Source organism: Lineus longissimus, chromosome 7, assembly GCF_910592395.1.
Source record: "Lineus longissimus chromosome 7, tnLinLong1.2, whole genome shotgun sequence".
Lineage (NCBI taxonomy): Eukaryota > Metazoa > Nemertea > Pilidiophora > Heteronemertea > Lineidae > Lineus > Lineus longissimus.
In genome coordinates, this window is record NC_088314.1 from 20,796,668 (window position 1) to 20,911,255 (window position 114,588).

Here is a 114,588-nt window from a genome sequence, read left to right on the forward strand (position 1 = left end):
CATCTTCAACAGACGATTGCGGTTTACCAGTTACTCTAAGCACGGGTTACTCTGGGCAGAGATGGGGTGTCAGTGTCTCTCTCAAGAGCATACAGCGGACTGTCTGCAGGATGCCTCATCCAATACTAAAGAGACAGGGCTTTTAGCACCTCGGTAGGGATAACCATAATATACATCGTAAGGATAGGATACAACACAAATTTGAATGTCCTGGAATAATTCGCGTCTCTCTACGAGACTAAATCGGACGCTCTGTAATGTCACATCCTTCGAACTCCAGGGACACATAGATACACACATTGAGCGACAGTTATTTTTAATAATCTCACTTTTCGAGAGTGTCCCCCACGCCGAGAGACCGAAGGACAAGAGACAAAGGCTGACGATGTGTTATTCGTGATTGAAACGGGATGCAAATTAAGTTACGGTACAGACTGGGCTATTTCGTCCCTGTCCGCAGGCGTGAGGTATTTTGATGAGGAAGGTGCAGTGTCGTTTGGTAAGTGCATAAATCTAACTTTTCGAGAGTGTCCCCCACGCTGAGATACCGAAGGACAAGAGACAAAGCCGGATGATATGGCAACTTTTATTGGGCAAGTATATAATATATAGGCTACATGTACTACAAAACTTAGAATTAGTGGCCGGCATGCGGAATCAGAAAAAAGGAGTGATCAGCACACTTATTGACCGAAGGACAAGAGACGAAGGTTATGATATGACAACATTTATTTGGCAAGTACATACATATGAATAATGCAAAACTTGGAATACAATAACACAACGTTGATACTGCTGACGCCGCTTGAGCCGCTTGAGCAAGCGTGTCAAGGGATCAGATATGTTGGGTCAGTGCGGGATGGAGGGTGGTGCACTGTGAGTGTCGATGAGGATGGGGGGGGGGGGGGGGGGGCAAATGATAATAGCATAATAACAATTGAACAATGTACAAGTCATAAGTAACCGTGACCGCTTTCAAGGTGGCAAGAACTGATTGCTGACCAAAACAATGACATATCCTGTTAATACCAATGGAGCATTCTCTTGTACTGTATTTTAGCCCAAAACCGCCCAATCAAAATGGTGCAGAGACTCGACTGACGTTTAATGTCTTCAAGAGGAAATTGCTCTCAAAACTGATATGGGCCTATGGTATAAATAATATCCTACCTAAAATATAGGCCTTTTGTTAAATTAGGCCTGCCTTAAGAAAAAAGAAAGAAAACCTACAACCAATTCCTCTTGAAAACAATTATGTCAATAAGGCTCATCCATGCATCATTTGAGTAAAACAATGTAGAAACACATTTTTCCTGTGATCAAGAAATAGCTCCATTGTTAAATGTTGCACTTCTTGTGCTGTGAAATAGCTCAGATACGGTAAATGGATTGCCACATTGAAAACGGAACAAGAAATAGCAATATTCTGGATCAGCGAGTACATACATGAAGTGCTATTGATTTCAGGAATAAGCACACATTTTGCAAGGTTCACTTTTAACAAAGAGTAACAATGTTTGCTGTTTAATTTTCAGGGTCGAAAACAGGCGAGTGTCAACCCATTCTGAGCCAACAGCATGAATTACAACAAGAAAAAGGGTCAATTCCGTTGGGAACTGCTGTTCCCTGATCATGGCTCTTGACTACTGGTCTGGAATAGAAAGGAAAGATTTATATACCAAGAAACATTGAAATATACAATTTAAGAAATTGAAGTATTTTATCATTTTTCATGACGTTTTTTTTTAAATCATGGCACTAATAAGATGAATTAAATTAAATTGAATTGCGAGGCAATGGTGGTAAACCTGCCTCGGGTTTGTCCCAATATCAGTCACATGATGACGGACCTAAAGCCTCATTTCATCAACTGAGCCATGCTTATCTCATTTACCTCAATTGTGTTCCACAAATCTGGCATCCTGAATATTTATCTCTCAAAAGTGGACTCGATCGCGTTGGCTCGATTCTTGGGACGGGACAGCGAAATCACAGGAGATGGAGCAATCCACCTGAAAAAATTGGAGACAATTCGAATGCTGCTTCAGTTAACAATGGGCGATCTGTTCAGGAGACGTCTTTCAAATCGCCCATTGTTTCATAAACGAGAGCTGGACAGACAGTTCCAGCTACTCTTCGCAGATTTCCTTCTTCCAATGCATACATCGCGTTTTGTCTCAACCACACTTGCATAGCTATTTACTTTAAGGTCACGTGCAGGTCTTATTGGTAATTGCTGGGGTGAAACTTGGTACTGCGGGACAGACTTACATGTCCACAAAACGCAATGTCACTGCTGGACTGATTTACAAGTCCACAAAACGCAGAATCGGACATGGACATCATTACCCCAGCAAGAACCCAATGTAACCCCACAAATAGGGCCGTTTATAATGTTTAAGACATGTTTATACAATAACAATGCTGAAGCTATTGCCTGCAGTGACCTTGCTAATGATTTTTATGTGGGAGGGGCCAGGGACCGTGACTATTGATAAAGTCCTCACGATATTATATTCGTCAACAATGGGGCACAGACTTTCAGATATTTTCGTGACTGACCTATATTACCAGTACAGTCCAATATATATTTCTTTTTTTTGACTGACCTCTATTACCAGTACAGTCCAATATCATTCTATTCTTCGTGACTGACCTATATTACCAGTACAGTCCAATACATATTTCATTTTTCGTGACTGACCTATATTACCAGTACAGTCCAATATATAGTCTATTCTTCGTGACTGACCTATATTACCAGTACAGTCCAATATATATTTTATTTTTCGTGACTGACCTATATTACCAGTACAGTCCAAAGATACTATTTAGTCTGTATATTATTCTAGGGCTGGGGTGGGGGATGGGGAAACTCTCCAGTGACAAACTTTTTGATTGTCATTCTGGTAAAAAAAACACGTCCAAAGGGGAAATTTATTCTCATAACTTTTTACAATGCTCGAAATAAAACTATTAAAATGTTCATATGGCGAGTCGCCACATGTACCGACTATACCTGTGGATCTAAATATATATATCATCATTGAAATCCTCAGAGAAATTAAACCAAGACAAAAAAGGGTTCCATGCCCTTGGTTTCCATGTACCGCGAACGATGCTAACGATAGGATTTAGCTGACAGGATTTGGCCACATGAACCCCTCCGTGTCCAGAAGACGCGGGGGTCGTCAGATCAATTTGAAACCGCCATGGACATCACTTCTTCCCCCTCACAAGTCGGTCGCGATGACCTCCATGTGCAAACCATTTTGGCTGTGGATGCTCCTGGTAACCCATGTCGCCTAACCAGACATAGCGCGCTGCCTGACTAGAAGTTACCGCCTCTGAGACCCAGGGTTGAGACACTGGGGTCTGCCCCTAGCTGACAGGTGGATGGAGATCCATATCATAGAGCATACCAACCGTACATAACCGGCTGGACTGGTACACCCTATCAGGCTCAGACTCCCCAACGAAGTCTATTGAGCGCAGCCGCAGCGCCAGTTAATATGGATGGATTTACGTCGTCAAATAACTGTCGACCTGATGAGCATTCGTTCACGGCACATAGAGTTTATCGGGGTTGGGGGCGAAGAGACAAGACCAGGAACTCCTATGGGGTCGCGGGCGCAATGCAACCCGAGGAACGAGATGCACCCAAAGTACAAACTCGAAAATAACTGGCTCATCCTTCGCCATAGGTGTCAAGTATGTACCACTTATACAGACAGGTGTCATTAACGTTGGGTAACACCTCACAAGGAGCAATACCAAGCATTTTCAAGACCTCATATTCAGCGAAAAGGTGTGACAACAATGATAATATATCAGGTCCAATACCAGTCCCTTGACCAAACCCAACCATTTCTTGAAAGTTCAAAGGACGTCGGAGATTCTGAAAGAAAAAGTATTGGCCATGACAGCTCGGCAGATAGATCGAAGTGATAGATGGGCTAACTGTCTATCTGAAAAGGGCGGGTAGCGATTTTTTTTCCTGAACCTTTTGGGCACTATAGTGTACATTTGTACAGGGACTTTCAGCCAATTTGATTTCGACAAATACATGACGTCAGAAGTCTTAGAAACTTTAGAGCAGTTGGTAGAGCGCTCGTCAAAAATGGCAGAATACGATGTTCGATCCTAAGGTCGCGAGTTCGAATCCGGTTGTGGACAACATTTTTCTTTTTCTTTTTTACACTTTAGATTTTATTTTTAAAACGCCTTTCTTTTCCCTTGTTATTTAGATTTTAGATATTTGAGTTATTTCTGCTGCCTGCAACATACCTACAGAAAGGACAATAACAATAGCCCATCTCCAAGATCTAAGGGATAGTCCTTCAGATATCATATTGAGCATGAATATACAATGAGACTTGTCTCATGTGAATGGTCTTCCTCCAGTAGGAATATGTTTCTCTGCAATGAGACTTGTCTTTCGATACTGCCTCGTGTGTATGGTCTTCCTCCAGTATATTTTTATACTGTATGCCTCAAATTTGATTAACAAGCACAAAACAATACAAGCTTACTTCTAAGTTTCATGATGACGCCTCGATGACGACACAGATTTATCGGATTCTGATTGGCTGAGAACCTGTGTACAAATGTACACTGTACTGCCCGAAAGATTCAGGAAAAAATTCGCGGGCGGGCGATTAAGCAGGCGCATACAGTTAGATATTAAAATGGTAACAAATGGCCGAAATTTATCTTCCCACACCATCTTTATAAGAGCTATAGGTAAAACTCAATGGTGACCAGATTATTACTGCTCCCGAAAGAAATTTTAAGTAGCCTAAGTCTTTTGTTGACTGCTGCTTTGCTGCGACTTTCAGCAGCCTCCTACGACGGCACAAGGATATCATTGAAAGCCACCACGTGACCGCAGGGCCAATGCATTGGTGTCATAATTCACATTTATCATCTTCGTGACCACGCCAAAACATACTTAAAGGTGACATGCATGCATAAAAACCCCAAACGACCAAGTTAGAAAACACAAACGCCCGACCAAGAAACGACAACTGCACTTGAAACATGATAGACGACCAGCGACAGGTTTCACTTGACTGCACAAACACAAGTTCATTGACGAGACAGGTCACAGAGAAAGAAAAAAAGAAAAAATATTCCTCGAGCGGGTTCGAACTCGGAACCCTCGCCACTTCATCCTTTCCGTCTTTTCTAATTTTGCGTTAGGGTTTTTATGCATGCATGTCAGCTTTAAAGAGACAACCTGGGCGTGGGATTTACCTGGCCAGGAGGATAATACCTCTGCTTGTCACCATGCGCCGCCACTTATCTCAAATAACGATTTTCGCCAGTGTGCGAGGCAGTTTTGGACATGACCCGTGAAATTCAGGTAGGCCTAAGGTTACACCCAGTTTTTGTGCACTGTGTATTGCAGTTCAATGATGTATTTCAATTTTCCTGTTTGGACTGAGAAGTCACGGTTCTACTGGAAGCCATTTTTGTAGGAAAAACCACCATATCTCATGCCACAGTTGTCCATTTAATACCACTGAATACAAGAGGGGGTAGGCATCACTAAACCATGGTCATTTCATAACACAGGCCTGGGAACAACTGGCAGGGTTTATCAAAGCTCTGAAGTTGGCAGCACAGAGGTGAAATGAGACGATTGGTAATTTCTGTCATGTCTTCATGTAAATGTCTCTGAACTACTTCGATTGTATGCCTTATCTTTCTGATCCGGTCAAGGTCCCCATCATACATATCACATGTCACAGTATCAAGGGCTGATTGGTTCAGAGATAGAATGTGTTATGAGCACGTGACACATTGCACCAAGCACGTGGCGTGTGACGTCATAAAGCATGGCAGACATGACCGATCGTCTCATTTTCTTGCTGCCAGAACGATATAGTACCATAGATAGGGTATGGGCTAACAGTGTCCTCCTTTCAAAGGTCAGCTGAGCCGAGTGTGGAATTATTCAGAACAGCAGTGGCGGATTTAGGGGTCCCGCATGAGTCATCCCTCTTTGATATTTTAGGGCACCTCTCCTCAAGAACCCTCCCCCTCATTTTCAGGATTGCACCTTCGGCTTTATCATGAGTTCTCATTGGTGGGGCAGCGCCCCCCCCCCCCCCACCCCCGCTTCTTTCCCAAATTTCTGGATCCGCCACTGCTGCAGAGATGAGAAGTTTCAAAAGAACACATGTATGTGCGATAAAGGAAGTTTCGATAGAGAAAAATAACTCACCACGTGGTGTTCACGTCGTATCTTGTGATAAACCGGTTGGGCAGCATTGGGTGTGCTAGACAGGACAACGTGTCTGGCGTCTGCAAGAAATGAAAATGAAAAGATAAGATAAGATTGTACATTGTATCAGACAATAGTCGCAAAATTTGGGGAGAAAAAGTTGTGGAGAAATCCGGCTGAACTCACCAATATTGAACCAGTGCTTCGACTTGGCGTCGACACAACTGAACGCTTGTGTTCCCAAAACCGGTGTGTCATACCAGGAGCACAGCCAAATTCAACGGCTCGTATTGAGTAGGTTACGTCAGAGAGGTTACCAAACCACTCATCTATTCAAATTGTGATTTTCAATCAAATTCATTGACCCATACACGAAAATGCTCACGATTTAAAGCTGATTGGTCATATACTTAGGTCGCGGTCGGATGAACAGGAGTCGGACAACAAGTGACATAACTTCGCGGAAACTTGGCTTTTGTGGTATTTTCAAACGAGTCTACGTGACGTAACATGATTGTTGAAATTTATAACCAGTAGTATTCACACATGGCAAAACATTTTTAATTCAAGTTCAAGTTTTTTAACTCCCTATATATTATTTCCTAGCTAATCCCATTGTTTAGCCCGATAATCCCGCTAATTAGCATAACACATATACATATAACACGCAAAAAATGGCCTCCACTCTTTGATCAAAATCACCCATTCATATAAAGTATTTTCTCTTTTCCATTCTACCACCTCACTAGATGACTCCATAATGATTTATTTAAAGAAATAAAATACCCGATTTAACATCCTGCAGAATCAGGGGAATCGGGCGTTTCCAGTGATATACGACACAAATGGGTTGTCCTCATGCATTCATTTTGGAAACGCATTTTAAAATAGATGTTACGTCCTGTTAATGGGGCACGTCATCATCACGTTCATTTGGAAAAAAACTCCCTAACGCGACCTAGGACATACAGGACAAAGTCGGTGGAGACAGTTGTGACATTTCAATTTTCATTCCATAGAGATTTGACGGACTGATTTGGAAATTCATTCCAACCATGCAACTGTTTCAGAAATGAGAAAAAGCTCCTGGGTGTCATAACATACATTCAATTATTATTTCACCACAAACAGCTGCTTCTGTCAGCAGATATGAGACAGCTACCGGGGCGGGGACTATTTCTTTATGGGGCCTTATTGTTCAGCGTCTCCAAGGAATTCTATTTTTAGAGTCCAATGGGGGGGGGGGGTTGGGGGGGCCTTCCCCCCCAATTTACTGACTAAAACCTGTCACTTTCAGAGAACGGGGAGGGGGTTTGTGGGACTCATCCCCCAATGTACTGGGTAAATATGTCAGAAGGACGGGGGTTTGGGGGGCTCCCCCATGTCAAACAGTTGTGTGAGTTCACTAGAGCTTGCTCTTTACATATTATGATTCGTTTATAGCCATATGTTATGGTTTCAAATAATTTCGTAGAATTTCAACAAATCTTTATTCAACCAAAAGTCCCAGGGAGCGAAACGAATGGGGGCGAAAAGGTCAGATACCGAAACGACCGAATACCGTCGCTGGGCATTCAGGCATTAGGCGGCGAGGACGGAATTCGTCTCTTTTACAGAAGAAAAAAAGTGAAAAAAAGATGGCTGCGGATGAAAAATTCTTGCAGAATTTGCAATTCTTTCGTGATTATTCTGCATCTTGTGACAAATCTAACAACCCCCTTTCTGTTTTGAAAAATGTAACTATTACTCTTAGAGATGAAGGGTGTCGGTAAGTTAGCTTTGCCCTCCTGATACATGAGATTATTGGCTTTTTTTGCGGTGGTTCACATGGTTCATTCTGACGTACGTGCGGTATACATGGTGGTCCGAAAAAAAAGATGTGTCATTTGTCTTGTTGGCAGTGTTGCAATCGGTTGTGCAATCTGTGGATTTGCTTGATGTCACATCACTTCATGATAACACCACTGATGATTGTTGCTGAGATTTGGTCAGTAAACACAACATTGGCACCCATCTTCTCTTAAATCTTATCAACACACGCGTGCGGTCAGCCTGTTTTTGTGTCATTGTTATTGCACAAGCCATAGTCATGGGTGAATGATTATCTGTAGAGATATCTCGATGAGTCAGTTTTTAAATGAAATTTCAGATCGTTCTGCTCATTCTTTCAGACAAGCTCTTCCAACCTCATTTCTCGATGACAGCACCAACCTCGCTAAGTCCTTGATAAATGACATCAGAAAAGTCCACCAGACTGATCCGCAGCTCAAAGACAAGTTTGCTGAAGTTGTGGAACATCTTGAAGTTGTCGCTGAAGTCTACAGATGCTTGAGGAATTGTTGTGCAAGGTGTAAGAGGAACCAGTTGTATATTGGCAGGTTGGTTGTGTAATTACTTTAACCGGGGAATAACCCTGGCTCTACGGAGGTGACAACACGATGAGTTTTAGAATGTGTTCAGTGCCACTTTGTTTGTCCATTGTTCTGTGTCCGCAGTCTTCTCACAGGAGTGCAGTCAGGTTTGGTGACTGAATTCCTGCAAAATTGTTTGGATTTGTTTCATTCATACTCAAATTTGTTTCTTCAACTTACAATTTTTTCGCAATAGAAGTTTCTGCAACTTATATAAATCACCTTTAATCTATTCATTGACATTTTGAATTGTTTTTCAGCAATGTGGCATTCTTGAAGTCGACAAAGGAGTTTCTGGCCCAGTTACTCCACTTTCATCGAACGATACCTGCTTTGGTTGCATTTACTCTACCCTCACAAAACATCACCCTTAGTAAGTACAGTAGAACACCCTCAAGTCTAACAATTAGTGTCCTTAATAGAGAGGTGTCCTGAGTAGGGAGGTCAAATTGAATGGAAACAACCAATTTGGGACCAAAACTAGTTTCAGTGATAGGGAGGGCAAGCTCTGATTGCACAATACTCTTTGCAAAATGTTGGAAAATGAGGTTGATTGGAACTTATTATGCGCTTCTGTTCTCATTTTCAGAGCTGCAGTGCCTCTACAGTGTTGTGCAATGCTTAGGAAATCTTGTGACGGACTGTCCAGAAAACCATGAAAAAGTGTGGTTGATGTTTGGCACTTTATTTGCGTGAGTAAACCTTTGTCATTTTACACATGAACCTCAGATTGCAAAGTACACATTGTTACATTGTGATCTCTAACTTCTCCTCAACTTGGCTGAAGACGATGGTTTCTGATGCAGTGGCAATGCCTTCAAGACTGTAATGACACTCAGTCTTAGAATGGATTCTGGACACAGAAAGAGATTTCTTTGTTGTGAGTCGCTCTCCATTTTGATTGTGAGCTATTTTATTGACGTAGGAGATGTTACAATGTATGTCTTCAAATTCCAGTGAGATTTTAAAACTTCCTGACAACACGTTGACAGACTTCATTTGCATGGTTCTAATGAACTGTAAGTCAGACAATGAGCGCAGAAAGCAGTTGACCTCAACTGAGGGGTGGAAAATACTAGAAGAAGTATTGAGAACGGTTTGTCATGAAGATATCGAATGGGGGTAAGTTCCAAGTGTTCACTTCTTCTGCATGTAGATAGGTCAGTGACATAGTGGTAAGAACACCAGGCTCTCAATCAGGGAAGTGTGGGTTTGACTCTCGGAAGGCCCACCATTGGTTTGACTCTGATGTTCTTTGGCAAGATGTCCAACTCCAGATTGCTTTGTCTTCCATACAAGACCTAAAATGGAGGTTTCTTGTACCTGAAGGGCATGCGAGTCAATGCAAGTGGACTGCACCTTGAAGTGGAATCCACTTAATGTCAGATGTGGAGTCTCTTGGCAAGTTGACCTAATTGATGCCCAGTCGTAGTGGCATGGGTAAACAGTCACAAGTCCTGACATGTATTACTCCTTGAGAATGATCTCCCCCCAAGCATTAAAGAAATAGGACATTCGCGGGATCACCCTCCGATGATTTGCCATTTCTATTCCAGTGTCTTCTATCTTGAGGACCTGATGAAGAGGCAGGAACTTTTCAGTGTTGCTTACAAGGAATTACAAGATTCAGAAAGGTAATAGCTGGCAGAGAAGGATCACATTCCTGATGAACAAATGAGGAGGTACTACTACATCAGTGTCGTTATAAATCATCTAATGAAAGGTGGGAAAAAGCCGTATTGGTATTGAGGGCCAGAGTTGCTATGTAAACAGCTTGGGTTTTCCCTGCTGAATACGAGTATGATTTTGATAAACAACTAAAAGTCGTAATCCTCTTTGATTTTAGGATGGTTTTGCTGGACTTTATCCATGCTGAAGTCAGTTCATCTCTGGACCGAGGTGACCGACCCGTGGATGCCCGGGATACACAGAGTGGGTATCAGCAGCTCCCCTCCAATGATGCCCAGGCTGAGGGCCACCTTCTTCCCACGGACGAGGCTCAGCTCGCATATCACTGCCTCCCATCCGAAAGCCTCCGCATCTTGGCCATGGAATTCAAAGACAATGCCCACCTCATACTGGGAACCAGCCGCAGGCCTGGCGAGGAAGTTTCTGTAAGTTTGTCTTGGATGTGGTTTAAAACTCCTGGCTATTTTAAGCTGTGAAATGATAAAACCATATTGACCAGGCGAGATTTTCCATTCATTTTCAGACTTTTGTTGCCTTTTTCTTTTGACAGCCAAAACAGATATGTAATGATGTAGCACTGTGTGTCTTGGCTCTTGAATGACACTGACCCCGGGCCTATGGCTATATGATCTTTGGCAGAGCATTTCTGTGTCTGCGCTCCTCTGCTTACATCCTTGTAGCTCTCGATTTGATAATTGTATTCAAAGTCACTTATATAGTGCCTCTTCAAGGCCTGATCCAAGGTGCATCTCACCAAGTGACCTCCGGACCATCGAGTTTGGACGTCTCTTGAGAGTGTCAATGCCTTTGCATAAAATGGGGTCATATTTTCCAGGAGCCGAAGCTGGTCTTGAGGGTGTTGGATATTTTATGCACAGCTACTGCGGCGGACGGGGACTACATCAGCATCCAGGACGACATCGACCTCCTCAAATGCTGTCTTCGTAAGTATTTCGTGCACTCTCGCATACTCATTTGTTTAACTATCATCTCTTCAGCACTTATGTGTTTGTTCAATCTTCATATCGGCTCCTCCAAGGTTAGACTTCATCAGTTTTGAGCAGAACATAGGCAAGGGAAAGATCGTACAGTGGAACCCTGGTAACACAACCACTCATGGGACCAAGGTTGAATGGTCGCGTTACTGTGGTACTCACCTGTTGACCTCGAGGGAGGATGAAATTCAGTGACTCATTCAGTGAGCTTACTGGTGATGAAGCTGACTCTTCATCGGACTTGATCGGCCTTGCCTGGGGAAGGGGGGGTCAGAGTAACATGAATATCTTATGTCTTCACAGATCTGCTGCACACCATGTTCCTGCTCGGCCAGCAGGACGACAACAATCCATTCTCTAGCAGGAAACTCTCCGACGTGACAACGTTAGAGCCGGAGAGCTCTCATCCAATGTATGGGTTGAAAAGAGACTTAATCAGGCTGATTGGAAACATGGTGCACAGAAATAAACGCAATCAGGATCAGGTCAGTAGTTTCTGGTGGCTGACAGTGCCTGAATATTATGGTATCAAAGTCTTTTTTCTTCTTCTAAGCATCCAATTTGCTTTTTATGGCTGTAAGACATATCTATGTCTTATGAACCTGGCTGTCATTTTTTGTTCTTGCCAAGATCCCCAAAGCCTTATTTCCATTGATGCACCGCTCGGCCACGTGCCTGAGTAAGCAGTTCTGGGCCATGCTCTGGTCTTTGTTCAGTGCACTGGCCCCTTCCACACCCAGCCATGTTCATCCTCGCCAGGAAGGCTTTAAGTCTGCAGTTGCCTGTCCTGACACAATGATGCGTTATCACGTGACTGTAAAATGTTCGTGACCCTAAAAGTTGGTGTGAATTTGCTTCTTTTCATTTGGTGATAGATTAAATTGCCAAGTTAATTTCCAAAATAAAAATGAAAGTTGTCGTTCATTTAAAAAATATAATTGATCTTATTCACAGGTACGTGAGTTGGGTGGTATCCCCCTCATACTGGACCACACAAACATCGATGGAAGAAACCCATGTATCCTTTGCTCATCATCATCATCATCTGATTAAGGAGGCAACTTTAACTTTGAAATTCTCAAAACCTTTTTCTTCTTATGCTTTTGAAATTGGCCATCTCAATTGGTTGTTTCACCATTCATCGTTGATTGCATAGGCCATGTTGACACCTTAGACAACTGACTGTCTGTCTTCATGCTGGGTTTAATCTGTCAGGATTGAACCAGGGACCTCTTGACTGCTGGTCAGGGATGTGAGCCTCTCCAATGCGAGGCCTTTCATAATCATTAATCCTTAACTTTCATCAGTTATTTTACAATGGGCCATCTTCACGATCCGTAATCTCTGCGAAGACAATCGAGACAACCAGGCTGTGATTGCCAATATGAATCTACAGGGTGTTGCAAACAGTGCGGAGTTACTCAGAGACTTTGGAGTTGAGGCCGTGGTCGAGAACGGAAAGATCGTCGTGAAATCATCGAAGACCAGATGACGAAGGTTGTGTGGTGGTCTACGTCCTCTCTTCGCAGCAATACCCACTTGCACTGTGTTCGTGATAATAATAACAATTATCATCATCTATCTATACGGCTCGACATGGAAGTGAATTATCAGTAAACATGACTTCATACATGACTTTGTTTGTAACTCTACTTGTACATATTTTGGGCAAATTTATCAAGAATTGAAGACTGTTGTCAGGTTGTCTGATGTGATCTCATCCTGGCCGCCTGGTTGTGACTCCTTATAGGAGATAATAATCAAATACAAAGGAATCTCCCTCAGTGCAGCAAAGTCATTACAAGGACAGTTCGTTTTGAATTTTCATCCCAACGGGTGCACTATTGTGCACTCGGAGGCGTTTATTGAAGGCACAGCAAGTAGTGGACATGCAGTTCAATTAAAGGGACATGAGATATGTTGGTTTTTCATACAAACCTGGCTTCCAGGTGGGCATTGACTTCTCCCATCAGGATCATTGAAAAGTCATTAAACTGAAAAAAAGGAGTGCATGAGGTCAGAATGTAACCATGGACCTCAAACTCAAAGTGTCCAAAAATTCTACATTTCTGAAATTGATGGTAACACTCTGGTCCTAAATCCCAAGTGTTGATAGCGGTGTTTCACTCCGTGTCAAATGCAATTTTAGGGGTTCTGTGTTCTATGCATTATTCTATGTATAATTAGATCGCGGGTATATATCATATTACCGAGTATATAAGTGTCAATGTTGTTTACATTCATGTTAGCCTCCATAGTTTGCAAACTTAATCAGGAGTTGTCCATATTTGTTGATTCAAAAAAAGAAGGTAACTTTATTTCATGTTTCTCTGTCGAGCAGTACTGTATGGGTAAGACCACAAAGAGATCACTCTGGTAAGATGTATTCTGGTATGGATCCAAGGGGCCCGTCCGACCAGACCCATCTCGGCACTGATTTCAGAAGAAAAATTGAAATTGACAATGAAATTTTGAAAAGATTGTTGAACTTGATCATAAAATTCTAAAAGATTTAGACCCTTTGCCCCCTCTTTCTTTGCCAAGTTGTGGATCGGCTGCTGGTTCAGGCGGTGCCAATGTTCAGATCAAAGGCTTTATGGCTCCTGGCCTGCTTCACAGTATATATCATGGGTTGTTTCAATAAAACTTCTTTACACCAGGAGTGATTCTTTGATAATGTTGTGCCGACTCGCGGCTTAGTTAGGTTGATGTTGACTGTAGCTTGTTGTCATCTGAAATTCGTTATGATGCTGGACTTGTCCTTGAACAATGCAAGCTTATTTGCGTAGTTGTTGGATTTTCCGTTGACTGGGTCACATGTGGTGTGTTAGGTGTTTGTAACTACTTGTTGGTTGTCCATCTTGGTGAGGCCTGGGAAGGCTTTCTGAGCTTTAGTCTGAACCACCAAAGTGTATTCTTGACTGCTGAAAGCAAGCCAAAAAGTACTGGACTGGTGCCAGTAAGCCAACCCGAAGGGAAAAACCTGTGCAGGTGAAATTCTGGCCAAAGTTCAGAGTCTTTCAGCTATTCCAGCTTACCAAGTCTAGATCTGGAAGTTTATTGTCGTCATAGAAACCCTGATCTGGGAGAGTTTTGAGGAAACAGATTTTTAGTACAACCAGATATTCGTGTATGTCCTTGTGCGTGAGATTTCATGAAAAAATGCAAGAAATTTGTACAAAGTTTCATACCATCTTATTGTTTTCTGCGTTCGAATATTTTATGAAACTTGTCTATGCTAAAGTTAACATCATCATGTATAGTTGATTGAAGTGATTTCTAAATTTATCAATAGTACCAAAGGGTCACTGCATGCATATGGTGAGTGTCACTGGAGAAAAAAAAGATGTTTGTAAGCTTTGGTGAGCTTCAGACATTTATTTTTACTATTGAAAAGTTTTTGAATCACAGTTATGGTTCCTAATGCTTTCTTTCTAATATTTAAGTGCCAAAATGAAAATTTGTAATTGTGACATTCCGAGAATGCATAAATAAATAAAAGATCATGTGTCCAGTAATCTGAGTTTTACTTGATGACTTGTTGGTTGCCCAACCCCCAGTTGGTATCATGGCTATTTAGAGAGCAAATCTCACGGGTGCGGGGTATTATCATACCCCGCACCCAAACTTTTCAAACTGCAGCACATACTGATTCCGGGCGTTCGAGTACTACCGAAGATGGTTCGAATCGGCAGCTGGTATTTTCGAGGATACACTGGGGTAAAAAAGTATTGGTGTCGGACCGTGAGTTTTCCAATCAGAATTAGTCAAAGGGTATCCTGAGCTTCAGGCTTTTTATGCGTCATATCGAGAGGCGTCACTCAACCCAACTGATTAGATTGTGACAGAAAAGCGAAGACAAGTTTGGTCGCCCGGTCGATGACACTCGTTCCATGTATCATTTGAGCTACTTGGAGAACATCCTCGAATAATAGGACCAGTTGTATGCTCCTTTTCTCCCACAGCAGTGCAGAGTCATTTAAGGCCCTTAAACATATGAACCTGATGTGCAATATCTCTTCAGACTGCATTTCTGATAGGACTAGGCCCAGCTGGGCAGCAGTGAGAGGTGAAGGTACGACGCGGTCGTCGTCACAATCATCTCTTTCAGAGACACTAATCAGTTACATTTTGGAACTGTAGATGGCACCACAAGACGGACACAAATCTTCGCAACACTTGTCTCCTATGCAACATGTACACAATCTACAATTTGTCAGTTTTGACAGTTTTGATGAGGAAGCGACTGTAAACATGTCGTTTTCCCTCCCTTCTCATCCTGTGATGGCCAATCTGACATGACACTATGAATTGATAAAGATTCTATTCTCATCATTGAGGTTGATTTGTTTGCTTAGTAGATTAGTTTAGGAGTGATCGTGTGATGAAAAGTTAATCTAAAGATTTGACAGAATTTCTCTTGCACTATCTGTATACATTGTAAAGGCCTGGCCCTAGGCCTTGGCCAAGAGTTCTTATTCATTGGCACCTGTGAGGTGGTTGTAGTAAGTGTGCTCATGTGGAGTGGTCATAATATACTCAGTAGAAGCTATTTAGCCGGTTGAAGGGCACCTGTAAAAGCCTGTAGGGTACAAACGGCCTTCCGGTAGGCCTATACTGGCCTACATGTATGACAAGTGAAACAGATACACAAAAACTGACTAAGTAGCATCTACACAGTATCATACCATGTCACTGTCAAGGGGTATTTGTTAATACAGGGAGGGGGTTATAGGGGCCTATACCGTAGGCCTAGAGGTAGAGACCAGGCCGGAGAGTCACATTCACAGCCTATGAAAATATTTTTTTGTGGAATAGGAGTAGAATATTTAAAAATCTTTAATAAAACTTTGTCTTTCCAATTCAGCACATCCAACTCGTCAAGATGATAGTCCAGCGAGACATCTTGACGTCCTTCTACACCTTCCTTGAAGGCCTCGAGTTCACCCGCCCCAGCGAGGACACCCAGGACCCAAATGAGCTCCTTATTCTTGCGTTGATCATGGAGGACCTTGGGTTATTCAAGAGAAGATGGACACCGGCTGCCAAACTTTACAAGCATTCAGTAAGTTTTTCGTGAGCCTAGTCATTAGTCAAGTATGACAAAATGGAGACACAATTTTGCATGGAGGATTGGAGGAGTAAATAGGATTCAGTCCTTGAAAGAAGACCTGTGACCTTTGCCTAGTTTTACTCCATGGAGGATTTCCTCTTAATTTTGACCTAATATTTGAATTCTCTTTACAGGGAAATGGCTTCAACTTTCTCCACATTGCGGTGGTGAGAGGGTCCATTGAGATAATACGTTTCCTCCTGAATGAGGGTATGGACCTTAATGACAATGCCAAGGGAATATCTAAAGATGCCTGCTATAGTGACCTTTCATGTTTACATCTGGCAGTTACGGAGAAATCAAAAGATGTGGTGCTCTTGTTGCTTCGCAGTGGATGTTATACTGAGTGTCATTTACGGGTTAACAGGCAAGAGGTTGTCCCTGCGTCTGCTGCGACCGGTACAGAGTCAGAAAAGGAGAAAAAAGAGTATAAAGGCACTGAAAAGAAGGATGGAAAAGAGGAGGAAAAGGAGGATGTCTCGAAAAAAGAACCTCATATTCTTAGCGGGATGACACCATTACATTTTTCAGCGTTACTGAGTCATCTTGATATCATACAGCTGCTTATCGACCACCGTGCGATCATAAACGCTGCCACCGATCATGGCTTTATGTGTCTTCATTTGGCTTCCATTCACAATTTCGGCGATTTAGCTGAAATGTTGTTGACTAAGCGCATCTTGAAAGAAGTGCGCGCAAAAGATGGTGCGACTCCTCTCTTCTTGGCAGCATCTCATGGTGCAGTCAAAGTTCTTAATATCCTCATTGCAGCTGGTTGTAGCGTGAATGCACAAATATCACGGGGAATCACTGCTTTACATTCTGCTGCGCAACGAGGTTATGTTGAAATCATCAACATTCTGTGTGCAGCGGGATGCGACATTGACCCGATTGCTGACTTTGTTGACAAGAATGATGAAGTTGTCTTAGCTGGGACGACCCCTCTCCATGTTGCCACGGCATCAGGAAAACGGTACTGCGTCGAAGCGCTCCTGAAACATGGTGCTGACCCGAACCTGAAATACACAAGTAAAGAACATGGCAAAGACATAACATCATTTCATCTCGCTATCAACAAACAATCAGAAATCATATGCCGAATTTTACTGAAATATGGCGGGGATATAAATGCCCAAAACGGTGAGGGATTCACGCCATTGATGTTAAGCGTTTATGAGAAGAATATGCATCTGAGTAAGTTCATCCTAAAGCAGCAAGGGGTGGATGTAAATATCGCGCTACCGTCCGGTGCTACTGCACTTGTTTCCGCCCTATACCAGGATAGTAAGGAATTTGTGGAACTGATTTTGAAGGAACCAGCGATTGATATCGAACAGACGTTTTCCTGGATGGATATTGCGGGTCAGAAGCAGAGTGACGTGACGCCACTGCACCTCGCCGTCGGGAAGGGCATGAAGGATATGGTCGAGATACTCCTCAAACATGGAGCAGACGTCAACACAAAGATGTCTCAAAATGGTGAGTTCTCTTTCTGTACACCAGGCGGTGACTTGGTCCAGTGATAGAGTTGTTGATGCCTGACATAATCAAATTGATTGTGACTTTGCCACGCTCGTTGAATGGTCGTGTAAGAGAGAGGTTCCTTGCACCTAGTGCAAAGAGGGATGGAAGACGCAAAGAGGAGAGCAAAAAGAGTACTTTAACGATGAGTTCTCACCAACTCCTACACCCTTAGTTTGACTGACACAGTCACACCCATTTCCTTCTTGGTTTATTGATATTTCACTTGGTACTTTCAGACGGAACTGATCTCAATGTCTCCCTGATGCACACAATATCCAACTGCAAACATCACCATCTTCGTGACATTCTCTACGACGCTGGCTGCCCCATCGATAGTGAGTCGACCAAAGGTATCACCCCCCTCATGATCGCTGCCTTGTATGGAGACACGGAGCATTTCAAGTTCCTTGTTGAAAGAGGTAGGTACTGTGGAAAGCAATCATGAAAATGAAAGCGTTTTAGCCGCCCATGCCAAGTTGGCCTGACTTTGACGAACAGAAGAGTCTTTCCTCTGAAATGTCCTCCTTCAGCTTAGAAAGGACTCATTTGCTGTGGTTGTGACCACATGAGCCAGCTACACAGCCACATTTATTCACATTATCCCGTCTAAAGATGAAAGAAGTATGTTTCTACTTATAGGTGCAAACATCAACAAGAGAGACAACACAAACCAAACATCATTGATGCAGCTTGCCAAGAAGGGAAGCGCTGGTCTCATTAGATATCTGGTTGAGAAAGGATGCGAGCTCGATGTACAGGATGATCAAGGTAAAAAAAATCTCAAAGATATTCAGCCCATATGACTCATCCAGGCAGCCTACTTATGCATAATACCATAATGCAGTGAATGCCAGGCTAACTATACTCGGGCAAATTGAGTCTAAATGTAGCTCTTCCCCCTTCAGGTTACACCGCACTCCACTGGGCAATCAGCTATGGCGAAAACCAAATTGCTCACTTCCTGGTAGACAGCGGATGCGATGTCAACCTTGTCAGCAAGAAAGTTCTCCACCGAGACAACCTCACCCCTCTTATCCTTGCGATCGAGTATTGCAGGGTTGATGTGATCGAGAAACTCTTATCGAAGGGGGCACATGCGACGACGTGTTACATGAGGGACTTGACGCCGTTACATTTGGCCGCTCAGCTGAATAAAGTAGAGATGATGAGCGTCATGATAAAGTAAGCATTCTTCTCAATTTGCAGAGAAATCCCACATTGCTTAAAATAAACTTTTGTCTCAAAGATAATGTTCTGCCGGTTTGATAGCTGAGTCTTCCAGTTGATCACAACGAGGTCAGTGAACCATAATCCCATTTTTCTGCAGGTATGGTGCTGACATTGACGCTAAATCAACCGAGGGTGAAACACCCCTCCATTTTGCCCTGTTGTTTGAAAGTCCAGGAGCAGCAAAACATCTGGTTAAAGCGGGCTGCGACCTTCGAACGAAGGCAAAAATCAGTACGATTTTGGATGAGATGGGCCTCCATTTAGCAATACAGAGGGAGTACACAGATGTCATTGACTTGGTAGCGGATTTCGGATCTGAGTTACATGAGTCGATCGTTGTGAATAACGTCACAGGTGTCACACCGCTCCATTTAGCCTGCGTTGATAATAAGACGGAGAGTTTGAAGAAGGTTATCGGGCTCGGTGCTGACATCAATCAGAGGCGTGGAGATGATTTCACAGCTTTGCTATCAGCGGCTACGAAAGGAAACGAGGATTCAGTCAAGTTGCTCCTCGAACATGGAGCAGACGTTCACCCAACAGTGACGGTAAATAACTGCTCTGATGTGCGACCGCTAGACATGGCGGGACAAAACGGCTTCCTTGAAGTCATAAAGCTCCTCATTCAAGGCGGTGCCAATGTCATGGATGGATTACGAAATGGCAGTCGGCCGGGAATACTGCCGCTCTTCTCCGCAGCAGAAAACGGATATTTTGAAGTTGTGAAATATTTCATAAACTTTGGCGTCGATGTGAACGCACAGGAGGACGGAGGCTTGAGTGCGTTACATTACGCGTCAATAGGTGGCCATGAAGAGATTGTGGAATATCTACTCAACAGCGGCGCAGATCCAAATCTCCGCGGAAAATACAACGACCGTGCCGATATGGCGTCACTTCATTGCGCTGCAGAGAATGGTCACATGGATATATGCGATAAGTTAATCGTTGCTGGAGCGGATATTAATGCAGTTTGTATCCGTGATGATAAAGGAGGGAATACAGCGACAATGGTGGCAACATTGGAAGACCAACCAGAGGTGCTCGTACTCTTGAGTCTTGGCTATGGTGGTGATGTCAATATTCAGACCAAAACAGGTAAAGTATCAGTGGAGAGTTCTCTCTTGTCCGATGCCCATTGCGTGCTGGGTAATCTTAAGCAGTTACATGAACAGTCATCACCTCATCCAAGCAACAACTAGTCAGTTATGTAACCCTTGCCGTATTAACCAAGGACTCTTTGTGCCCCTTGGAGACAGCCTAGTTGTCTCAAGTTTCTAGTTTCATGTTCCCGTTGAATCTGACAATTGTGGTTCTTTCTAGTGATCATGGAGGACACAAGCAAGCAGGCTAAAGCAATTTTAACAGCACTGGAAAATGGTCGGGTTGGTTGGTAAATGAACACGTCAATGCCAGTGGATCAGGCGGTCTCTCTGACCATTTCGTCATATTCTTGCAGGTCTCGCCCCACTCCACGTAGCGGTCCAAAACGGCTCCAAGGAAGCGTTTGAGATCCTGTTGTTAGCTGGTTGTGAAACCAACATCAAGACAAACCAGGGAATCACGGCACTGATCCTCGCAGCAGAGCATGGCCATGTGGAGATGGCGCGGGCGTTGATTGCGTCAGGCTGCGACGTACAAGCTTCATGCACAGTTGTGGATAGTGCGGATGTGGAGAGTTATAATGTCACAGCCATCCACCAGGCAGCAGAGTTTGGTCATGTCAAGATTCTCAAGATGTTGATACACGTGAGTAGTGTCTACTTCTTGACAATGCAACCCTCATAATCCTCATAATAACATTGTACGATGATATCTTCATAAGAAGGTGCTCAATCAGGGGTTTGGGTGAATGGTCATGTCAGTGTATTTTGGCAATTGTATTACAGGCCGGTGCAAGTGTCAACATCACCCAAAGCTACGAAGGGCGTTCGGGTATCACTCCTCTTCATTGCGCCGCCTTGACGGGCAAGGCAGACGTGGTGCCCATCCTCATTGAGGCTAAATGTGACATCAATGCCCAGACAGCAGAGGGACTCTCAGCCCTTCATCTAGCCGTCAAGGGGGGCTACATGGAAACTGCTAAGACCTTGATCGACTTGGATATTAACCCAACACTGAAGTCCAAGGTAAGTTAATCTTTTGATCAGGAGAAGATGAGAAGGACTTGTAGCCCGGGTTCAAACCTATGTTGTAGATCAAGAAAAATGAAGTTAGAATAAAACAATAGCTTTAGTTTGATATGTGGACAGATTATCTTATGCTTTCTTGAAGGGGGAGGAGTTGTGTAAAGATCAGTGACATTTTGGGCTGAGAAGAGCTTGAATGGCCTGTACTGACTTCATATGTAGTTAGATTAAATGCATAGGGTGAGTGAAGAAGTTAAGAGTGATTGAGGTCCAGGACCCAGTTGTTCGCTGGTGCTTACTTGGTGTTGTCTCCTTAGACTTCACACCAAGTTGAAGTTTACATCAAGTTAGTTTATACAAAGTCATTTGGAAGAACCTGGCCCAGTTCTAAGGGTACCAGTGTTCCTTTAGCCTGGTGATTGATTCCTGGTGTGTTTTGAATTCAGGCCGGAGAGATTGCCTCTGCCTTCGCCCACTCCACCGAACTCACACGGATGTTGCTCAATTACGAAGCTGCCTGGAAACTAAAACACCAGCGACCGAACCTGAAGAAGAAGCGCATGAGTCTTCATCAACGCATGAGTCTCGCACAAATCGAGGTCTTCAGCACAAAGGACTTCGTCGACAGCACGGACCAGGGCGGACGGGAAAATCTTGGAGGGCAGGCTGAGGAGGGGGAGGGACAGGAGGCTGCACCTGTTCCCCCACCACAGCCGCCTGCTGCACCCCCTGCCGCTGCCGGGGGAGGAAGTGCAGGGTCCCCTCGTGGCGGAGGTCAGAGTCAGCCTGAGGTGCCATTGAACATGCCGATTAGCGGCAGTTAGAACCTGGTCTCTGATTGACAGGACTCCAAATAATCATTGGATTAGAATATCTGTGATAGACAAAGTATACACAATAGACTCGGCTGTAAGTGTGACATGATGTTCTCTATGGTAACCAATCACATGCATAACCGCACACAAAATCTGGCAATTTGTTTCAGCGTCTGCCAATCATGGCGTTGATTCAAAATCCTCGAAGGAGCAGATGGCATAAAGCAGCACCCGAAAGGATTCTCTGACTGGAAAGCCAGCATTGTGAGGATAAGGACACTGTGCTCTTGGACTTGATGCATTATGAATATAACTTGTAGATGAACTGATAATATAAATGATTATATTTTGTACCATCAGTGCCTTGCTATGCATCCTACCTCTGTTATTTAAAGGCTGATGCCATCTGTTCAAAATTTTAAGTAGATTTTTTTAGTTATGTAAATGCACATTGAATATGAATTTCAACATTGCTGTTGTGTATGTCAATATAGATACACTCGTAGGTCAAATTTCATTACATTGTCATATGTACTGAATAATATGCAATACACATATAACATCTCATCATATATGTGACGAGTCACAGCAAACCCAGGCACATGTCGCACATATCCTGGTGTCATTTAGGTTCATCTTCTGTGCGACATGCGCCTGGTTTTGCTCTGACTCGTCACGTATTTTCTGTGCCAATTGTTGTATGTTGTAGCCGTGCCATGATTCTATATATATTTTCTTTATATTTATTCAAGTATATTAGGTGCAATTAACTCTTTTGGCTTGTGATATTATATAACCTGTTTTACACACAATCTACTAATACCAGTAGTTTACACTATAGAATTGTTCAAATGTAAATCTTAGTTTAACCCCTTTCGCTGCGGATGTGGTGAATATAGCACATGACACATGTCCCCATCATGTGCGGGTGACGTGAATAGTGTAGAATTTTCATCCATCTGCACTTGGCCGCACACATTCTCTCTAAACATGCTGTACGCACCCAGCACCTGTGCTTAGTAATTTCACTTGCCACTTGTTAAATAAAAGTTTTACACAAACTGTTGTCTTTTTTGAACTATTGTGCAATGGCCTGGAGGCGTCTCGTGCCCACCCATCTCAAAGCTGATCTCTTGCTGTAGAGATTGACTTCTCTGACCCACCTCAAAGCTGACTTCTTACTGTAGAGATGTATCTGAGCCACCCATCCCAAACCTGCATGGCCTCTTATTGTGAGACCTCTCTGAGCCACCCATCCCAAAGCTGATCTCTTGCTGTAGAGATTGACTTCTCTGACCCACCTCAAAGCTGACTTCTTACTGTAGAGATTTCTCTGAGCCACCTATCCCAAACCTGCATGGCCTCTTACTGTGAGACTTCTCTGAGCCACCCATCCCAAAGCTGATCTCTTACTGTAGAGACGTCTCTGAGCCGCCTATTTCAAAGATGACGTCTGACTATATAGAGACTTCTCTGAGCCACCCATCTCCAAGCTGACCTCTTACTGTAGAAACTGCTCTGAGCCACCCATTTCAAAGCTGACCTCTTGCTATAGAGACGTCTCTTGACCATCTAAAAGTTGACATCTTTGACCATCGTATTAAGTGGAATTCGCTTAGCAAACGACTTAGAGAATGGTTTACAGTACTGCAAACCGCGCGCCTGATCTATTTTTAGAGTCGCGTGACTCGATCAATATACATCAAAATGCTAACGTCATGGTGAAGAGAATTTGCCATGTCTGAAAACTCCGCTGAAACAAACGATGAAGATGCCAAAGCGGGGCCAGATTCCCCACACGCGGCCCCGCTAGCTCACAGAGGTAATAACCGTGATCAATTTCTACCGTTTGTCTGTGTGTTTTACGCAACAGTACGGATTATTTCAGCCAATTTTGACAACCCCATTTTCCAGCTAAAACTCGACCCCGAAGACCCTCACAATGACAAACTAAAGGGCCGAATGGCCTCATTTGTCCACATCAACTGCCTAATCCTATATGCTCTCATTCAATTCGATGATGATTGTAGCAGACAAAAGTCTGTTTACCATGTTTTCGGTTGATTGAAGAGGCATAGTAAATGGCATAGAAATCTTAGTCACGGTTCAGAAACTAGCCGAGGCCCATTTTTAGTTCATTTTGGTAACGCCAGAGGCCGCCACTATCTAATTCAAGATTTCCTCTCAATAACCTGAGATAAATCGAATACATTGACACTCACGAGCTGGTAGAGCATGTCTCTCTGTAATTCTAAAGCTTTAGCAGAGTTTCCATGACAACATGATATCAATTGAAATATCATAGAAGAAAAAACATGTTCATTCAACAGCTGTTGATCTATTTTTATAGGTCGTTGTGAACAAATATCAGAATGGGCGCTTGCTGTGACAGGCAATTTTGCTTAATGCAATAATAGTTGCTTGTCCACGGTCCCTAACGCTAACCCATGACCTGTTGTGACAGTGACGGACACTGGTTTAGCAAACAGCCATAATTGACTTTATTAGTGACCTTTGAAGTATGTATGTCAATGTTGAATGAAGGCCTTTGGCTGCATAAATACAATGAATAACATTGAAGAAATTCAATAGAGTAGCTCTTCTTGGTTGTACACACGAATCGAGCTGGTGGTATATTGGGTCATCTACCTAGGCCTAAACCTTAGATTACTTATACTAGTTATAGTATACATTAAAGGTATATGTGTTGGCTATTATTGCTAATTGTAATTTATCCTCAAATTGCCTCAGAATTGTCCTGATATTCATTTATCAACAACATTCAGGCTGGATGGCATGGACAAACCAATGACATGATGTTGTCCTTGGTTGACCTTGCATGACCTCAATCTACAACCTGAAACAAGCTTTAACAAGTTTTTTAGATCTGAACGGCAGATTGTGTTTGACGGCAGATGTGATTATTGACTGGCAGTGTATAAGATATCAGTGGCGAGAGTATTCAATGTGTATGGTATAGAGTGTGGCTGGGCGTGCTGTCAGTGGAGAGCAGCTGTATCGATCGAACCTGAAGAACGTGGACACGTTCAGGTCTGGCTTATCAGTTAGTCAATTTGTGAAGTGTTCCGTACTTGCAAATCTAATACTTGACCTGGTATTTGTGATTGTTGAGTGGCACTGGCAGCAAAAGTTCTTGTGGTGTTTTTTTTCTGATCTGGTTCTATCGAAATGGATGAGAATCTGTCAAACTCGGATGATGACTTTATTGATCCGTCGAACTCCAGCCCACATCATGGTAAGTTACAACCTTGCTACTTGCAAGGTTTGATGGAATAACATTTTAGTTTTCGTGCTATTTTGAGTGCTATTTCATCTCGGTGAATTTTGCGGCGTATCCTGCCAAACCACAAAACAGTGAAGGCTACTCCAAGGTAAAAATTACCTGTGTGATATTTTTAGCCGACTCGGGCAGCTGGTTCAAGGTTGGCATGAAAGCTGTGGGTTTGGAGGACTTGGAATCACAGACTTTGAAATAATCAAGCCATCAGAAGTTGACCTCAGGTGTCCTTTAGTCCATGTCCTCAATTTTGAGACTATGATATGTCAATATCATGGTAATAAGTTGATATGGATGTAAATAATCAGCAGTAAGATTAAACTAGGGCTCTAAATAGTTGTTGCCTATCTTTAAAGAGTCCCAAAGTTTTGACATTGAATGAGGAAGGCCAAACCAATTTATTTCTTGAAATGTCTCCTACAGGTTACGGTCTTTGATTTTGCAGCAAATGATTGATTCAAAATTAGACAAAGATATTAAAGATATTCTGTTTGTGATATTTCGTTTGTTGTATTTTGTAGTTGTGAGTGCAGGAATTGTGAAGGCACCGACTGTGATATGCATGGTAGGACTGCCAGCGCGCGGGAAAACTTACATATCCAAGAAACTTGCCAGATACCTTAACTGGGTTGGCATTTGTACCAAAGGTGAGAGAGTACTGCCCAGAAGTAACATCCCTTACAATGAGCAACATCCTCGTGACACTACATACCTCTGTCTTGACTTAGAACATGATATCCAACTTTTGTTGCAGAAGTAGTAAAACCAAGTCTAATTGTGATTGCAGATTGTAGAATGCAGGGCCTGGGCTGGTGTGGTCTGGGATTGATTGAAAGATATAATGTCCTTTACAAGTAATTTTAAGGTAATCATTGGGAAAAAAGTCATGTGAATTTCATGTGTGTTCATCATTGTATTATTTCCAGTATTCAATGTCGGGGAGTACCGACGACAGGCAACTAGTATAACAAATTCAGATTTCTTCAAACCCGACAATCCAGAGGGACGGAGGATTAGGAAGTAAGTTGAAGTGTGTCAAGTTAATTTTCCGCTTGTATTTTTTTCCAGTTTTCAATGTTGGTGTATATCGGAGACAGGTGACTGATAAGTACAAGATTCATGAATTCTTCAGGCAAGATAACACTGAGGCCATGACGCTGAGGAAGTAAGTTCAATGGGAACACATATTTTGGATCTCTTCTAGACGTGCTCTCACATTTGGTGGGCGGGTGTATCTTTTCGTGCAACTCGGGAATAATGCCACTAACCGGGTGCCAACTTCTCAGCTCAGCGCATGGCAATGGTCTCTGGGGAATAATGCCACTAACTGGGTGCCAACTTCTCAGCTCAGCGCATGGCTATGGTCTCTGGGGAATAATGCCACTAACTGGGTGCCAACTTCTCAGCTCAGCGCATGGCTATGGTCTCTGGGGAATAATGCCACTAACTGGGTGCCAACTTCTCAGCTCAGCGCATGGCTATGGTCTCTGGGGAATAATGCCACTAACCGGGCCTCCAACTTCTCAGCTCAGCGCATGGCTATGGTGTCTGGTGAATAATGCCACTAACCGGGCCTCCAACTTCTCAGCTCAGCGTATGGCTATGGTCTCTGGGGAATAATACCACTAACATATGTCGGGGCTCCAACTTCTCAGCTCAGCGTATGGCTATGGTCTCTGGGGAATAATACCACTAACATATGTCGGGGCTCCAACTTCTCAGCTCAGCGCATGGCTATGGTGTCTGGTGAATAATGCCACTAACCGGGCCTCCAACTTCTCAGCTCAGCGTATGGCTATGGTCTCTGGGGAATAATACCACTAACATATGTCGGGGCTCCAACTTCCCAGCACAGCTGGAGTTTAAATAAACTTTTTCATACTCTGACATTTGCCATAACTTGTTAGGTGGTTAAAATGTGATTGAAGGGTAAAAAAAACCAACAAAAAATTGAAAAAGGAAAATACTTTTGTCACCAAGCGGCTGCTATGTGTTTTTTTCTATGTCACCTCAAACTGAAGTCTCTTCCAACGGTGATTCCTTTCACCTCAACTCTTGTACCACTCCCGTCCTGCTTCGACTCCCATTGCAAGATGATTTCACCATCATGGCATCCTTCCTATGCCTCTCATCTTTTCCTATTGGGCGTTAATGATATGATATTTGTCCTGCTCTTGTGCCCAGGTAGACATACACACTATGTTGGTCTGCATACGGCCAAATCAAAATGCCTTCCAGGTTACAGTTGGACGAGGACATGGGTCAGGCCAAAGAGACCCAAGGAATCTTCCATTGGGTGCAGTCACTTGGGTTCCTTTTCATTTGGAGGTCGTTTTTATACCAGGAAAACAAGATGACGACAGCATAAACCAGTCATATTATAAAATCATGGCTTGATTCCTTGCAGGCAATGTGCCATAATGGCTCTGGAGGACATGTCCAAGTGGTTGGACTCTGAGGGTGAAGTGGGCGTATTTGATGCCACTAATACAACACGCGAGCGAAGGACGCTCATTCAGAACTTCTGTGTGAGAGACCGAGGCTACCGGGTCCTCTTTGTCGAGTCGGTGTGTGATGACCTCGACATCATTGAAGAAAATATACTCGTAAGTGGCATGTTGGACATTAGTTGGGTTATTGCTCTTATGACTTAGGAGAGGGTATGCCTTAAGTGATTAGACAAGGAGGGTGATAGTTCCCAATTTTCAACATTTCAAAAAAATTTTCTTCACTTCATTGAAATCTACCAAAAATGGGTTTTTTCGAGAAAATTTTTTTTTTTTTCGCCACTTGAGATTAGATGCTAAATTCACCAAAAAGAGTGATTTATTTTTTTCTTCTGTTTCGAATAAAAAAATTTTTTTTTAAAGAATTTTTCTCGTTGCGCAATTACTGAATTAGGTTAGTCACTAAATCTGCCAAAAATAAATTGCCTTGGAAAATTTGGCATTTTACAGTTTCAATAGTCTTAGAAATTGTCAAGTTTATTGTCAGTGTTCTGTTGTCGATTTCAGGAAGTGAAAGTGACCAGTCCAGATTATGAAGGCGTCAACAAGGATTCAGCAGTGCAGGACTTCATGAAGAGAATCAAACATTACGAAGAAAGCTACGAACCGATCGATGAGAAGAAGGATAAGAATTTAACATTCATCAAAATTTACAACCAAGGCGACAAATATCTAGTGAATAAAGTCCAAGGTATTAGAGCCAAAGATATGATTGTTATGATTCTGAAGGTTGGCTGTCTTTCACAATCAGATCGGTTACAATATATCAAAATGGAGAAGAGAAAGAACTGCACCAACGTGACTTCCAGTAAGAAGCCCGAGATATACCTTGGCAAGGACAAGGTTATTCCCACATTCTGGTAGAAAGCATTGTATGCATATTATGGTTTCTAACAGAACACTCTGTCTCTCTGCAGGCCATATACAGACCAAGGTTGTCTACTACCTGATGAACATTCATGTCCGGCCTCGCACCATTTATCTGACGCGGGTAAGTTTCAGGGTATAGAAAGACTGAAGTAATGAAGCTTGTATCAATGACAGACCTCCAGCTAATAAGCCAAGGAAATACAACACAACACAAAAGAGTGATGAAGTACATACATCACTTTGGAACTTATAAGTTACTTTTCTGCCAAAAACAGAATCCACGCTAATAAAATGTGTTTGATAATGTTTTGACAGCATGGTGAGAGTGAACTGAACTTGGTGGGCCGCATCGGTGGTGACCCCGACTTATCCCAGCAAGGGGAGAAGTATGCTGAAGCTCTCAAGGAGTATGTGACGTCGGAGAAGATCCAGAATCTCCACGTGTGGACGAGTCACTTGAAGCGGACAATACAAACAGCACATCGCATGCACTGCCCGAAGGAGCACTGGAAAGCTCTCAATGAGATTGATGCGGTCAGTTGTTCGCTAATCTCTTTCAGGACAGGTTTTGTTGAAAGATTTTTGAAAATTTGTTGCATTTGGTGTCACCAGAACAGAAGTGGCCTCAAAGAACTTGCCACTGGGTCAGTTAAAAAATTCCTGAGTTTGACACAAGAAAGGTCAAATAGCACCTGCACCAACCGATTGTGGACCTTCTTGATGTTGTCAGCCATAATCTCTATGTCAACGGCATCCACTGAATAAGCACATTGAATTTAAAGAAATCTATTCATGTCTAACGTCCCATTCTTATCCTCCAGGGTGTGTGTGAAGAGATGACCTATGAAGAAATCCAAGCCAAATTCCCCAACGATTTTGCCAGAAGAGATCAGGACAAGTTTCACTATCGCTACCCGAGTGGCGAGGTGAGTTAATGTCTCATGGTCCAAAGGTTATAGCGTCTGCCTTACAAAAGCAGCAGGTCCCTGGTTTTGATCCTGGGCCATATGGGCTAAACCAGGTTCTTAAAGTCCGTAAGCCGTGGTCCATTGTATCTGGTGTCTAGTGCCAGGACAGCTAAAGACTTTGCATGGGTAGACAGCAGCAGGAAGTGGACTTTCAGGAGTAGAAGAGTCGACCATCAGTTTACTAGCTGTCCTCTCTTGCAGTCATACCAAGACCTCGTGGCCAGATTGGAGCCTGTCATAATGGAGCTCGAGAGACAAAACAATGTGATGGTCATCTGTCATCAAGCGGTAGCCAGGTGTTTATTAGCCTACTTTCTTGATAAATCTTCCGGTAAGTCATCAACATTTCTATAATTGGCTGTTTCCCATTTCTGTAAGTGGGTGTGTCCCCGTTTTGAATATCAGCTTAGTTTGAACTGCTGGTTGCCTATTGGGATTATAAGCAGAGTTACGCTTGTCTGTTTCATTTCATTTCAACGGATGTAGCAGAGATCCGATCACAGTAGTGTCAAGTGACTTGCCTCACATTAAGATTGTTTAACTTATGAATGCCATAATGACTAGCCCCTTGCATGTTGATTCTAACCTCACCTTTCTCTTTCCCAGAGGAGCTGCCATATCTTCGTGTTCCCCTCCACACTGTGATCAAACTGACCCCCGCCGCGTACGGCTGCAAGATGGAGCAGATTACTCTCGACGTCAGGGCTGTCGACACTCATCGAGAGAAACCTGTGGTAAGTGTACAATGTTCTTTGTTTACCTTCCTGTTGACGTCTGCTTTTCTGGCTTCCCCTGCATCTCCTGCAGACTCTGTTCTGGTCTCTAAAGGTCAACTGTTCCTAGGTGTTGTTTGGTCATGTTTGAGGAAGCGGGAGGTTCTGAGGAAAGCTATGCCACCCAAGTCATCCTCTGTCACACTCATCAGAAATGTCAGTGTAGTGTGGTGGTGGGACATAGGTGTGATATCAGCATCGAGGCCTTTCACCTCACGTTGGTTTCATCCATACTGTCTGAGCACGTTTTCATGTGATAGAAATGGTGACTGACCGACAGCCTAGGTTTCCTGCAGGGTCTCCGGTTTCCTCCTACTTGACAGTATCATTTTCAGTAACCACTAAGGATTGAACCATAATGGGAGCGGTACCATTTTCAAACAGTGATCAGGTCTATGCCTCCACCCCCCCCCACTGCAACAATAACAATCATTTGCACTATATTGTCTTATTGAGGAGCAGTTTATCTTTGGTGTAAAACCAATCGTTGTCTTGAACTTTGGTTGTCGTCTGCCTTCTCATTGTTTATAATGTGTGTGGTTAGACTACTGGTAGGAATCTCAGCACGTTTGTTCACACAGACGAGTCACAGTGACGCACGCATACACTTGTAAAAATCTGCACCACCTTTTGGGATGCTGATACCCTATAGTATTATCTTAAGGTTATACAAGTATTTCCAAGGTCAATATGGGAACATTCAGTTCAGACAATATTTCAGGTAGAGAAGACTAAGACTTGTCCATGATTCTAGTGTCGTGGTGATAGGCTGCAACTTTCTGTCATTTCATTTGTATGGTGATTATTTGAGGATCGTATGTTGGTACTTGTAAATAAACACTGTGTCAGGTGGTCTGGCTGTTTTGCCAGCTAGTTTTACTTTTAGAGTGGTCGTGGTCAGGGCCATGAAGTAGCCTGAAGAGTCCACCGTGAGTGTGAGGATGGGTGGCCATGAAGCAGCCTGAAGAGTCCACCATGAGTGTGAGGATGGGTGACCATGAAGCAGCCTGAAGAGTCCACCATGAGTGTGAGGATGGGTGGCCATGAAGCAGCCTGAAGAGTCCACCATGAGTGTGAGGATGGGTGACCATAAAGCAGCCTGAAGAGTCCACCATGAGTGTGAGGATGGGTGGCCATGAAGCAGCCTGAAGAGTCTACCATGAGTGTGAGGATGGGTGGCCATGAAGCAGCCTGAAGAGTCCACCATGAGTATGAGGATGGGTGGCCATGAAGCAGCCTGAAGAGTCCACCATCAGTGTGAGGATGGGTGGCCATGAAGCAGCCTGAAGAGTCCACCATGAGTATGAGGATGGGTGGCCATGAAGCAGCCTGAAGAGTCCACCATGAGTGTGAGGATGGGTGGCCATGAAGCAGCCTGAAGAGTCCACCATGAGTGTGAGGATGGGTGGCCATGAAGTAGCCTGAAGAGCACCATGAGTGTGAGGATGGGTGGCCATGAAGCAGCCTGAAGAGTCCACGAGTGTGAGGATGGGTGACCATGAAGCAGCCTGAAGAGTCCACCATCAGTGTGAGGATGGGTGACCATGAAGCAGCCTGAAGAGTCCACGAGTGTGAGGATGGGTGACCATGAAGCAGCCTGAAGAGTCCACCATCAGTGTGAGGATGGGTGGCCATGAAGCAGCCTGAAGAGTCCACCATCAGTGTGAGGATGGGTGACCATGACATGGAAGGAATATGACGATGAGTTGCCACGATTATAGGAGGCGATATGACGATGCACGGTCATGAAGAACTGTTGAGAAGTTTGGCAATGATTATGAGTGTCCATGACCGTGTAGCAACATGAGAAAGTGTCACCATGTCTATGAAGAAATGTGAAGAACCATGGCCATGAAGCAAAGTGAATGGATGCAGTGTGCATGCTGGGATCCGCTACAATGAGTGGGTTGATAGATTGGTAGGGAATGCCCACTCCCTTTAGGACCTTGAACTCAAGGCAGCTGACCTCAAGGATGCATTTGTCAGATTCATCGTTATGCGTAAAGAGCAGGATGAATGCTCTGTGGCAATGACCAGGCTAAGAGAGAAGGCGATCAGCTGAAAAAAGCTGCTCCATGAGGAAGAAGTAGAACCACACCACAGATGAAAACAGGCACGATGATGATGATAGGACTTGCTAGAGGAGGATCGTGTATGAACCAGCATCACTGCAGAGAAACTAGAATGAGACAATGGTTGTAAAGGGAAAAATGTTTGCGTATGTTGTGATTTTGACGATTGTTTCTCTGTGTGTAATGTGCAGTAGTTAGCTAATACTTCATGACTGGCATGCATAATATGAGTCTTGCCACTTTCATTAAAGGCCGGTTGACAGCGCTCGAAGTGCTGAGAAATCGTGTCTTGTCCAATGAGCTTCAATCAAGTGACAAATCCAGTGAGGTCATGGCTTATGTCAGCCAGGTTGTGATCGAGGTGAACATGACAAGGAAGGTATCATGTGTCTGACCTGACCCATGACTTCACGAACCTCTCAGTTGGTTTATTGGACCTAAACCTTGATTGTTCAGCAGTGCCATCCCTATCGTTGGGCCTTGAACAAAAACAACAAGTGCCGTAATAATACTAACCAGCTTTCTTCAGCTTAGGTCGTGTTCTGAGTGTACACAAGTCATCATTCACATCAAACACTAATTCATAGTTTCCATAAGGTTGGAGGGTGAGGGTTTTCAGCTAAACTTTGTTCTATTTGACAGCGTAGTAGCAGCGACAGCATGGGTGGCTTACGTAGTGATTTGTTGTGCATGCGGGGCCTCTTGAAACTTGAATTCCCCAGGGCCTGGCTTCAGTCGGAAAACCACCAATGTTTCTCTATCGAAGGAAGATGCACACTTCTTAAAAAAAACCCAAACTAAACATGATGATTACAATTGTGGTGAAGCAAGCCCTGTTATTTGTGGGTCATCTTCATGTCGTGGTTAGTGCACCTGGGATGGCCCCTGACTTTGTTCACCTGAAGCTCAGGCATCTTTGGAGAAAAAGGCAACGCTCTTTACTTGGGAAATAAGGAAGAAAAAGTGCTGTTGAACAAGTGGAAATTTGCCCAGCAAGAAAAGGGAAGGGTCCCTAGATGACCTACAGCCCTGCCACTGACCTGTATCGAGACATACCAAGTAAGACGTGTCTTATTTTTCATTGCAGGGCACACCTAAGATTCAGAGAAGAAAAAAACAAAATGCTGTTCCATTCTCAACGTAGCGTCCCTTGGCGGCCGTGGTTAAACCATGTAGCGCCACCTGTCCCATAGAGAACTCTCTACAAGAGTGTGTGATGGCTTGTGTGAACTCTCCCTATTCATGACATAGCGATTGGGAATCATCCACAACCAGTGGTCTTTGTCACTGTATTGATTGAGTCTTTTTCACTCGAGTCTGTCACTGTATCAATGCAATATTTTATTGACCAATGCCTTATGGGAAGAGGGTTAATTCAGTACTAGAGAATAAACCTCAGGTTTCTTGATTAGGCTTGGGAGTTCCTGGATTAGGCTTGGGAGTTCCTGGATTAGGTTTGGGAGTTCCTGGATTAGGTTTGGGAGTGGATGTAAAGCACTTTGAGACAGTTGTACAGTATAAAAGCACTTTGTATATATGAACTAATCATTTAACACTAGATACCAACAGTTAGGAGATAAAGATATTGCTTGGTGCTATACTGATCTAGTGATGAATATATCAAACTAAAACCATTGTAGCCAATTTAATATTGAAATGGTTGGAATTCATCCTCTTCCATCTTAGAGCTGTTTGGATTTAACTAGCAAAATGAGCTAGTCTGATGAACATTTTGACTACTTGACTTATTACGTGCTTCAGACGTCTTGTTATCCATGACTGTTACAGAATTTTGATATCCGATTTTGTAAAATTCTTGCCAAAATCAGAAACCATAGGAAATTTTGGATTTGAACCTCGGTGGAGTGCTAACAGGTGTGATGTGGGTGGTTATTTATACGGTGCTTGTATTAGATGTCAATTTGGTGCCTTGAATAGGTGCTGTTGGGACGTATTGAAGAGGATCAGATCCACCTCAGGTTGTCACTGGTTCACCTGGGCCCACTGCAGAACTTAGCGGGGCGTTATTTTAATCTAATTTGGGAGGCGATCAGTAGTATTTTGTTTTATTTGAGCTTTATAGTTATTGAGTGTTACAGAGTCATGTTTTTTTATTTGTAAATTTTGTTGATATTCAATTGAGTGATTATAATGTGTGATAGATATCGGTATCAAAGAAATCACAATAATTTACAATTGTTTCAAAGTGAAGAAGTCTGCATGCAAAACCTTGACGATGACCTGAGCCATTGATATGCGAAAAATAGCCAGGTGCAGTATATACAAGATTCAAGATTCATGGAAATGTTATAGAAATGAAGGCATTTGTGACTTGTGTATCGCCAATGAAAACTGTATACACTATGTACATACATTGTCTGTTACAGCATAAATGAATGCTTGGTGATGGTGTGTGTGGTAAGCTGTATCCAGCAGTGGCTTGCCATGTGTATTGTCAAAAACACATTCATTGAAGTAATGCGTTTGGCTAAGTGCACTCATCATCGTAGATGTTATTAGACTCCATGGCTTCATGGCTGGTGGACCAAGACCTAGAAGCAGAGAGAAAATGATCATTATTTGTATATTTATACATTACGTGTCTGTAAATACTATTCAGGTTCTAGCAATGGCTAAATGGAATGGACATCAGTGCAGTTTTCAGGTTTTCTTTATTAAAGATTTAGAAATATTTTTCATAAGTTTTCCACCGAGTAGGAACTGTTTTTCATTCCATACACCTGATTGACCAGCGTCTCCATATCACATGATGTCAGATGCGTGTGTCCATTCCAAGATTATCTTCATGTCCTTCTCAGCAGCTTGCCTCATAGGCAGGGTAATAGCTTCTTGTGTGCTGTTGATTCAAGGCTTGGCAATGACTGATAGTGCATGAATAGATTTCAGGGCAGATTCCCACTTTTCTTTGTTAGAGTTTGCAGTGTTACTGTAGAAACCCTTTGGCTTTTGCAATCGTAACTCGTGCCAGATACTATAGACTGGTGAGCTTGTTGGTCATCTAACTCGTGCCAGATACTATAGACTGGTGAGCTTGTTGTCATCTAACTCGTGCCAGATACTATAGACTGGTGAGCTTGTTGTCATCTAACTCGTGCCAGATACTATAGACTGGTGAGCTTGTTGTCATCTAACTCGTGCCAGATACTATAGACTGGTGAGCTTGTTGTCATCTAACTCGTGCCAGATACTATAGACTGGTGAGCTTGTTGTCATCTAACTCGTACCAGATACTATAGACTGGTGAGCTTGTTGTCATCTAACTCGTGCCAGATACTATAGACTGGTGAGCTTGTTGTCATCTAACTCGTGCCAGATACTATAGACTGGTGAGCTTGTTGTCATCTAACTCGTGCCAGATACTATAGACTGGTGAGCTTGTTGGTCATCTAACTCGTGCCAGATACTATAGACTGGTGAGCTTGTTGTCATCTAACTCGTGCCAGATATTATAGACTGGTGAGCTTGTTGTCATCTTACTCGTGCCATATACTATAGACTGGTGAGCTTGTTGTCATCTAACTCGTGCCAGATACTATAGACTGGTGAGCTTGTTGTCATCTAACTCGTGCCAGATACTATAGACTGGTGAGCTTGTTGTCATCTAACTTTGGATGTGCTCGGATGCATGTGTCATATCTTCTTGTGATTCTGGGCTCTTTGCCTCATGTAACAGGGTAATAGTTTCTCGCGTGCCTTCTCTCTAAACGGTTGTGAAAGCTAAGCAATTATCACTTGTCCATCTAAATGTCTTGATATTTGTTGGAAGTTTTCATGCTTGAAACATATTTTGAAATATTTCAGCTGTTGATGTTAAAGAATATTTAGATGTTACACTTGGTTTGTTAATGATGCTGAATAAGAAGGAATTTTAAGGTACAACCGGGCATGGTGAGCTGTCTCTAAGACTCAAGTCCCATTTTGGAAGCAACTTGTTATGTTATGGGTTGTGCTCTATATGACTGAGCCTTTGTAAATATTGGGAGGTGGCCTGGCTTTGTTAAAGTGATTATCAGTAGGCTTATGTTCGATGTGTGACTGAATCTCAGATGGGTGCTGACAGGATTGGCTTTCAAACTAAAATACATGTCATGAGCTTCAACTAACCATCTTTCTAAGATACAACCTTCCCACAACCAGTATCAAGAAAAATGTACATGTTTGAATTTGAAATTATTATCCAAGCAGAGTTTTATGGAAGTCAAGTTTAAGTTGTAGATATAGTATGTTTGGTTTACAAACATCGCTGCATTTTTCCAGGTTTTGACCTCAGATATTTGCTTTTATCATCGCTATGTGTGCTGTGTTATTAAATCCATCATATTGCAACATAAAGTGTTGTTTTGTTTCTTGTTGTGAAGTCTTGTCTTCCTCGGTGCATCTGGTGGTCTTGTGGTGAGGTAGAGACGGTGCATCTGGTGGTCTTGTGGTGAGGTAGAGACGGTGCATCTGGTGGTCTTGTGGTGAGGTAGAGACGGTGCATCTGGTGGTCTTGTGGTGAGGTAGAGACGGTGCATCTGGTGGTCTTGTGGTGAGGTAGAGAGTTCTGAAACCAAAGAGAGCCCTCCTGTGGCCAGGTCAGATTCACTGATGAAATGTTGGTACAATTTTACAGTGGTCAACTTGCTGTGACTCTTCAGATTCATGTGAATACCACTTCAGTATGAGACATTCTGCGACGTTATTCAGTTGGCTTTCTACCACATCATTTGTGGCAATGATGTAATGCCTTGCATTGTCTCGTGTGGTAGAACATCACAGTTTCAGACTGACATTTCGTTTGACCATAGCATGCGTCCTCGCACGTCGGACCAACATTTCAGATTACCATAGTAAAGTGGTTAGGAGGATGTATAAACATTTGTGGAGACTTCTCCTCCGACTCCCCAAGAAAACGCGCTTAGCACTTGCCACTTGAGATTCCCTACAAATAGCTTTGCTTGCTGCCAGCTAACATGGGTCGTATCTCTCTTCTCTTCTAGTGCGATTGGATCTAGTACTTCTGGCACTACTGCTACCCCTGCCGCTGGATTCCTACACCAATCCCAGGGAACCTTGGCCTCCTCGCCTGTTGCCACCAATCCCAGGGAAGACGGCACGCGCAGAACCTTGGACCCTTTGCTTGTCCCAGGGAACTCCTCGCCTGTTGCCACCAATCCCAGGGAAGACGGCACTCGCAGAACCTTGGACCCTTTGCTTGTCCGGTGGAATATGGTACAAGGCATACTTAGTCATAGTATCGAGCCATTCTAGTCAATTGGATCAAGAACGCCTGGCACTACCATCACAGGTTTCCTCACCTATCCTTACCAGTCCTTGCAATACTAAAATGGCATTTCTTGCCCGTCAGCAAATCCAGGAAATACGCCACAGAGATACTTGAGATTCCTCGCGCCATCAGTCATTCACGAACATGACAGGTGGATCCTTAGCCTCTATCTTGTTGGCTCTTAACTGGAACTGCCCTTAGCAGACACCTCTATAATCAGGACACCTCTCCATTTCATACAGCATTTGTCAGTCCCGAGGGTGCCCTGAATAAAGAGGTTCTACTTTCCATGTAATACAGCACAGAAATCAATTGAATCCCTGTGGAATATGGTGCACAGTGTTGTGTACTTATTGTCAATACTAATAGTATAGTATTGACTAGTATCAACTGCTGTAGTATTGACTATCATGATAATGAGTCGTTTCTACAGCACTATTCGGTGAAACTTTGCCCTCGCACAAAGCGCTCCTTCTCTCATAGCATAGAAATCAAACAACAAGTATGAAGCGACGGCTTGGTATTAAACAATGTCCGAATGAGCCGCCTCCCACATCTGTTCACAGGTCCGTTGTTATCATGTAGTAATCTATGTCTTGTTGGGAATGTGAATAGTTGCAGTGATGTTCTTTCTGAAGCGTGGCCAGTCGTTTATTTATTTTTAGATTTATCTATGCTTGTAATTATATATATAATTGTAATCAATTATTGTGATATTATTAATTTATGGATAGTAGAAGATATGTTTTCCAGGAAAACTTTGCTTACCGGTGCGAGGTACTTAAAATTCACTTTTGTTTTGACACAGGGTCACACTACTGGTTGCATTAACCGTTGTGTATCATCATGTAATATAAGTCTTCATCAAGATGGCACTCAGTTTGTATTTGATAAATGTTTCAGTTGTGATTGAAGTGGTAGTTGACCATCTTTCACTTCCCGAATGTAAACAAACCTTTATATGCGTCAGTTGCATCTCGAATATGATTCAATGTTTTTCCACGTTCTAGCCTAATATTTGCGCCATTGTTTTAGATGAGTCCTTTTAATGTTGAGCTTTATTGTAGATGTACAGTGATTTGTTTGAGAATAAGAATGTTTAACAAGTCACCTGTCTTGAGTTCAATCATTCCCAAGTTTAGTAGAATAGAGGGAGCAGATGAGGAACTTCACAACCAATGGAATACCAACTTGTGACAAATAAGGTGTTGTTGGATGCCAGCGCTGACGTCAGTAACTTTGTATCTTGATTGTATATCTGACGTCATGTAACGCTTGATGGGGAAGGACTGAGTCTGTTGTAGCTCAGATGCAACTCATCTTCAGAGGCTAAGACTTTCATTTTTATACTCGATTTGAAAAAAAACTGTTTACTTTCAGAATCTGCAGTTGCAAAGAAGCACCGAGGAAGCTCTGATTACTGTACCACCCCATTTGACAGATCAGTAGGTTTTGTGTGTTTATCGAGTCCTCGGGCAAGCCACTCACCCCTTTCCAGCTTCCCCTCCCCAGAGAGCCAAGTTGAAGCAACCGCGATTAAGCAATTTTTGTTCATTGTGAGAAATATCACTGAAATGAGCATCAAAAAGATCATCGGCAGGTAAAACTGGTAATGACTGTGTTAGATCGCAGGCACCTGCATTGAGCCCCGAAAACATGATCTTTGTTGCATGCAATCATGATTACAGATGGCGGTGACAAAAATTGCTCATTTGCGAGGGGCTTTATGGACAGGTTGAAGTCCCTATCGAGAAGAGACCCTGTTGATACAACCTCGTCCCACGAACACCGTGCCACCCCCCCCTAAATAATCCGTTCTCATTGCAGAGTTTGAGCGAGGACAGAAGTACAGCGGAAGCTCTGGCTACCGTTCCAGCTCATTTATCTGACGAGTATGTATCTTATGCATGTCATTCCCGATGTCACCCTGGAGAACGCGCCATACTGTAAATGCACAATTTTGGTAGAAATTTTTTGGCAATTGAGAAAATTTCCCAAAATTTTGTTCATGATTTTTATTTTGACAGATAACTCAATTATAAAAATGAAATTTTCTTCCATTTTTCTAAAAAAAAATTTTCACAATTTTTATTTTTGCAAATGCGCAAAAACAAAACATCCCCAAAAATGTTTTGGTTTACAGTATGACTTTGGAGAAAATGGCATTAGCTGTAACACAGCTGGCATCGGTGTGGGTCTCAATTTGCCTGTTTGCAGATCACCATCTCTCTGGTGAGGAAACGAAATGGCCACCGCATGAGGTTTCAGCTGCGTGGAATATCTCATCTTCTCCACCAAAGCTAATTCTATGTGTGGCCATCTCATGTTCCAACTTATAGAACTCAACTTGGAGTTGCCAATCTTGCATTGAAAGTATTGACTCTCTAGAGGTGGCGGGTCACACCAATGGCCGGCAATACTAACACGGTGGTGGCTTTTGTTGCAAAACAAAATATAGAAAAGCATCGACTTCTTAGATGATGGGAGTATGGTCTCTCACAAGGGAACAGCTTCATACCACCTTGAAAGTTACAAGCTCCTGACCTAATAGACATATCTGCTGGTCTATGACACCCCCATGGCCGCCCCATAGCCACACAGGGGTGACGTGCATCAATTCTCCAGGGTGATTTACAATGACTGTGTCCTCCGTGCACCACGAGTTCCAATCTCTGCCAACTGCTTTCAGCTCTATCTTGGTCACTGACTATTCACTAAATCCAGTAGTGTCTTTTCAAACTTGAAATTTTAACCCCTTGACGCTTTGATACGTTTCAGAGGAGTTGCATAGAAACTATTTACAGGCTAGTCTGTTTTGGTGATTGGCTGTTTAACAAAAGCCAAAAGCCTGGTGGTCCCCAAGGTCCACTTTGCCACTTCCCAGATGAGCCCCTCAATGTGGTGGAGCTCTGTTGAGGGGCAACAAAATGGCCGTGGTATTCGCGGCCGCTGGTCTGGAAAGAGGCGAATCGACACATTTTCTCTTCCGACCTAGGAAACAACCAGTATCATTGGGTAAATGAGATGGTGGGCTACTGTACTGGTCACTATAAGTAATCTCTCTTGCTCAACATTTGCACAACACTGCATCCTAGAAATCCGTGTGACCCAGGCCTGATTCTTTCTACTTGGATGTCAACCATGTACTGCAAAGCTCCTCAGTTTGACAATTCCAGAGTTGAGCTCCACTGTAAATGCACTTGGAGTCAAATGTAGGAACTGTCTTGTGTAAATGTTGCACTTGACAAGTTAGATTTCTTCTGACCAGAACTGTAGGGGTGGTGATGGTAACCATAACTAATTAAAACTGGGAAATACGTGCTTATTTACGATTATTGCCTCAGCAGAATCAACACTAACATGTCTCTGTAGACACCTGGTTAGGGCTTGTAGCGCTTTTAACTGAATTTTCTCCTCCAACTGAATGATTGACTCTTGTCTTAGTGTCCTCCGTCATAAAGCAGCCCTAACCCAGGTGTCATCCTCCCATTTCAGGCCTGTGGGACATTTCTAAAATACCCTTACACTAAGTTTGCTTGGCCTGCTGAGTGATTACATAACTGTCAACTGTCATTATTGTTACAGAGTTCGACTGTTGGGATATTCCATCCCAAAATGTACACAACCTTTTGGTTGATTGTCTGTGTGCAGAACTCTGTATACATGCCTTAGTGTTGTTGGGCAGAAACTCGGACATCTTGTCCTTTTAATTGATTCGATGTGCTTTGGAACTTTCATAACTGTTTACTGACAATTCATGCAGTGTTTTTATGGACGAATGTAAAAATGGGATCCAAATCTAATATTGTGTATTGTAAGAAAGAAAACCTCTCACAATGTTGAACGAGTCACCTCACTCTAATATCGGGTTGGATTAGCTTTGGTGATAAGTGCATATCCCATCCAAAACTTCTCCATTCAGTATTCAGTGATCCTAGCCTGAATTCTAAATGCTCATTTCTACTCTAATTGTCTTTGATCTATTTTAGGTATGTACACAGTCTGGAGGACGAGATGGCGGAGTGACCCCCGATCAAGATGTACCCAGTCTTCAGGATGAGATGGCCGCATGACCCCCCATCAAGAATGGTTATCACAACATTTCCACCAACTGAGGAAGTCGTTAATAACAACACAGGACATCATCACAGGATAATCTTCCATCATGTTATCCTGAAAAGAAGTGACTGCAAACTGATGTACATCATTTATAGAGAAAAATGCACCATTCGTTTATCTGTGGAAAGTGAACAAATTGCAACGTATCCCATTCTCCAAAGCAGACATGATACTCAAGCATTATCTCTCTGCCAGTACCAGCTTGCATGTTGTATTATCTCTCTGCCAGTACCAGCTTCCATGTTGTATTATCTCTCTGCCAGTACCAGCTTCCATGTTGTATTGGCCACTGTACTTCATACATTGTCATCGCGTTGTGTAATCAAGACTGACTGCGACCACAAATTCATACTCTCTTTTGAGATAAAATTACAATATAACCAGGTTTACAAGGATTCAAGTGAATATTGTTGATTTTATCTTCAAAGTGTCACTCACGGTGTTTTCTGTCATATCAGGGAGTTTTCAATTTCTACAGCTGAGGATAATCCTTTTAATGAAGTGTAAATTGTAGATGGTAGCGCACTTAGGAATGTGTCAACCAGCCTGATAGATTTGACGTCGAATTCTATTGATAATTTGTGCCATTGTTGTGCAGTTAAAATGTAGATTAGAAAAATATTTAAAAATGAAATAAGTTCTTTGTCTTGAGGCACAAGCAAGTCATCAACAATAAACTATAAAGAAGAAACAAATATTAAAGACGTCCTGAACATGGATGGTTTGTCGTGTAAAGGTGTCCACCGTTCCACAGTATAGGCATACGTGTACGGTGTAAGTCGAGGTTATAGGCATACGTGTACTTGATAAAACCTTTGTTTGTGTATTCACTATTGTTGAAGATCAAAATTTGGGAGATAAAAACATAGTTGATCAAAGGAGTAGTTTGTCATTTCTTTCCAGAGCCTGAGATTCTTCTATGGTGCAGAATCTTGCAGGCTCCCTCTTGGACCAGGAAGAAGGACATTCCTAGCTACTCTCCAATTGGATGGGAGGTTTTGCCAACCCTGGCTTTCTTTCACTTAAAGGGAGAAACGACTGCCTCTCTTTGCTTTGGACGAAGAAACAACTGCCTTTGCGTTTCCGGAATAAACGCCGGCCTCTCTTTACTTTGTAGGAAGAAACGAGGCTTTCTTTCATTTGTAGGAAGAAAGGACTAAACAGAGAAATGTTATTTCCTAATCATTTATTTCATTTCTAATAAAAATCCACTAATTACGTATACAATTTAGCTGATTAACAACTTGACTCAGGACACATCAGAGGTGATCACATTCCTGGAAAGACCGCTTGGATGAGCTCGCTGATGAGTTTCCCCGAGTCTAGCACATCATACAGGACACATCAGAGGTGATCACATTCCTGAAAGACCACTTGGATGAGCTCGCTGATGAGTTTCCCGAGTCTAGCACATCATACAGGACACATCAGAGGTGATCACATTCCTGAAAGACCACTTGGATGAGCTCGCTGATGAGTTTCCCGAGTCTAGCACATCACAACAGAGGCCGAACATGTGAAATGGATTTCTCGTCCTGCACCCATTTACAATTGTGGCTGAAGTTGATAGCACTAATGACAGTCCTAACTAAGGCTGAGCTTGAAACAATCATTAACCTTCATCCATCACCCCCGACTATGATTCGGTAAATTAAGTTTAAACAACTCCGTGTTCTCCCCGAGCAGGTAAAACCATGTGGATGGTGTTCCGACACTCTTTGGGCTGTTGCTATAGCAACCTCATTCATCAGGCAATAACAGCTTCTTTATATCTGGCAGAATCTGAAATGAAAACAAACAACGTGTGAATGTAGCCATTTTATTCTTTATGTCTTCTATATGATGAGCTTGTTAATAAAGCAATCCCCTGGCATACTGTATCAGTCGGGTTTCATTACCAAACAATCACTGGAACGATACAAGAATATGTCCAAAGGCATCGGACGGGAATATGAGGGCACGACACACATACTTTATGGGAACAATAGTTGTTGGGACCCCTATGTCCGACAACACAAACTATGTCACTGCGGGCACCCAACAGTAGATGGTCATTGTTAGGCCGCCGCGACGTTACTTACATCAACCATGGCTGGTCGTTTCTTCTTCTCCAACTCGAGGCACCTCTCCGCGATGTTGTAGATCTGCTCAACAAGATGCTCAGTCCACGTTCCCGCTGACTGGTCCGCCCACTTCATAGGTGGGAAGTCTTCATCGTTATCAAAGATGTGGTACCGCTGCAAATAATTTGATATAAATTTCGCTGGTGATATTTATAGCCGTTTATAGCAAATCTGTTCAGGGCCCAGTTGGCCTCAATCAGCGTCCGAGACAAACACCAGCGTTAACCAAGCTAAGTGTTATCTCCTTACAAAAGTAGCGTTAGGACCATTGTTACTGCGAACACGGAGTTAGCAAATTGTAAATGTTGCAGCAAATTGAGAGAGTTGGTGAAACACTTACCAGTAATGATTCCTTACGATTGGCATCGTAAGCACGAAGACCAGATAATAACTCTAACAATATCTGAAAGGGACATTTTGGTGGTCAAAGAGCTTATTCTGTAGTGATTGCTAAAACAGGCGGAGTGCTGCTAAGATGTCGGCCAAAATCAAGGTATTTAGTGAGACAACCAATACCCAATATCCAGCTCTATTCTTAAACACCTTAAACTAAACAGCAGAAAGTGATTTAACAGCTTTTGGATCATCTTCCAGATTTTGTCCCAACCAAAGTGGTTATGACGGTGACATCAAAACCGCAGTTGCAGTGTTAATTGCATAGAAAAGGATAATAAATGACAAGAACTGGGACCTATTTGACTCTTCTCTTGACTGGTAGCCAAGTGTACTAATAAATGGCCATCGGCCACAACCTACTCACCACACCATAACTGTACGTATCGAGCTTCACCGACACATCTCTCATCTGCACCGCCTCTGGTGCCATGTAGGCGCCCGTCCCTATCACATTATCAGTCACCACTATAGTACTGGTCTTATTGCCATGACCACCGACACGTGCAAAACCGAAATCACCAACTTTAGCCTCGAGATTAGTGTCGAGTAGAATATTGGCACTGGAAAAAAGGGTTGAATTTATTATTCGTACAGCTCATCCGGTTCCTGGGTTGATATGCAATACTAACACCCTGCCCTGTTGAACAGTGAAACCTCTCTATTATGGACACCCTTGGGAATGACCAATGCCGTCCTTAATAGAGAGGTCCAATTACATGAAAATGACAGGTTTGGGACCAAAACTTGTGTCCTTGATAATAGAGATTGTGTCCAGCTCAAGGAGGTGTCTGCTAAGGAAGGTTACACTGTATTTACCTTTTAATATCTCTGTGCACCATTGGTTGATCAAATGCTGTATGGAGGTACACGATACCACTCATCGTCCCCTTGGCGATCTCAACACGCTGCATGACGGTCAGGGCTGGCGTCCCATCCTACAACGGAACAGTGCATTTTAGAAATTCCAACCCTACCCCTAAATAGAAGGCTCTGAAGTGTTTGTGTGCATCACCTAATGATAGGCCAAAAAGTTATTGGAATTAATTGGGCAAAGAAAATGTGTTTCAACCATTCTCGTTTTTTGCCTTTTTGGGCTGCCACCATGAGTCTTACCAAGCAAGCAAGTCTGTCCTCAAGTGACCCCTGTTTCATGAATTCATACAGGATGCAGAAGTTCGGACCATCTGATGAAAACCCTTTGATCATGAGGATGTTTTCATGGTGAAATCTGTAAAAAGTATAAAACTGTGAAAGCTAGTAACTGCTCTGTTCATTGAGGGGTCCACCCCATATGATGGGGAAGTTAACAGGGCGGTCCAGCTTAAATCAAACAACACTTTCCTCCTCCCTAGCTTGCTTGAAGCATTCCTGCATCTCACTGTCGTACGGAAACGTCCCAAAAGGAGCTTCATATACAAATTTAATCTACAAACTCGAATGCAGAACTAAATTGTTCAGCTTCAGAGTCCAGTATACTGACCACTATGCTATTGAGGATTTCCGTAACATCTCCTAATCTGACAATAACCCAACGTTGGAATCTCAACTCTGTATTCTCAGGGTGAAGCTCCCCGTACGCTTACCTGAGCATCGTTTTGATTTCTGTCTCAAACTGTTTCTCAACGGTCGCAATATTGTTTAACCGTTTCACGGCCACTTCTTCACCAGACGGCTGGATTATCCCTATCAAAGAAAAAACCCAGTGAAGTCACCAAGTTACAGATTATCGCAAACATCTGTGGCTCTGTAGAAGAAAATTGAAATTACTGTTCTAGAATTGTCACAGGAACCGTAGGAACAGGCCAACTCGCATTGAAATGCTAGTAGACTGGGCTACCAATATATACACTCACCATAAAATACTGTCCCAAAGCCTCCTTTCCCAATGAAGTTTCCCCCCTGGTTTCTTGGTTTTTCATTGAAGCGGTTCGTGACTTCTTCTATTTCCTTGAAGGGGAACACAGTATATCTGGTCTCTGAAGAATAAAACGTTTGTGGTGTTCAATTCTTTATTCAACTTTCATCAAACTAATTATGATGCTGGTCCACTGGATATTATTACCTGTCAATCACCTGAACACAATCATACCCCTCGGTGGAAAGAAGCACAATAGGATTAAACGTCTTGCCCCAGTCATGAGAAATGGAAAAAGCAGGGTTGATCCTTACGAAAGTCGAACCCATGACCTCTTGGTTATGCCCCGGTGCCCTAACAACAAGGCCACAGGTTTCCTCCTTACCATGAGTGGATGGCAAAGATCTCTGGTGGGTGGGATTTTCTGGTAGATTCAGGTCAGCATCTGGATTTGGGTCATCTCCTTCCGAGGGGCCACCTGACGACGACTGGTTGGTATATGTACTATCAGTCAGCAGCAATTCTATAATAAAACATTTAAAATATCAGATGATGATTTTTCCTTAACTGATCAGTAGCTGCCATTTCTTCTTCTTTCAATCTTATTCACCAGTTCTTCACGGAACGGTAACTCTTTGTAACCATAACATAAAGAACCAGCGATGAACAAGTTGTATAAATACTAACGATTGAGCATTTCTGTTTCTTCACCGGCTTCATCACCAGGGAGACGAGGGCTCGCATCGACTGAAAGATAACAACATGATACCAATGAGTGCTTTACAGGAATCGTCGTTGTAGCTCAGGACTTGTAATAAAAGGAGAAAGTTGCCCCCTCCCTTGAAATACATCTGGACCAGGTCTACATACAAATAATGTGATGTCCCTAAGGACCACAACCAGTACACAATATTTTCTTCTTCAAACTAAATACAAACCTTTTAAAATGTCTTTGCATAAATAATCTGATGCTACATATCGCCTGCATTTGACAAGTACATTGACGAGGGCACCAGTGGTACTATTGAGAGTTCCCCAGTCTTGCAGCAGGGCACTGGTGCAACTATCACCATGTTTCCGCACCTCATTAATGACCCTGAAATATTACACATCACAAATCACACAACTTTCAAATGATAGCTCTTCATGTAATCAATAGTTTGACAAAGCAGTCTTGCTCAAGGACACTCAAGGAAACACCACTTATCATTCTGCAAGTTCAACCTACATGAGCAAACCTCACTATAAACCTGTAATTAACCGCTTCCAGTATCAAATGCTTCTGACATCTGCCACTCATCTCGCTAAGTAGGACATCACTGCTTCTTCTTCTTCTTCAATTGGAGATCTTTCCTTCAACTTGAACCCTAGCGTACTCACAGAATGTCCCGATAACTATATCTTCGCTCTGTGTAATCTGGTGGATAGCAGAGATTATCGGCAACAATTTTCCACTGGTCTGTCGGATCTAAGATACGGCTCAGTTCATTAATTACAGAATATGGTAACTTTCTCACGTAGGTTTCCCTGGTAACTGTCTCTGGTTGAGCCATTACTGGCAGAAGAAAATGTGGTCAGGCCATACAGTTTCTTGAAAGACAAAAGATGAAAACTTAGTTTAACATAGAAGCGAGAAGTGGTGTTGCACTTGGCGGACTGGACTATCGTCTAGGCCCTCCTAGTCCTACAGACAAGAGATATAACATCAATCATCGAGGCTGGTTACTCTATAGCAGATAGCTGAGAACTAACTGATGTATTAGTAATTACAATACATCAATCATCATACAGTCTGAGTCATACATGCACCATGCATACACAAAGTCAAGCTCAGCCAGCATCATCATCAGTGTGTAATATACTATAAGTGACGAATAAACTTTGGTAAGAAAACTTCCAAAGCACCTTAGTGATTAAGCTAACACCAACTCTCTATCTTATACAGCCCTTGTCACTCAACAAGTAGCCACAGGCAGCCAAAATCCACAAGGAGTAAAGTACTCCTCTTGTCATCAAGGAAGTAAACGGGGATTCCCCAGTATCCGGTCGTGAAACGACTGGGGGCGAAAAGGTCGACTATTACTGTATCAATAAAGTCAGCTGGGACGAGATTGGCAGTTGGGAGGGTATAAATCGTGGAAGGAACGCGCCCGATTTCACGCGGTACTTGCACAGTGACAGTGATTCCACGGTTTAGTACTGACTAACTGGTCACATGGTTTCACTGATTGCAAGCTTTATCAACTACCGTTGACGTGTACCTGCAATACGCCATTGCCGTAGTGTGTAAACAGATCTATTTTTGGACGAAACTCAGTCCCTCAAAACTTTGGTCGATTTCGCCAATATTGACACTGCTTCTAGGCTGTACCACAGCACTTTAAGCTGTAGCAGCGCTAAGCAAGAGTCATGAAGACAAATGTCCGCTGCTGGATCAACCCCCTCGGCCTCGCCCACCTCCCATCATCAGATTCAGAATCAGAGGCCTGGCCCAGCCTTGTGATTTGGCCAAATTCAATTTGATTATTGTGTTGACAAGGACCCCCTCAACCTGCAGTGCTACCCACTAACATTGCGCAATATTGTTTCGCCATGTCGCAAGAAGATTATGTTGCCACTTTAATTAATGTCTTGATGTAAATGGCGATATAACGTACTAAGTGGCGATACAATGTCGTGCAACGTTAGCTTGTGTCTCTGCTGTACTGTTCGAGTTGTCAATTTCTTCAATACTGTGATCAATGTTTTGTAAACGTTTTATGAATTTTAGGAAATGGCCAACTCGCGCACCCAGTTCTCTGATGCTCTGTTGAAGCTGGCAAGAGACAGGTTGAACAGTTTCTTCTTGCCAGGTTTGTAACTTTTCTAAAATAATAGATTGCCTCAAAAATAGGGACTATGCCGTTCATATCGCTCTCAGAACGTGTATCAAGTTGCATTGGCCATTTGAAATGACTCTTCCTCCACACTTGCTCCCGATAAAACTTGAAAGAAACAGGATGGGAGACTCTTCCACACAAAATCTTTACCTATCCTGGGGCTGCCGCTCTGATTTGAGGTCACTTAGTGCAAAATGTTGCGCCATGACTTTCATTGCATTTAGCATGGTAATAGCCATGTTTTCACCATGACCTTTCTGCACCATTGTTTTGACCGTTCGTGTAGGTTCCTCAAGAGAGAAATGTGTTGATTTTGTGGTGGACGGCAAACACATTGGTTACATCAAACCTGATGTGAAGGAGCAGCTTCTCAAGTATCCAGATGTGTTCGTCGTCAACAACTCGTTGGGGATTGACGATATCCAGTTCCACCCAAATCTCAAGACTTCAGATGATCGTAGCGATCGCCTAGCGACAGTTCTGCAAGAATGGCGGGAGAAATCATGCTTCAGTACATTGAAAGGGTGGAGGAATGAGGTGAGAATGAGACAACTCGGGGACATTGAAGGCCTTTCAGATGCATGATTTTAGGAGCGAGAGGGCCACGTATCCCAAAATTGGCAATTTCAGAGTTTAATTCAATTGTGTTGCTTTTTGTACAATATGGCCTCTTTTATCAAGACGCCTCCCTATTAAGGACAGCATATCTCAGGTTCAAAGATGTCCTTAATGGAGAGGTTCTACTGTAGTTTAATCATGTTTCAGTGTTATGACATCTGGTCTGGCAACCGGACACTCAAGCTGTTCAAAGTAGAGCGATCAGCTGTCGGTAAGTATATGATGATATTAGGATGACGAGATTTAACATATTGCTGTGTAGAAGGTCGAATCAGTTCTGTTCAAAAGTACACAGTTGAGTTAACTGGATATGGATGGGGAGTCTGATAACCAGGGGGAGTGTTTAGCAAGGCGTGGCACCCTGCCTTTTGAAACCTTTCTCTTATTCGCCTGCCTTTTTACATCAGTGACAAATGCATGATGTTTTGACTACAGGAGGCTCCTTATCAAACCCTGCATCCCTGTGAATCAATATGTGGGGGGGGGGGGGTTATATACCCAGCCATGCCAGCACTCTTCTTTCATCTGCGTTCCGTTGATATGCTGGTCTATAATCTCATTTCAGGTTTATTTGGCTTGGTTCAGTATGGTGTCCACATCAATGGTTATCTTAACCACAGCACCAAGGGCCTGTGTATGTGGATTGGCCGAAGATCTCCTACCAAACAAACCTACCCAGGACTGCTCGACAATATGGTAACTAGGCAGAAAGTTCAAACCCACCAGCGTTCCTTCCATCGATTGGGGGAACTCGTATGCACACTTTCCTGAATGGTAGAGTTGAATATGTTTCCACAGTGAGCTACTGTGCTTCCCTGTGCACCAGATGTCCACGACCTGTCCACGAGTGTCTATAGGCAACAAGGTTTTTTGGATGCTTTAACATTGTCTCGCAGGTTTTGAAATGTCCACAGCGACAGCCAAACTGTGATACTGATCTGTGCCTGTTTTATCGTTTCTCAAGGCTGCGGGTGGTATTACAAGTGGCGATACGGTGATGGTAACAGCCCGCAAAGAATGCCGCGAGGAGGCATCCGTACCCGATGAGATACTTGACCGTTTGAAACCAGCTGGTGTAATCAGGTTAGTGTATCATGGTGGTCGAAGCCGTGGAGATCTTTTCATTCATTGTGAAATGTCTTGCACTGATCGTCTAGAGAAAAGCACATGGCCTAACCCAACAAGAAGCTTCAGTGGCTGTGGCTCCGACTCTCGATAAGCGGTCAAGAGGTCCCTGGTTTGATCCTCACAGTCGGTGCAAGTCTCCAGGCAGGTAGGTTTCTCTGTCTAACCTGCCTCACTCCATCCAGGAGTCAGTGAAAATAGGTAGCATGCAGTCAGCTCGGGGTGTAGCACTGATTGAGCAGCTCATCTGAGGAGTACTGACAAATATCAGGATAGATGAGGGTCAGTGTGAACTTGGATGGTAACCTATGTCATACTGTAAATCCTAAACCGAAAACTTCTTTTCTTAAACCCGACATAATTTTCCAGCTATTTCATGGAAGAAGAGCGAGGCCTCCTTTCAGAACAAGAATTCATCATGGATCTTGAAGTAACCGAAGACTTTAAACCAGTTGTCTCAGATGGAGAAGTTGATAAATTTCAACTCATGACTATCGAAGAGGTAAATATCGTGCATTTTCCAAGAAGATCTGTGACTAATCAGAAGAATCTGTTGAGTAAGTCACCTACTACCCGGTACTTGTATTGAGCAATCACCGAAAAAGAAAATGATGCCAGTTTTCACGCCCTCCTCTGTTGAGTTCCTGTAGGCACACAGACACTGGCAGCCAATCATCTAGGTGAGATGTTACATTGTTTTTGCAAATGTTGTTGTTTCTGCAGGTCAAGGAGAGCGTAACAGCAGGAAAGTTCAAAGCAAACTGTGGTCTTGTCATCGCAGACTTCATGTATCGACATGGCATCATAACACCGGATAACGGTACGTATTGGCATCATAACACCGGATAACGGTACGTATTGGCATCATAACACCGGATAACGGTACGTATTGGCATCATAACACCGGATAACGGTACGTATTGGCATCATAACACCGGATAACGGTACGTATTGGCAGGAACTCTTCAATGCTGTATTATTTGATCTTATTGATGAGATCAAGTATGGATTAATCTCGACTTGTAAGATATCTGTACGAGTTTGAGAGGTTAGTGGGCGAGTGTCAGGCCGGTCATCTTGACTTAACAGACTTCATTCTGCTCACACACCTAAATATCTTGTTACCTTTGGATTTAAGCTTCAAAGTTCCCATCTTAATCTTTATTATAGGTTTTCTCTCTCTGTTTCAGAGCCCCATTATTGTGAGATACAGCAGTACATGCACACAAGACTTCCGCAGAGCTGAGGAGTCCGTTTGACGGCAAAAAACATATTGAAAGGAGATTAGGGATTAACAAGGATAGTCTCGGTTGCTTTCCACATGATATGCATCCCTGAACTAGTTTGGCTTTTTTGGCTGAACCAGTGACGGCGCTGAAATAAGGACATATTTCAAATATCCATCACTTGTGATAAATGCGTTGGAATAGAATGTATCATCACGGGGGGGGGGGGGGGGTTTAGAGTATAAACTCTGTTTTCCATGCTGAAGAAACAAAGATGAAGAAATACTTAACTGAACAACATATTTATTTTTAGACAAGTACACAACTTGTTCACTGCCAGAGCGTTAACCTATTTTATTGTTTGTTGTAATTGCCAGGAAAGTTTGTTTATTTTGTCAGAAATTGCTTTTGCACGTGCAAAAAGTTGGTATCACTGAAGAGTATTCTTCAGTTAGGGTGGATTTTATACAGTTTTGGGCCCCAAAAATATGTCCTTATTCCACTAGATAGTGTTTTATTCAATGTGTTTTATATCTATGTATGTATTGTAAAGCGCTGCTGACAATTTAATTTAAAGCGGCGCTATATAAATTCTTTTATTATTACTATTATTATTAAAAATCAGTAAATATTAGACAAATTTACCAAATATGGGCAGCCTGTGAACCGATGCTAGTCTGTTTGAATGCCTCACTTGCAGCACTATTGAACTCTTATTACACCCCCATCATGACATATGGGGTTTCTAAGGAAAAAACTCTTTGCTCGAGAAAAAGTGTGGCTGTCGAGTGATGGGAATTTGCATTTGTTTCAGAACATCTTTGGCAGTGAAAGAGTTAATCACATTAATTTGCTATAAAATTATACAAAACAATGTTCCCGTACAAAATATATCGTGATTATGATGATGTTTGTGTGTGATTATATGTTGCTGAACTATTAAATAGATTGTAAATCTACCCAAGGTAATTTATTTCATGGTTCTTGTTCTTTTCGGTTTGGTGATGGGTACACCATTGGAGATGAGAAAAAGTGCCTATTGAAACGATGGTACGGGTTTGCAGAAGTCGTACTTTCTCTGTGGACTGGTTCCTGAAATTAGATACCAATATCAAAATCTCTCCAGGCTGATAGTGGAATGGGCCATTTTGTGCCAAGAAGGGTTTTGTCACTTGCACATTACTGAAATGTATCAAAGTTCCCCAGGCCCCCATCTCCGTGACAGTGAACTAATGTCGTCGTCCATTGTTCAAGATGGAGATGGTTGCTCCAAGGATTGTGACCGACAATGACATGAAACACTCACTGATTGTCTGCGATGTTACAGCATTGAAAAGTCAATTCTGCAGGATTGTCTAGAGGTTGCTGCCTAATAACAACTGCAATGCCCCCACTGTTGATTGTCTAATCGAGTTCACTGAACCTCTGCATCTTGATGCATAGAAACAATATCACTATCGAGAGTGTAACGTTAACCTCCCGTCTCCAAGCTGCAGACTTCGTCGATGGCATTACAAATGACATCCCCATCTTATTCTTGCCATATTTATCTACGCACTTGTCGATCATTTGCTTGGGGAGAAAATCTGAAGCGATTGAGACAAAAAGACGGCCTGCTTGCTGGTTGCAAGTCTTGTCCAAGGCAGCTCGTCCGCAGAGAAACAGATCTGTGATGAGCCTGAAAATGAAAGACATGTCGGGCATAAATAACGGTGTTTCTAACCCGGGGTAGATATGACTTGTTTACAGGTTTTGTTATGAGAACCATTCTGACACTAAACAGCAAATTTCAAAAGTTCACATCTCATGACAAAAAACATCCAGTTCTTGGAACTCACCCGCAGTATGTCTCAATGGCCTTCGGGTGTGAGAAAGAGTCAAATTGTCGCATGGCTTTGATGAATGCATCCTTATTTGTGACGATGCATTTCTGTGTTTTGTTCTGGTGACTGTGCATGCATGCTGCATGGGTGATGTAATCTGAAGTTGAAAAGTTAACTATACAGGTTGGCCCAAAAAACCCAGACAATTTATTCCTATCACCTTTAAAGATGGAAAAGGAAAGATGTGTTGTGAATGACAGTCACTGTGCTCATGAGGCTCTCCATCCGTGCCAATTCTAATATCGTGGTTGAAATACTAATATGTTGCTATTGATGCCACCCCTGGAGTCGCCATGAGTCATCACCCTCACCACGTCTCTCCTTACCCAAGAAGGAAGACCTAATGAAGTTAGTGCGATCGAACATTACTCACCTTTTAGCATCTCTTTGTCGCCGCAGAAACGCACGATCCCCTGCCGAATCATCTGGTCTATATATGTATAAATCTTGACGCGAGTCGTATCGGTCACATTAGGACATGCGTTCAGTTTTGCCTCATTACACTTTATGCCTTCATCGTACAGACTGAAATAAACAAGAGTGCTTATTTTAAATGGATGGATTTCCGATAGATTTGGAAAGGAGGTTTATTGAATGAGGTTAATTATCAATGTGCCTGTGACTTCTCTAAAACATTTTAAGCTGCCGAGGTTGATATTCCCACGTCTTTCAAAAACACTTGCAGGTTTTTGGCAAGTTTTGATGATTGTAAAAGTAACGACTTACTTGCAGACATGTTCGATCGCTTTCATTTCGTCCTCTGTCGCTGAGATGGCGCCCTCTTCTTCAATCTTACTTGTTGCCATGACAACAGGGTGGAAACACGCATCAACATTATGGCCGTGGTCGCAGACTTTGGCAACATGGACGTCTGCCATGGTTAGGTGTATCAACAACACTGCAACATGAAAGAGTTCACATTCAGTTTGTTACTTTGACAGAGGCTGAGGAATCAGTTGGTAATATACAGTTTGATGTTGATGCAGTCATAGAACTGGTAATCCTACTCACCGACTCCAATAAGCCAACTCGTGTGGAGCATTGTTCGGACGTTGCTGTGACCGCCTCGTAAGAATCACAGCATGCACTAGCAGGCTGATGCAAGGATCTGTCACTTACTGCACTCTCTTGCACCACTCAACTGCGATTGACATCTGGAAGGTTCTCCCCTCCTCGTATATACCGTATATACCAGTGTCGGGGGTTTCTCGGGGCTCTGAGGTGTTGTTGTACTGTTATGCTCCTGGGTTCCTCGAGGTGTTAAGTGATCCTAATGGTCCCCAGTGAGGTCGATGATATCTTCCCTGGATGACACCAGGTCCACTTGGGTTGCCAGAATCAACTCTACATTTCCTATATGAATCTGTGTGATTTCACATGTGATTTTGCCAAGTTAGGCTGGAAATGACCCCATGTGATATAACACCAACCTGAAGAGCTTGTCCAAAGGATATTCCTTTCTTGTAACGGGTCGCCCTATGGGAAGAATTTGAGAATACGGATAGGTATGACAGTCATTAAACTGGGCAAATTGGTCCTTCTGCGGCCATGAATGAGCAATGGGATGAGTTCACAGATATTAGCTGTCTGTGGTATTGCCATTTCAGTTCTGTCAAGAATTCATTTCCGTTTTGATATTGGCCAAAACATTGTCGGGAAAGATTCTCCGACTCTGAAATGTCATTTTGAACTTCCACTGCTGATATTTTTGTTGCAGCTATAAAGTAGCAGCCAGTTTTGCAACGAAACTTGGAATAGACGGCCGCAATCTTACACTACATTTAAAGTTTGCATCAGGAGCAATTGCACAAAACCACGAGACAAAGTGGGTGCAAATATTTCTGTGTTGACATAATCTCCTGCGTGACTCTCGCCTGTTGTCTGATATTGAGTGGGTTGAGAAGGTTCCCTCGGACAATCAAGTGGGTGTGCACACAACCAGGCCAAGGACCAGATCCAGGGTCCACATTAGGCTGATGTAAGTGGGTGATTTGAAAGCTAAGACCTAAGACCTAAGACCTCTAGAAACCTATGACCCTTGATGCAAATATAAGACCCAACTAGAAACCCAAGACCCTTCATATTAGAAACATACGACCCAACTAGAAACTAGAAAGTCCTAACTAGAAAAAGACCAGAAACAGACTGATGTATTTCGTGTCACAGGCTTAAGATGGATATCAGGAGTCGTAGCAGGAGATAATGGGACAGTAGAGAGGGCCAAGCTATCAGCTCAAGAAAAAAAGCATGTCTGGTTGTTGGGCGTGGTCAACCTTCTTGACAACCAATTAATTACGGTACAGTAGGCCACAAACGCAGTTATACCCAAAGCAGTGGTCCATATTTGAACTCATGTAAAGGATGCATCATCTGAAAGTCAAAATGTGTCTTTTGAGGCATACGATACGCTGCAAAAAGGATTAAGTCACAGCTGATGCAACTCTGAAGAAACATTGTAGGCGAATATTGAAGAAGAGGGAGCAACCATTATTTCAGATTCCGTGCCCAGAGCATTTATTGTGATTGAGTGAAACTATTGATTAAATTATCTATTCATCGTCTTAAAACACACACTTAACAATAAAGTATAGTTTAAAATTTTGAATATGATGTTGAAATATCGATTTTATTCAAAACCGGAAATCAATGAATGCTCCCCACGTACTTCCGCCACGTTTGTGAGGAGTCGGCGAAAATTTCTCTTCGACGTCTAAATTACTCTAAAAACTTGATATTTTGTGAAAAATGGTTCTTGATTTAGATTTATTTCGGTCTGACAAGGGAGGTGATCCCGCTAAGATCAAGGAGAACCAGGCAAAGCGATTCAAAGATGTCACACTTGTTGATAAAGTAGTAGCGGCAGATGCGGATTGGAGAAAATGTAGGCCTACGTGCTTCATGCACAGTGATATGATATATATCTATGGCGATTGACGTCTTAGAGAGAACGATAAATAAGTGCTGAAACATGGTCGGCTCGACTCTCGAATGGTGGAATTTGAGCGACTTCAACAGGCAGACATGGCATTGAAAAATTCCAAAAACTATTCTATACCGAGCTACTTACTCTCAAGTTGCTCCTCATGTGTCCATTGTACTCCAAATCGGATCACAAATAGTCATTAAAAGTGCACAAAAAAACCAACCGCCTAACGAGCACCACTGGTGCGACAAAATGGCGAAAAGCTTTTTCATCCTGACTATTTGTGATCCGATTTGGAGAACAATGGATACATGAGGAGCAACTTGAGAGTAAGGAGCTCGGTATGGATAGCATAGTTTTTGGAATATTTCAATGCCATGTCTGCCTGTTGAAGTCGCTCAAATTCCACCATTCCAGAGTCGAGATGACCAAGTTTCAGCACGTAATTATCGTTCTCTCTAAGACGTCATAGATATCATGTCACTGTGCTTCATGCATGTCATGCACATTACAGCAAAGCATCAGGCTCGGGCCTCCTACAACTTCAATGCCGGCCCCCTGGCCATGAAATAACACTGTCTGTTGAATTGAAATTTGGAGTGAGAGTTACTTTGCATTTGTTTCACATTAGTGGTGGCAGTGTACTCAATCACGCGCCAGGAGTACGGGTCTGTAGCTGTTGGCCAACGCCCTATCTTTGATTGATTGATCTAGGCCTGAGATCGTCTTTTTTTTTCCTCTGCCCTAGGTTTGTCATTTCGCAGAGACTGTCTTTTTTTGATGAAATTGATGATGAAAACTCCGACCTTACTCTAGCTCTGTCCTTGACCTTGTTTGGTGAATATCACAATATGAGTGCACTGTAGTTTTGATCAGACTGATGCAGTGATGGATCAATTCTGGCTAGTAGTTGTATTTTGTCAATATTCTAACACTTCCTTTGTTGACATTGTAGCCAGATACCAGTCGGATAATTGGAACAAATTGAAAAATGCCTGCAGCAAAAGCATCGGAGAAAAAATGAAGGTATGAATTTGGTACTTACTTAGATATCGACATACATCATTTGACTCCAGTCCAACTCGGTGCAAAGATCTAAGTCTAAGAGGTCTAGCGTAGGAGGGGGTTAACATGAGGTATTGCGTTGGTGGGAGTTTCAGGGCTCAAACAACACTCGGTAAATTCAATAAGACAAAGAGATAGCTTTGACTGCTCCTCGACCTGGACAACAATACATCAATATACCTTCAAAACTGGTTGAAATATTACAAAAAAATACAAGAATAACCACTTGGCACCAACGACACCCCCTGATTTTTTTTCAAAGTCAATCTTTTCATTTCAATTCCAGAAAAAAGAGCCTATTGGTGAGGATGATAGCCTTCCTCAAGAAGTCTTGGACAAACTGGATGAACTCACTGCAGAGATTCTCAAGGTGAGCACCTCTCTCAAATAAAGGCTTGGCTATTGCTTCCTGCTACATCAGCAGTTGATTAGAGGTAGCATACATATCCCTACACCTGTAGATAAGCTATGATATTGCTGTTTGCCTCATCAGATATTCTATATGTAAACCCACCCAGTTGACCTTGGCGCACCCTTCATCAAGGGCCAACTTTACAGTGAATAAAACAAAGTATGACAGACAAGCACATTCAGCACCAGAACAGAACAGTCCATCTAAGATTGAGACTGCAGAAGAATAGAACACTTGTGAAAGAAGCTGGCAGGATTAGAGTGGTTGACGCTTTGGGATACTTCTGACCCCATTCTAACTCCACAAAATACACTTATGTAAGATTCCGTTATTGGTGTGTGATTTCAGGAGCTAACGGTGAGCCAGATCAAGAAGATCCGTGCTCTCATTGATGAAGCTATAGTCAAGTGTAACGATGATAGAATCCGATTGGAAGACGAGCGACGTGAGGCACTGATACAAATAGGCAACTTCGTCCATCCCTCGGTTGTCGTTAGCAACGATGAGGTAGGTTTGAATTTAGAGTCGAGACCAAATTTGAACCAGGCTTTGACCCCATAAACTTGACTTCTGATGAACTCATGATTTGGGGTAGGTCTCTATTGAATCCTCATTTCTACCTGTTGTAACTTGTCGATAAAATGACCATCTATCTGGTATGAGAATATTGAGGATCTAACTTACCTCAAATCAGGGGAAGAAAGAACAAAGCTTCTGTCAACGTAAAACAATGCCACAAGTTCACTTGGGAGTAGCCTAGAGATACGCAGCCTAAAGAATGACGGTGGACAAGCAAGTTTGATTCCCCATTCCTAAAGTAATCACTTCACTTTCAGGATGAGAATAAAGTTGAGCGAACATTTGGTGATTGTGAAGTGAAGAAGAAGTATTCGCACGTTGATTTGATCCACATGATAGACGGAGTGGATGCGGAGCGGGGGGCGGTCGCAGCGGGAGGTCGCGGATACTACTTAAAGGTACGTCTCCATCCCAGAATATTCTTGACTTCCAAAACATACTGTACTCTTCATTTCTCTGGCTTCCAAAGTGACTACTGTAAAGTCTACTGTCTCACAGCTGGTGCCCTTCAGTGATATCTTAATCAAACATGTGTCAATTGTCTTGAATCTGCATCTTGTCATACTTTCCAGGGTGCCGCAGTATTCCTCGAGCAAGCCTTGATAAGGTATTCGCTTGGTCTCCTACATGAAAAAGGCTTCACACCTCTCTATACACCGTTCTTCATGAGGAAAGAGGTCATGCAGGAAGTCGCACAGCTTAGCCAGTTTGATGAGGAGTTGTACAAGGTAATGTCACAATCATAAAGAGTCTCGTCTTTTTGAGCCAAGATATCTTTGATGGCTGATTTTAATGTGACCATCAACGTAAAGTAACTTGCCCAGGGACACAAACAATGTCTTGGTGTCTGGTATGAAGTGAAGTGTTTAGGAAGCAGACATCTTGACTGTCAGACCACCCATCTGCAGGCAGGAAAGTGTCAGACCTGATCTTGTCTACTTTCTACGCTTTCTCTTTTCAGGTGATAGGAAAGTGTCAGACCTGATCTTGTCTACTTTCTACGCTTTCTCTTTTCAGGTGATAGGAAAGTGTCAGACCTGATCTTGTCTACTTTCTACGCTTTCTCTTTTCAGGTGATAGGAAAGTGTCAGACCTGATCTTGTCTACTTTCTACGCTTTCTCTTTTCAGGTGATAGGAAAGTGTCAGACCTGATCTTGTCTACTTTCTACGCTTTCTCTTTTCAGGTGATAGGAAAGTGTCAGACCTGATCTTGTCTACTTTCTACGCTTTCTCTTTTCAGGTGATAGGAAAGTGTCAGACCTGATCTTGTCTACTTTCTACGCTTTCTCTTTTCAGGTGATAGGAAAGTGTCAGACCTGATCTTGTCTACTTTCTACGCTTTCTCTTTTCAGGTGATAGGAAAGTGTCAGACCTGATCTTGTCTACTTTCTACGCTTTCTCTTTTCAGGTGATAGGAAAGTGTCAGACCTGATCTTGTCTACTTTCTACGCTTTCTCTTTTCAGGTGATAGGAAAGTGTCAGACCTGATCTTGTCTACTTTCTACGCTTTCTCTTTTCAGGTGATAGGAAAGTGTCAGACCTGATCTTGTCTACTTTCTACGCTTTCTCTTTTCAGGTGATAGGAAAGTGTCAGACCTGATCTTGTCTACTTTCTACGCTTTCTCTTTTCAGGTGATAGGAAAGGGCAGTGAAAAAGCCGACGAAAAAGTTTACGATGAAAAATATCTGATTGCGACATCGGAACAACCAATAGCTGCTTACCATCGGGGAGAATGGCTGCCTGAAAAAGATTTGCCGATTAAGTACGCAGGATTATCGACGTGTTTCCGACAAGAAGTTGGCTCACATGGTCGGGACACGCGAGGAATCTTCAGGGTTCATCAGTTTGAAAAGGTGAGATCTGTGAAAAGTAATTGAGTTGACTTTTAGTTGACTTTTAGTTATGAATATGTAACTCTTTTAATAATGGCATAGTTGCTGAAGGAAATCTGCTAAGAAGCTGTCATCGCAAATTTCCAATTTTAGGCAGATTTCTGACCTTTTCCTGTTAATAAATACTCAATTTGACAGCTGGAATGGAAAGTCTCTGTCGATCTTAGAATTTTCAGTGATTGCTGACAAACAGCAAGATTTTTACCAAAAAAATGTCCCCCTTTTTCCTTTGGCTGAATGTAAGATGTGGTGATACTTGTGAACCAACCTGTAAATGTGTTGTCTTCCTGTAGGTTGAACAGTTCTGTTTGTGTTCACCGGAGGAAAACCACTCGTGGGAGTTGATGGATCATATGATAGCTAATGCTGAGGAATTCAACCAGAATCTTGGCATTCCTTACAGGATAGTTAATATAGTCTCAGGTAAATATATGTCTCAGTCACCATCCTTCTTGTCCCATGTACCTGAATGTCTTTTCTGGTTGCTGGCTGTCTCGACACAGTTTACCAACTGCATTCAAGACATTGTTAGTATATGTATTCAAGTGTTCAAGACATCATTTCATTTTGCAGGTGAACTAAACAATGCTGCTGCTAAGAAGTTAGATCTTGAGGCATGGTTCCCAGGCTCCGGGGCGTTCAGGGAATTAGTGTCTTGTTCAAATTGTACGGACTATCAGTCACGACGCTTACTGGTGCGCTACGGTCAAACCAAGAAAATGAATCAAACGGTATGATATATGTTATTACCTTTTGACGACGTTTCTACCATCAGAATCCACAGTGGTATACTTGTTAGGTGTCCAACTCTCAACTGAGGGGATTATGGCTTGGATCCTGGTCTGATCAATACTGTGTCCTTCCTAGGTCAAACTCGAGGCTAAAATGATGGCAGCCCGTTGATACCGTTCCTCTGGAGACCTAATAGTGGCCCAGGTGAGTGCTGCAGAGAGACTGCTATGACCAGATGTTAGGCAGAGTCAAGCTGTTCCCTCACCTCCCTCATAATTCAATGTCTCTCTCTTCGAACGCCTTTCATTTGACCCACGCTACGTTGCTGAATGTGAATTCTTTCTTTCCTTCAGACGGATTACGTTCACATGTTGAATGCGACCATGTGTGCTACGACGAGGGCCATATGTGCTATCTTAGAAAATTACCAAACGGATGATGGAGTTGTGATACCAGACGTTATTAAACCTTACATGCCACCCAGTGAGTAAAGTCTGTTTCATGTTTTCTTGCTTTAGTATTGTTTTAGTTGTTACCTAGTTACCTCCTACCAGAGGAGCCCCTGTGCTCCCTGGTTTACTCCCCACAGGCTGCATGAGACTTTAGGCAGGTCTGTGTGTCGCTCTTCTCCACCCAAGTGTATGAAACCAGATGGAAGGGGACCAGTCAGAGGAGCTCTGGTTGTAGTTGAGCTGCTGATCTGAGGTATACTGAAAGGTTTCAGGATTGACTGTGTCTGGTCATAAAGATAACCTCTACCTCAGTTCATATCGGACTATAAACAGGAAACCTTACATTTTTGGTCCAACATGACCGTCACATGTTAGAGGACGAAGGAGTGACAAGAATTGAACCCACACTACTTCAATGATATTACTCGCTCTGTCGCTGTACCACCAAACAAACCCAAATTCAATAACCCGGGTTTACACTTTGCAGCCTAAATTTCTCTCTGCGTTGCACCTTTTTTTCTGGTGTGTCTTGCAGGTTTACAAGACAAGATCCCGTTCACGAAACCTGCCCCAATCGATGTTGAGGAAGCAAAGAAACAGAAAAAACAAAAGAAAGGTCAAGGTCAGGGGGATACGACGGATAAGATGTCAAACATGAGCCTCAAGTGATTCCATTGTCTCTGGTGTGCAGCGTCCTATCTCCTACTCCCAAACACAAGGTCAACCAGGATGTGACATTTTTTATTTGGGGACGATGTCACAATATATGACTTCCAGAGTAACTGGGAGATTATCATTCAACAGATTACTGATGTATAAGTTATTTCTCATTTGATCATTGTTCAGAGACATGATGTGCTCAATGGTCATGCTGTGCTGACCTCTATATGTGCTTTGCGCTACTTCTAACTTGTAGATGAAGCCTTTTGATAGATTAAGGGACCTGAAATTTAGGAATATATGTGGCCATTTCTCTCCCTTGAGTAGCAGTTTGTAGTAAACTGAACACTCGGGTGGTTTGATGCGGCCATGGACTTGATAAATACATAGTTATAGTATACTTATTGGTGAGGGAAGAATTCTTAGTGTAGCTGGCGCTGGTCGATTGGTTTAAAACATGCTGTTGATATGACTGTCGTCCTAATCCTAATGGCTGGTTTATCATACTCCACAGTATAAGCTAATTCATTCAGGCACAGTGAGCCAGTAAGTGGAGACCCCATGTCTAAGACATCATGATTGTGCCTCAGACGTGTCTCCTATGGCCTCCTTTCCCTGAAGGTTCTCTTCTGTACTTATCATTATAAATAATCTACTCGAGTATGTGTTGCTGTTCTAATCTATTCTGACGATGTAAACAAGATGGAGAGTTGGGACAGCAGACCGGGCAGTGCCACCGAGAGAGGGGAGACTGGTTGTGACTGTCTGATTGTGTATCTCCATGTGTTGGAAAGACTGCAGCTGTTCTGGTTGTGACTACTGCTCTTCTCTAAGTGTCTTAGCATGACAGTCGAGCGGCTTGTTCCTGTTTGGTCCGGTTGTGACTGTCTGAGAATCTGGTCAGATTGGGGATGTCTTCATGTTCTGGTTGTGAAGAGCAATGTGTGTGGCCTTGGTACGACTTAGGAGGCTTCTTCATACTGTCCCTGTTCAATGGATAGATGTCTTCATGTCCTGGTTGTGAAGAGCAATGTTTGTGGCCTTGGTACGACTTAGGAGGCTTCTTCATACTGTCCCTGTTCAATGGATAGATGTCTTCATGTCCTGGTTGTGAAGAGCAATGTTTGTGGCCTTGGTACGACTTAGGAGGCTTCTTCATACTGTCCCTGTTCAATGGATAGATGTCTTCATGTCCTGGTTGTGAAGAGCAATGTGTGTGGCCTTGGTACGACTTAGGAGGCTTCTTCATACTGTCCCTGTTCAATGGATAGATGTCTTCATGTTCTGGTTGTGAAGAGCAATGTGTGTGGCCTTGGTACGACTTAGGAGGCTTCTTCATACTGTCCCTGTTCAATGGATAGATGTCTTCATGTCCTGGTTGTGAAGAGCAATGTGTGTGGCCTTGGTACGACTTAGGAGGCTTCTTCATACTGTCCCTGTTCAATGGATAGATGTCTTCATGTTCTGGTTGTGAAGAGCAATGTTTGTGGCCTTGGTACGACTTAGGAGGCTTCTTCATACTGTCCCTGTTCAATGGATAGATGTCTTCATGTCCTGGTTGTGAAGAGCAATGTTTGTGGCCTTGGTACGACTTAGGAGGCTTCTTCATACTGTCCCTGTTCAATGGATAGATGTCTTCATGTTCTGGTTGTGAAGAGCAATGTGTGTGGCCTTGGTACGACTTAGGAGGCTTCTTCATACTGTCCCTGTTCAATGGATAGATAGATGTCTTCATGTCCTGGTTGTGAAGAGCAATGTTTGTGGCCTTGGTACGACTTAGGAGGCTTCTTCATACTGTCCCTGTTCAATGGATAGATGTCTTCATGTTCTGGTTGTGAAGAGCAATGTTTGTGGCCTTGGTACGACTTAGGAGGCTTCTTCATACTGTCCCTGTTCAATGGATAGATGTCTTCATGTCCTGGTTGTGAAGAGCAATGTGTGTGGCCTTGGTACGACTTAGGAGGCTTCTTCATACTGTCCCTGTTCAATGGATAGATGTCTTCATGTTCTGGTTGTGAAGAGCAATGTGTGTGGCCTTGGTACGACTTAGGAGGCTTCTTCATACTGTCCCTGTTCAATGGATAGATGTCTTCATGTTCTGGTTGTGAAGAGCAATGTGTGTGGCCTTGGTACGACTTAGGAGGCTTCTTCATACTGTCCCTGTTCAATGGATAGATGTCTTCATGTTCTGGTTGTGAAGAGCAATGTTTGTGGCCTTGGTACGACTTAGGAGGCTTCTTCATACTGTCCCTGTTCAATGGATAGATGTCTTCATGTTCTGGTTGTGAAGAGCAATGTGTGTGGCCTTGGTACGACTTAGGAGGCTTCTTCATACTGTCCCTGTTCAATGGATAGATGTCTTCATGTTCTGGTTGTGAAGAGCAATGTGTGTGGCCTTGGTACGACTTAGGAGGCTCCTTCATACTGTCCCTGTTCAATGGATAGATGTCTTCATGTTCTGGTTGTGAAGAGCAATGTTTGTGGCCTTGGTACGACTTAGGAGGCTTCTTCATACTGTCCCTGTTCAATGGATAGATGTCTTCATGTTCTGGTTGTGAAGAGCAATGTGTGTGGCCTTGGTACGACTTAGGAGGCTTCTTCATACTGTCCCTGTTCAATGGATAGATGTCTTCATGTTCTGGTTGTGAAGAGCAATGTTTGTGGCCTTGGTACGACTTAGGAGGCTTCTTCATACTGTCCCTGTTCAATGGATAGATGTCTTCATGTCCTGGTTGTGAAGAGCAATGTTTGTGGCCTTGGTACGACTTAGGAGGCTTCTTCATACTGTCCCTGTTCAATGGATAGATGTCTTCATGTTCTGGTTGTGAAGAGCAATGTTTGTGGCCTTGGTACGACTTAGGAGGCTTCTTCATACTGTCCCTGTTCAATGGATAGATGTCTTCATGTCCTGGTTGTGAAGAGCAATGTGTGTGGCCTTGGTACGACTTAGGAGGGTTCTTCATACTGTCCCTGTTCAATGGATAGATGTCTTCATGTTCTGGTTGTGAAGAGCAATGTGTGTGGCCTTGGTACGACTTAGGAGGCTTCTTCATACTGTCCCTGTTCAATGGATAGATGTCTTCATGTTCTGGTTGTGAAGAGCAATGTGTGTGGCCTTGGTACGACTTAGGAGGCTTCTTCATACTGTCCCTGTTCAATGGATAGATGTCTTCATGTTCTGGTTGTGAAGAGCAATGTTTGTGGCCTTGGTACGACTTAGGAGGCTTCTTCATACTGTCCCTGTTCAATGGATAGATGTCTTCATGTTCTGGTTGTGAAGAGCAATGTGTGTGGCCTTGGTACGACTTAGGAGGCTTCTTCATACTGTCCCTGTTCAATGGATAGATGTCTTCATGTTCTGGTTGTGAAGAGCAATGTGTGTGGCCTTGGTACGACTTAGGAGGCTTCTTCATACTGTCCCTGTTCAATGGATAGATGTCTTCATGTTCTGGTTGTGAAGAGCAATGTGTGGCCTTGGTACGACTTAGGAGGCTTCTTCATACTGTCCCTGTTCAATGGATAGATGTCTTCATGTTCTGGTTGTGAAGAGCAATGTGTGTGGCCTTGGTACAACTTAGGAGGCTTCTTCATACTGTCCCTGTTCAATGGATAGATGTCTTCATGTCCTGGTTGTGAAGAGCAATGTTTGTGGCCTTGGTACGACTTAGGAGGCTTCTTCATACTGTCCCTGTTCAATGGATAGATGTCTTCATGTTCTGGTTGTGAAGAGCAATGTGTGTGGCCTTGGTACGACTTAGGAGGCTTCTTCATACTGTCCCTGTTCAATGGATAGATGTCTTCATGTCCTGGTTGTGAAGAGCAATGTGTGTGGCCTTGGTACGACTTAGGAGGCTTCTTCATACTGTCCCTGTTCAATGGATAGATGTCTTCATGTTCTGGTTGTGAAGAGCAATGTTTGTGGCCTTGGTACGTCTTAGGAGGCTTCTTCATACTGTCCCTGTTCAATGGATAGATGTCTTCATGTCCTGGTTGTGAAGAGCAATGTGTGTGGCCTTGGTACGACTTAGGAGGCTCCTTCATACTGTCCCTGTTCAATGGATAGATGTCTTCATGTTCTGGTTGTGAAGAGCAATGTTTGTGGCCTTGGTACGACTTAGGAGGCTTCTTCATACTGTCCCTGTTCAATGGATAGATGTCTTCATGTCCTGGTTGTGAAGAGCAATGTTTGTGGCCTTGGTACGACTTAGGAGGCTTCTTCATACTGTCCCTGTTCAATGGATAGATGTCTTCATGTTCTGGTTGTGAAGAGCAATGTGTGTGGCCTTGGTACGACTTAGGAGGCTTCTTCATACTGTCCCTGTTCAATGGATAGATGTCTTCATGTTCTGGTTGTGAAGAGCAATGTGTGTGGCCTTGGTACGACTTAGGAGGCTTCTTCATACTGTCCCTGTTCAATGGATAGATGTCTTCATGTTCTGGTTGTGAAGAGCAATGTTTGTGGCCTTGGTACGTCTTAGGAGGCTTCTTCATACTGTCCCTGTTCAATGGATAGATGTCTTCATGTCCTGGTTGTGAAGAGCAATGTGTGTGGCCTTGGTACGACTTAGGAGGCTTCTTCATACTGTCCCTGTTCAATGGATAGATGTCTTCATGTTCTGGTTGTGAAGAGCAATGTGTGTGGCCTTGGTACGACTTAGGAGGCTTCTTCATACTGTCCCTGTTCAATGGATAGATGTCTTCATGTCCTGGTTGTGAAGAGCAATGTTTGTGGCCTTGGTACGTCTTAGGAGGCTTCTTCATACTGTCCCTGTTCAATGGATAGATGTCTTCATGTCCTGGTTGTGAAGAGCAATGTGTGTGGCCTTGGTACGACTTAGGAGGCTTCTTCATACTGTCCCTGTTCAATGGATAGATGTCTTCATGTCCTGGTTGTGAAGAGCAATGTGTGTGGCCTTGGTACGACTTAGGAGGCTTCTTCATACTGTCCCTGTTCAATGGATAGATGTCTTCATGTTCTGGTTGTGAAGAGCAATGTTTGTGTCCTTGGTACGACTTAGGAGGCTTCTTCATACTGTCCCTGTTCAATGGATAGATGTCTTCATGTTCTGGTTGTGAAGAGCAATGTGTGTGGCCTTGGTACGACTTAGGAGACTTCTTCATACTGTCCCTGTTCAATGGATAGATGTCTTCATGTTCTGGTTGTGAAGAGCAATGTGTGTGGCCTTGGTACGACTTAGGAGGCTTCTTCATACTGTCCCTGTTCAATGGATAGATGTCTTCATGTCCTGGTTGTGAAGAGCAATGTGTGGCCTTGGTACGACTTAGGAGGCTTCTTCATACTGTCCCTGTTCAATGGATAGATGTCTTCATGTTCTGGTTGTGAAGAGCAATGTGTGTGGCCTTGGTACGACTTAGGAGACTTCTTCATACTGTCCCTGTTCAATGGATAGATGTCTTCATGTTCTGGTTGTGAAGAGCAATGTTTGTGGCCTTGGTACGACTTAGGAGGCTTCTTCATACTGTCCCTGTTCAATGGATAGATGTCTTCATGTTCTGGTTGTGAAGAGCAATGTTTGTGGCCTTGGTACGTCTTAGGAGGCTTCTTCATACTGTCCCTGTTCAATTTTGCAATCGTCTCACTTCTCTCAGATCACAAGTGTCTAATCTCCTCTCTGATTAAAAGAACGTCTCTTGGACTGGTTGTGCCCTGGTCCACAGTCACAACCAGAGATGGCTCTTGACCCATCTGACCATTGAACAAGTGTCACATCTCCTGATCAGGAACCCAATATGACGTATCAGAAGCTACACATCAAGGACATCTGTGATTTGTCTCGTCCAGTTCTAAAAGACAAGCTTGTGCATCATCACTTCCCTTACTTGCGTGGGGATCCCTACCCAAGGGAGCAGAACAAAAGCCATGAAAGCAATGGTTCAATATCATTATGTCTCGTCCAATACCTAAAGGCAGGGTTGTACCCCATCCCTACCCAAGTAAGTCACAGCAAGTCTCAACATAGCAGAGCTGCCAGGTCCAATTTGGTCTGGTTGTGACTGTCTCATACATCTCACTGTGTTGGCAAGGAAGCGGAGCTGGCAGGTCCTATTCGGCCAGGTTGTGACTGTCTCATCTTTTTCACTCTGTTACCAAGACAGTGGAGCTGAGAGGCCCGATGCACGGTGGTTGTGACTGCTTCATCTATCTCACCATGTTGGCGACATGGTGGAGCTGCCAGGTCTTATTCAGTCTGGTTGTGACTGTCTCATCTCTTTCACTGTGTTAGCAAGACAGTGGAGCTGAGAGGCCCGATGGATGGTGGTTGTGACTGTCTCATCTCTTTCACTGTGTTAGCAAGACAGTGGAGCTGAGAGGCCCGATGCATGGTGGTTGTGACTGTCTGATCTATCTCACCATGTTGGCGACATGGTGGAGCTGCCAGGTCTTATTCAGTCTGGTTGTGACTGTCTCATCTCTTTCACTGTGTTAGCAAGACAGTGGAGCTGAGAGGCCCGATGCACGGTGGTGTGAATGCCTCATCTATCTCACCATGTTGGCGACATGGTGGAGCTGCCAGGTCTTATTCAGTCTGGTTGTGACTGTCTCATCTCTTTCACTGTGTTAGCAAGACAGTGGAGCTGAGAGGCTCGATGCACGGTGGTTGTGACTGTCTCATCTATCTCACCATGTTGGCGACATGGTGGAGCTGCCAGGTCTTATTCAGTCTGGTTGTGACTGTCTCATCTCTTTCACTGTGTTAGCAAGACAGTGGAGCTGAGAGGCCCGATGGATGGTGGTTGTGACTGTCTGATCTATCTCACCATGTTGGCGACATGGTGGAGCTGGCAGGTCCTATTCGGCCAGGTTGTGACTGTCTCATCTCTTTCACTGTGTTAGCAAGATGGTGGAGCTGAGAGGCCCGATGCACGGTGGTGTGATTGCTTCATCTATCTCACCATGTTGGCGACATGGTGGAGCTGCCAGGTCTTATTCGGTCTGGTTGTGACTGTCTCATCTCTTTCACTGTGTTAGCAAGACAGTGGAGCTGAGAGGCCCGATGGATGGTGGTTGTGACTGTCTGATCTATCTCACCATGTTGGCGACATGGTGGAGCTGCCAGGTCTTATTCGGTCTGGTTAGGACTGTCTCATCTCTTTCACTGTGTTAGCAAGACAGTGGAGCTGAGAGGCCCGATGCATGGTGGTTGTGACTGTCTGATCTATCTCACCATGGTTGCACCATCTTACCAATGCTGGAAGAGAGATGAGACAATCACAACCCGACAGCTCCACTGTTGTGTCTATACGATGACAAGGTTAATCTCAACTCCCAACCAGTTTTAGCAAGACGATGGGCAACCATGTCCGTTCCGATTGGTTCAGTCACCACCAGAAGGAATTGTACCTGGCAGCTCCACCATCTTGCCAACACGGTTTACAGCACAACCAGGCCAAACTGGTCCTGGATGCATCACTCTGTGGACTGAAGAGATGAGACAGGCACAACTAGATTGAAGTGGTCCTGGCTGCACCACCCAAGGCCTGAGCAAGAGTCCACTGTAAGCTATTGTCCACTTGGATGTGGTGTTTTGCTGATATTTTAGCGTCCCCATTAACTTCAAAGGAGGCCGTCTTGGACACTTAGAGACATTTCATTGATCTTTCCAGAGACAAATTATTGCCTTGTCAATGATTTCACAAAACAAAACTGACCAATTATAGTATTTTACAATATAAAATTCTCCAGACTTTATTCTGACTGAGCACATATTATAATGGTCATGACAATCAACTGATCGATATCTTATTAAAATATTGTACAACTCGTACAATGACAATATTGAAATGGAATACGTAACAAATGAAACTAACTAGCATCTATGCAAACTTGCCGTTATACCAAATCGTTGCTCAAAGAAATTTTCTGTTGAAGGGCTCGACCCTTTCGTGTTGAGTTTTCCCTTGAATATAATAAGGCAGTCTTTGATTCACCATTCAGAACAATCTCCCCCCCCCTTTTGTCAATCTTTCGAATAGGGGTACAAGATTAACATTGACACTCGCAAAAATATAAGAAAATATACAGTTTTCTAAACGAAACAATTACTGGCAGAGGAACATTCTAGTTCATGCAAGGCATTGGGCCAAACTCTCCCATCAAGTTCAAATTTACATACAATACACCTTGGTGTCGAATTCATTGGTTTCAGATCCCTGGACCTACCCCTGAAATCGACCTACCCCTGAAATGGACCCCTGAAATGCTCTAGCTCTGTTGAAAACTTTGACATTTTTAAATATATACATGGAAGGTTTTGAAAGCAGCATAAAAGAAGCATCTGAAATAACTTATAGCGATAAGGTATGAAGTGGTACAGGCCCAGTAGGCCTCAATTCTAGCTCCTACAGTATAGAAAACAGCTGGCAGTCCACACTAATGTCCACAGAGGCTAAATCTGCTGAGGCTATAACTGAACCACCTTCGCCCGACATACTGAGGGACAGTCTACAAAAGCATTTGAAATTTGCTTTGTGAAGATGTACCCAGAGAGAAAACAAAAACAGCCCCATTTAAAATATACATACAATGGAAAACATTACTGTGTCACAAGAAAAATATCATATTTTGATTAAAATAACTTTCAGTCTCACACTTAACGTAGCCTGGACAACCAGAATTCACAAATTTCTATTTTCCTGTGCCAAAATGCTTCCCAAACATTTCAAATACCTTGCTACAGTACAGAAATCTCTGCAAATACACCGACCCAAAAATATGAATTTTTATCAGTCTTGTGACGAGTGAAGCAGTATTTGAAATATTTTGAAAGACCTTGTTCGATCTTTCACAAAATCCACCTTTTATTTGGATTGCTTGTGCTTCCTTTTCATATATTTCCTGAAACGCTTTGTCTTTGTCACATCCTTCAGTTTAACGACAGGTCTCATGATGAACTTGGGATCCTTCAGTTGCCGCGCTAACTCGGTGAGAGTTTTATTAAAATCAGAATCAGATGCGCACACCTTGATTCGTTTATACGGCCCACCAGACTGTGAACTACTAACACCGCCCGATTGTTTTTCCCGCGCATATTTCATCATTTGTAACCGCGCCTCATTCATAATCACCTCCATGTGTCGTATGATAACTAACTTTGCCGAGACATTTGGATGTCGGCGATGAATGTGATTACGTGCGTCCTCTTTCAACAAATACCCCTTTTTACACTTGCTGCATTCATACGGTCGAATCGATGTATGCTTTGACAATAGGTGGTGCTCCAAATCTTTATCGTTGTCCGTTTTATAGTCGCAGACATGACACTCCTTGGAGCGACTTTCTCGTGGAAGACTGCCACGCCGTTTCTTGGTGACCGGAGTGGGCTTCTTCTCCTCGGAGCTCGAGTTACTCCCCTCACTCTCACTCATGATCACTGCTTTACGTTTCCCTTTCTGCAGATTAATCTTCATCATCACATGTTTTTCCGAGGTAGATTTGCCACCTTTCTTGTCGCTCTGATTACTATTTTCACCACCAGGTGACGTTACTGTCTCCTCCTTTTTCGATTTCTTCCCACTCGGACCTGCAGCTGGTGCAGCCACTGTTGGTTTCTGAATGGAACCTCGGTGTAGACGTTCCGTCAGACCATTGTCCATACTCGCTCTGAAGTCCAAGCTCACCTTGGTCAGATTAACAGAGTGATTGTCCTGCTCATGTTGCACGACCTCCAAAAGGGAAGATCGTTGATAAATACAGTATGAACACTTATACAAAGCTTTCTTGATATCGAGTGTCTGCTTGATATCCTCTGGTGCCGATATGACCGGGCGTTTACGATGATATTCCTGCAGTGTCACGGAGACTTTCTCGATGCGTTTCTCCAGCAATTTAACAATGGATTTGAACAATCGAATGCTATGAAGGCCCACTTCCTGGTTGTGTTTCGTCAGGCAGTGCGTGGCCATTTCCTTCTTCTCGTTTCCCTCTGCCATGCACAGACCGCAGTGATACAAATTCAATGCAGTATGAGACCACAAATGGAAGACGATCATTGGGATCTTTGTCGAAGAATAGTCGCAGTCACAGCGAAACAAACACTCCTTTTCATTGACGACCGTGATTTGAATGAGGGGTATACAAACTTCCACGAGGCTCCCTTGTCTGTATTGTTGACACTTAAAACAAGTCCCAACAAAGTCTGTGTCTTCGGAAGCGCCCTTTTCAATACTGTGCATCCTGTCTAACGGTGCATTCAAAACAACTGCATTGATAACAATTGGTGATTTCGAACCCTGTCCATGCTCCTTCGACGCATCCTTCAATTTTGATTTTTGCTTGCGGAATTGCAATCTCTTTTTAATGTCACCCATGCTAAGGTCTTTTGTTGATAACATTCTACCAGTGCGTGCAGCGGTTTTCTTAGAATCATCGCTTGGGCCAGTTTTTTTTGGGACTAAAACTGTCTTGACAAAATTTTGCATATCCTTCAGCTCAGCCTGAAGCAGCTCCTGGCGCTTACGATCACTCTTGACTAAGTCTGAACTGTTGTGAACAGATTTCATATGATCACGCATCAGGGGATGATTCCACGTACGAAAGTCGCACTCCTCACAATAGAACTGCCAATATTCGGAGAAGTGACTGGTAATACAATGTTGCCGCACATCAACAAACTTTGGGAAGACTTCCTCACATTTATGACATTTGAATGCCTTTTCGAAATCTGCTGCATCTGGTGTGGTGGGAGATAGAATTGGAGATGATTGCACCGCTGTGGCAGAGCTAGCTTTCCCAAGCGTTTCTTTCATTTGTTTACCAGTAAATAGACTGGTCACTTTAGAAATATCACCAATAGTAGCGACTCGAGCTGGTTTTTCTGGCAGAGTTTTGGATTTTGAGACAGTTTCTTGTATATTTTTCGCAGGACCAGCGACAGACTTTTCTGATGATATATTCGAAATGGTGGACTCTGCAACCAACGGAATACTTAAGGTGTCTAAAACGTCAACATCCATAGTACTCCCCCTATCAGGTATTGATATAACCACTGCATTGGTTTCTTTATCTGTCCGCACAGAAACCAGACTATTCCTTTCTCCTCCCGCCTGACTCTGGACAGACTGACTCTGGACAGACTGACTCTGGACAGACTGACTCTGGACAGACTGACTCTGGACAGACTGACTCTGGACAGACTGACTCTGGACAGACTGACTCTGGACAGACTGACTCTGGACAGCCTGACTCTGGACAGACTGACTCAAGTCTGTGCAGGATTCTGTTGCCTGTTTATCTCCTCCACTTTCATCGTTTCTATCAACCGGTTTGTCTTTTTGACATTCCTGAGTATCTGACGTGCTCTTCTCTCCTTGAGATCTCATCTCATCCTGCGACACTTCATCAAGAACAGTCTCACTTGGTGCTGACCTAGAAATATGACTATTTGGAATCTCTCGAGCAGCAGCAACAGGAACGACCCCAAATGCATGCACAGCATCTGCGACAGGGACAGAAGCTGGAGGTGTTGGATGATTCACCATCAACACTGATGGCCCTGGGGGGAGACTTTGTGCAGATGTCACATTATCTTCTATAGCGTTCTGTTCTTGACCGCGAGCCGGTCTGGTACCAAGAAATTCTGAGAGTCTGGTTCGTATGCTTTCACTGCCCGACTTTGTTTCCTGGCCTGGCTGTGGCTCCTCCAACCCTGGCTCAGTTTTAACGCGAGCTAAGCCGATAGCAGCACTTATCATTTCATCAGATGTAGTGTTACGCGTTCCACTTGATGGAGTGTCGATTATCGGTTGAACTGGTGCTGTCTGGGATGCGGAGGGTGCCACACTCATTTGAGGAACTGCAACATGTAGCAGCAGCACAGGTGACTGTAAGGGAGGCTGGGTTGCCAAGGGTAACGTAGCAGGAGTCACAACAGGCGTTGCTGGCAGGTTTGCAAGAGGTTGCAAGGCAGGTGTAACGACTGGCTGGACAGAGGTGGCAGCAGATGACACAGCAAGGTTTATGATTGGTTGAACAGGTGGAGTAATCGTTGTCTGTAGAGTAGTTTTGACCTGATCATCACCACCAGGTGTCACCCTGTCTCCAATATCTGCCCCAACGGCAACAGCATCTACAGTTCTGTCAGAATCACACTTTGTTTTGTTAGATTCAGATGGCAGTGGTTCCAATGCAGTTTCATCACCCTGGTCATCCGAATTCAGACAAATGGATCGAATTACAATTTTCATGGTCTCCTCTTCTTGTAAATGTTCTCCTGCTTCATCAGTGAATATAATATCATCGGGATTCTCAATGGGATGTTTCTTCCCGATGTGGTTCCTGATGCTTTGTCGTAAAGCAGTCGCAATCCCGCAAAGACGACAGATATACGGCGTCGCCATAAGATGGCGCAATTTGATATGAGTCTCGAGCATTGTATGTGTGCTCGCTTTGTACTGGCACTCGCTGCACTTGTTATCAAATTGGATGAGTTCCGCTGAACAGAAATCAATTGCGTTCTCTAGTCCTTTTTGAAGAGCTTTCTGTAGCAGACGTGTTGTCTCTCTGTCCTGACATGCCGACAGTTCACCGTCAATGCTCACACGCTTATGCAATGACCCACTCTGAAGCCACTCGATATGCTTCTGTGCCAAATGTTTCTTCAACATTTTGATTGTCGCGGCTTTGAAGTCGTTCCCATGGCATAAATATGGCTTAAACGGCAAATGATCGTTTTTCAGATGATTCTCTAGCGACACAGTCTGAACTGAGACAAATGTACACAGTGGACAAGAGATAAGTTCTGACTCCTCTGCATTCTCAGGTTGGTTTTCAGTGATAGAAAACGACTTGACATTTGGAGTAATGGGCACAGGTTTTGAAAAATCCATCAAGCGATTGGTGATTTTCTCGCGCTTCTTCCCCGGTGGTTGGTCTCGTGTATACTGCGATGGTTGATTGACGTGTGCCTTCTTGACATGTTCTTTTATTGTCTCTTCACTATCGCTGCATTCAGGACAGTACCAGCATTGGAACGCAGCTGACTTGAATGGATTATGCATTGTCTCCATGTGTAAACGCATACTTTTAGGGTCCTGCATGCGCTGAAGGCAAATCTGACATTCCGAAAACATTCTCGCGTGTTGAACTTTTGCCTCATCTTGGTCAGTGACAATGGCTGCATACACCTTGAACATTGTAGCAGAATGTTTTTGTGCAATCTGAGTAATTGATTCATCAAACGCATGACATTTTTCAGAATGGTGGCGATCGCGTGCATGATCATAAGCATGTTTCTCACTAAAGAACGACTCAGTACATTTCAGACATTTGAATGGCCTCGGAGCGGACTGCAGGTGATGAGCGTACAAATGCCATCGTATCATATTCAGCGATTCTGTCTGTGCCGAACAAAGTTTGCATTTGAACTTGACATTTTTCGGCACATCCTTCCCATCGAGGTATGCCAGCAGGATAGGATCTGCCACAGTATCCTTGATATTCTGCAACAGGTTGATATTGATACGGGCCGTGCTACCAGCACCGGTCGGAGCAGGGATTTGAGAAGTCATTTTTTCATTGCCATATGGCGTCAATACAAAACTTTGCCCTATCGGTTTCATCATATAGAGTTTACCATCCTGGCCCTGCAGATCCCCAGACCCTGGTGCTGGATTCACTTTCTGGCTAGTCGTGAAATTCGGAGGCACATTACCACCGGTCGCAGCTGGTGAAGTAATCTGACTTATTTTCAATCCTCGATTTGGATCCAGCTCGTTTACACCAGTGAGTTGGTTGACTGTGAGTCGAGGACCTTGTGGTTGGCCAAGCCGATTCACACTGAGACGAGCTCCGTTTCTTAGTTGTTGTTGTTGTTGTTGACCAGCAAGTCGCACCTGGGCACTGCTTGTAGCTTGTTGGTTAGCCATCACCACAGAACCACCCGCAAAAAGATTGGCAGAAGCAACAGTATTCTGCCTTGTGGAAGCGGCTGCCTTGGATTGCAGTAGAGCTTGCTGAAATAAGACTTGGTTCTGCATCTGGGGTGTGGATGTATGTGCTTTGAGCATGGCTTGATTGAAACTGGTCATATTGATGTTTGATAGGCTAGTAGCTTGCACTTGTCCCAACGCACTTTGGGGGCCGCGATTTTGGGTCATCTGTTGAAATCTTGGATTGTTCTGAGACGTAGGTAGATTTGGTTGGGACATAGGAGAAGGATGTCTCGGTTGTACATTGCTAGAGTTCTGATTACGTCTAAGAATGGATGGCCGCTGATTACTGCTTGCTGTTTGGGTTTGTTGTTTATTGGGATTGGTATGAAAGTGGAACTGATACGCGGATTGTGGCAGTGGTTGATTTGAGACTTGAGCTGGTCTTTGAGTATGCATGAGAACATTTTGAGCAACCTGTGCTGGCATGAGATGACGTTGCACTTGCTGCTGTTGGTGGGTCACAGGTGTTTGTTGTCCCTGGGCCTGCCCTCGTGGCAGTGGAACCTGGTTCCTAAGCTGCTGCTGTATCATAAGATTCTGTGATGCCACTTGGGTGTGTTGTGAATTGGCTGTCCGCGTCCGTAGAGTTTGCTGCTGAAGGAAACGCGTCATGGTTGATGAGTCGTGGGTAGGAATACTGGGAGCCTGTGTGGGCTGCACATTTAAAAATGACTGACCATTCGCCTTTGGTAGTTGATTCTGTTGTTGATGAGCTACAGGCGGAGTGTATCTTACTTGCATATTCGGGGCAGTGGTGGCGGGTGATGTTCTAGTATGAGCCTGCAAGGGATTCTCTACGACAAACGGCGGCTGGCCAAGAGGCGGCTGGCGCTGTGATGGGAAACTGGTTTGATTTGATTGCACCTGTACAATTTGTTGAAGAATCTTCGAAGCTGAACTGGTTTGGTTCTGGACCGGCCAGTTGGGCAACATTCCGGGTCCCCCTGGACTTGCTTGAGTTCGTTCTCTCACTCCTGTAGTGGCGGGCGAGATATTCGCGACGAATCCCGGTCCACTTTTTGCTTGTGATATCAATGGAGGGGGCGAAGGAATGACTTGCTTCGCTGCACAGGTAGTGTAAGGTTGCGATGATATAGTTTTACTTGCCAAGAAAGATGGTGGAGTTGATACCCAGGAAGGAGTCAACGCCACAGCCATTGGGATGCGGCCACTTGTTTCAGGCTGAGAAACCCTAGCTGAGTTCTCACCCCCACCAGAGGCTGAGATCTGAACAGTTCGCGAGTCGGCACTTTGGCTCTCTTCAGCTTTATTCTTATTTTTCGGGGTGTCAAAGTCTCCACCAATGCTTCGACCGTCTGAGGAGTCATCAGGAAGAAGTGCAGGTGGTGTCGGCAACTGAATGTCAAAACAGATTGGAATGTCTTCGCGTGTGGTGCTGCTGCTATCACAGCTATCCGTATTAGCTCCCATGGCGTTGCGAATTGCTTTGTGTCGCAGTGATGTCGAGCCAGAATTAGATGCTGCTGGACTCACTGAAACACTACTACCAGTCATGGTTTGTTCCTGGATGCTGCGCTCAACTCCTCTTGAACTAGTATCACTTCTGTCTCTGCCACTTGCACTATTTAATACTGAATTCTGACTTGCTATTCCCGAGTCCGCACGAGTCAATTTTGAACTGAGATCGTTAGATTTCGATTTATTACAGCGTGGATTCATAATATGCATACCATCATCCTCAGAGTCTGAGTCGTGATGAGTTGATCTTAACGTTGGAGGAACGTCTGCTCCCAATGATATAGATTCATCCAATTTGGCGGCAGCTTTGTTTATATTCAACATGGTATTATTAAAGTCCTCATCGACGTGTAACCGCGCACAATGACACAACATTGCGTATTCCTCCGCATTCTTATAATCGCAATAGCTGCATTTATAAACCATATCCTTGCCATCCCAAGAACGGGAGAATGATGATGTGGCCATATCGTTTGACGGCACATTTTGCGTTGGGTGAGGAGCATCTTCACTTTGCATACGAAGCGCAAAATCGTCCAAACTGATATACTCTGATTCGCCTGCTCCTTGACCACGGTTATTCCTGCTCTTCTCCTCAGTTTCTCGTAGCCATTTATCGACATCAAGATCCAAACCGGCTCCCACTCCAGCAAATGGATCATTTGCTGATGTTTTCGACATCTCTACGACTTTTTCATTTCATTATGGATAGGGATTCATCATCTGCAAAGAGAAACATGAAATGTCGTATTAATACAAGAACGAATAAGTTCTTGTAGCATCATAGCAACAAGACCTGCGACGACATCACATCGTCTGTTGGTAATCATAACTCCAAGTTTATCAAGAGTTCCTGCTTTTACATTTGTGACATGAAGAAGAGAGAAGGGAGTCCTTCATTACAAATGAGTAGTCTTTCATGTCTTTTTCAGGGGAAAAGATGAAATATCAGTTTGCGGTAGGACAAGTTGTCGCCTTGAAATCAGATGGTCACAGGCATTGTCAGCTTTGTACCCTCAACCCTTGACTTCACTAATTCATCAATGTCACCCATATTGGACAGTCCCTTGCGCCCGAAATCTCGTCACAAAAATCAACGAGACCCATCCAATACGACACTTACAGAGTTGGCCCGGAAGTGGTGACGACCGGTATGCTTTAGACAATGGGAGACTGTGGCAACTGCCAACTGGCAAAGCGAGGATGTAATTATTCCCGATTCCACATTTTAGCAGTCTCCCACTGTCTGAAGCGTACTGTCACCACTTCCGGGCCAACTCTGTAAGTGTTGAATATCGCTGCGTAGAATGCTGGCTGTCAGATTATTTAAAATTGTATTTTTATGTTTTTGACAGCTTTTCCAAAAGATTTGAGAACTTGCAGAAACAAACCTATGTCAGATCACAAAAAGTATCCCAAAATAGTATGCAAACATCTTGGCAAAATGCCCAGTGCTGGAACATTGTCAAGTTAATATCAAGAGACAATGACACTAACAGCACTTGACTTGCACCCAGTACACACAATTGAGCACTCTGCAGTGTTATTAATTTTGCGTGCAATTGGTGGCCTTTTATTCACTTTGCCAAAAGTAAACAACTTTATCACGCAACGCCTGGAGTCACAAATTACCATGCACAGTGATTGGGCTATTCAAAAATAACACCGGGCATGCACACGGTTATTGTCTGGTCATCTCTGAAAATAGCACTGGGGATAGTCTGGCCATCCTCCAAACAGCTATCCTGAAAACCAGCTCCACACACAAGCATTAGTAATACATCACAGAGCCTGGGTATCCGTCAGTGCATCCGGCTGGAATTCTAGGCCTTGTTTTGAGGGTGCACACAGGCTTACTTCTTTGTGCTCGGGAGACTACAGCCGGCACTTGTGAAACAGCTGGGTACTATCTAAGAGGGCTTGACTTGCATATCCAGACACACTTTTAGATCATATATATGTATACCCCATTGCCCCCAGTGTACAACCAAAAGTGAGGCCATTCTCTGCCAGTAGGCACTGTTGGGAAATGGCTTTATTCAATATGTAAATCAGTATCACATCAAAGTGCACATCACAAATATTCTCGTGTGCTCAGCTTCTGCCTTACTCAAGTCAGGAAAGCTCACCCATCAGCTTTACATGTTTATTTCAGTCTAAAAGCGAAAAACTTACCTTTAGTTCTAAACCGGTGTTCGAATAGTTGCTTTCCTTGCGTGCTTGAATCAAGCCCAACTTGGAATACATTCCTTGAAAAAAACACAAACTTTTTTAGAACATTACCAAATATGTCGCCACATGAAATCCATAAATGTTTTCAACTTAGACCCCCTGGCACAGCTCATGTAGTTTCTTTGTTTGATTGTGACGTCACAGCAGGCTGTGTTCTCGTCAGATCTTACAGGATGAAAAAGCTTTTCGCCATTTTGTCGCACCAGTGATGCTCGTTGGGTGGTTGGGTTTTTTGTGCACTTTTAATGACTATTTGTGATCCGATTTGGAGTACAATGGACACATGAGGAGCAACTTGAGAGTAAGTAGCTTGGTATAGAATAGTTTTTGGAATTTTTCAATGCACTGTCTACCTGTTGAAGTCGCTCAAATTTCACCATTTGAGAGTCGAGCCGACCAAGTTTCAGCACTATATCGTTCTCTCCGAGAGGTCATAGATAGCATATCACTAAGACTAGGCTAACACTACACACAATGACTTCTCACCGGCCATGCCCTGTGAGAACTGAGAGAGAGAAGACTGAAGATGTGCATCCCAGGCCCATTGCAGAATGGATGCAAACTGCTTTATGATATTTCACAAATCGGGACCGGGAACAAGAATCATTCTTAGACGAGATGGCAGAAGCTCGATATTGAATGATGTGTGCAGACGCATGTACATATCGCCACATACATGATGTACATCATGACATGTACATAATATGTACAGACAAATGTACACAAAGCATTGCAAAGGAGAGTGCCAATCTCTCATCGAACTATGACGGACAAATGCAAGATTTTTTAGTTATCTCAGCACATTCTTAATGAATTTGGTGCTTAGCAATGAAGTGAAATACTAACTTTCAATCTTGGAATGGGAAAAAACCTTTACAACTTGTAATAAGAGTCCATGTTATTGTTGTTTTATGATAAGGAAATTTCGATTTTTAGGATCGTCCGCCATTTAAAGCATCGTAGTTAGTGCTACCTAACGGCAAGAGGAGGAACTGTTAAAATGAGCATTAATTATAATTTACCCCAAGGATAACATTGTCTCAATTTATGTAATTGTTTCTTTCTTTGAATAAATTTTTTAAATGTTTTATATTATAAAATTTATTTTGGAAAGGTTGTTTTATACAAAAAGTTACAAAGTGTTAAAAACATTTGCAACATACAGCTATGCAAAATGAATGGTCCCTCTAGAAATTTCTGGTGACGTCACCACAGCCAAGATGGCAACTTCCATGGTTCAGAGAAATTTGCCTTATGTAAAACAGCAATTTACAGCGGCCCTGGGCAATAGTAGTGTCGTTGTCAAATTCATAAGTGTAGCAGTGTTTGGCTGCTATTTTTTGTCATTCAGTGAGGCCGCCATATCATATACAACAGTCACTCCAGGTTATGTTTTACCTCCGAACTTTTGGGTCTGGACCTACTTGACGTTCAGTTTCATAGAAGCCCATGTATGGATCATGCTCTTTGATGTGGCTGTTATAGTATTTTGTGGAAAACTTTTAGAACCGCTCTGGGGTGCCCTTGAAATGTTAATCTTCTATCTACTGGTGAACATTAGCGTAGCGGCGATAACGACAAGTGTTTACGTTTTTGTGTATTTTGTTTCAAAAAACGAAGATTATCTTTTCCATACACACATCAACGGTTTGGCCGGCTACATAGGTGGATTCGCTGTCGCAGTTAAACAGATCATGCCAGATAACATACTTGTTAATTCGCCGTTTGGGAAACTACGGAACAGGCATATTCCCATCCTATTGCTAATCATTGCAATCATGCTAAGACTGGCTGGTGCGTTAGATGGACCATACCCAATCATGTTCGGCGCTGGAATTCTTGTGAGTTGGACGTATCTGCGATTTTATCAGAAGCACAGTAATGGAAACAGAGGGGACATGGCTGATAACTTTACATTTGCTAGGTAAATTTCATACCATTGTCTCATCACTGATGTTGTTGACACATGTTTATGTGGTCATGTCGTTAAAATGATGTCACCTTATAATATGGCAACGTTTTGATTGGCAATAGTAGAATGTTGTAATTGGCAGTTCTTTAAACTGTTTGGATTGTGCAATTACAACAGTTACCAATGATTAAATGTCCAACTTGTAGCTCAAACATGACAGTTCACTTAGTAACTTATGATTTCGATCAACTTGTCTTAATTTCTTTCAGTTTCTTTCCTGACACACTCCAGCCGGTCATTGGTGTTATTTCCAACACGATATTCAGCTTCTTAGTGAAGATCAAAGCGTGTAAAAAACCGCAGAGGAAATACGATGTCAGTTCACCGACGACTATAACTGTCAGCCTCCCAGGCACTGATCCTCAGGATGCTGACAGGAGAAGGTAGACCTCATTTCACTTTTTGTTACCGCTGGCGAGACAGGATTAAAAATCTTTGGAATTTTGTCACATGTTGTTAATCTTGCCAAGTCAATGGTCATCACAAACATTTGTGAATAAGCACTGCCCAAAGGTATTGTTAGGCTTAAATGAGCTTTTTGGCGCATCGCTGATCAAGCGTCCGCAAGTGAAACTGACATTTTCATTTTAGAGTTGGTGATAAATTCACCTTTTTTTCAATTCTCACTTGTTGATTTTCTAATTTCAGACAATTGGCCCTGAAAGCATTAAATGAACGTCTTTCCAAAACGGATCCACAGGTCAATTGGCCATCAATGGACGAGGGTGAGGCCACCAAGAAGGAAGGAGAAAAAAGCAAAGATATTAAGGAAGGATCGCCTTCTGCTTCAAAACTTCCTGTACCGGACTTTAAAGAGAATGCCAAGCATGTTGATGATGATGTCGAGGTTGTATGAAGTGAAAGGTTGCGGGACTGAGGTTTGCTGTAGTTGTAATGATGCGATCTGATATCCAGAAGGAAGACTTTTATAGACTCTGGTTATGTTTAAATGGGGGATGTGGTCGATCTCCATGATTAAAAGCAAAGTATCCGAGAGAAACTTCCATAGCTATGCTCCTTTAACAAGAGTATACTGAGGAGATGGCCTGCTAATTTGGGTTGCTGTAAATATGAAATATTAAAGGTGGACTATAGGCAGAAGTTAAGGGGCCAGTTTGTCCTCTTTGAGTGACTAATATGCTAGGAGCAGGGTTGTGTTTGATTCAGCATAGATACGATGTGTTCTCAGTGTCAGATGTGAGAGACCCCTATTGGGGACTAGTGTAAGCTAATTCTGACCTGTCTAGCTGCTGCCTCTAGACTCCCTTTAAGCTAAAAGCCAAATGTTCTTGGATGTCAAATATCTCTGAACAATATCGTAGAATTTTTTAATGTCTTACTGTAGCAGGAAGTCGGAGTTGCAGAAAGTGTTGCCAGGCAGAGAATTGTGTATATTTTCAACTCCGTGTTTGTATAATTTATTGATACTGTCCTTAAACTTGGTATTGAATGCTTCACCAGGTAGTAAGATTCAAGCAGGTGTTTTTGTAGAAAGTTTTTATCTAATCTGCATCTCTACTGTTGTACATAGGTAGGCATGACTAATTCTCTTTGGAAGGATTTGGTTGGTAAGGGGAACTTTTTTGCAGTTATTGTCCGGGCTTGTTGTGAACACAGATTTCACTCATTGGTACATCAAATATTGCTACATCTCATCATAATCTGCCACAACTCTGGAATCAATATCTTGTACATAGTTTCCTTTACGTGTTATTTGTTGAAAATTTGTGGCTTTGCTGACCAATAATGATCTTGATAGCACAGCCAGCATGCCTGTCATCGGTAACGTCTGTCAAGTACATTTAACTCTCTATGTCGATGAGTAGTTTGTTCTCCTATAATTCCTCATAGGCTGTAACATCTCAGCCAGTCGCTTCGTGGCCATTCTAACACTGATAGAGCCAGGGAACGACTGGTTGAAGCGTTGCAGCCGACATTCATGTCCTATAAGAAGAGAGCCATAATACCAAATCAATGTCCAGTACACCTTCCTTAAATGTGACTTGCGAGAACTTTCATCATTGGGAAATATTTTCAACTGTTAAAGTAGGAGAGCGGTGTTGTTTGTTGGGCATTTGAGTTTGGGAATTGCATCTTGGCAGCTGGGAGCCCAGTAGCCTATCAGTTGGTGCAAACCTCATTTTCCAAACTTGTTCAGACAGGGATCCTCATGGTTTACTGTTAACTATGAATTGTCCGTGAAGTTAAAATTACCTCATTCAATCGGCTCATATTATTTGGGCAACTAAATTCCACGCTCCTGCCAAAATTTCATGATTAATGCATTCGAGTTGACATTTTGGCAAGTTTAATGTTTGCAATTTCCAGCATTTTTGCCGGGTGCTTACAATCAGTTGATGATGACTGAGTACGCCCTTCTACCAAACACATAAACAGATGTAAATTGTGGACCCGATTGTTACCCATCGTTATTTCAAACATTTTCGCTTCTTTGTCGGATGTTGGTTGAAAGTGAGAGATGATTTTTTTTCATTTCTGATAAAAATCGCTTGGGTTAACAATTCACATTGGCTTGACAAGGTAGAAAGGCGTACATTACAGAAATGGCCCTCTTTCATGTTGTCCTTGTTGATATGATGCTACCAAATTTTATGTGAAAATTCTAATTACGTTTGCACATACATACTTGTATGGTTTTATTGAGTGGTAGAACTAGAAATGTTGTTACAAATGTGTAGGGGCCACGATTCTCACTATATTCAGACAATTTGATTAAAAAAAAAATTTCTAAGCTCCAGTTCCGTTAGCAAGTGGTCATGTTCATTTGTTTTTCCTTGTGGCTAATTGACCGGCTGAAAGATTAAGATGGGAAGATTTTGCAATTTTTACTCAATATTTCCCGATCCGTTTGAACGGGAACCGAGTGACAGGGGCAGGGTCCGATGGGGTATAGGAAACGGTGCCTACATGAACCCTATCTGGACAAACGCTGCATAACACTCGGTTAAGAATTTTACTAGTCGCGAACTGAATTTTACATTTGAAAATGTACTACTAGAGGACATATTGTAAAATAATAGAAAAGTATCAAATAGTTATTGTAACCGAGGGATAAATCTGTATAACGTGAAATAAAACATATTTTTTTGTTATGTAAATGCAGCTTTCTTGTTATACTTGGACTTCGGCAGAATAACATGAAGTGATCATGAGACGATTTTAAGAGACAAAGGCACAACCAGGAATAATGTTGTGATCAAATACAATTGCCAGAGATGGGTACCACAAGAGGGAGTTGTGATCACTGGACCTTCATCAGAGACAAATGCACATCAAGGGGGAACATTGTGATTACCAAGACAGTCACCAGACACAACCAACAAGAATGAAATAGGAGACAAAAGCACAACCAAGGAGAATGAAATAGGAGACAAAAGCACAACCAAGGAGAATGTTTGGAGTCCAGGATTCAGTCTTTTGATACTTTGTTTTGACTTGAACATGAGGAGGACCGGTTCACTTGTCAAGTCACAGGGATGAGCACTGTCTGATAGCACAATGACTTGAACATGAGGAGGACCGGTTCACTTGTCAAGTCACAGGGATGAGCACTGTCTGATAGCACAATGACTTGAACATGAGGACCGGTTCACTTGTCAAGTCACAGGGGTGAGCACTGTCTGATAGCACAATGACTTGAACATGAGGAGGACCGGTTCACTTGTCAAGTCACAGGGATGAGCACTGTCTGATAGCACAATGACTTGAACATGAGGAGGACCGGTTCACTTGTCAAGTCACAGGGATGAGCACTGTCTGACAGCACAATGACTTGAACATGAGGAGGACCGGTTCACTTGTCAAGTCACAGGGATGAGCACTGTCTGATAGCACAATGACTTGAAGATGAGGAGGACCGGTTCACTTGTCAAGTCACAGGGATGAGCACTGTCTGATAGCACAATGACTTGAACATGAGGAGGACCGGTTCACTTGTCAAGTCACAGGGATGAGCACTGTCTGATAGCACAATGACTTGAACATGAGGAGGACCGGTTCACTTGTCAAGTCACAGGGATGAGCACTGTCTGATAGCACAATGACTTGAACATGAGGAGGACCGGTTCACTTGTCAAGTCACAGGGATGAGCACTGTCTGATAGCACAATGACTTGAACATGAGGAGGACCGGTTCACTTGTCAAGTCACAGGGATGAGCACTGTCTAATAGCACAATGACTTGAACATGAGGAGGACCGGTTCATTTGTCGAGTCACAGGGATGAGCACTGTCTGATAGCACAATGTAGGTAAAGCCAGTGTTCCAGAAAGGGAAGAGACAATAATATAGAATTGATTAACATTTATTACAGACATGCTGTCCTGCTCAAAAACAACTTACACATTTCACAGCAATCGGGCCAATAGTCAACCTCGCCACTTCAATCAGTCCTCCTTTCTACCATGAAGATACTGTTTCATTTGATCCATGCACATGTTCTGTATCACATACGCCTTATGCATGTACATCTCCATTTGCTTATTAAACACCTCATCCTTCATCTTTTGTTCAAGGCGCTGGGCTTCTTGCATATGATACAAATAGTGCTGGTAATATGGGCTATTCTTGTAACAAGTGTAGTCATGGTGATTTTGATGGTTGCCATAGCTACCATTATACCCAGAACCTTGATGATATTGGTTGCCATAGCTACCATTATACCCAGAACCTTGATGATATTGGTCGTCATAGCTACCAGTCTGATATTCAGGGTAACTGTATTGGTTGCCAAATTGGTTGTTATGGCAACCGTAGTCAGCAGCTGCTTGAGTCTGATAATGTCTTTGTTCCTCATGAAATTCATTAGGATCTTCACATCCTCTAGAATAGCCATCGCCATGCATACCAGAAAATGCACCTGAACTTTCCCAATTCTCTTTGAAATCACCATGGGAATCACCATGGAAATCATGAAATATGTGTTCAGTTTGATTATAACACTCATTCCTCCTCTCAGATTTCTCTCGTGAGGTGGAGAATTTGGCTTTTGGACGCACAGACAAGTCAACTGGTTCTGGACAAACATCTACATCAGCAGGCAAACCTACAAAGGGTTGCTCCTCAAAACTTTGCGGCAAATCTTCAATCAATTTTTCGACATCTAAGTCAATTTCTGCAGCAGCAGACACCTCAGTATCGTGTCGTCTGGACCATGTCATATGCCGCTGCTCAACTTTTGAATGTCCCAGCCGGTAACATAGACCACCGACTTCATCTACAAAATCAGGTTCTCTCTCGGAGGAATCACACTCAGAATCTGACGAACTCTCATCATCAGAATCAGTGCTATCGGTGTCGTCTGTGTATTTTCCACCATCATCATCATCATCACCACTGCCATAATCCTCAGCCTCCTCACTATAAGATGCATCTTCCAAACACTCCATATTGTTCTTAGCCACTTGCGTTCTTTTTATTCTCAAGACCACACCATCCTGGACCACGAACACTTCATCACCATCAGCCTGTGAGGTATCAGCAGCTTTCATCAAAGTTCCAAACTCATTTTTCCTGCTGCCGATGTAACCAGATTCTGGAACTGAACCATCGGTTTTCGAGCAAGAAACACCAGATTTTGAATAGGAAACACTGCTTTTCAGATCAGTAACACTGCTTTTCTTGTCAGAGGGATAACTTTTTTGAAGATGAGAAACAAGGTCTGTCTTTTGCCCACAAACTTCACTGGACACAGAACCAGCTTTCTTCAATTCTGGCTCGCGACATTTTGTCGTCTGCACAAATTCAGGTGTCTGCTCATTCTCGACGGTCTTTGCATCCTCCTCGGTAATTGGTTCAAATGTTCCCATGATAATCGCCAAAGTACCTGCCATGCCTCTCATCTTCTTCTCTTCAGAAGGGGGTCGTCTTATCCTTGTAGGCCTCATTGGGTGACTCTGGACTATTTCACCTAGAGCACTCTCTGTGACAACTGTTGACGTAACAGAACTACTTTCTTTAACAGGAGCCATGACTGAATCATGGAGGTGCTTCTGTGCTCCAGTGGATTCAGCTGGCAGTTGATCTTTATCCCTTGATGAAGCAGAGAGTTCAACATCCAAATTTCTATCATTGACTGGAGTCGCAGCATCTTTGTTCACAGATTTGAGCAAGCCATCATTATCAATCCTTGGGACTGAATGTCGTAAAACTTCTCCTACACCACTGAGAATGGCTTTCTGATCCTGATGGAACTGATTCAGTAAACAAGTCACCTCTCTCAACGTAACATCCTCATCACCCTGGCTCAGCGCCAGAGCTTCAGAAGAAGACACAGTTCTACCTATTTTCAAATCGGCGTTGTTAGAATTGAACTTGAGAAAATCTTCTTTAGCTTTGGTAAAGTTATAGTACGCGTTGTTCCTCTGCTTTTCTATTTGATCAGAGGCATAAGTTGTAAAATATCTAGAGATGGTTTCCAGAACTGACAAAGCACAACTTTCTTCTTTCCTTTCCAATGGTTGAACGACAGCTGGTTTGATAACTTCACTTTCATGACCATTCTCCTTTTTGATGGAATCAGCAGTTCCCCGCACTGGTTTCTTGTCAAGCTTTTTAGAACCCTGCTGAACATTTGGTGCGAGGATTTCCTTGTTTCCTTTAGCTGACTCAGAAGCTTTGGTAGGGTCACAACTGCCTGCAATTCCAACTGCAGAACTATTGACTAATTTGGAAACAAATTCAACGCCTAGTTTCTCTTCTAGACGGGAGAGTTTGTCAACGGTTTCCTGCCTCGCAGGTTTGCTACCAAACAGTGAAGCCTGGTTACCAGATAGATGCTTACTAACCGTTTTGTCAGAGATAGGCACACCTGACTTGGACACTTTGGTAGCAGACTTGGAAGACTGAGCTGCAGGCTTAGACCAAGCGAACTGGTCACTAAACTTAGACGAACGGGCACTAGACTTAGTGGAATGGGCACTAGACTTAGTGGAACGGGCACCAGACTTAGTGGAACAAGCACCGAACACTGAACTTCCAACCCCAAACTCTGGAATTTCAACCTGTTCACTCATATCAAAATCGAGATCACAGTATGACCTCAGTTCTCGAGACGAATGAGCAACAGTTTTTCCTGTTTCTTTCTTTCCCGATTTTTTCTTTTTGTCCACACGATCACCATTTTGTGACAAACCATTTGATTTCCTCTTAGTGGTTATCTGGTCTTCCTTCCCATCGGCTAATCCACTCTCCACAGTCACATCCTCATCTTTCACTGAATGTTCAGTCATCTTGTTAGAAGTCATGTCCTCATTATCAGAAATACTCATCAGTTTTTCAAATGCTACTCCATCTGCCACTCTCGCCTCTACACCCGTTTGAGCAGTGCTATACCAAGCCTCACTGTTGTTTGGGAAGAGAACTAGTTCATCTCTCCTGTCCACGATCTCCTTCAGAGTCTCTCGCCCATTTAAAGTAACACTGTCGGCTTCCTTTCTAAGAAGAGCAGAATCATTCTCTGACCTGAAGTCACCTTCCACGATTTTGTGATGTCTGTTCATCGAACTCTCAACACTAGATTCAACGTTTTCTGTTCCTGTGGTTTGTTTCCTCAGATCTACATTCTCAACACGATTAGTTTCCCCGTTGATCACTTCTCCACCGTCTACAGCACTGCCATTCTCGGCTTGCCTTACGATATGTTCATTGGTCTTTTTCTCAGTAGTTATTACCAAAACTGCATCACCATTCATACGTCCGTCCGTAGGCCCTGTGACAAGTTGTACCTTGGTGTGTTTCTCAGACGTCTGCTCTCTTTTAGACTTGTCCTTTGGTACTGTGATTAGTTGTTCAGTGGTCACCATGTCATCCAGGCACACATGTCCAACAGGCTGCGTCAGGTTCAAAGAAATTGGGTCTGGAAATGAATAGAATATTATCAAAATATAGCGAGTACCCTCCACAAATAGACTACCACAAGATACGACAAAATAAATCCACATTTCAGGCTCTGGTATATTTACCTGTGCAGGCCAGTATCCACCAAACATGACTCGGCAGAGCATCATGGATATTTCAATTGTATCACGAAGACTCAAGTTGAGCATGTGTTGATTTTAGCCAATTCTGATGTGGTTGATTTTAGATTTTTGAACTCGTAATAAGTAATCATTGGGAAATTATCCATCAATTCATTCAGAAATCATCGGTCAAATCAATGATAGGCCTCAATTCAAACATGATTTGCCAAGCAGATGAAGAAGGCCTGAATGGGCTCACCTGGAAGAGGCTTGATAACGGTGTGACACTTCTCCTGAATGTCCTGCAGCCTGGTTGATTCCTTGCCCTTCACCACTAATGATACGGCAGCCCCGTATGCCCCGAATCGACCTGCTCGTCCAATCCGGTGGAGGTAGGTCTCATGATCCAATGGGAGGTCAAGGTTCACCACCAGGTCAATCTTGTCGGCATCAATGCCTCGGGATGTCTGGAAGAATACGAAATATTCATCACCGAACTTGCAATGGCATATGAATGTTTTGTGGTACATCTTGGTACGTACAGGGTCTACCCATGGCCCACATAGTGACCAGTGATCCTGGCACTCAATAACATTTATAATGAAGACCCCATGGTAGGGAAAGACCATCATAAACTCTGTAATCTGACTGCCACAAGTCCTCCCGCATGACGTCATTTGAAATAAACAATGATGACACAACATCATGAGCTGTTGGCATTGTCTTTATGATGTTTGCACGACGTTGAAAAGGAAGACGACTTGCTGTTCCATCAACAAGGAGACATCTGTGTCATACAATACACTCACCAGATCAGTGGAAATCAGCACGCGACACTCATATTTCTTCAGTTTCTCCATGGCTTTCATGCGTAGCTTCTGGTCCTGGCTGCCTGCTATAAATGCTGATGGCCAACCTTTGGAGTTCAATAAGTCGCTCAGGTTTTCAGCGCTGAAATTTATTTAAAAACATTTGGAGTTAGAGTCAGACAAGACAATTACTTTGCCAAAAAGTAAATTATGATAAGTGGGTGAATCCATTTTAGACTTTCTTGCTGCAGCACCAACTGCCCGTGGAGTGGACTATTGATGAAGTATTGACACAGCATCAAACAGAGAGCAAAGTCCCCAAGTCAGAATGGGCAGAACTCTCGTCCAAATTTGTGATTTAGGAGATGATACTAACAAGCATATTCAATGAAACCCTAAATACTTACGCAACCTGAAGATTTGAGAAAACCAGGCACTGTTGGAAAGTGATGGAGGAGAGCAGAGCAATCAGACTTTTACTCTTTTCTTCAAACGCCTTCTGGGCTAACGGTTGAAACGGCAGCTCCTGATAGAATTGTTTAATCCCTGGAAAGGGAAGGCAATAAAATTTGATTCCGAGGACACGTCAAAAATAGCAAAAAAATACCTACTGTCATTTTCTGGTAAGATGATTGCAAAGCCAATCGACTTGTGATTAGTCCTTGGCACCTGAAGCCCCGATGAGACTGAACCAAGACAACCTATTGATCTGCGGTCTTGTGGGTTTCCTGGCCAAAGTTCAATCACTTATGCGTTCTGCTCCCCAGATATCGAACTTGGGTGGCATCAAATGTTTTTGGAAATTGACAGAGTTAAATGCTGCTTTATCAAGAATCATCCCCTCTTCAAACTTCTGAATACACACACATACCGAGTAGTGCAGGATCCAAAGTGTTGAGTCGGACAAATGTCGGATTCCTCATGTAAGCGGTCAGATGATTGGCAAGGTATTCTGGGTAAGTTGCCGACAGTGCGACCATCTGCTTGTTGTCCGGGAGTGTGGAATATATCCAGCTAAAGTAGAGAAAGCGAGACAATTAGAACATCTTCCTAGTGTCACTTTGGCCCAGGAATGACTTCCTAACCCAAAGAGGAATTGCGGGTTCTTATACAGACAAGGATGTGCTAAAGACAGATAAGTCAAGCCAACTTTGATTTTATCTTCAGGGCCTGGGACTTCTTAGAACACATGAAGACATGGTGTTTTCCCAACGATGACTATGGTAACTTACTTGATTTGTTCCTGGAAACCGTCCTCCAACAGCTTGTCAGCTTCATCGAGGACAAACAATCGGATGGAATCAGTCGTTAGGATGCTCTCTTCTATCAACTGTTTCACACGCCCTGTGGAAAGGATGACAATCAATGACACATTTCGTGCGGATTCATTTGCTCAGCAGTCTCCGAGAGGTACTTTAAGTGATTTAAATGAGGACAAGATGCCCTACTCCGGCCACTGATGAAAGAGAGTAATAAACAGGCATGTTAACCTAATGAAATTTACCGGGTGTTCCAACGGCAATGTGACACTTCTTCACGCACTCTTTATCTTGTGACAGAGGCAAGCCTCCGATGAATGAATGGCACATTAACCCCATCACCTTCTGACCGATTGTGAGGATGACATCTTGGATCTGCAGAGCAATCTCTCTCGTCGGGGCGAGGACAAGAACCTGGGGCAAAGCAAAGGAGAATTGTATCATTTTGACTTTATGGTAGCAAATGTTAGATTTTGAGAAATGTGTTTGAAAAGTTTTCACTTTGGCGACAAGAAGCGTTTGGCTGACGTCTCTCGACGCCAAAGTTGGCGGCCAGTGGATCCCGGTCAGAGCACACCTGCCTAGAATTGGCGTCCAGTAGCGTTTTTTCCGCCACTTTAACCCATCCTAGGTTATGCAGCGTGAAATCATGTGACATCAAGACGCAAGCTGATTGGCCATAGCCTCGCCGCCGACGCCAACTTTGGCGTCGAGAGGCGTCAGCCGAACGCTTCTTGTCGCCAAAGTTGGCGGCTAGTGTGCTGTGGGCTTAAGGACTGCCATTCCCAAATTAAATGAGTGTTGTTAAATGCAAACTAAAAACCCCTCAACCTTTCTATTATTATTACAAATACAGAACCTCCCTTAGCGGACACCTCTTTATTACGGACACTAATTTTGGTCCCAAATTGGGTGTTTCCGTTCAATTTAACCTCTCTAATCAGGACACCTCTCTATCAAGGATAGCACTTGTCAGTCTCGAAGGTGTCCTTAGTAGAGAGGTTCTACTGTACTTTACCTGTACGCTGCAACTTTCTACCAGCAGTCCTTCCAATGCAATTACTGTGAAGACACATGTTTTTCCAGTGCCGGATTTTGCTTGCACAATGAGGTCTGAAATATTAGAAAATAAGCCTTATAAAAGTTCCAATCAAATACCGATAGTATATACATGTTCAAGATAATGAACCAATTGTTGAATGCAAAATTACACTTCTTCTAGACATTTCTCGGCCTTAATCATGGTAAAAAATATTACGGTGACTTCAAAAGAGGCATTTGCCCCTTGGCCCTCCCCACCCTCCCTAACTACCTACACACCCCTACCCCTGGTCCTGTGCTGTTGTTATGCGCAGCCCCACTGCTGCTGGTAGTGGTAAGTGGTGGCCAGCAGTAAGTTGACTGGCATATAACTTACAAGAAACTAACCTAATCCACAACGTCCAAGTGGAATCGCCTTGAGTTGAATGGGTGAAGGATTTCTGAACCCGGCTTCTGACAGACCTTGCAAAACTGATGGAGAGAGAAATAAGCCAGCAAAATCAAGGTTTTCACCAATTAAAATGTCATCAGTCCGTCGTTTATCATCAAAACTGTGGGCAATTTTTGGTTTATTCATTGGGGGCCCTTCCTCCTTTTCTTCCTCGACCATGCATGCCATGTCGACGATCATGTTGTTGATCGAGGCCAGAGCAATCTTGACACTAGAGGCGCTGATTTCGTTTCGGAGCGAAACGACTGGGGCGAAAAGGTTAGGGAGCGAAACGACCGGATACCGTTACTGTTGGAAAGTCACATGATTTCAACATGGTTTCACATGATTTCAACATGGTTGACGTTCTGATGAAAACAATCACATTATTTCAACATGTTTGACGTTCTATGATGAAAACAATGCTTTTTCAGTTTGTGAATTATGGATGAATCGTCAGCAACGTCTAGCTTTGACAATGACATAGCAGCAGGACCTCCACCTACAGTTACAACTGTGGTTGGAAAGGTAAAAAAAAGCACTTTCAGTTTCACTTTGAACACTCAAAAGAGATTCCCGTTGCGTTAATGTTGGTGAGAAGATGAAGGAGAGTCGACGTGTCAAGGTATGGACATACGAGGAAATCTCAGAAAAGTCAGAAAAGTCATTTTTCATCAATAAAGATAGAAGAAACATCTTTGAATATGAACCAAGGATATTTGCACTCGCAAAAATAGGCTATAAAACTCTCCCCACGGATTGGACGTGTCTTGTCTAATGAAGCCAAGCTGAGGGTGGTGACTCGGTCCCTAGGTCACAGAAGATGGCACTATCCTCAGAAATGGCTTCTGTCCATAGAACCATTGAGGGGGGGGGGCAAAGTGGACCTTGTTTCACTGGCGAGTGAGGCCCTTGAACAGGTGAGTACAAGGTGCCGCCATATTGAACGCTTGGACAGCACCTGGGTGGGTTTACAGTAGGGGACAGTGCTTATGACAGATTCTGCTGGTGCCACCATATAGAACGCCTGGACAGCTCCTGGGTGGGTTTACAGTGGACAGCTCCTGGGTGGGTTTACAGTGGGGGCCTCTACATATTCATTGAACCATTTACAAAATATATAAATAACTTAAATGAGTCTATTTTCTTATTAAATAATACATTTTTTACTTCATTATTTACATCATACATTTTACATTTTATAAACAAGAAAAAACAGGTACAAAAAAGCGATTGCCTTTGCAGGCCATGACCATAAACTCACACTTTTTATGAGAGATGAATGTTTTAAACCTTTCAAGCCCTGTGCTAAATGACACAGCATGATCACCGAGCATCGGTTTACGTTCAAAGAGTTAAAATCTGATATAAACCTTTCCCAATGAAACCGAACAACTGGGTCCAAGTTCGAGTGAGAAGGTTGTATTTCAGCTTGGCCATGGTTACCCCCCGAGTGTGTCATCTTCCTGGAGATAAAGACCAGTGAGTGTCTAACCTTAGATACGTTGCGCCTACACCTACTAAACTCGCTGGTCTCCATCCTATCACTAACGGCTACACTAGAAGTGGCTACGGATGACGGCACTAACTGCCAGTCATGAAATAAACTGCTATCAGAACCTTGTAGGCCTAACCCACCTCTAATCTAGCCAAAATGACCAACATGTACCACTAAAGGAAAAAAACTGTAAATTCAAAAAGATATCGTGACAAAAATATTAAAAAACAACTGAAATTGATAGAAGATTTATATGCCTAGACGGGGCTAAGGAAGATGACACTGTATTGAATGATAAATTTACCGATTGACTTTAGCAGCTAATTTAATTCAAATAGTACACAGACTATTTGAGAACGGGAAAGGGGTCCCAAGAGCATTCAGGCTTGAAAGGTTTAAATTACATTAGTTTCAAAGGTACAAAACACACTGTTCCACAGTGCAAGATTATTGTGCGCTATTGCATTGTCAAATACATACAGGTGATCTACATACAGGTGATCTTCAAACATGTTGATAAATCACAATTTTGAACAAACATTTTGCCTAACAAATTGTAGTCTCCCTGACGGAAGTGATCTGAATTCTGACACTCGCTTGTAGTTTTCAGCGTATCCTGATCAGGGCTTGTTGTACCTTTAAAATATTAGAATGAGAATGACACAATCAATTCATAACAGAATCCTCAGCAAGACTTGGCAGGAAATCTCCTCTGTACATTCTTGTTGATTCCTCCTTTCGATGTTCTTGAATGTATAGGTGGCGGAGCAAAAAGGCATCTTACTTCAATCACATAATCAATCGATGGCATCGAAAATAACCAGACTGTGCATCATTCAGTGTCCAAGCTGATCCAAGGATCGAGGCACCTACCTTGACCTATCTCAACTACAATCATTCATAGTCATCCCCAAGTCCTTGAAAATCCAAGATCTGCAACCTGTCGTCTCCAAACTTGTATTCCTGTAGACTTCTTGAACCTTAAAAATATGAGAATCTGAAATCATGCAATTATACCGATCACTAGCAAGATATCTTAAATCTCGCTGATAAATCCGATGCCTAGCAAGATGTCTTAAATCTCACTGAAAAATATCTGACCCTTAGCAAGTTATGTTAAAACTTGCTGAAAAATACAGGATCGTGAGACCTACCTTGACCTACCTCAACTACAATCATTCGTAGTCATCCCCAAGTCCATGAAAATCCAAGATCTGCAACCTGTCCTCTCCAAGCTTGTTTTCCTGTAGACTTCTTGAACCTTAAAAATATGAGAATCTGAAATCATGCAATTATACCGATCACTGGCAAGATATCTTAAATCTCGCTGATAAATCCGATGCCTAGCAAGATGTCTTAAATCTCACTGAAAAATCTCTGACCCTTAGCAAGTTATGTTAAAACTTGCTGAAAAATACAGGATCGATACACCTACCTTGACCTATCTCAACTAGAATCATTCATAGTCATCCCCAAGTCCATGAAAATCCAAGATCTGCAACCTGTCGTCTCCAAACTTGTATTCCTGTAGACTTCTTGAACCTTAAAAATATGAGAATCTGAAATCATGCAATTATACCGATCAATAGCAAGGTGTCTTAAAACTCACAGAAAAATCTTTGATTCATAGCAGCAAATATTTCATCATGTGATACAGTCGGGGTTATTTCATAATGTGCCAGGTGGATGCAGGTAGGAAGTTCATGCAAGGTAAAGGCAATTATAGTGCTTGGCAGGTCAGGAGAGTTAAGTTGGGAAGAGGGGCAGTGCAGTCAGTGCGGGCAGTTATGGTGGTGAGGGAGAATGATATAACCCTGACAGTACCAAACATGAAACAGTTGCAAAGATAAGAGAATAAAAAATATCTCTTTAAAAAGTATCTTTTCTGATTTCAAAGAAAGCATTATGCACAGTGGTTGACACTTTGTAATCTGTGAATCTGTCGGCACAAACCTGTGCTCTGGGTAAACTCCATGCTCAAAGATCTCACGTTGGGCTTGGCTGTCTTCCTTGAGTGTGCAAGTGGGGCCATCGGCATTCAACGATTCAATAGGCTCTGAAAATATGCTGAAAGATGCAACATGATTACTTAAACAGGGCTAGAGCATAAACTGGTCTGATCAGAGAGATTGCAGCTTAGTATCAAGTGCCAGACGCTGGTACCACAGTCTGCTCTATTAGAGGACGATTAAAAGCTTACTTCTCACCTACTCTTGAAACCAACACAATGTCTGTGCTCATTAAGATACTCAAGGCTCCGAGATCTCAGTTATCTTGCCTTTGTGGACTAGGTTGGCCATCGGCATTCAATGATCCATGGCAATCAAAATATCTGAAATAATGCTGAAAGCTGCAACATGATTAACTGAACCAGGACTGAAGCATTTTTTTTTCTGAACAGAGAGACGGAGGAAACACAGTCGACTCACTATCTGCACTATTACTAGAGAACTACTCTGGACTCTTGGGTCTTTGCGAGATTAGTTTTCTCTGCAACCCGAGACGGAATGATGAGCATCTCATGTTCAACTTGCTTTCATTTCGCAGTCAGTTTATTAGTTACCACTGTATGCCTTAGAGGGGGCAGAATGGTACTGTTCAGACAAGAAGTCTCTCCAACAGCCACAAGTATCTCTTCAAAAACGTCTCAGCAACACGTTCGACCCAGGTAATCTGTCAGCTGGCTGACGAGTAGGTTGGGAATTGTGTGTGATCAGTTCTCTCAAAGACACCCGAGACAAGGATCAAAATCTTGTGTTTAATGGCGAACAAATGCTTGCCCTTTCCGAAGACACCCTTTCAGGAATCTTGCTCCCACGGGGGTGACTGGCTCTTCCACCCTTCCCCCGCTCTCCCCCTGCGGACATATCATTAGATAAAGCCAGGTCCTTGAGATCGCGGTGGAGTGTCAACAAAAGTTGCAAGCAGATGCCAGGGAGACCACTATCTAGTGGTTGCCAAAAGTTTTTGATTGATTGATTTATAACATCATTTGAAATTGTATTTTACGTGGTATCAAGAGAACACTGATAAGTCAACATCAAGTTCTTAATCAAGTTCTTGATTTCAGTGTTAACTGACCACAAAAGCTTTACAGGGTCGTTCAAACAACTTGTTCAGACAAGAAGTCCGGTGACCAGATTTGGCCGGTTTCTTCAGTGTGATCACTGCCGGCCAAGGCGCGGTCAAAAGTGTTGCACTAAACATGTAGGATGAATCAGTACATCAAGTACCTGAACTGTTCGAAACTGAGAGTCAAAGAAAAAGATCGCCAAGAAACTACATCAACATTTCGGGCATGCATCAGCAGAAAAGTTTAAGAAACTGAAGTCTGATTCTTGGCTCAAAGATATACTGATGATGTGACATCACATCATGTGGGTCTTTGAAAGATTAGTTTTCTCTGCATCTGTTCTGATCATTTGGAAAGTGGAAAGAAATTGTACTTGCCCAACTTAGAGTAGCTCACATCAAAGTTGACCTGCCTCGAGTCTTGGCCTGCGGAAAAATCCAGAAGAAACTCATTCAAAGAGAAAAATGGGAACAGAAATATTCAACTGTTGAAAGGTTCAAGAATCTCCTGCTGAATAAGCTGAACAGGTCAACTTCAAATTTAGTTCTTCAAATTTCGATTCCTCAAATTTAGATAAATTTGATCAAGTTGTTCAGGAAAAATGAGACACAAATTTCCACACTTACTTCAGTCCAAAGGCAAACCAGCACTGATTCAAAATGCACAGGGCAGTCAGAACTGGTTCTGCTAATTAAGTCATGTGACCCAAACCTCCTTTTCATTAATCCAGTCTAATCCCTTGTCCATTGTCCCGGTGTCAAGCCTGCCATGCTACTGCTTCAATTCTGGTTCTCACAATACCTTTCTTTAACAGCTTTGATCAAGTATTATGGATGATTGGATTAGTTTGGTTAAAGGGGGAATGTCAAGATAATGATGAGTCAGTACCTTTATTATTGGGTATTCCACTTGCATACATGATTTGGGAATTTGAATTTATCGAATCTTTATAGAACCCCAAGGTTATTACAACAAGAGGCCCAAGTGCCTGGCGCTCAGCCCCAAGGTCCTATTCACCATTGGATGCAGCACGCTGCATGAGCAGTGCAGATTTGTGCTGTTCTAGCCTGACTAGACATGCTCACACTCAGTGCTGCTCCATTTTCAATTGTCCTTTCAGAGAAGAAACTGGAATTCTAAATGTTCCTTAAGAAATGTAGCGAGGTCTAAAGGAGAAACCTGTTAAAAATAACTTATTCTATTGTACATATCGTTTTAGGTGCGCCCATTTGCCAGCCTCCGGAAAGTTGAGAAACTCTTTCTCCTGGTTTCAGCCATTAACATATTAGCGACGATTGGACTGACCATAGAACGACTTGTTGTCATAATTGCCGTCGAAAAGAATCCTGACACTCCCGATTTGACCTTTGCGATCTTGTTGTTGATCAATTCAGGTCAGCAGTAGGTTCCATTCATTCTGAAGGTTAAACTCTGAACCTGCATGTAGAGAAAATAGAGAATTGGTATTGACAATTGGCCTTCATAATCAGGACACCTCTCCTTCATAATCAGGACACCTCTCAATTTTGGACAGCACTTGTCAGTCTCAAAGTTACCTCAAAAGAGAGGTTCTACTGTACTTGTTGTTTTGCATTATGATTTCAAGTATGGTGTGTAAAAACAGCTTTTTAAATTATGATCATCTTCTTTTTAGCTTTTTGTACTTTCTATGTGATACATGGTGTTCTGAGAGAAAGACGTTTTGAGATCTTGGCGTATGTTGCTGCCATCTTGGTTGTGCTCGGCTACTGTGTCATAGAGTATATTGTGAATGCTGAAGGGAGGAATAAGGTGAAACTGGTAAGCAATTGTTCATTCTCCATGCAGATCGAAGGATATTTTTGCTGCCAACACCGATTTTTCTCTCTGCCAACACTGATTCCTACCATTGCACCAGATGTAATCACAGGTGCATAAAGATGGTGTGAAATATTCAGCTAGTCTTCTACCAAAACCTTGTGGTGTGACCTTGTAACATTTTTCTAATCATAATTTCAGGTTCGTCTGATATTTGCGTGTATCCTGGCGCCGCTGAATGTCTACCTGGCATTCCTGGTTGCTAAGGAGTTTGGATTCTTGAGTTTCAGGATAGTTGGAGCGTCTGAACTGCTGCAGCATCTTTACAAACAAGCGGCTGCCTTCTCTTGTCTTCTCAAGTTTGATTTGGAAGTGTCGGTAAGTTTTTAGTAACTCTTCAAAGGAGGTTGTGCCAAGCCGGAATTTATAATAAATGCACAGTTACAGTGTGGAGGGCATTCATCTTAACCCAATAAGTCCAATGCCCACCATGATAACAGACAGAGCACGTTTACAATAAAAGTTGGTTTGAATTTTGCAAACAAATTGCTCAGATATTGAATTGAAGGTTGGCCTCACTGGAATGTGACAAATCTCATGTGTTTCCTTTTTCAGATCAGCTTCATTGTTCTCGCACTCCAGCAAGGTACCAGGATCACCTCGGCGGAAATCATCACACTTCTGGTTGGCCTTCCTTACTCTCTTGTCTATTCTGTGTTAGGGACTGTGGCAGTAAGTATTACTCCTTGATTGAGGGTCAAAGCTGGCAATATATATAACAATGTTGGCTTGTTGTGCCCACTTTCTCTACTTGCAGCCGTCCATGTCAGTGGTTGTCCATGCGATGACTAGTGGCTCTGCCGGCTGATGCCAGACTTGAGCAGCCGTCCATGTCAGTGGTTGCCCATGCGATGACTAGTGGCTCTGCCGGCTGATGCCAGACTTGAGCAGCCGTCCATGTCAGTGGTTGCCCATGCGATGACTAGTGGCTCTGCCGGCTGATGCCAAACTTGAGAGGGATATTGATGGATCTCCATAATCCTTGGGTTTTGTGATGAAGACATACACCACCTCTAAAAGATTGAAATGTATTTTCCAAAAATGAATGGAGGAGGGGGGGCTATATTGGTAAAGTGACAAGTTCATTATTCATATTTGCATGTTTCAGATGTTTAAGGAGTGGAAAGTTGCCATGTGGATATTTGGATTCCTTTCACTTCCAGGTGTAGGCTTCATCATTTTCAAGTTCTATGAGGTGAGCAAGGCCTGATATAGGCTACTTGACATAATTTCTGTGGCTGGTCATAGTTCTCAGAATTGTCACAAAAATCCAAAACAAAGTATCGCTGTTCTTCCTGTCAAGTATGATGGAGTGAATCCTAAGGTTGACTGACTGTCTGATGTCTGACGTCTGTCCTAGAATTTGGACAGAGTTTTCACCACAGACTGTTTGTTACTCATTGATTAGTTGCTTGGTCTTCTTACTGCATATCTGCAACATGTCCATCTCAAGTTTTTCCAGCTTAACTTATTATTTTCAATCATTTTCAGCTTTACAGTTCTTTAGATACTGAGGTTGTTGGTTCTGCTGCTGTTGTGACTTACGCTCCGCTGATTGCTGGTGAGTTAGAAAGATCGTTCTTTATCTGCTTGCTGAGTTATTGCCCAGAATGCTTATTGTTGGAAGAAGGGCCTTCTCCCTAACTAGAGAACAACTGGCTGAGTTGAAGGTTGAGCTTGTTGCACAGAAGCACGCTAGGCTTTTAAAGAGCTACCTAGGACAGCGCTCACTCAAGCTCAACCTGGACAGAGTGGTGATCAGTGTGGGCTTCTAATCCATGAGTTAGATGCCAAAACAAGTCTGCCAACATGCACGGTGTATCTGATGGCTCAATGCTATGTTATTATCAAAGTTTTAATCCCTAGATTCAAATTGTTTTTGATGCTCCCAGATAATGATAATTTTTTGATTTTTCAGGTTCTATTTATCTGATTGTCCATGTTGTCCTCATCCTAGAAGCTGTGCTTGTTTACCGAGGATTTGGGAAGGGTTTGAGAGAAGCAGCATATACTGCTCCCCCAAATGAAAGGACTAATCTGCTGTTTGGTGTGAGAGTGAAACGCAATCCACCAAGGCAATCATAGAGCTCTTCAAGTGTTCAACTGAATAAAACAACTAATCTGCTCTCTGCTGTTAGAGTGAAATGTGCTCGAGTGAGAAAATCATAGAACTGTGATTCTGGATGTGACTGATGTGATATTGGAAATTTTTACTATTACTTGTACAAGAATCACCTGAGTGAATCGCCAACAGCCTCTCCTTTTACAAGACACAGTTCAAAGGTATTCTCAGTCTGAGGCTGGATTCACTTCCTTGACTCGGAGAGGTGGGCAACCCTCAGAGAGGTGGTTGCTGGTTTGCCCATGCGAGTGTGTCCTGTCTCATTAAGAATTCATTGGATGATGAATAAGCTTTATTGTCTTCTTTCTAAACTCTTGGAGGTCGAGGCTGCTACAAAGCACCACTTTGTATTCAACTAAAACACTTTATCTTCAAGAAAAAATCTGAAAATTCTTGTGTTTTCCGGCATTAAAATATGGTTTGGGTAGTCACCCATTGTACATTTGGTTCCCTGCATGCATCTATTATCTCTGAATTAGTGTGCTGTTATCATTTTTCTGTTGCTAGGTAACCTCTGTTTCTATCATGTTGATCATTTCACTGTTGCTAGGTTACAGCCACCTGAATCATGTTATCATTTATCGTTGCTAATATAGTGTTTATAAATGTATTTGTTATTTTCCTATGTCTTTGAATAAAGCATTATTTTAATATATTGTCCTGATGTTTGGTCTGTTATTACTCTAGAATATTAGAGAACATTCGTTGGTAAGTGTTTCAGAAGTCACCAGTCTTGTGTAATAGTAAGGAATTGGTATGCTTGCCTGTTATCCCTCTCCGAAAGCAAGTCCACTATTTACAGCTTCTGGTTGAGATGTGGTGAAGTTGTAGATGCTCAGGCCGAGAATAAACCACACTACTATGTTTTACCACCTACAAGAGGTGGACATGAATAGGCCTACCACGTGGTAACTAAACCTTCCACATGCGGGCATTGGAGATCCACCTCATAAAATGGCGGCATCTCGAACACAAGTCTTCAGGCCTTCAGGTGCCCTGTGATCCACCTGAAGACACAAGATCCAACCACCTTCGAGAGACGGATTGGTTGTGGTCAAGTCCATCTCCATGCTTTAGTCATGTGATTTATAGAGTGTCTGAAAGGAGAGGACTTCTGGTCGGTGGGAGGGCTTAAAGTGGAAACTTTATGGTTGGGGCATCGCATTACTCAGTGGGAGTCCTCCAATGGTTCACTTGGTGAGGGTGTTATGGGAATACTAGGCTCCCAGGACAATCTATTCATCATCCATAGCCTTTCCATGTAAGTCGGAGACATGAGGCCGTTCCAACGTGTCCGGTGTAGGGAAACTTGTTGAAGATCAGAAATCAGTTGCGAGCCGGCTTGTCCCTCAGGGGCAGACCGCTAGTGGTTCTGACGAGATAGAATTGGAAGGGGCAGTTTTATTATTAGTAGCTAGTCAGTATCCAATACCCACTCCACTGAAAGGTTGACACTGTTCAACAAATCGGCAAAGAGATCAACAAATAAAAGAGACATTTTTACTAGGTGGGTTTTGTCATCGATTCCTCTCATAGTGAGATGTTGGTTGTGACATTCGCCGCTAGTGCGACCGAGCGATGATACCAGTTAGTCCTCAGGTCGATCGGCCCTTGCCCCGTAGCCAGTGGGCTCCTGTAATCTTGTTGTCACCTCTGATAAAAGGATCAGCCAGATTTGGAGTTCTCTTTACTTCCTTTACTTATGGACATTATCGGTAAAAATCAGCTGTAAGCGCTTTAACAGCTGAAACGTTCTGGGAGCGCTATATAAATGACAGACTTATATGTATATATATACACGTATATATTCCTAACTCCAATCTCTAAGCGCCTGATGACAATCGGGTGCAGGCTACTTTCTCGCCCAGAGCAGGTTTGGTGGAAAAAGGTGTCCGCCATGAAATGTCTGCACAGGCAACGAGATTGTGTCATCATCTCCCCGGTACATGTATATCTAACTTGTAATTGTCTCAGGCTGATCCGAGTGTTCCGTTAACCGAGTGTCTTGACAGGGAAGGACACTCGGCTGGCTGTGTTCCCAGTGCCCTGTCTACACGTAAGAGTTACATTTCGATCTTCTGGGTTACACTTGTTTTGGACACGATTCATGCACATTTCATTCGTTTAATCACTGAAGCGCTAGATTAAAAATCGGGCGACGCATCGTTCGGAGTCCGTTTCGCGCCCGGCATCCACTGCATGACGGTGGCATGACGTCATGGCTCCTCGTCCAAGTGATGACGTCACTGATGTTAACCGAGCCGTTGGTAACGCAGTTCCGTAGTTACGTTGTTGCCGATTTGGCTCACATTTTCGATCCGATTTTTTTCCTTTATTATTTGACAAAAAATCGTATTTTGACTGGACGGATCATTGACAGACGACAGAGGGTAACCATGGGTAAGTAGATAGACAGCATCGAATCATATATCCGATTTCTTTGATGCTTGAGACCGAATTTATGACGCTGACAGGAAGCGGCCAAGACCTTCCCTCTATGTTTGCAGGTTTCCCTAAACTTCCCAAAATCTTCCGAAAGAAGTCGAAGAAGAGGAAGTTGTTGGAGGAGAAGGAAGAGGAAAACCGAGTCCTTGAGGAGCGGCGAAAAGATTCGGAGGATGAATTAGCAAAGGTGAAAGATGAATCTGAGAAGAGGGAATCTTTATTGGCCGAGGTGGCAAAGCAGAAGGATTCTTTGGCGGTTTTGTTGACAAATGAGAAAGCAGAGAAGGAAGCGAAGGTTCGCGTTCTTGAGGCAAGTTTAAAGGAGTTGACAGAAAAGTTAGCAGAGGTGAAAGATGACTCCGAGAAGAAAGCAATTTTGTTGCGCGAGATTGCAAAGCAAAAGGAGGTTTTGGTTGAGGAAAAGGGGGAGTTGGAACAGGTAGTAAACCGTAAGACGACCCAGCTGAACGAGTTGAAGGCACGGGTAGAGGAATTGAGGGCCGAGTGTATCAAGCAGCAAGAGTTCGTCACCGAGTCAAAGAAAGATTATGACAGGGTTTTGGTAAAGAAAAATGTTGTAGAAGAGTTCGTCGCTGATTTGAAGAAGAATTATGACAGGGCTGTGCAACAGAAAAGGAATTTAGAAGAGGATGTGGAAAACCGTGACAAGGACATCGAAAAGATAAGGCAGGAGTTCGAGAATGATTTGGAGAAGGAGAGGAAGAAAACGCTCACTGCCTTGAATGACCTTGCTCACGTGAGTACATGCACTCCTTTCGAAGGAGATCGGTTTTTCACATAAAATGGCTGCCAGCAGCATTACACTGCTGTCCCCTCGTAAACTTACCATCTTTAGGCAGAAGTCTTATTAATTTACCCGTCTGAAACAGCTGACTCAACAGATGACGACCTATCGGACATCACAATATTTTGCCCTCATGGCATCATACTGACGATTCAATCATTCGTGCTCATCCAAGATGTCTCATTTTCACAATTGCTCTTGGATTTTCATTAAACTTACCTCAAGTTTTAAATGGATTAAAATGGTAGGACAGGATGTACCGATTAATTTTTTTTACTAATTTCAGTCCAAGGCACTGGAAGACTTGTTGAAACAAAACTTGGCGACTCAGAAGGAACTGAGGAAGAAACAGACAATTGAGATGAACAATATGGCCGAAGGAATTGAGAGAAGTCAACAAGCACTAAAGATGGAAAAGATAATGGCAGAAATGGAGAGACAGAATATTGAGGTGCAGACGTTCAAGAATGTGCGAGACGGAGTCCCGATTGATGGCGGACCAGGCATAAAGGCAGAGCATCTCTCGAAGGATCTGCAGAAGAGGTTTTCACACATGCAGGTTGAGAATAGTCTTATGAAAGACGAGCTGGAAAAATTACGATCACTGAAGAAAACGTACTCGGTGGTGGACAGCTTCTCACCGTTTGAGAGCTCTGACTTGTCAAAGGAAGGTCAAAGTCTGACCTTGATCGTCGACCCTGAGATTGATAAGGTCAACAGCTTGCTTGCGGAACTCAGTTCGGCGCATGAAATGAGGGATCAGTTGGAGCAGGTGATTGACGGAATGAGAGAAGAAAGGAAACGGGATAAAATCAAAATTGACGAATTAAATGATCGCCTCAAGCAGCTGAGTGAGGAGGTGAAGGAGAACCTGTGCGCAAGTGTGGATAATAATGATGGAAGTGATGCTGTGACCCTGGGTGATGATAAAATAGATGACAAGGTCCAATCAACAAAGGATGAACGAGGTTCGCTGCAGGAACTGATTGACAAGATGGCGCAGGAGAAAGAGGAAAAGAGCCGGGACGAAATCAAAGAGAAGGACTTGGAGAAGAGTAGGAATGAGTTACAGCGGAACGTTTCTGAACTGCAAGCAGAGAACAGCATGCTGAAATCAGAACTGAACAAGTTATTTGGTGCGGATAGCGGCACGGCTTGGCCACAGGACACTAGTAAGAAGGAGAAGTTGTTGGAAGAAACAAAAGAAAAGTATGAGAAGGAAATTGAAACATTGACCGCCGATATTGAGAGTCTTCGCACAGCACAAAAGGAACAGGCGAAGGGAAACGCGTCTGACCAGCCTAAGACAAGTGACCTGCAGCGCAAAGTCTCGGAGTTGCAGGCTGAGAACAGCTTGCTGAATGGTGAGCTGAACAAGTTATTTGGTGCTAATAGCGGCATGGTTTGCCCTAATGCCACAGGTCAGTCAAGTGAGAAGGATAAATCGCTGGAAGAAACGAAGAAAAAACACAGGAAGGAAATTGAAACATTGAATGAAGAGATTGAGAAACTTCGCACAGCACAAAAGGAACCGGCCAAAGAAAGTGCACCCGACCAGCCTAAGACAAGTGACCTGCAGCTCAGAGTCTCGGAGTTGCAGGCTGAGAACAGCTTGCTGAATGGTGAGCTGAACAAGTTATTTCGAGCAGATAGTGGCACTGTTTCCCCTCAAAACACGAGCAAAAAAGATAAATTGTCGGAGGAATCAAAGGAAAAGTATGAGAAGGAAATTGAAACATTGAATGCAGAGATTGAGAAACTTCGCACAGCACAAAAGGAACCGGCCAAAGAAAGTGCGTCCGACCAGCCTAAGACAAGTGACCTGCAGCGCAAAGTCTCGGAGTTGCAGGCCGAGAACAGCTTACTGAATGCTGAGCTGAACAAGTTATTTGGTGCTAATAGCGGCATGGTTTGCCCTAATGCCACAGGTCAGTCAAGTGAGAAGGATAAATCGCTGGAAGAAACGAAGGAAAAACACAGGAAGGAAGTTGAAACATTGAATGCAGAGATTGAGAAACTTCGCACAGCACAAAAGGAACCGGCCAAAGAAAGTGCGCCTGACCAGCCTAAGACAAGTGACCTGCAGCGCAAAGTCTCGGAGTTGCAGGCTGAGAACAGCTTGCTGAATGGTGAGCTGAACAAGTTATTTCGAGCAGATAGTGGCACTGTTTCCCCTCAAAACACGAGCAAAAAAGATAAATTGATGGAGGAATCAAAGGAAAAATATGAGAAGGAAATTGAAACATTGAATGCAGAGATTGAGAAACTTCGCACAGCACAAAAGGAACCGGCCAAAGAAAGTGCGCCTGACCAGCCTAAGACAAGTGACTTGCAGCGCAAAGTCTTGGAGTTGCAGGCCGAGAACAGCTTACTGAATGCTGAGCTGAACAAGTTATTTGGTGCTAATAGCGGCATGGTTTGCCCTAATGCCACAGGTCAGTCAAGTGAGAAGGATAAATCGCTGGAAGAAACGAAGGAAAAACAAAGGAAGGAAATTGAAACATTGATCGCCGAAAAGGAACCGGCCAAATCTAATGAGCCAGACCAGCCCCCTGCAAGTGATTCTCAACATTGCACATGCGATCGTCCTGACACAAATGAAAAACGCAAACTTCAACAAGAAAAGAAGAAAGCTTCAGTCGCTGACAGTTCTGCAGTCCCTCGAAACAAGGAGCAGATCGAGCGGTTGACCTCGAAGTTGAACATCAAGGTCCAGGATGTGAAAGGAGAACTCAGTGCCTTACAAGAACTTAAGGATAGATTGGACGAAGACGTTAACGAATTGAGGAAAGTGAAGAAACGGGACGACAAGAAAATAGAGGAACTTACGAAGAAGATCAACATTATGAAGGAGAAAAGAGACGAAGCAGAGAAGTTAAAGAAAGATGCTGAAGGTAAGACTTAGTTGGCAGTGTGTTTCCAGGGTTAGCTTGCTTCTGCTATGTCCCAATAGCTCAAAGAAGCACAATCGTTACATCAGCACTTGGGGAAATCTGCCAGCTGAAAGCAAAAGCTTTGGATAGGTTACTTTTCTGCTTCTATCTAAATTCGATTTTGATAACGAACTTGCCTTTACATAGTTGACCTTCATGGACAGGAATCCTTTCTCTTTCAGCTCAAATCGACACACTAAAGTCCGACTTGCAAAAACACGTACTTGAGATAAATGAGCTTAGTGAGAGGTTAGATGATGCAGAGCAGGACTTCGAGAAAACCCGTGTCAACTTGGCATCCACGGACCAGGTCAGGCAGCAGCTACTCCGCGCTCATACCAGCGAATGCCATGCCAGAGCCAATCTACAGGAGGAAGCAGAAAGGCTGAAGGCGGAGAAGGCAACTCTGCAGAAGACACTTGATAAAGAGAGGCAGTTTGCAGCAGAGCAAGTGATACTCATTGAGAAGGAGTACCAGGATCTACAGGATCAAATGACGAAGTGTGAAGCAGACAGGACCATGTTGAGAGAGAAGGTTGAGAGTCTTCTTGACCAGTTAGGGGAATGTGACGAAGAAAATAAGGAGTTACACAAGCTTGTTGGTGAGAATAAACGACTCAAGGACCAAGTCTACGGCTATGAGGACGAGCTTTGGGAGATGCAGGAGGATAACGTATCTTTCAAGAAGGCGAAGGAGAGCTTGTTGGCGTGCAACAAAGAATTAGCAGCCAAGGTAGCGCGGGCCGCCAAGAGGAACGAACATCTGACTACAAGGGTAGAGACCCTTGAGGGGCAACTGGAAGTGTTTCGGCAACTTGGAGGTGAAGAACTAGAAAGCAAAGGAGAACCTGTCAGTTCAGGTCAGGAAAATGACGACTTGGACAACAATGCAGTGGCTGTGGAGCAGACGGATCAGAAGGATGATGAGAAAGGCGAAGACCACGTATCTGAGAAATGTGAAGTGGAGACTGTGCGGAGGGCTCCCAAGATGCAGAAAAGACATGATCGTGCTTTGATTGAGAAAGTGATGGTAGAAAAGGTAGAGCGCTTTAAGGAAACTGTGAGGTCAATCCCGGAGGAAGAAAAATTAGATAGACGCCACGAGGAACATGAAGACCACCAAGACCAACATGAAAATGAGCTACGACTTAAAGTACCCGAGAAACGTAAAGAGAACGTGGTGCGAGGGTGTCTGATGACGCCGCAGAGGGTTTGTACTGGCGGGAAGAGAGCGGAGAGTGAGTATACAACATTCTTTCCTATTGTTGGAAGGCGTCTGTAGGTGTCCAGGCCGCGACAAGATTCTGGAAGTAGACTTCAGGCGTGAAAAGACCAGTGTCACCAACCACGAAATAGTCACATGTAACTTATACGCACAAACTTAGATATGATGTGTGTAAATTGATTGGATTTTAATCAATCGCCAATTGATTGATTATTTCTGGTATCTGTAGTCACGTGTTAGTTGGCAGAGAGAATATTCTTAGATCTGCTTGGAGAATGCGGTAATGGAAACCGTCGCTTAATTACTGACTCTGCCACATCTCGAAGTAAGTGGCTCGAATTGGAGATTGGTGGATTCAACTCGAGTCACAATTGACGCTGGCTATAAACTGGCATGAAACCCTCAGACTAATTTATGTTTTGCATGGTGACGTTGTTTGGAATGAGACCTGATTGATGATATATTTGTACCTGTTTGGGGTGAGCATGGTGAGGGCATTCCATCCTGAACTTCAGAGCCTTTACCGAGGGAGGAGCAGCGTACGACTCTGGTATTCAATGACGGACGACCGGGCTTCGATGGGTTAGCCTTCTCAAAAACCTCGGGTCAAGATGGAGTGAAGATTTATTGGGCCGTGGGCCAAATCCAAAAAGGAGCTTAGTTTTTAAATTCGTGACAACATTTTTGGGGTAGAGTGAAAATGCTCTTATGGTTAAGTGAGGTGCTTACTTTGCCCCCAAATGTAGTTAGAATGTCAGTATCTTGGATTTGGCGAACAGCCTGTAGAGGGAGTGTTTGGATGATGAGTTATCACTCCTATTCACCATGATTCTGTTCTCTTTCTTTTTAGGGAAAGCCTCTCTTAACTCTCGTCAGTAATGTTTAAAAAACAAAAAAACATAAAAAATAAAAAAAATAGAAAAAATAAAAAACAAAAAAAAGTTAAAAATGGTAATCATACAAAAAAAGTTAAAAACAGGTATAATAAAAAAAAGGTAAAAAAAGGAAATCAAAAAAAGTTTTTAAAAATTCAAAAATATTGAATGACCAAAAAAGTTTTAAAAAAGAAAAACAAATGAAAATGTTGAATCTAGAATATGTGGTATAAGGTATAACTTGTGTTACATAAAAGTCACAATGTGTGGTTTTTGGCAAGTACCACGTACATTTAGGCCTGGTTTTACTGTATTTGGTCTATGTGTTACTTGAAATGCAATTTAAAACACAATATTGTCCAGTTCAATTTTGTATTGTTGATTTTAAACTGCATACATACAATGTACATGATCACGCAGAATCATGTACTGTACATTTGTTACACAAAGTGTGTATTTGTGATGTACACTCATCTACGTGTTACGTATGCAAAATAATAGAAGAATCGATAACATTGTGTTATCTTAGTTGAACAGTGAGAGAATTTTAGAAAGAAATAGAAATCACAAAAATAAGTCATCATGAGTAAAGTCAAATTTTTTAAATAATTTGAAAAAATTATGACTTGGTTTTAGCGTATATTCATATCTAGCGTTAATTTAGGCCAGCTTAGAAGCCTACGTGTAGATTAGATTAGTAATGTTACATTTGCGATCATGTTGAATCAAATTGTGCAATGCTTCTTACGTGCATGCATCGTTAAGGTAAAAGCTTAAAAGGTCGAAATATAGTTTAATTTTTCGGAAACTTTTGAAATTATCAGGAAAATAAGATATAAAGAAAATTCGAAATATAGTTTAATTTTTTTTGGAAACTTTAGAAATTATCAGGAAATATATAATAAGATATAAAGAAAATTCGAAATATAGTTTAATTTTTTTTGGAAACTTTAGAAATTATCAGGAAATATATAATAAGATATAAAGAAAATTCGAAATATAGTTTAATTTTTTTTGGAAACTTTAGAAATTATCAGGAAATATATAATAAGATATTAAGAATTAAGCCAGAATTCGGCACCTTTTTTGAAAACTCGAGGAGAAAGAAACGGGGAAGCAAGTTGGTCTTAAGCAGCAAACGGAAAAATATCTCAACTAAAATATCACAACATTACTAAAAAAAAACAACGGTATCCACCAAACTATTGAAAAACCAAGGAAATATCAACCAAATTAATGAAAAATGAAGACGATATCGACCAAAACTATTGAAAAACCAAGGAAATATCAACCAAATTAATGAAAAACGAAGACGATATCGACCAAACTATTGAAAAACCAAGAGGCTTTCGACCAACTTATTGAAAAACTAAGAACGGAAAGAGGAAATACAGTAAGTTCATTTATTTCTGTCGAATATTTGCATTTTTGATAATATTGTAATTGTGAACTTGTTCTGATAACTTTCAAGTCATACTAAATATAATATAGTCCTCACAGTAATTTGTGAAACACTCAGTGTAACGTCGAAATGTCGTAACGCTATCACGACCTTAGTGATTTCTCAGTTCTTAACTCTGAGCGTTGATTATTACAAACAAGGTTAGATACATATTTCGTACTTTGTTGACGCTTGGTAGCATCTTCGTCGTAAAGCTTCTTTATTTGAGTGAGCGGCGAGTGTCTTATCTTTTCAATAAATGTTCACTGAAAGCAACCTTGTAGTCAACAAAGTTTACTTTTAGGAGATAATCACCGTGTATTCCTAATAGGCTGTCCTGAGGTGATGTATACATGTATATACTAGCTTATTAGATATAGGAAGCAACGTTTTCCAGAAAAAAACAAAAATCAAGTTACTTCTTGCGATATCAAACTGCTGGTTCGAAGTCGTGTCGACTAGCTGACCATAAGTCAATCTGTAATGTAATCATATTGATCATAAACTTTCAGACGTCTGTATTCGCCTGGCAACTATAGTTTGCTGATGTTTGTTTTTTATCTTTTAACATCAGGAAATATTGCAGCATCTATTTTCAATGAAAAAGTTGTTTATTTTAACTGATAAAAATTGCTCTTTACTTCAGTTCCGTGTCTATTTTGCCCGGATGGAATCTCCGTCACCTGCTAAGATGGAATATCCGTCACCTGCCAAGATGGAATCTCCGTCACCTGCCAAGATGGAATCTCCGTCACCTGCCCGGATGGAATCTCCGTCACCTGCCCGGATGGAATCTCCGTCACCTGCCCGGATGGAATCTCCGTCACCTGCCCGGATGGAATCTCCGTCACCTGCCAAGATGGAATCTCCGTTACCTGCCAAGATGGAATCTCCGTCACCTGCAAAGATGGAATCTCCGTCACCTGCCAAGATGGAATCTCCGTCACCTGCCAAGATGGATACACCGTGACCCGCGCAGATGAAAACTCGACAAATATACGTTTTTACCAACCAAAGAACTGTACAACGATTTACAATTTTTCTCTTTCTTAGAAATAATACACAATATATAATACACAAATTTGTTTTTGATTTCCATAATACACTGTATGCAAATTGCTAAAACTAATTCTCGACCATCCAGTAAAGTCTCACGTTACTCTTACCAATGTACCAATGGTAAACGTTGATGCGTCATCTTCTAGAATCTAGTTCTACCCTAACGAACCATTAATGAGCCAAATAAGAACTCGCCACGCTCAATCTAATACTTCAAATTTGACATTGACTGTTGGATTATTCCTTCTTGACCATACATGTTCCCTTCCCGTTGCTCACTTGACGAAGCGTCAACTATCATTTTAGAACATGCAGCAGTCAACTAGAACTGGTGGAACATGCATGGACATGACGAAACAATCCAACAGCATATCATTCACCATTGCACGGCTGGACCACGTAGTTCCGTTGAAGGAGCAGATACTACTTTGGGACTAATCGTTGGCAGGTTTATTGAAGGATTCGGTCGCACTATAGGTATTGGATGCCTCACCAAAGACAGCGAAGGTGGGGGCTCAACACGAGGCCAGACAGGCAGATATCAGCTCCTTGATTATATCTTTTGCCGGCACTGGCCAAAGCAGAAGTGGTTGCCAAACCATAACCGCTCCACGAAAATGAGGCACAAAGCTTTATACATGTACATTGTAAATAAATGCTATACTAAGTGTTTCGGTCGAATTCTCTGTATAATAATACTTCATGTCCGATTCGCCACGTAATGCGACTAGACACTCGGGTGATCATCGCGTGCCCATTTTCTTACATTTTGATTACAATACCCGACGGGTACTTTCATCTATTCGATATTGGTCCGATGCACGACGTTGATTGGATCAATGCGCTGTTATGCTCAGAGCGAATTGCCGTTACCGGATATAACAACCGAAGGCAACCCGAGCCTGATTAACAAAGGCGTCCGCGAGAAAACTTGTCTATTTGTTGATAATTAGATATTAAGAATACGTTAATTAGAATCATTAGCGTGGACGTGCCTTCGACAAGGTGGGTCAAATGGACGAAAGAATGTATATCTCTTGTCGCATTCGCGCGTGACGTCGTTACTGGAAGTCGTATCGGGTGCCTTGCAGACGCATCACGCCATTCTGGGGGTGACCATTATTATCTTGCCACGTTGCTGGAGATTTTGTTACGTTTGTTAGATCAATACATGTGGCGCTACACACTTATCACTAGAATATACTTCTGCAGATTGTACAGCACTTTTACACAAGAATGTGTAAATAATGTGT

The 114,588-nt window shown here is 42.9% G+C and overlaps 12 protein-coding genes across 29 annotated transcripts; 8 read left to right on the forward strand and 4 right to left on the reverse strand.

The window, feature by feature from the left end:
* Positions 1-7,856: 7,856 nt before the first annotated feature.
* On the forward strand, positions 7,857-14,835 carry LOC135491334 (ataxin-10-like). Its single transcript, XM_064777122.1, has 11 exons — positions 7,857-7,997; positions 8,401-8,607; positions 8,901-9,013; positions 9,230-9,332; positions 9,598-9,762; positions 10,197-10,274; positions 10,487-10,754; positions 11,165-11,273; positions 11,628-11,809; positions 12,279-12,342; positions 12,632-14,835. Exons 1-11 carry the CDS (start codon positions 7,867-7,869, stop codon positions 12,814-12,816), a joined length of 1,605 nt encoding a protein of 534 aa, XP_064633192.1. The 5' UTR covers positions 7,857-7,866; the 3' UTR covers positions 12,817-14,835.
* A 698-nt stretch (positions 14,836-15,533) lies between these two features.
* LOC135491332 (ankyrin-2-like) lies at positions 15,534-23,179 on the forward strand. 2 transcript variants are annotated; one of them, XM_064777119.1, is made up of 10 exons: positions 15,534-15,664; positions 16,192-16,389; positions 16,572-17,916; positions 18,198-18,380; positions 18,601-18,729; positions 18,867-19,143; positions 19,289-20,289; positions 20,651-20,940; positions 21,081-21,320; positions 21,767-23,179. In XM_064777119.1, the coding sequence occupies exons 2-10, from the start codon at positions 16,210-16,212 to the stop codon at positions 22,142-22,144; spliced, it is 4,023 nt and encodes a 1,340-aa protein (XP_064633189.1). In that variant the 5' UTR covers positions 15,534-15,664; positions 16,192-16,209; the 3' UTR covers positions 22,145-23,179. The 2 variants fall into 2 exon arrangements, with proteins under 2 accessions (XP_064633189.1, XP_064633190.1); XM_064777120.1 differs by lacking the exon at positions 15,534-15,664 and adding an exon at positions 15,690-15,829.
* A 666-nt stretch (positions 23,180-23,845) lies between these two features.
* Positions 23,846-42,921, forward strand: LOC135491336 (6-phosphofructo-2-kinase/fructose-2,6-bisphosphatase-like). 8 transcript variants are annotated; one of them, XM_064777125.1, is made up of 12 exons: positions 23,846-23,957; positions 25,955-26,080; positions 26,502-26,598; positions 27,841-28,039; positions 28,448-28,631; positions 28,858-28,931; positions 29,126-29,344; positions 29,632-29,736; positions 29,980-30,109; positions 30,385-30,512; positions 39,291-39,355; positions 41,900-42,921. In XM_064777125.1, the coding sequence occupies exons 1-12, from the start codon at positions 23,873-23,875 to the stop codon at positions 41,934-41,936; spliced, it is 1,449 nt and encodes a 482-aa protein (XP_064633195.1). In that variant the 5' UTR covers positions 23,846-23,872; the 3' UTR covers positions 41,937-42,921. The 8 variants fall into 8 exon arrangements, with proteins under 8 accessions (XP_064633195.1, XP_064633194.1, XP_064633197.1 ...); XM_064777124.1 differs by lacking the exon at positions 39,291-39,355 and adding an exon at positions 39,738-39,802; XM_064777127.1 differs by lacking the exon at positions 26,502-26,598 and adding an exon at positions 26,360-26,453 and having other exon boundaries at positions 41,900-42,920.
* A 277-nt stretch (positions 42,922-43,198) lies between these two features.
* On the reverse strand, positions 43,199-48,439 carry LOC135491340 (interleukin-1 receptor-associated kinase 4-like). The gene is made up of 13 exons (XM_064777133.1): positions 48,309-48,439; positions 47,784-47,993; positions 47,342-47,499; positions 47,091-47,150; positions 46,789-46,926; positions 46,402-46,524; positions 46,132-46,231; positions 45,662-45,776; positions 45,365-45,483; positions 44,913-45,108; positions 44,493-44,555; positions 44,111-44,266; positions 43,199-43,811 (listed from the first exon to the last, which is right to left on the reverse strand). The coding sequence occupies exons 2-13, from the start codon at positions 47,954-47,956 to the stop codon at positions 43,770-43,772; spliced, it is 1,443 nt and encodes a 480-aa protein (XP_064633203.1). The 5' UTR covers positions 47,957-47,993; positions 48,309-48,439; the 3' UTR covers positions 43,199-43,769.
* A 74-nt stretch (positions 48,440-48,513) lies between these two features.
* Positions 48,514-52,478, forward strand: LOC135491343 (uncharacterized). Of its 5 annotated transcripts, none has more exons than XM_064777140.1 (9): positions 48,514-48,689; positions 49,174-49,255; positions 49,569-49,819; positions 50,048-50,111; positions 50,466-50,596; positions 50,865-50,983; positions 51,395-51,527; positions 51,749-51,845; positions 52,216-52,478. In XM_064777140.1, the coding sequence occupies exons 2-9, from the start codon at positions 49,177-49,179 to the stop codon at positions 52,269-52,271; spliced, it is 930 nt and encodes a 309-aa protein (XP_064633210.1). In that variant the 5' UTR covers positions 48,514-48,689; positions 49,174-49,176; the 3' UTR covers positions 52,272-52,478. The 5 variants fall into 5 exon arrangements, with proteins under 5 accessions (XP_064633210.1, XP_064633209.1, XP_064633213.1 ...); XM_064777139.1 differs by having other exon boundaries at positions 48,514-48,685; XM_064777143.1 differs by having other exon boundaries at positions 48,516-48,566.
* Positions 52,479-53,085: 607 nt separating this feature from the next.
* LOC135491345 (uncharacterized) lies at positions 53,086-56,528 on the reverse strand. Of its 3 annotated transcripts, XM_064777147.1 has the most exons (6): positions 56,460-56,528; positions 55,146-55,610; positions 54,861-55,032; positions 54,508-54,659; positions 54,090-54,231; positions 53,086-53,929 (listed from the first exon to the last, which is right to left on the reverse strand). In XM_064777147.1, the coding sequence occupies exons 2-6, from the start codon at positions 55,174-55,176 to the stop codon at positions 53,656-53,658; spliced, it is 771 nt and encodes a 256-aa protein (XP_064633217.1). In that variant the 5' UTR covers positions 55,177-55,610; positions 56,460-56,528; the 3' UTR covers positions 53,086-53,655. The 3 variants fall into 3 exon arrangements, with proteins under 3 accessions (XP_064633217.1, XP_064633218.1, XP_064633216.1); XM_064777148.1 differs by lacking the exon at positions 56,460-56,528 and having other exon boundaries at positions 55,254-55,956; XM_064777146.1 differs by lacking the exon at positions 56,460-56,528 and having other exon boundaries at positions 55,146-55,956.
* Positions 56,529-56,809: 281 nt separating this feature from the next.
* Positions 56,810-63,511, forward strand: LOC135491335 (serine--tRNA ligase, cytoplasmic-like). The gene is made up of 11 exons (XM_064777123.1): positions 56,810-57,015; positions 58,013-58,083; positions 58,409-58,492; positions 58,883-59,041; positions 59,371-59,511; positions 59,686-59,841; positions 60,747-60,968; positions 61,301-61,430; positions 61,581-61,738; positions 62,093-62,222; positions 62,727-63,511. Exons 1-11 carry the CDS (start codon positions 56,880-56,882, stop codon positions 62,858-62,860), a joined length of 1,521 nt encoding a protein of 506 aa, XP_064633193.1. The 5' UTR covers positions 56,810-56,879; the 3' UTR covers positions 62,861-63,511.
* A 7,038-nt stretch (positions 63,512-70,549) lies between these two features.
* LOC135491330 (uncharacterized) lies at positions 70,550-81,453 on the reverse strand. The gene is made up of 3 exons (XM_064777114.1): positions 81,359-81,453; positions 80,456-80,529; positions 70,550-79,003 (listed from the first exon to the last, which is right to left on the reverse strand). Exon 3 carries the CDS (start codon positions 78,959-78,961, stop codon positions 71,672-71,674), a length of 7,290 nt encoding a protein of 2,429 aa, XP_064633184.1. The 5' UTR covers positions 78,962-79,003; positions 80,456-80,529; positions 81,359-81,453; the 3' UTR covers positions 70,550-71,671.
* Positions 81,454-81,722: 269 nt separating this feature from the next.
* On the forward strand, positions 81,723-85,602 carry LOC135491342 (transmembrane protein 115-like). The gene is made up of 3 exons (XM_064777137.1): positions 81,723-82,436; positions 82,694-82,867; positions 83,133-85,602. The coding sequence occupies exons 1-3, from the start codon at positions 81,733-81,735 to the stop codon at positions 83,338-83,340; spliced, it is 1,086 nt and encodes a 361-aa protein (XP_064633207.1). The 5' UTR covers positions 81,723-81,732; the 3' UTR covers positions 83,341-85,602.
* A 1,190-nt stretch (positions 85,603-86,792) lies between these two features.
* Positions 86,793-94,204, reverse strand: LOC135491331 (uncharacterized). Of its 3 annotated transcripts, XM_064777116.1 has the most exons (10): positions 93,960-94,204; positions 93,550-93,644; positions 92,777-92,945; positions 92,505-92,616; positions 92,144-92,286; positions 91,680-91,818; positions 91,273-91,414; positions 90,723-90,930; positions 87,175-90,360; positions 86,793-87,132 (listed from the first exon to the last, which is right to left on the reverse strand). In XM_064777116.1, exons 1-10 carry the CDS (start codon positions 94,201-94,203, stop codon positions 86,891-86,893), a joined length of 4,680 nt encoding a protein of 1,559 aa, XP_064633186.1. In that variant the 5' UTR covers position 94,204; the 3' UTR covers positions 86,793-86,890. The 3 variants fall into 3 exon arrangements, with proteins under 3 accessions (XP_064633186.1, XP_064633185.1, XP_064633187.1); XM_064777115.1 differs by having other exon boundaries at positions 86,793-90,360; XM_064777117.1 differs by lacking the exon at positions 93,960-94,204 and adding an exon at positions 93,858-93,911 and having other exon boundaries at positions 86,793-90,360.
* Positions 94,205-94,320: 116 nt separating this feature from the next.
* Positions 94,321-103,205, forward strand: LOC135491344 (uncharacterized). 2 transcript variants are annotated; one of them, XM_064777144.1, is made up of 8 exons: positions 94,321-94,530; positions 99,793-99,967; positions 100,228-100,373; positions 100,572-100,748; positions 100,986-101,102; positions 101,539-101,625; positions 101,922-101,991; positions 102,349-103,205. In XM_064777144.1, the coding sequence occupies exons 1-8, from the start codon at positions 94,447-94,449 to the stop codon at positions 102,513-102,515; spliced, it is 1,023 nt and encodes a 340-aa protein (XP_064633214.1). In that variant the 5' UTR covers positions 94,321-94,446; the 3' UTR covers positions 102,516-103,205. The 2 variants fall into 2 exon arrangements, with proteins under 2 accessions (XP_064633214.1, XP_064633215.1); XM_064777145.1 differs by having other exon boundaries at positions 94,492-94,627.
* A 1,743-nt stretch (positions 103,206-104,948) lies between these two features.
* Positions 104,949-113,246, forward strand: LOC135491647 (nucleoprotein TPR-like). The gene is made up of 5 exons (XM_064777618.1): positions 104,949-104,952; positions 105,060-105,754; positions 106,089-108,696; positions 108,918-109,945; positions 112,923-113,246. Exons 1-5 carry the CDS (start codon positions 104,949-104,951, stop codon positions 113,244-113,246), a joined length of 4,659 nt encoding a protein of 1,552 aa, XP_064633688.1.
* Positions 113,247-114,588: the final 1,342 nt, after the last annotated feature.

Excerpts from the sequence above, each read along its gene's own strand:
- LOC135491334 (XM_064777122.1), top strand. The coding sequence starts at position 7,867 with ATGGCTGCGGATGAAAAATTCTTGCAGAATTTGCAATTCTTTCGTGAT. Across the intron at positions 7,998-8,400 it reads CTTAGAGATGAAGGGTGTCG|ACAAGCTCTTCCAACCTCAT; the intron begins GTAAGTTAGCTT and ends TCATTCTTTCAG. Across the intron at positions 11,810-12,278 it reads ATAAACGCAATCAGGATCAG|GTACGTGAGTTGGGTGGTAT; the intron begins GTCAGTAGTTTC and ends TCTTATTCACAG.
- LOC135491332 (XM_064777119.1), top strand. The coding sequence starts at position 16,210 with ATGATAGTCCAGCGAGACATCTTGACGTCCTTCTACACCTTCCTTGAA. Across the intron at positions 16,390-16,571 it reads CCAAACTTTACAAGCATTCA|GGAAATGGCTTCAACTTTCT; the intron begins GTAAGTTTTTCG and ends TTCTCTTTACAG. Across the intron at positions 18,381-18,600 it reads CAAGTTCCTTGTTGAAAGAG|GTGCAAACATCAACAAGAGA; the intron begins GTAGGTACTGTG and ends TTCTACTTATAG.
- LOC135491336 (XM_064777125.1), top strand. The coding sequence starts at position 23,873 with ATGTCTGAAAACTCCGCTGAAACAAACGATGAAGATGCCAAAGCGGGG. Across the intron at positions 30,110-30,384 it reads CTTTCTTGATAAATCTTCCG|AGGAGCTGCCATATCTTCGT; the intron begins GTAAGTCATCAA and ends TCTCTTTCCCAG. Across the intron at positions 30,513-39,290 it reads CTCATCGAGAGAAACCTGTG|AATCTGCAGTTGCAAAGAAG; the intron begins GTAAGTGTACAA and ends GTTTACTTTCAG.
- LOC135491340 (XM_064777133.1), bottom strand. The coding sequence starts at position 47,956 with ATGGCTCAACCAGAGACAGTTACCAGGGAAACCTACGTGAGAAAGTTA. Across the intron at positions 46,927-47,090 it reads AGAAACAGAAATGCTCAATC|AATTGCTGCTGACTGATAGT; the intron begins GTTAGTATTTAT and ends GTTTTATTATAG. Across the intron at positions 43,812-44,110 it reads AACGACCAGCCATGGTTGAT|ATTCTGCCAGATATAAAGAA; the intron begins GTAAGTAACGTC and ends TTTTCATTTCAG.
- LOC135491343 (XM_064777138.1), top strand. The coding sequence starts at position 48,813 with ATGAAGACAAATGTCCGCTGCTGGATCAACCCCCTCGGCCTCGCCCAC. Across the intron at positions 49,256-49,568 it reads GAACAGTTTCTTCTTGCCAG|GTTCCTCAAGAGAGAAATGT; the intron begins GTTTGTAACTTT and ends CCGTTCGTGTAG. Across the intron at positions 51,846-52,215 it reads CATCATAACACCGGATAACG|AGCCCCATTATTGTGAGATA; the intron begins GTACGTATTGGC and ends TCTCTGTTTCAG.
- LOC135491345 (XM_064777147.1), bottom strand. The coding sequence starts at position 55,176 with ATGCTCCACACGAGTTGGCTTATTGGAGTCG. Across the intron at positions 54,660-54,860 it reads GCGATCGAACATGTCTGCAA|TCTGTACGATGAAGGCATAA; the intron begins GTAAGTCGTTAC and ends TGTTTATTTCAG. Across the intron at positions 53,930-54,089 it reads GCCATTGAGACATACTGCGG|GCTCATCACAGATCTGTTTC; the intron begins GTGAGTTCCAAG and ends TTTCATTTTCAG.
- LOC135491335 (XM_064777123.1), top strand. The coding sequence starts at position 56,880 with ATGGTTCTTGATTTAGATTTATTTCGGTCTGACAAGGGAGGTGATCCC. Across the intron at positions 61,431-61,580 it reads GATAGTTAATATAGTCTCAG|GTGAACTAAACAATGCTGCT; the intron begins GTAAATATATGT and ends TTCATTTTGCAG. Across the intron at positions 61,739-62,092 it reads CCAAGAAAATGAATCAAACG|ACGGATTACGTTCACATGTT; the intron begins GTATGATATATG and ends TCTTTCCTTCAG.
- LOC135491330 (XM_064777114.1), bottom strand. The coding sequence starts at position 78,961 with ATGTCGAAAACATCAGCAAATGATCCATTTGCTGGAGTGGGAGCCGGT.
- LOC135491342 (XM_064777137.1), top strand. The coding sequence starts at position 81,733 with ATGGCAACTTCCATGGTTCAGAGAAATTTGCCTTATGTAAAACAGCAA. Across the intron at positions 82,437-82,693 it reads GATAACTTTACATTTGCTAG|TTTCTTTCCTGACACACTCC; the intron begins GTAAATTTCATA and ends AATTTCTTTCAG. Across the intron at positions 82,868-83,132 it reads CAGGATGCTGACAGGAGAAG|ACAATTGGCCCTGAAAGCAT; the intron begins GTAGACCTCATT and ends TTCTAATTTCAG.
- LOC135491331 (XM_064777115.1), bottom strand. The coding sequence starts at position 94,203 with ATGATCGTCGACATGGCATGCATGGTCGAGGAAGAAAAGGAGGAAGGG. Across the intron at positions 92,617-92,776 it reads CATTGCCGTTGGAACACCCG|GGCGTGTGAAACAGTTGATA; the intron begins GTAAATTTCATT and ends TCCTTTCCACAG. Across the intron at positions 90,931-91,272 it reads TGCTGATTTCCACTGATCTG|ACATCCCGAGGCATTGATGC; the intron begins GTGAGTGTATTG and ends GTATTCTTCCAG.
- LOC135491344 (XM_064777144.1), top strand. The coding sequence starts at position 94,447 with ATGGATGAATCGTCAGCAACGTCTAGCTTTGACAATGACATAGCAGCA. Across the intron at positions 94,531-99,792 it reads TTACAACTGTGGTTGGAAAG|GTGCGCCCATTTGCCAGCCT; the intron begins GTAAAAAAAAGC and ends ATATCGTTTTAG. Across the intron at positions 101,992-102,348 it reads TTACGCTCCGCTGATTGCTG|GTTCTATTTATCTGATTGTC; the intron begins GTGAGTTAGAAA and ends TTGATTTTTCAG.
- LOC135491647 (XM_064777618.1), top strand. Across the intron at positions 105,755-106,088 it reads CCTTGAATGACCTTGCTCAC|TCCAAGGCACTGGAAGACTT; the intron begins GTGAGTACATGC and ends TACTAATTTCAG. Across the intron at positions 108,697-108,917 it reads GTTAAAGAAAGATGCTGAAG|CTCAAATCGACACACTAAAG; the intron begins GTAAGACTTAGT and ends TTTCTCTTTCAG.